Source organism: Mobula hypostoma, chromosome 18 (genome assembly GCF_963921235.1).
Source record: "Mobula hypostoma chromosome 18, sMobHyp1.1, whole genome shotgun sequence".
NCBI classification, from domain to species: Eukaryota; Metazoa; Chordata; class Chondrichthyes; order Myliobatiformes; family Myliobatidae; genus Mobula; species Mobula hypostoma.
In genome coordinates this window covers 26,653,002-26,797,180 of record NC_086114.1, presented here as the reverse complement: position 1 = coordinate 26,797,180, position 144,179 = coordinate 26,653,002, and the positions used below count along the sequence as shown (strand labels likewise).

The 144,179-nt window shown below is 40.2% G+C and overlaps 1 long non-coding RNA gene across 1 annotated transcript; it reads right to left on the bottom strand.

The window, feature by feature from the left end:
* Window positions 1-48,505: 48,505 nt before the first annotated feature.
* LOC134358177 (uncharacterized) lies at window positions 48,506-120,770 on the bottom strand. Its single transcript, XR_010020820.1, has 7 exons — window positions 120,717-120,770; window positions 119,386-119,503; window positions 119,087-119,254; window positions 60,079-60,172; window positions 53,092-53,124; window positions 51,927-52,126; window positions 48,506-48,610 (listed from the first exon to the last, which is right to left on the bottom strand). It is a non-coding gene; the product is annotated as an uncharacterized LOC134358177 (long non-coding RNA).
* Between the last annotated feature and the right edge of the window lie 23,409 nt (window positions 120,771-144,179).

Below are 144,179 nucleotides of genomic sequence, written 5' to 3'. Positions count from 1 at the left end.
AGGCTGAAGCTTCTTGAGTGTTGTTGGTGTTGCACACCAATGAATGGTGAACAACAAACAGACAAGTGTAGAATATTCACTTGATCATGGTAAGACTGAGAGGCTGGCATTGGGGAGTCAGTCACCACAGGAATCACTGGCCTAGTCATATAGCCACTATGTTTATCTGTCTAATTCAATTAGGTTTCTGATTATTGGTATCTCCTAGAATATTGATGGAAAGGCACTAGCTAGATAGCAATATCATTGTAAGCTAAAGAGAGCTGGTTAGACTTCCTGTCCTGCAGATGGTCATTGCCTGGCATGTGGTAGAATTGCCACTTCTTTGTTCATTCCTGAAATGTTATCTAGGTCTTCCATTTGCAGGCACAGGTAGCTTCATTTTCTGAGAAGTTGAGAGCAGAACTGAACCTCGTACAATTATCCACAACAACTATAACCACCATTCTTGTGTGATCGAAGACTCCACCAAATGGATTACTGTCTACACAATTTCTACTGACTTTGGCTTGTCCAGGGCTCTTTAGTGTCAAGCTGACTCATCACCATTTAATGCCATGATGTCAAAGGTGGACACTCTCGTCTCACCTCTTGAATTCAACTTTCTAGTTGTGTTTAGCCTAAGAGTGTAATGAAGTCTGCAGCTGAGCATTAGGGACCAAATTATTGCTGGCAAATGTCATGTCATAATAGCTTTTATGATACCTCCCATCACTCTGCTGATGAGTTAACTTGGACCAAATTAGACCAAAGTGAAATTATTAATTGCTACAGAAGGACAAGATTTCCATTTAATTTCAATCAAACCGTTTTTGCTTCATTTGCTCCAATTTGACATCACCAATTGCATATGTCTGTGATGTTAAAATGCAACAATGTGAAATAATAGTAATACATTGGATATTGATCAAGGTGTCAGGCCTCGAAGGTGTACCTGAGTTAAACAGCTGCAGGATCCTGTAATGTGTTGGCTTGTTTCTGGTATCTCTCGACATTTTCTGAATTTATCATCTTAAATGTGTTGGTCTTTTATTATGTACTTTAAAATTTTTTTTGTGTTAACCAGCTGGTCCTATGTTGCCTCAAGCAACCCTTATGTTCTGGGAAGAAGCCACACAAGTGCATGAGACTGATGGTAGTTAGAAACTGTTTGGCAACAGTCTCCTGTTCCAATGAAGTAGCATAGTGACCCAAATAAATTAAGAGAATTCCAGCTATTTTTTGAATTAGCTTTTGCCCTCTAAGAGTTGGCCCAAATAAGTAGCTATCCCGATTAACTGCTCAATCTCCTGTTTTTATCACTTGGTTTCCACTAAATTAATGTTGAAGGAATGATGGTTTCCTGAACTCATTTTTGGCATCCACACTTAACACTTTTCCCTCATCTTTTATATGCATCTGACCACATTAGCCTGTTCTCCTCTGTCCATATTCTCTACTATCTCTTTCCCTCTTCTAATTGAACCATAGAGTAATACAGCACGGAAGCAGGCCCATCACCCATCAGCCCCTCTCATCCATGCCAACCATGGTGTCCAGCAAGTTAGTCCCATATGTCTGCATTTGCCCCTTATCCCTCTAAACCTCTCCTGTCCACATATTTAGCCTTTTAAATATTCCTCTGCTCACTTTTCATTTTCTTTTTGTCTCCCTCATGTCTTGTAACTTTCTATGCCAATTTTAATTTCAAGCTACTTCCACTCATTTATTGGCAGGAGGAAATAATGTTCCGGCTGCAGTATATCTGGCAGTTAGCACCCAAGGGAGAGGAAGTCTGTGGGGTTGAGAGATGCGGAAGAGAATTGAAGAGAACAGATTCACAGTCATTCTGCCATTTATTTCCTATCAGACCTCCAGCTGACATGTACATTCATACTTGTCTGCTTATCTGACAGCCATAAAGTCCAGGGTCAGACAGTGCATAAGATGACTTTGTTTGTATAGTCATCTGAGAGTGTCACTGTCACAAAGTGCAACTGGATTCGTAAGAGAGGTAGATTCGATACACCAGAGTTTTTTTACATCCACATTAATGGTTCCCTTGTGCAAATGATACAAATGAATATGAAATGTATGGGAACCATCATCTTGAAGTAATTTCTTTATATAAAGAGAAACCAGTATCACCTGTATTCAATACAAGTTTGGACTGAATTGCTTTAAAAACTTCGAACAACGTACATCCATTTCTTTGCCAATGTGTGTTAAAGTACAAAAGCAGAATGGGGGAGGTTCACTGAGGGCATCAGACTAAATCAGAACTACTTAAGCCTCAATTGTTTACTCAAGTATTTTATTTACTAAGTTAATTCACCTATTTTTATTCAGTTGAAATCTTTGTAAAAATATAGAAATAAGGTATGAGATTAAAGAAGTACAGTATATCACATTGCACACATTAATTCCTGTCCTTTAATGTATTTGATGGCTTATTGCAGGTAATTTCAACAGAGCTCTAGCCAACGAGAAGTTGATGGGATAAAACTGAACGACTGTTTTAAACTGTTGCTACATTTTACCTTCTATGGAGTTTAAAACGGACTGAAGGCAATATGGATGTTTAGTTCAATCCTAACAATGAGACGCATAAATTAAAACTACTTCTGAGATTTCCAGTTAACCAAATCATTGACCATTCCTTATTCTATTAGATTACTACATTTTTAAAAACCTAAACAATTGTAAAAAAATATTTCAAATTAGAGTTCTTTTGAAGTATATCTTTGATATATCATATAATTAAAGCACTAATTTCAGCAACTGAACTCCAGTCATCGCCTCCTACCAATGGTGCTGCCACTTATGACAATTTTTCCAAAAAAAATCAGTCCTTGGTTCTGAAAAAAAGTTCTGATTTTATGATATCCAATTAATTAATTTTCAAAAAATACTTTGAAACATTTTTCATATTAGAAACAATCGTAACTTTAAGTTAAAGACACAAGTTACAGTTGTTTCTAGTATGTTAAAGACAGAACTCTCCAGGAGAATAACTAAAAAATTAAGTTGTTCTGGAGTTACTAGATATTTTATTGTCTTTCAAACTTAATTATCTTTTACAAAAAATAGAAGCACAGAGAGTTAAGGATATAGAAAATTCATACAGGATGCTTACTTTCAGTCACCAAAACCTAGAGTTTAATAGGAGAAATGCTGTGTTATAACTTTACCAAAGTCGGTTAGGCCACAGCTGGAGTTCTAGTCACCAAACTACAGAAAGGATAGTTTCTATAAAGGATGCAGAGAAAACTCACAAGGAACTTTCCTGGGATGGAGACTTTCAGTTATGAATCTAGAGAAGTTGGTTTATTTCCTGGGAGCAGAGGCACTGAGGGGTAGGGATCTGACAAGAAGCGTAGAAAATTATGTGGTGCATATACAGCGTAAATAATAAGCTTTTTCTCGTAGCAGAGGGGTGCAAAACCAAATAGGTTTGGAGTAAATGATAAGAGATTTTGTTGGAATCTAAAGAAGATTTTCTTTCAGAATGTGATTAGAATTTGTAAGATGTTGAGTGAGTGGGTAGTGGAGACGAAGCACTCTCCCAACATTTAAAATGTATCTCAGAGAACACTTCAATCGCCAAGGTATAGAAAGCTGCAGACAAGTGGATAAATGGGTTTAGTATAGATAAATGCTCAATGTCCAGAATTAACAAAGTGGGCCAAAGAGCCCAGTTCTATGGTGTAAAGTGCCCATGAACAAAATCTTTCTTACACTGAAAAAATTAGTGGAGCTAATTACTAAAATCACATTCCTACAATCTTTGTGAGAAAATTATTATTGCAAATCTCTCATGATCTGTAAGCAAATGGCCTGATTTTTATTTTAATGGCATCTTTCTTCCTTTGTCTGTATCCAAAGTCTTTAAAAGTCATTAGTGAAGCTGCACTTGGAGTGTTGTATGCAGTCCGGTCACCAAGTTTTAGGAAGGATGGGATTAAGCTGGATAGAATGCATAAGGTATTCACAAGAATGTTGCCTGAACTAGAGAGCTTGAGATGTAAGGAGCTATAAGAATATATTGGGACTGTTTCTCCTGCAGCAAAGACTGAGACTGAAGGCTGACCTTACAGAAGTTTATAACATTATTAACAGTGTGGATTGGATAAATTATCATGATCTTTTCCCCAATGTAAGAGGAGTCTAAAGTAGAGCACATGGGTTATGGCAAGAAGAGAAAGGTGTAAAAGGGTATCCAAGGTGCAAGATTTTCACACAAAGGGAGGTAAGTGTGTGGAATGAGTTGTCAGAGGAGCTGGTCGAAGCGGGTACAACTCAATGTCTAAAAGGTGCATAGATAGAAGTAGTTTGCAGAAATGGGATTAACATGGGATGTCATGTTGAAATTGTACAGGGCATTGGTAAGGCCAAATTTGGAGTATTCTGTACAGTTCTGGTCACCGAATTATAGGAAAGATATCAACAAAATTGAGAGAGTACAGAGAAGATTTACTAGAATGTCACCTGGGTTTCATCTCCTAAGTTACAGAGCAAGGTTGAACAAGTTGGGTCTTTATCCTTTGGCGCGTAGAAGGTTGAGGGGGGACTTGATAGACGTATTTAAAATTATGAGGGGGATAGATAGAGTTGACGTGGATAGGCTTTTTCCATTGAGAGTGGGGGAGATTCAAACAAGAGGACATAAGTTGAGAGTTAAAGGACAAAAGTTTAGGGGTAACTTGAAGGGGAACTTCTTCACTCAGAGAGTGGTAGCTGTGTGGAACGAGCTTCCAGCAGAAGTGGTTGAGGCCGTTTCGATGTTGTCATTTAGAGTTAAATTGGATAGCTATATGGACAGGAAAGGAATGGAGGGTTATGGGCTGAGTGCAGGTCGGTGGGACGAGGTGAGAGTAAGAGTTCGGCACGGACTAGAAGGGCCGAGATGGCCTGTTTCCGTGCTGTAATTGTTATATGGTTATAACATAGTTCAGCATTTTGGATCTCTTGGACTTTAGGACATACACAATGAATAACCTATTTCAATATTCTATAACTCAATGAATCCATGAAATTTGGTAGTAACACAGTGAATGTAATGATACAGTTCAAACATACATCATTGTTAAATTAGGTAGTTTTGAAGTATGCAATTTTGATATTCTGTCAATAGAATTAATTGATTAATTGAGAATTATCTAATTATCATTTGATCAGACAGGCTGAACAAGGCAAGGTTTACTTGTTTATTTATTATTATGTTTTATTTTATTTTTTATTACTTTTTTTTCTGTCTCTGCAGGATTATGTATTGCATTAAACTGCTGCTGCTAAATTAACAAATTTCACATCTCATGCCAGTGATAATAAACCTGATTCTGATTCTGATTCTGAAAATGTTTACGACATAGAAACAGACCAGTCAGCCTAACTGGTCCGTGCTGGTGTTTATCTTCCTTCTATTCCATCTCATTCAACGACATCATTCTATTCCCTTTAGCTTTATTAATGATAATATTTTACAAAAGGTTCCTATTCCCAAATTTGGGCTTAACTACAATGAAAAACCTGTTTCAAAGCTTAATAAAAAAAAAGCTATACTTTCATTCCATCTTCAATCCATGAAGTAATTGCTTTCGAACTTTGAAGCACTGGCAAATTATATTTGTAACCCTTCAATCTTTCATGTCCATTTTTCTATGATTCTATGAAAAAGGACAAAAATGAAGTTTGACATTTCATCATAATGTAAAACAAATGCATTTAATTCAATGAACAGCTATGTATTTCTAACAATTTTCGCTTCAGTTGAAGTGAATGGAAAAATTAGTAAGAGTACAGTTATTATGGGTGGCTGAATCAGTATCGCCTGTTTTACACTAACAGCTGTCAAAATTAAGCAGTGGGTTAAATGTTTGACAACACAGGATGGAAAAGAGGTTTAACATATATTTAAAGACATAATCCATGTACAATCATACACAATCCTCAATGAAGCATGGAACATGGAACGCTACAGCATAGTACAGGCCCTTCAGCCCACTGTTGTGTTGATCATTCTAACCCTTCCCTCTCACATAGCCCTTCATTTTTCTTTCATCCATGTGCCGATCTGAGAATCTCTGAAATGTCCCTAATGTACCTGTCTCTATCACCACCTGTGGCAGGGTGATTCAAGCATCCACCACTCACTGTATAATTTTTAAAAAACTATCCCTAATATCTTCCAGTACTTTCCTCAAGTGACCTTAAAATTATCCTCCCTTGTATTACTCATTTCCACCGTGGGAAAAAGATACTGGCTGTCCACTCTATCCATGCCTTTTATCAACTTCCACAACATATCAAGTCACTTCTCATCCTCCTTCACTCCAAGTTAAAGCCCTGGCTCACTCAACCTATCCTCACAAGACATGATTTCCCGCATGCAGATGAATCTCCTCTGCATCCTCTCTAAAGCTTCCACATCCTTACTATGAGGTGACTAGAAATGAAAATAATACTCCAAGTATGGTATATCTAGAGTTTTATAGAGCTGCAACATTACCTCATGGCTCCAGAACTCAGACCCCAAATAATGAAGGCCAACACACCATACGCCTTCCTCACCACACTATCAACTTGCACAGCAACTTTGAGGGATCTGTAAACCTGGATCCTAGGATTCCTCTGTTCTACCACGCTAAGAATGCTGGCATTAATTTTGTACTCTGCATTGTAATTTAGTGATGCCGAGGTTGAATTTAGTTTTTATACACTGTACTAATTGGTTAATTCCTTATATTCTTTAAAGCTGGTCTTAGATGTAAACTCAGTGGCCACTTTATTAGTTACACCTGTACTCCTGCTCGTCAATGCAGATATCTAATCAGCCAATCTTGTGGCAGCAATTCAATGCATAAAAGCATGCAAACATGGTCAAGAGGAACAGTTGTTGCTCAGACCAAATATCAGAATGTAGATGAAATATGTTCTAAGTGACTTCGACTGTGTAATAATTGTTGGTGCCAGATGGGGTGGTTTGTGAATCTCAGAAACTTCTGATCTCCTGGGATTTTCACACACAACAGTCACTAGAATTTACAGAGAATGGTATGAAATATAATAAACATCCTGTCAGTGGCAGTTTTGTGGACAAAAACACCTCATTAATGAGGGAGGTTAGACGAGAATGGCCAGACTGGCTCAAGCTGACAGGAAGGTGACAGAAACTGAAATAACCATGTGTTGCATGCCATCTTGGTCAATGTCTCCCATCCACTACATAATGTACTGGGTGGGCACAGGAGTACATTCAGCCAGAGACTCATTCCTCCGAGATGCAGCACTGAGCGTCATAGGAAGTCATTCCTGCCTGTGGCCATCAAACTTTACAACTCCTCCCTTGGAGGGTCAGACACCCTGAGCCAATAGGCTGGTCCTAGACTTATTTCATAATTTACATATTACTATTTAACTATTTATGGTTCTATGACTATTTATTATTTATGGTGCAACTGTAACGAAAACCAATTTCCCCCTGGGATCAATGAAGTATGACTATGACTATGACTATGACTATGACTATGACTATGTTACAACAGTAGTGCAAAGAACAGCATCTCTGAATGCACAACACATTGAACCTTGAAGTGGATGGGCTACAACAGTATAAGACCATGAACATACACTCAGTGACCACCTATTATTACTAGCGGAGGTACTTAATAAAGTGGCCACTGAGTGCATAAAGGAATCTTTCTCAAAGTTTTTCTTCTTTATGTCCTCTGCAACATTGTTCACATGAAGAGACACAGGATTGCTTCAATGTGGAAGTCTAGACAGAGATCCAAAACTTTTGTGAAATGTGCACTACAGGAGATAACTTTTGAGAAGAGTGGAGATTCTTTCAGCCAAATTTAAGAAACAATGGCTGCATCTGCAGATTAGCCTTCCTTCGAAAACTCTTTGAACCTTCCAAGCTTGTTATTTCTGTCTGCTCACCTGCCACTTTCAATCTGAACAACAAAAACGTGAAGGAACATCCTGATATGTTCAGAACAAGGCACCTGAATTATTATGACGGAAGATCTATTTGCTGGGGAACAGATGACTTCCAAAGATATTGTTTCAAAGGATCAAAGATGTTGTGTACAATACAAAATAATCCCGTTTAACTGTGCACCCTGCGTGTAACTGATGCCAATCTTAGTGGTGATCCTCTGAACATTAAGGTCAAATAATATGTTATAGGGCAAATAATGTGTTACAGAATGAATGCATTATATTTTGAGAGAAAAATGAATTCTCTTCAGCTCATTCCCTTGTTGGGCATCATATTTTGAGTTTTGTGAGCTATGAAAACCAGTGTTTTGAGGTCACAATAATTAATGATTATTGTAACCCTGGCAATACATTGTATTTATACAGCTCAATAGGAATACAGTATCAAAGGTAAACACTACACATAAATCACTGAGGGTTGTTAACTCAATTTAAGTCAACAAAACACGATGATTAAACAGATGTTCCTTTGCTTTGATGGCAGTTCCTAATGTGGGTGATGATGTCTTTCCATCACTTAAAACTCATCACGAGTAGCTATAGAACCTTTTAAGCTGCAGCTTTGTTGTGACTTGCAGAGAAAACAGGGTCTCTGACCCTGTCTATTTAGCCAATCAATTCATTCAAGAACAACAATATATTAATGAATGGCATTCCTTTCTCCAATCCATAGATTTTACAAAGACAAACAGTGACATGACATATTTCAAAGGTTAATCAATTGATTCCATTTCCGGAATAATTATTCAGAGCTGTTTGTTTAACTTGCCTCCTGTTTCATACTGAGGTAACCTATGCTAAGTATGTACTTCCATAAGGAAGTGCAAAAACTAAATCAAATAAGCTTGCTGAGCGATAGACAGGAATCAGAACCAGAATCACATTCAGGTTTATTATTACTGACTCAGCAAAAGTTCAAAAGAATTATGATCAAGTACTTATATGTCACCAAATGCTACCCTGAGAGTCATTTCCTTGCAGGCATTCTGTGTAGAACAATGAAGTGCAATAGAATTAATGAAAACTGCATACATATGTCATATGATATTTGTTGTTTGTGGCAGCAGTACAGTACAATACATAATAAAATACTATAAATTACAATAGAAAATAAAATTAGTAAATATGAGAAAGAGGAATGTTGAAGCAGTGTGCATGAGGTCATGGATCATTTGGAAATCTAATGGCGGAAGAGAAGAAACTGTTCCTAAAATGTTGAGTGACGGTCTTCAGGCTCCTGTACCTCTTGCTTGATGGTAGTAATGAGAAGAGAGCAGTCTAACAAAGGGACCAAATAGAAACATACTCCCAGTGGCCAACATTTTAATTCCACATCCCATTCCCATTCTGATATGTCTATCCACGGCCCCCTCTACTGTAAAGATGAAGCCACACTCAAGTTGGAGGAACAACACCTTATGTTCCGTCTGGGTAGCCTCCAACCTGATGGCATGAACATTGACTCCTCTAACTTCCGCTAATGCCCCACCTCCCCCTCATACCCCATCCATTATTTATTTATATACACACATTCTTTTTCTCTCTCTCCTTTTTCTCCCTCTGTCCCTCTCACTATACCCCTTGCCCATCCTCTGGGCTTTTTTCTCCCCCTCGTCCTTTTCTTTCTCCCCGGGCCTCCTGACCCATGATCCTCTCGTATCCCTTTTGCCAATCACCTGTCCAGCTCTTGGCTCCATCCCTCCCCCTCCTGTCTTCTCCTATCATTTTGGATCTCCCCCTCCCCCTCCCACTTTCAAATCTCTTACTGGCTCTTCTTTCAGTTAGTCCTGACGAAGGGTCTCGGCCTGAAACGTCGACTGTACCTCTTCCTAGAGATGCTGCCTGGCCTGCTGCGTTCACCAGCAACTTTTACGATCATATATATATCAGGTAGTTTTTAAATGACATCTGTTTCCAATTTATATTGTTTATCACATTTTATTCACAGCCAGATGACCCCATTTGCAAAATATTGAAGTATATATACTTAGCTCTTGCCAGTGGTTACACAGATTACATCCTTTCTTTTCTTTATTAATCCTTTTATTGAGATTACATCCTTATTGTACAAGAATGTCAGCCAAGCTTTCAGGGTAATTAGTTCCACAGGGACGTAGGAAGTAATTAATGTCCTGATGAACAATATCAAGCATGAGCTACCCATTAACTAACCTACAGCTCATCACTGTGCGCTTTTCACTTGTGCCAGAAGTGAACGTTTGCAGTCACTGCTTCATCTCATAGAGATGCATATTAAATTCCAATTGCTAACTAGGCTGCTTTGAAAATTTAAAAGGTAGGTACCCATTTGATAGCCAAATATAGTCTTTCAAGAAAGCACTTCTAATTCCCTTTCAATTTTTGATTACTTGGACTGTGAGTTAAATTCTACTTCCGATACTGATCATAGTTTATTCAGTATCATTTCTGAACTACTGTGTGAGATCCTTATAAAATATTAGTCACATCTCATGGTTCATCATCATGCATCCTGTACGGGTTTAGAGAGCACAGCTGTGCCCTTTCATGCTTTATCCAGAAATGATGTTTTCTTTAAAAAAAATCATTCAACTCTTTTTTGGAATACCTGTCCGTACTCACATTCCCATTCATTGGGAATTGGAGCAGATTTTTGTTAAAACTTTAGAAGGATGAAACAACAACCATTTTAACTTATTGCACACAATCAGTGAATCACATTAATTGTATGAATTTGTAAATTGGTTTATTGTTGTCACATTTGCAGTGAAAAACTTGTTTAGCATACTGCTTGTACAGATCAATTTAACGTAACAAGTGCATTGAGGGAGTACAAGGTAAAACTATAATAGAGTGTTACAATTATAGAGAAAGTGTACTGCAGATTGTCTCATAATGAATTAGGTTGTGAGGTCAAGAGTTCAGCTCATTGTCCTTATTATTCAGTAGATTCCATCTTATCATGTTTACCAGTTTCTCTCCTGATTTAATGGTTTAATGCTAACATTTCACCAAAGACTATTACTTGGAAATATTCTACCTTTTATATAATTGATTAATAATTTATTAAATGTGTAAGTTAGAATTTCAGCTCAATGAGGAATTGTACTTGTCAGGCCTACACAGACCTCCCTGTCTCCACCCAGCTAACAGGAATCACCTGCCACTCATTTCCAACTCATCACCTGCAGCCTATTTAAACCCAACTCTCATCCACAGTCCCTTGTTCACCCATTGAGTTGCCACTCTCAGCCAACTCTCTGCCTTGATACAGCAACCCCACACCAGTCAGCCTCCTCACTCAGTGCCCAAACACTTAGATGGAATGCCAAGCTGATGCTGCAACTTCCTGTTCCAGTGCATCTCACGTTCCAAGTTCCAGCCAGTTCTGTATTCTGCCGACTGAGCCAAGACTGACTTTATTATCTCGGTCCTGACTGGGCGAGAGATGTTTTCGACCACCTGGGAAGTGGAAGGGGGGCAACGGATCGGATACCTTGCCTGCATCAAGCCTCATGCTTGGTGCTGGATTATACCATGGAACTCAGGACCCTCATAGTGGAGAAGGTCTGGAATGCAGAAGTGCTGCTGGTCCATTACCATCATAGCCTTGTAGAGCACTTGAAAGATGAACTGTCTACCCGGGAGATGCCCAACATCCTCGAAATCCTCATCACTCCAGCCTTCCAAATTGACAAGCTTCTTATGGAACAAACCTCCAGATCATTAGGCAGAACCCCAGTTCTGTTCCCTGAACCATCCAAAGATGCAGGACCCTCTTCATCAATTCCTCCAGAACCCATGCACGTAGGGAGAGCTCCCTTAAACCCCACCTCCCCCAGAGCGTGAGCATTGGCGAAGAAACAACTTGTGCACTTACTGTGGAGCCACTGATCACCCACACATCAAATGCCCACTGCATCCAGGAAAGCAGCAGCACCAGGCAGAGGAGGGGTCCCTTCTATCTGGTGGGTGCCACTCCCCCCACCCCAGCACCATAGCTCGTCTCACTCATTCTATCCTCCTCCACACCCCAGTGGCTCCACACACACAGAAATCCCTGGTGGACTTCGGTGCAGAAGGCGACTTTCTGGAGTGGGCTCTGTGTGTAGCTTGGGCTCCCTCCTGAGCCTACCTTTCACCTCTTCTGCATCACAGCCATTGACAGACAAGCCTTGGGGTCTGGGATGGTCAGAGCAGGCACATAGCCTGTGCACTTGAGCATCGGAGAGTGCTGTATGTCCATCTAATTCCTCCTCATCAATTCACTCAACATTCCTCTCATCTTGGGTTACCCCCAGCTCTCCACTTTGCCTGGTCATCCAGTTCACTGCGTTAGAGACCCACCTGCCTGTATCCTCAGCTGACTTCACCTCGTAAATCGATGGGATGGAGGAAACTTTTGACTTCACCAAACTCCCAGAGGAACACCATAACTTAGCCATTGTTTTCAGTAATACAGAGGCCAGCACCCTGCTGTCTCACAGACCATACGACTACAAAATTAATCTCCTCCGGGAGGCAGGAGGAGAAGATGGCGGCGTGACGCAGCTCGCAGCAGCCACTCCGGTGGTGATATCTGTTATCTGTCAAGTAGGGTGACGTGCACAATCCTCATTTGATGGAGGCAAATGTGAGAGCACGGAGGAACTTCTGGTGAAACCTCTGAAATGCCTGCTTCGCTGCTGCTGCTACTGTGTGATCCAGAATCTCCGGAGGGGAAGGCCCCGAGTCCTTGGCTTTGCCTGTTGCTCGGTGGCCGGGGTGGGGTTGAAGCACTTGGCAGAGGTTGGTGCTCGGTGCTCGGTGTCGGAGGGCTGGATGGAGGCTCGAAGTTTTCAGACAGACTCAGAGTCCGCTGCGGTCCGGTGCTTCCAATGGTGCTGCATCGGCAAGTTTGCGGTGCTTGAAGGTTCATGGCAGGGAGAGTTTCTCCCTTCTACCATCTGCATGAGATGATGGGGCTATCAGGACTTGAGACTTTTTTTTACCGTGCCCATGGTCTGCTCTTTATCAAATTACGGTATTGCTTTGCACTGTTCTAACTATACGTTATAATTATGTGGTTTTGTCAGTCTTAGTCTTGGTTTGTCCTGTGTTTCTGTGATATCTTTCTGAGGAACGTTGTCATTTTTAATGCATGCACTTCTAAATGACAATAAACGAGGACTGAGTGTCCTCATAGTCTAATCTAATCTAATCCTGGGCACACACCTCTCTGAGGTCATCTGTTCTCCCTTTCCCTTCCTGAGACCCAAGCCAATGTGTCACAGTCCCAACCGTTAATTCCCCATTTTCTCCTAATTCCCTTTGATTGTGCCACGGTTCCAACTGTTCAATCCCCATTTTCTCCTAATTTCCTTTGATGGCGGCACACCTGGTTTTTATCAAGAACTGCAGCATAAGAACCCCGGCTTTGCACCCACTAGTCGCCAGATCATTGGTTTTGTCAGTATGGTAATTAACGTTTCCCGGCCGCTCAGGATTGTGTGTTCTAAATTTTGCTTCAGTACCGAGAATTACCTGTGAAACTCAGTCTCTCCATGTCAAGACAAGTATCCTAAGTTTTACTTCAGCACCAAGGTTTACCTGTGTAACTCCATCTCTCTGTGCTAAGAAAAATTTTGTCTGCCACTTTCCTTTCCATCCTCCATGTCAAGATAAGTTCTGCCTGCCTCCTGCTTTCCTACACTCCCTCCTGTTTGCCGTTCAATGTTCATGCCCATGTCTGCATTCTAACTCAATCTCCGTGCCTGTGTCCTGCGTTTGGGTTCACCCGTTCTTTGCAACACAGTCATGACTAAATTGCTGAAGCTCTACACCATGGCTTCATTCGACTACTCTAGTGGCCAGTTGGTGCAGAATTTTTCTTTGTCAAGATGAATGGCGGGGTCTTTGTACCTGCATTGACTACCATGGACTCAACAAAATCATCATTAAGAATTGCTACCCACTCGCTTTGATGGATAGCTTATTCAAAACAATCTTCAGGGCCAAGATATTTACCAAGCCAGATCTATGGAGTGCATACAACCTGATCCACATCTGCTCGGGGGATGAATGGAAGGTAGGGTTCATAACACCCATTGGCCACTATGAATACTTGGTAATGCTTTCAGACTTTCCAACAATCCAGCATTTTCCATGTCTTCATCAATGAGATCCTCTGAGACATGCTACACAGGTAAGTATTTGTTTACTTTGACAACACCCTCATCTTCTCTGAAGAACCCCTGGACCACATCTGTCACATCTGTTCAGCCCTTCAGCATCTCCTTGAAAACCAACCCAACTGCTTCCCCCAGGACTTTGTGTTAGAATGGGGCCGACAATTTATCTCCTACCTCTGATGCCCCTTATGCCCCCTGCTCTACACCTGAGTGTGTTTGTCTTCTGGCTATCATCTGCAGACAATGGGTAAACAGATGGGGCCAATCAACAAGTGGAGAAGTTTCTGCAATGCTTCCTTGCCTCTCATCCTTCCATATGGAAGAAGTATCTGCTCTGGGCCAAATGATCCCACACTTTACCCACCTCCTCATCCTCAGGTGTGTTTCCTTTTGAAGTGCTTCATGGCTACCAACCTCTGTTGTTTCTCAAGGTGTGGGTTCGTTAGGACCCCAGTTCACCGAGGTCAGAATGCTTAGAAAAGGGCATAGAGGGCAACCATAGCTTCCAACCTTGCCTACTGGTGCCAGGTTAACTGTCATGGGCACCTAGCCAGATCACTCTGGCTTGGGAATTGTGTCTAGCTGTCTACCTAAGATTTTCCCCTGTGCACTGATTTCTTGCTAGCACTCGTCCCGGCTCATGGTCCCTTTAAGACTACCCAACGCATCAACCCAGTCACTTACCATCTCCAGCTGCCACTGTCCCTCAGGACCACACCTACCTTTGATGAGTCCTGCCTCAAGACTGTCGTCCATGAGCCACCTGAGCCTGTACCTCCAGAACGTCAGATGGTGGAAGGTGGGCCAGCGTACACAGATCACCAGTTGATGGATTCATGTCACCGTGGATGGCGTGTGCTGGTCCTATGATGGGTACATCCTGGTTGACTGGAAAGGGTATGGCCTGGAAGAGAGGTCTGGTGTGCCATCCAGATTCATGTTGAATCCATCGCTCATTCAGGAGTTCCATTGACCCATCCATGGGGGGGAGGAGGTATCCTGTCATGGCCTCACAGGCAAAGTTAATAGAAGACACGTGCCACCTGTTTCCAACTCATCACCTGCAGCCTACTTAAACTCATTTCTCATCCTCAGTCCTCTGTTCACCTACTGAACCAACCAACTGCCCCTAGCCTTCAGTTACCTGTTACCTTGTCATTATTAAGTATCTGTTCTCTCTTGTTTTGTGACCCCTCGTAACTTGTTATTTTGAAGCTTTTTAGTAAGATGTCATTTACTGCTAAATCGTCTCTGCTTCTCTGCTTTTGGGTCAAGCTTCCTTTAGATTTCCTGACAGCACTGATATGAATTTGATATTAATTTATAAGTTACTCCACCTTCTTCCACCCTATGTTCTGAAAGGCCAGAGTTAGTGGGTATGGCTAATGATCTTAATAACTGCACTTGACTGCATACTTCACCATTTTCAAACAATGCTTTCTTCGATCTTCATGCATTGTTTTTCTCTCCATCTGTTTCTTTCAATGTCCCAGCTTCTATAGTTACTGACACCTCAAGTAGCAAGAAATTTAAAACAATAAATCAGGATTCTGGATATATTCTCAAATTGAAAATAGGTTAAGGGCAGCCCCTTGCTCTGTAGTGCACAACTTAACAGCTATTTAACACACTTTCCAAAAGCATGTATAATGTCTGTCCTTGTGCTGCCATATTGGATCAAATGTTAAATAGCATCGCAGCTTAGGAAATACTTAATTAGGCATGCACCATTCATTTTCTCCTCATTGTAGACATTACTGATATTAATACTTTAACTATTTTTGTAAGTGCAGTTTTGTCTAAAACGTGCTCAAATTAATTGTTTGATTCATGTCTTGAGCATTTTTTTCTCTGTAGAAGTGCTTTTCCCAATACCAGAAGAGACAAAGCCCTGAAGTTCCTGGAGGTCCCTGCTAGGGAGACCAGCAGAGACCACCTTGGAAATGGCAGACCAGTTTATATCAATCCACTCAGTACACAGCAAATGGCAGTCCAACCCTGGAGAATTGCTTTAAGTAAAACCTTATGCTTCATTCCCACACATACTTTGAATAGGCAGGAAAATATTATATGCAAGCAGAGACTTGCCAGGCTAAAACAGCTAATCAAATGTATTTACAAGATCAAGGTGAATTATAAAAGTTCAGACATCAGAACAACACTAGAGCACAGGACAACAGTGATTTGTAACACACAATTCATCAGTCTTCACCATCCCTCATTCAAACATTAGAAAAATCTCTATAAAAACAGACCAAACTTTTTGTATTGTACAGTTCTTCAGTACAGTTAAAAATCATTTCCAGATTTATTGCACTCCTCATCTATGTAAACTTCAGGTAGAAAGTTTCACATGGAATAATTGACCTCGCTGGTCATAAATCTCGATTGACCAAACACACTTTAGAATTTATCAAAGCCAAAGTACCCTGTGAGATCCTGTTTGTAATCACTTCATCTCTTTGAAAAAGGAAAGCAGATGAATCTTGAAAGATATGACACAACAAAAATATAGGTGACATATTGTAGTTCTGAAACAGTTCGTGACCATTTCCATCTACCCTACTGGTCAGTTTTAAAGCGAAGAACTAATGAAACAACAATTCAGTTTGAAGGAACAAATAATAATTATAAATAAATTATACAAATTGGAATCCAAAACACAGGATATATTTCAAGCAATTAAAATGAGAACATAATTACAATTTAATAATTTTCTTAAGGCAAGAAACATAAAATCCAACCATCTAATTTAACAATCAGACCCAAATGAAAAATTGACCTATCTTTAACTTTTATTTGAAATAAAACTATGAAAAATTAATTTCTTGCAATGCCATATTAAGCATTGCTGAGTATATATAGATTTACACTATGAAAAATCAATTTCTCTGAGTGAATCATAATAATAACAATTTTTGCATTATTTACTGTCAAATAGCTTCATGGGCACTGTGAACTTGTACAGAAGCCAGGTGCACATTTACTGATGTCAATTCTTGTTTTTTTTTAATTCTTGTTTTTTTTAATATAATTGTGGGGTGAAATTCAGTTTCTAAAACTCTCTTGATCATTCATATATCAACCGACTACTCATAAACACAAAAGATCCTGCAGATGCTGGAAATCCAGATTTACACCCACAAAATGCTGGAGGAACCCAGCAGGTCAGGCAGCATCCATGGAAATGAATAGACAGTTAATATTTCAGGCTGAGACTCTTCATCAGCTACTCATAAAGCTGTCTGCAACTTAAAGGTACATTTACATTTTTACTTGGATCTCCTGAATGGCAACTGCTCCATATGAAACCTATTTACAAACATAACCGAGACCTGCTGATCTCTGCTGTTATTTCAGCAGATGCAATAAGGCAATGCAACTGTTGGGAAGTTTACTAATGCATCAAATGCACTGGAGGGACTTCAGGCAGGCGCAGGGAATCCATGTGAGGAGAAAGAAGGATTGACCACCAAACATCTTACACTGTCAGGTCTGCAAAAATTCCTGCTCCGAGCATGACCTCTCCAAGGAGCACTACTTACACACATTTCTAGTTGTAAAGTGACAAAAACTGTGCAAAAGAATGGGAGGCTAATTGGAAGCTGTTCCACCTTTGGTAGCAGCACTCTTTTATCAACAGTAGCACATTTACATGTGGAACGGTGCTACCATGACTGTAACCAATAGATGTTGTGTCCATTTTGCACTGTCCCTTTTCTTGCTTAAAAATGAGGTAATATTCTTTTTAATCTAGTGTGGTGGTTTATGGACTTTGGAGATTTTGGATTCCCTAACATTTCCTCTCTCGATGTTAATTATTTCCAGTATATCACAACTTATAACTTAATTTTTAATGTCTATTATTAATAACTGTTCTCTTGCTTAGAGACACACACACACTCGTACTGCACTAAACATTTGCCTTACACTTCCATACACAGTCTACCAATTTGAACTTCAGTTCTAATAAATCTTCCTTTTTTATCCTCTTTCCCTTTAAGTATTGGTAAATAAACTGGCTTCACCCAAATGAGAATTTTAACTTTTGTTTTAGCTGCATCACTTTCTAATCCAGTGTTAACTCTTCACAAATCATGACTGACGCCTCCATAAGACCATAGCACTGTGAGACAGTAAGACGAAGGAGCAAAATTAGGCCATTTGGCCCATCGTGTCTGCTCTGCCATTCATTCGTGGCTGATTTATTTTCCCTCTCAACTGTATTCTCCTTCCTTCTCTCCGTAACTCTTGATGCCCTCATGATCAAGAAACTATCAAGTTCCGCTTTAAATATGCTCAATGACTTGGTCTGTGCAGCCATTTGTGGCAATGAGTTCTACAGATTCACCACCTCTGGCTAAAAAAAATGCTCCTTCAAAATACTATGCAAACCAAACAATAGAGGATTGTCTAGTCCAGAACCGAGTTTCAAGGAATTGACCAAGTTCATTCCCCAAAACTAAATTTGGACCAGTTTCTTCTTTATTGTTTGGTTTGCTTTGTACTGATGGTAAAAATATTCTTGAATATGTTTCAAGAGTTCACTTATAAACAAGCATTTTTTTAAAAATAAAACATGCAGAAGGCACGTGAAAGTAAAAGCAAAGGATGCTGGAAAAAAAATTAGAAGATCAGGCAACGTATGTAGAAGAAACATTTTGCGTCTACTGCCTTCATCAGAATTGAGAAAGGGAGACTCCCTTTCCCAGGGGTATAAGATGGTAAGCTAGGGGGTAACTTACCAAGTTCAAGGAGATTGCAGAGATGAACTTCTTAGAGAGTATTGGGTGAAGGAGTTGCTGTCAGAGCTGGTAGTGGAGGCAAATATGATAGAGGCACTTAAGAAGCTCTTAGCTACGGGTATCAATATGCAAAGAAAGAAAAGATATGGACATTGTGAAGCAAGAGGGGTTAATTTAGTCAGGAATATAAGAACTAGTTTAATTAACAATATTGTGGTTTGTTCCTATGCAATACTGTTCTTTGTTCTATGACACTGTCTTCCCCTGTTCTTCCAGATAGTCACAGACCAGAAACATGGACTGTTTATCTATTCATGGTTGCTGCCTGACCTGCTGAATTCTAACATTTTCGGTTTTTGTTCTAGAGTTTATCTCCTCTACCCGTCACTCTGTCACTGTCTAATTTAATGGAAAAGTAATTGAAATTAATTTTTTGCATTTGGAAATACTTCCCCATTATTTGCTTATCTGTCTTCCACTGATGGTTTGAGGATCTACTGCAGTCCTAGCAATGTAAAGGCCTCAGTTTAATCTACATGGCCACTTATACTGATTCTTCAAGCTTATTATCCATCTTCATAGCAGCAATTGTTTTCATAATTAAAAATTGTTTTGCATATGCCTTTTTCACACCCTGCAGATGTTGAATAAGCTTCAAACTAAGTTTATATTCTAGTTTAAACTAAGTCCATGAGGAGGAGATTCTCCAGTCTCATCAGCTCAATAGTCCAAGGGTTCCACTCGACAATCCTGTGATGACTAGCTATCCTATTCCAGCTTGATCTATATTACAAAGAGTTTGGTTACTGTGGAGTCCAGTAGCATGGTAGATTTACCTGAGGAAAACAATTAATCCTGTGCTAGTCACTGAATGTAGGGAAGGTTGGTGCTACTGAGTGTGGCTGTCAGGGAGCGTAAAGAGAGAGCCTTCATTGCTAACTGGTGACAGTATTCAGATGAAATATGGCAAATATCACAAGCAAGTGTTGAGTGTATTGGTCTCCAATTCACTTACTTGTAAGATCACGATATTTCTTTCCATATTGGAGAGTCCGCCCTATATGCAGTGTTGTGCCACTTCCTGCCAAGTACATCTCAATTGCCTCCAGAGATTCACTTGTCAAAAACAGAACCTACTTCATTTTTATATTTCTTCCTCTAAAATTTTTAACTCATGTTCTGTGAGCCTGAGCACAGGCTGTCTCTTCGCTGCTACACCTTTCACCACAGAAGCACTTCATGTTGCTGTGGTGGTGTGCATGTTACACAGACCCCCGCAGTCCACCAATGTTGCATTTGTAGGGCTAAGTGCCAGCAACTGTGTTAAGCTGAACTGAATTTTTTGGACCGCACTCCAGTTGCATAAAAGGCAAGTATAAGCCATATAAAAAGAAACAAGGCAGAAAGTTACTGTCCTTACTAGGCTTTTGAAACCAGCATGATCCAACACACAACATTGTTTCAGTGGTCCACTTTCAGAGCTAATGAGTTTCTCAACTCTGTTTTACAATTGTGTAATTATTTTTAATAACGCCAAGCAATATTCTGACATTGCCTCATCTAATCCTCATACCTCATCTAAGGAGTCATTATACTTGTGTTTCTTTCCAAACGACTGTTACTATGCTAGCCTGTAAATGGCTATAATTTGAACTCGGATTTGCTGCTTGCCTTGTCTTCTAATGAGAATTCCTCCTTTGAAGGGAGCCTGCTGGAATGGAAGCTTTAATGTAGAACCCATTATCAGTTGGCAGTATACTGAGACAACGTTGCATCATATACACAGCAAGGAGGTGCCCATGCTTTTGTTTATACTCCACATTAGCCATTCTCCACCCTTCTCCATCTACACCAATTAGCATATTCTTCTGAGCTTTTCATCTTCAAGTGCAAGTGTCCTGAATTCAATTTTCCCCTTCAGTTTAGTCACTTCAACTATTCCATGGGATACTACATTACACTTTCCTACACAATTAGCATAATCATCTGCTCTTTTCTCTGTCAAATGCAATTGTCCTTAGATTAATCTTCTGCTTCAATGTGCTGCTTTCCATTTTCTAACGACCTTCTGGATAAAGTTCTCTTTGATATCTTGCTCACTTTATTATATCTTTACTGACTGTCTCGTGGTCTGTTCTGCAATTCAAAATGTTTATTCTTTTTATTCTGGCATCTTTTCCACTTCCTTTCTGGTCCTGATGAAGGGTCTCCGCTGAAAAATCCCTTAAATATTCACCTCCATTAATCCCATTTGGTGGCGCAATAATACCAGCGGCAGACTCCAGAATGAAGGTTCCCAAGTTCAAATCCAAGTCGGGTTGAGCGTCGAGCTCGCAACTGGGCCTCGTAAAAACAAGAATAGCTTGCTACGGGAACACCGTCATGACGGTACCCCGATAACTCCACTGCCGAGTTGAGGGCTATGAATCTTCTTGTATTCACCTCTATAGGCGCTGCTTGGCCTGCTGAGTTTCTCCAGCATTTTGTGTGTGTGTTGTTCTAGAAATATTTGATCTTTGTTGGTTGGCCAGTGGTTCCACACAGAAGCACCAGCTTGTGCAGAGCACGTCAGCACATTCCAGGCTTCAACACAGTGCAGAATTATTGAATGCACCAGAAGCCAGATGGAAGTGAAATTTGGCTTCCTCAAACTCACATCTGAACCCAGTAGCTTTTTGTAATTTGCTGAGTTAAATAAGGATGGATGGACTTTGCCACAATTCTGCAACAAGTATAGCTGGATGACCTGAAGAAGCTTTGTTCACTTGAATGCGTATGCATAATTTCAATCACCACTACTCTGAACTGATTATACAACTACAAGACTTACTTTCAAGAACTCTTTACAACTCACGTTCTCAGTTTTTTTTTATTTGCACAGTTTGTCTTCTTTTGCACGTTGGTGTTTGTTAGACCTGTCTACTTATAGAACATAGAACATTGAAAATCTACAACATATTACAGGCCCTTTGGCCCACAATGTTGTGCTGACCATGAAACATACTCTAGAAGCTACCTATAATTTCCCTACTGCATAGTCGGCTGTTATTCTAAGCTCCATGTAAAAGTCTGTTAAAAGACCCTATGTATAGCTTTTCATAAATTTCATAGCATTTTTCCTATAAACGCCTGCGAGGAAATAAATCTCAGGTAGTGTATGGTAACATACACCTACTTTGATAATAAATTTACTTTGAGCTTTGAAATATAACTGAGGTTACTAACCTTCATCAAAGAGTGACAGTAAAGATCTTATTTACAGTCACAGCCCGTAAATCTGTTTCCGCACAGCTCCAGCAATGAGTTCCATCCTACCCATCAGTGGAGCTTCAACATTCTCCTGGTGACCGTGTGGGATTGCCCTGAGTGCTATGGTTTCATCCCAGATCCTAAAGGTCCGCAGGTTGGTAGTTTAATTGGTCACTGTAACCTTCCCCAAATGTGTTGGTGAGTTGTAGCATCAGGGAGAGCTAATGAGAATATTTGGAGAATAAAATAGAAATAATGTCAACGGGCACTTGCTGGTTGGCGCAGACTCAGTGGGCAAAGGTATAGTTTCTGTGCTATATGATTCTATTCTCAGATACTATGATCATTGTAGCTTAAATTAGTTTGCATAAGTCGAATGCAGCTTTAAATGGAATGTTTTAGTTATGTATTAATATTTACGTTAATTTTTAAACCAAGCATATGTATTTAATCATTGAGCCTCAGAGGCTACAGCATGGAAACAGAACAATAAGCTCCTCAAATCTGCTCTGGCCATCAACCACCCATTTAATCCTTTATTAATCCTGCATTCTCATTAACTCTCCCCAGGTTCCACAACTAACAGTGGCTAATTAACCTACCAACCCATAAGACCATAAGACATAGAAGCAGAATTAAGCCATTCAGCCCATCGAGTCTGCTCCACCATTACATCATTGGCTGATCCTGGATCTCGCCAGATCCTTTGATGCCCTGATCAATCAGAAAACTATCAAATTCCACCTTAAATATACCCAGAGGTTTGGCCTCCACCACAGTCTGTGGCAGAGCATTCCACAGATTCACTACTCTCTGGCTAAAAAAATTCCTCCATACCTCTGTTCTAAAAGGTTGCCCCTCAATTTTGAGGCTGTACCCTCTAGTTCTGGATACCTTCACCATAAGAAACAACCTCTCCATATCCACCCTATCTAGTTCTTTCAATATTTGGTAAGTTTCAATGAGATACCGCGCAGTCTTCTCAATTCCAGTGAGTACAGGCCCAAAGCTGCCAAATGCTACTGATATGTTAACTCTTTCATTGCTGGAATAATCCTTGTGAACCTCCCCTGGACACTCTCAATAGGTTACAATAGGTACATTTAATGTCAGTGAAATATATACAATATACATCCTGAAATTCTTTTTCTTCGCAAACATATATAAAAACAGAGGAGTGCTCCAAAGAATGAAGGACAGTTAAATGTTAGAACCCCAAAGCCCCCCCCCAGCACCCCCTCCCACGCACAAGCAGCAGCAGAGCAATGATCCCCCCCTCCATCAGCAAAAAAAGAATCTGCGCCCTCCACCGAGCACTCAAGCATGCAGCAAAGCATCAATAAAGACACAGACTTAGATTATCCCAAGACTATTCCTTCACCTGGTAATTCAACATACCACAGGCTCTCTCTCTCTCTAATAGGGAAAAAGAGGTGTCCCCGTTTCACAGCGAGAAGGGAGACATAATAAAACAACTCGCTGACTTATAGTTTTAGAAGTCTGTTGTGTCACTCTTTCCGAGCTCTGTGCCCAAAGAACTTGGGTCTTCAGGCACACAGCCAGCAGCCAGCTCACTGCTTTCGATCTTCTGTGTATTCCCACGGCACTGTCCTCAACTCCACCCACTTCTAAAGCCAAAAAATCTGGCACCTTGAAGGCACGCTAGTCTTCCAGGCTGCGTCCTTGGCAGATCAAAAAGTGGCCAGTCATGAGGCCCTGAGAGCAGGTCCCATTTCTGCAAAGAACTGAAGTCAGCGTGTAACTCCAGATCAGGGTCTTCAAAAGAACCCTGAAAGGGAAAAAAGAGATATTAAAGATGGAAATAGAGCTGTTTCCAAAGATGCAAACAAAGGAGTCGCCGTTAGGTGCCATCATCCTAAGCTCCGCCCTTAATGACAATGTGCCCCTTCGGGCCCAAGATTGTTGATAATACTCCAAATGCAGCCTGACTAGTGTCTTATAATGCCTCAGCATTATCTCCTTGATTTTATATTCTATTCCCCTTGAAATAAATGCCAACTTTGCCATTGCTTTCTTTACCTCAGACTCAACCTATAAATTAACCTTCTGGGAGTCTTGCACGAGGACTCCTAAATCCCTCTGCACCTCTGATGTTTGAACCTTCCTCCCATTTATATAAAGTCGCACAATTGTTCCTTTTACCTAAATGCACTATCATACATTTCCCAACACTGTATTCCAGCTGACAGTTTTTTGTCCATTCTTCCAATTTGTCTAAGTCCTGCTGCAATCACATTGCTTCCTCAGCCCTACCTACCCCTCCACCTATCTTTGTATCATCCGCAAACTTTGCTGGAAAGCCATCAATTCCATTATCCAAATTATTGACAAACAATGTGAAAATAGCGGTCCCAGTACTGACCCCTGAGGAACACACTGGTCACTGGCAGCCAAACAGAGAAGGTCCCTTTTAATCCCACTTGCTGCCTCTGTCTGTCAGCCATTCCTCTATCCATGCCAGTATTTTTTTCTGTAACACCATAGAATTTTATCTTGTTAAGCAGCCTCATATGTGGCACCTTATCAAATGCCTGGCACCTGGGAGGCAAACTACCATCCATGTTTCTTTTTCACTTCCACAGAAATGCCTATCTATCCCCCTGAAGGAGTCCCCTATTACTGCTGCCATCCTCTTCAGTTCCCTACCCTTCTGAGCCACAGGGCCAGACTCAGTGCCAGAGCCATGGTCACTGTTGCTTCCTCCAGGTAGGTCGTTTCCCCCCCGCCACCCCCTAAACAGTACTCAAAATGGAATACTTATTGTTGAGTGGGACAGTCACAGGGGTGCTCTCCACTATCTGATGATCTCCCTTCCCTCTCCTGACAGTCACCCATTTATCTGTCTCCCGTAGCCTTGGGGTGACTACCTCTCTGTGGCTCTTGTCTATCACCTCTTCATTTTCCCTATCATGCTGAAGGTCATCGAGCTGCAGCTCCAGATGTGGCCATCAGGGAGGCTGGTAGTTTCCCGGAAATCCCATATCTGACACCCAGAAAATAACACTGAAAGAAGAAATAAGAAATAAGAAATAAACTTACCTACTTACCTTGCCTCCATCTGTTCTCGCTGAAGCCCTATTGAGGCAAAGCCTTGCCACTCTGACTCAGACCACTCTGATGATGACCGCGCCGCTAAATAGTACCCCTCTTTTTTGGAGACAGAGTTTTTAAAGCTCTTCGCCAGATTTGCACAGGCACACGTCTACTGTGTCTGCACAGAACTCCAGTCAACCCATGGATAGGATATGAGCAGAAACCAGAGCACCTGGAGGGAATCTATGTAATCAAAGGAATAATTACAAACTCCATACAGTATGTGAGATCAGGGTCTCTAGCACTGTGAGGCAGCAGCTCCACTAACTGCATCGCTGAGCTGCCCATGCTACCTATTTCTAGTTTCTAATTGTGCCAGATCTTCAGGCAGCAGGAAACTCCTTTGAAAGCACAGCTTAATGTTTTTTTTTATTTCTTTTTGCTTTTAGATCCAATGCAAACTGGACAACTTCCCCTGCACTTAAACTCAAGAAGGTGACCACAATTAGAAATAAGACATGCAAGTTGGAGTAAAAGGGTGTGATCAAGCCAAAATTATGGGGATGTGTAGGAGATCTTGCCAATTGAGTTGTAGCCAGACAGAAAGTCTGGGATGATAATGATTTATTTTTGCAGATGAAAAATGGTAGAAACAGACAGGGTTGCCATGAGATCAGGCCACTAGATTAATAAGGACAGTTTCAGAATAATCATAATAATGCAGTTCTGATACAAAAAAAGATATTTAGTTACTAAAAACGGTTTGAATTTGAAACTGCATATCCAACTACAAGATATTGAGCATTATTAGAACAATCAGAAAACCACTGACAAAGATCAGACTAGTGTGTAATGAAGAATTAAAATGATGGGTAATAGGAAGTTTAAGGTTGTCTCTGTAGAAGTATAGAAGTACTCCACAAAGTAGCCATCAATCTGTATTTGGTAGGTCCAGTGTTGAGAAGATCATATTGTAGATATCACATTAGAATGAAAGATTTGCAAGTGTATATTGTTTCATACAAAATGATTATTAAGCTTGTGTATGGTTGGAATGGAGTTGATATTACATATCCTACACTATAGTTTCATGGGAAAGTGAAAAAAAAAATACAACAGGAACAGAGGAAGTGAGATAAGGAGACTTCACAGGAAGCAGGGTGAGTGGCTGTGGGCTTGAAATAGAATTGGTCCCATCCCTGAGAACAAAACAGAACCCAAAAAGGGAAGGGCAGAGTCAGAGAAGGATTACATGAAGATGAGGACAGTGAAAAAATGGCAGTGTAAGTTATGAAACATTTTAGTGCTTATCAATATAGGAAACAACATACAAGAAGAAGAGGAATTGTGGGAAAAGATCTAAGTAGCTTTGGAATAAGGACAGCCATCATTCTCACTTATGATAGAAAGAAGGTCATTGATGAAGCTGTTGTTTGAGACTTGGACACAGCAATGTTCTGAAATGTTTGGCAACCACAAGCATTTCCTTTCTGTGAGGTGTGACTTCAGCCAGTAGATAACCTTTAGACTAATCAGGTGACAACTGACAGACTGAATTTGCCCAGCTTTTTGCACACAAAATGTACTTGGGCAACTTTCCACAAGTTCTGTTGGGCACTTACCAATGTTATAACTATACAGGGATAGCCTGACTAGTTCTGAAGCAGAAGGTTTGAGCACCAGGAAAAATGATTTCTGGTTCCTAGCCTTTGCTGTTCACAATGCATTTGTTCATTTCTTAATATTGGATGGAATGAAACAATTTTGTAAAAGAGTGGCTTTTGTGATGGATGGGACCTTGGAAGGAAGCTAATATGAATTATCCACTTAATGCATTTGGCCGAAGATGGTTATATGTCCTGGGCACCATCATTGTCTAGAATGCGATATGCTCTTGGAGCCCACTCATTTTGTTCTCTGCTTTATTACATATCAGCATTAATGACGATATGGATATCTAAAGAACAACTTAGAAATGCTGAGTAATTTCCATTATACTCTCCATGGGTAATGTTATTGGGTCTTTTTATTTCTTGCTGCAGTCCCATATGTTACACTTGGCACAGCGGTTAGCACAACACTATTACAGCTCAGGGCACAGGAGTTCGGAATTCAATTCCAACATCTTTTGTAACCACGTTTGTATATTTCTTCCCGTGTGCACCTGTGTTTCCGCTGCATGCTCCCGTTTCCTCCCACATTCCAAAGACATACTAGTTAGTAGGTTAATTAGTCATTGTGAAGTGTCCTGTGATTAGGCTGGGGTTAAAATGGGTAGGTTGCTGGGCAGTTTGTCAGTAGGCTGGAAGGGCCTATTCCATGCTGTATCTCTAAATCAATCAATCAAACAATCAGTCAGTCAACAAAACAGCCCATTTTCATTTTTGTTTCATACACAACACAGCCTCTGCCTCAGCTGATAGTAGCAGGGCTACCATCCATGTTATGTTTGCATTCTATGCACTCCCAACCAGTCTCCCTTCGTCTATTGTCTGTGAACTTGAGTTCACGCAAGAATGTCTGCCAATATCCAAAACGACACTGTCAAGTTCACCAATCTCCCCTGTACTTCTTGTTGATCTTCATGGGTTTCCTGTAAAGCAACACCTCAATTTTAAAAGCCTTACCCACTGGTTTTGCCCCTTCCCATATTCACTCTCCTCTAGCACTTCTGTAAGTCTAGCCTCTTGATTGTTCACATATCAAATCTCTTCACTTTGAGTCTTATCAACCACTAGGGTTCGAAACTCTGGAATTCCCTGCTTAAAATGTTTCACCTGTCATTCTTCCTTAAAACCTAGTCTTTAGACCACAATTTTAGATATTTCCATAAGACATACAACAGGAGCAGAATTAGGCCATTAGGTCCATCGAGTCTGCTCTACCATTCAATCACAGCTGATTTATTATCTCCCTCAACCCCATTCTCCTGCCTTCCCCCATAACCTTTGACACCTTTACTAATCAAGAACCTATCAACCTTCGCTTTAACTGACCTCCAAAGCTCTCTGCGGCAATGAATTCCATGAATTCACCACCCTATGGCTAAAGAAATTCCTCCTTATCTCTGTTCTGAAGGGATATATTTCTATTCGAAGATTGTGCCTTCTAGTCCTTGGACTTCTCCCCTGTAGGAAACATGCTCTCCATGTCCATTCTATCTAGGCCTTTTGATATTAGATACGTTTCAATGAGATCCCCCCTCCTTCTTCTAAACTCCAGTGAGTACATCAAGTACTTCTCATGCATTAACACTGTCATTCTCAGGATCATTCTCGTGAGCCGCTTCTGGACCCTCTCCAATGTCTGCATATCCTTTCTTAGATTAGGGCCCAAAATTTCTCGCAATACTCCAAGTGCAGATGGCTAGTGCCTCATAAAACCTCAGCATTGCTTCCTTGTTTTTATATTCTAATCTTCTTGAAATGAATGCTAACATTCTATTTGCCCTCTTCAGGCAAATGTGGCTTCAATTTTAATGTGATAATGTTGAAAAAAAATCTTTGGATATATTAAAAGAGCTATTTAAACAGAAGTTGTTACTGCTGTTTAAGTATATAAATTGTCTCAGCTCTGTCATCCCCTCTCTCTTCTTCTACATCTTTCTTAGACCAATTAAGTTTCTTAAGCCTGTTTCATTAGTTAGGACAAAACTGTAGCTCAACTCCAATTACCCACCTTCAGTCTAAACCCTCTGATATGCACTTACCTTTCAAAAGTTTGTTTTTGCTTGAAATTTTAATTTATTCTACATCTGAGGTGGTGGAGGGTAGGCAATTATAAATGTACAACCCTCTGTGTGAAGAACAGACTCCTAGTTAACTTCAGGATGCCTGAGCTCTAATTTTAAAACTTGCTTTTGTTTCTGGATCATCCACCAGAGAAAATAGTTTATCCAACTCCATATTAGCCCTTTCTACCCAGTTGGTCAGATCCTCCTCCCCATGGCCTCCTGGGAGGTGAGGCTACTGGTTTTCTGCTGGGCCATCCTGCTGGAAGCCTTCCTCATCCTACTGTTTCTTTAGGTCATGCTGTCTGCAGCCTTCTGACCTTGGTCCTCAGGATCTAGGCTTCCTTACTACTCTTCCTCTGGTACCAGCCTCTATTTCAGTTGCAGGATAATACAGTGTGCAGCATAGTGCAATGTAGTCTACATACCTGCTGGGTATGCGCTGCAGGTACCCCCAGACTAGTATAGGCTCCAGACTCATATTTCCAAAAGGCGAATGAGGATTCCAGGAATTATTCTGGTATTAATGTTGTTTTGCTGTGACTGGTGAATCGAAGGAGCCCAAGGATCATTCTTGGTCTCCCAGAATCAGGCTTAGTGCAGAAAATGTCCATTGGTTCAGGTTTTCTGACAATGAATGTATCATATATGCTTCCCAGAAGCATAAAATTCACCATAAGGTGATTCTTCTGCTGATTCACAGCTAGCTGCACATACAGGGATTGAAAACCATTCCGGTCCATAAAATATTTTGGTTATTAATGGAGCTTTCATGATCACGAGTGACTGTCTGTGCATTTATGCAAGGTCAGCAATATCCCAGAGGGCAAAATGGGCACTTCCTCCTCACTGAATCAAAGTATTCATTCTCATCGCTCTGCGGAGAAGTCCATGGGTGACCTCTCAAGTGCTGCTGAGAGCTGAAAATTAGGAAATGTGATGGAGATCTGCTGCAGCTGCTAGGGATTAGCCTGTGGCAGAAGTTGAGGGTCAAAGTCACTTTGACTTCCATGAAGAGAACCGTCCAGATATAAGAGTGTGAACAGAGATCTTCCTAAAGTATGTCACATCATGTCAGCCTTGGAAATATATTGCTTCTCATAACATTTCAGCAAGGTAGTTTCTCTAGTCTCTACAAGTAGTCTTTTTTGCTGATGTGCAAATGTTTGTTTTCTGCCCTGGTGTCTCAACCACCTTCATTGGCTAGTCACTACCATGGTGTTACCTCTAGCAATGGACTAGTGCCGATGATGCTGTCACTGAGGCCTTCACTGAACAAATGTCTTAGCAGCCAAATTATTAAAATAAAAAGCATCCTTGATTAGATTGACTGCATGCTGTGGACTTCGGAAAGTGTTGAGTTCCAAACCTGCTCAATCAGTGCGCAGCTTTAAATAGACACAAGTGCAACAAAATAGCATAATGTTGTACTTGGAGTGTTCAATGATGGCCATAGATTTCCACTAGTCTATATTACTATAGAGAGAAAGTTGTGATACACAATTAGTGTCATCATTAGGTGTGCATCGAATGCCGAGAGAATGTCAGATATAGAAATGTAAATAGCTTGCCAAATTTGCTTTTTTCTTGGAAATGTTTGCTAGCCCTATATAATATGATTTAACTGCATTTATAATGAATGTGTGCATAAAAATCACTTTAATAAATTTCAATTTACTGTTTGGAGTCTCTCACATCCTCCTTTCTGAATACTGTGCATTTATTATGTTCTGTGAGTATAGACCAGCCTTACTTGTTCCTCACTGAAGTGGCTGAAAGCACGTAAAACTATAAAACCTATTCATAACTCTTTTATATTAGATTTCTTGGTAGTTAAAGTCCTTCAGTTGTAGGTAGCTAATCATAACATCTAAATTGATTTAATCCAATATTCTGGAGAATGGGTTTTATTGGTTGCATTTCACACCACTGTAATCTGAAGATTAATTTAATTTTGAGAAAAAAAGTTTAATTTTCAGCAAGTTCTAAAAGTATATTTAGAAAAGGCCATGAAAATGAAGTTAATAGGCCATTATATGCACAATGACGTTGACATAATGGTCTTTAGTTATGATTTTATTTTTCTGTTGTGTTTGTGTCTTTCAATGAGCTATCAAAATAAATGTAACTGTCAGTTGTGCTGCATCATGTTCAACATTCCAAAAGTCTAAGTTCAGAGAGGAAGTCAACATGTGCACAAAATTATACTTTGAAGTTTGGTACTTGATAGTGGTGGAATTTGTAACATCAACCAGCTAAGTACAGCCGAAGAAACCAAGGTCACTCCACGTAACTGCAAGTTTTCAAATATAAATTGCAAGTGCACTTTTAAGGCTTTGTTTCACTTAGCTTAAAAATATAAAAAGCCAAAGACAAAAAAAAAATAGCTCCCAGAATGCTGATGAAGGCAAAACTATCAGCAGTTACCATTAATACTTGGTGAATTTTGGAATCTTTACTGATGTGTCATTTATCAAGGAAATCCTAAGGTTATTGTTAGTGATTCAGCTTTCCCCTACAGTCTGCACTGTTCGCAGTTTTCTCCAGTAGAATCACAGGAGAATCACAAACTGATGTGGATTTATGAACAAGTCCCATTGTAAAATATCTTGGAAGTCTTATGTTTTGCTACACAAAATGTAAGTGAGTATTTAAGTAGCATTTGAGAGCATAATTGCCATTTGGCAAGCTATTTTGCTCGGGAAACAGTAATTCTATGTATATAGATTTGAGTTTCAAGTGAACATTTCAATACAGTAGGGATATCTTGACTTTTACCTTATACATTTTTATAATCTAGTCTGGGGGTTCCCAATCATTTTTATGCCATAGACCTCTACCATGGACTGCAGGTTGGGAACCCCTGATTTTGAGTACCCTGTGTATATCTTAAACAGTAAAATAAAAGTTAAGCTCATTACTCCCTTGCCTTAATATGACTAATTACTTACCTCACATTTACTGGATGCTAGAGACTTCATTTTGGTGACCATTGAGAGCAAATGGTTTTGCTTAGAGATTTATTTAGAGATACAGTGCAGAATAGGCCCTTCCAGCCCTTCGAACCGCACCGCGCAGTAACCATTAACGACCCCAACTTAACCCAAAGCTAATCACGAGACAATTTACAACGACCAATTAACCTACCTGGTGCATTTTGGACTGTGTGAGGAAACCAGAGGAACAGGAGAAAACATATACATTCCACAGGGAGGTCGTACAAACTGCTTAGATATGATACCGGGATTGAACTCCGAACCCCGACATTCCGAGCGGAAATAGCGTTGTGCTAACCATTATGCTACCGCGGCGCCCACATTGACATTTAACATTTTGTTAAAAGCATTGTTTGCACAACAGATTATTAGATCCTTGTAAGGAGCTTTCTTTCAGATCAGCACTAAAGTGAACCATCATTGCCCTCCCTCTACTGCGAACGTAACCTTCCTTTGGCGGCAAGACCAGGTGCAGATGGAGTGTTCTTGGTGTTGCCTCAACCAGACTCTGTTCATGTTGCAAGACATCTGCATTCTAATATTCAAATCTTTTTGAAATAAAAGGCCAACTTTCCATTCGTCCATCTAATTGCTTGCTGTATCTGCATTTAACTTTCAGTGATCAGTGTACAAGGAAAGCTAACACCTTTCAATCTCTCACTATTTAAAAATAGTCATTTATTTGATCAAAGTGGGTGACTGTTTTTTTTCAGGTGCATTCTATCGTCACCCAGTGGCTTGGCCTATCTATATTCCCCTGTAGCCTCTTTGCATCCTCCTCACAACTTCTTTACCTCCCAATAGTAAACTTAGATAAATTATATGTTTTCCCCTCATCCATTAAGATAGGTTGTGAACAACCCAGGCCCCAATACTGGTCCCTGTGGCACTCCAGTGGTTGTTGTCTCCCAACCTGAAAATAACCTGTTTATTCCTAATCTGTTTCCAGTCTCTTAATGCATCCTCAATATAGCCTAGTATATTAACCTCAATCCCAGTACTATAATTTTACTTAATAACCTTACATGGGACCGATTTTGAAGGCCCAAATCTCCCCCCAACCACATACAGAAATGTAGAGGAATTGGAATTCAAAAAAATTCATGACGTACAGTATGTCAGAGATAATAAATCTGATACTGATTCTGAAAATTGAGATATGTGCTCCATTATCAAGTGTCATCCATTGGAGCTGGGAATTGAACAGTTGTTCTTATACTCTCTGTCCACATAAGGAAACATTGGCATGTCTTTAATTTTGCTGAAGGTCCCTAAGTTTTTGTCGTCATATACAAAAGCTGCAGTAAGTTTAAACATGCATTCTGATTTATATCACTACTGAGTGCCTGACATCACTGTACAGACACTTCTACCCAGAAATTGGATTACAGCAAGTCCACTTGTGCCTGCTTTTTATGTGTAAACCACACACAACATGCAATTGTAGGCATAATTTATAGTGTTTCACACATTATTCATTAAAGTCCCACCCTTTGGGAAAATGAAACTAGTAAATAATGGGGCATTTTGCCCTTAGATCAGAGTTATTTCTCTGTTGTATTTTGTACTTATAATGACATCATCATTTGGGAAATATCATAAAGCAGATCAGTGGGTTGCAAATTATGGCCTCCCTTGTTATCCTCAAGAACTACACCATATTAAGAGCAGTGAAAATTTAAGGTATTTCCACTGGGATAGCATTGCTATATTGAATATCAATCCCCTCTTATTCTCATTCACACAAATTTTTATTAACAGTATCCCATGGCACAAATTGAGACTTTATTGAAGTAATTAGTGGAGCTCATGGATCCCTCCATTTGTGGACAGATGGCTGCAGCTGATCATAGGGCTCAGAATCATATTAGACAAGGGGCACGATTGCTCCTATCCTTATTTGGGGGTGAAGAAGGTCTTGGAAGATCCATGCATTGTTAACTCTCCCTCCTCATATTCCCCACTCCCATGTCTCTGTTCTGTGAGTTCACACCTCCAGCTTCCCAACTCTCTCGAACTAAACCCCCATGGCAGACTGAACCATTTCCAATGCAGATGTTGCCTGTCCAGTAACAGTTTGTACAAAATGCACAGATGTGTTTTAATGTATCTTGAAACACATAAATCATCTTAAGAATATCCCACCCATCATATTTTGGTGACTCCTTGGTCCAATATTATTGCTAACATAAGCATTTACTGTAAATACCAAAAAATGGATGCAATCCATTTCCGGTGCTTTTTTTTTCCCCTGGAAGTTTGCAATTCAAAATCCCAGATTGCTGAGAAGTCACAATGTAATTCGAGATTAGTTCAGCTACCTACTCATAAACAAAAAAACTACTGAATTGAAAATCTAAATTGATGCCTTTGCATCTTAATGAGTCATGGCGGCATTTCTAAAAAGGATGCCAACCAATCATTAATCTCTTAATGAGACTTGCAAAATTCTTAATGGCATTGAAAAAAATGATTAAAGCAAACGGAAAAAGTTCTGTAAAATGAACATGTAAGAATGAAGCATTTGGAAACTTTGAACGATGACCACTTGTGCTCAGTGGTAGGAAGCAGAAGATTTGCCAATATTCTCCCACCACAAAACTACTATCTAGACTTAGTGATGCAGGAAATAAATTACCATTTCCCATAACTGCATCTGAATAGAGAGTGGAGCATTATCCTTCCCCTTTATGAAGGATACAGCTTTCCCGTACTAACTTTAATCACTGCTGCACAGATTTCCATATTCGATAACCTTTGTGATTTGTGGCTTTTGCTCATGGTTATTTGGGCTGTGGAACATGCACCCAATTGTTCAGTAAACAATGTTAAAGTTTGTTACGCCTGTGACATGCAACTTTACTTTGTCAAATAAATTACTCATTTAGTATGAGACATAATTTAGTCAGTCTGTCTGGGTTAAATATACTCATTACACAGTGACAGATGCTTTTTAAAATGTTTTTAAGCATTTCAAGTGGATAAACAATAGGAAGGCACAATGTCAAAGCCTGACTATTGAATAAATTAGCCACTAGTTTAACGTTGGTGACATTTTAAGTAAGTGAATGTCACGTTGGCATTGAAAATAATAAAAATCCTAATTTTTATTCTAAGATATCTAAATCAACTTTCATAATGCGCTTACTTTTACTTAAAAAGGTAAAATTCACAATCAAGCTTCAGAATAGTGATTATAATGTTAATTGCAGTTCAAATTTGGTGGGCCAATATTTTATAAGAATCATCAGAGGGTTCTTAAAACTATCACATTTCTTTTTGTTTTCTGCTTTATGATATACAAGCACATTAGGGAGGAATTTCCTGTGGGAGACTTAATGGAAATTTCTCCCATTGGTGTGCACAGTTTGTTCATGAGAATCTATAGCCTAAATTTTCTGAAAAGTCCATTACTTTATACTGGAATACAAAATGTGTCTTAAAACAGCAAAATTTAATGTAAATAATTGAGACCCAAAGCAAGTGTGAATCTCAAACCATGTGGGATCTCCTGAGAAATAATTATTTTCTTTTCAAGGTAGCTAACCATCACCCATACAGATAAGAGCCAAGAGATCTGGACTAACAATGTACAGACCCAAGCTTAAATCCCACCAAGACAGATGTGACATTTAAATTCAGTTACTAATCTGGAACTATTTTTTTAAAAGCTTTCTCATATTGATTATTTTCTTGTCTCAAGAGAGCTCTTATCAAAGATTAAAAATTGCTGGTATAATAGCATAGTAATAAGTGACCATGTTGCTATTTCATTACGTATTCATGTAGAGAAATTTATTCACAGTCCCCCTAACTGGTGATTTCAGGTAAGATGGCTACAAAGCCCAAAGTTAAATTTGTGGGAACTAAAATAGATAGTTACTTTGAGTTAAATACAGATCAAACTAGTGGCAGCACGAAATGGGAGGCATTCAAGGCATATATTAGAGGAGAAATCTTTAGTTATACAAGTTCCAAGGTCAAACAACAAAAAATAGAGATGGAAACTTCGGAAAAACAAATTAAATCTTTAGAGATAGAACTAAATGAAAGGGATGACCCAACAAAACAAAGAGATCTGCTACTTTTGAGAGCCAAATATAACAAATTATCTGCTGATAAAGCTGCAAAAAGTTTAATGTGGCTGAAGCAATCTTATTACGATCAAGGAGAAAAAGCTGGAAAACTTTTGGCACAGAGAATTTGAAAAATACAGTCTAATAGAGCAATTAGCAGTATAATAACCTTTTCAGGAAGCCTAACAGTAGATCCATTAGAAATTAAAAACAGTTTTAGAGAATTTTATGAACATTTATATGAATCAGAATGCCCCCAAGCCTCAGAAGGATGTGACACATTTCTTGATCAGTTTCAATTCCAGACACTGACAGAAGATGCAAAAAAGGAGTTAGATAGATGTATAACAATTGAAGAAGTATCACAAGTTATCCAAAATATTAACAGTAGTAAAGCACCTGGGCCTGATGGACTACCGATTGAATTCTACAAAACATTTCAAGAAAAATTATGAGTCCCACTCTTAAATATGTATGACAAATCTTATCGAAATGGAACTCTTCCACCCTCTTTAAGGCTGGTAATGATAACGCTGATCTTGAAACCAGGCAAACAGCCTACAGAATGTTCCTCATTTAGCCTGTTAAGTCTAATTGGATCGGGCACAAAAATACTTTGTAAAGCCTTAGCAAGAAGATTAGATCTTTATATCCCACATCTAGTTCATAATGATCAGAATGGTTTTGTGGAAAAACGCCAAGGATTCCATAATATTAGAAGAGTTCTTAACATAATTTATGAAAAATTTGATGCTGAAGATACAGCAGTATTATCACTGGATGTTGGGCAGGCCTTCAATAGAACAGAATGGCAATATTTATTTAATGTATTGCCTAGATTTGGATTTGGAAAGAACTTCCTTAAATGGATTCAGATTTCATATACAAATCCAATAGCCAGTGTCTTAACAAATAGTATAGTTTCTAAACCAGTCATTTTGGAGCGACCTACTCACCAGGGATGTCCTTTGCCACCAATGTTGTTTATACTGGCCATAGTACCCCTGGCTATGGCAATAAGAATGCAGACAGGCCTGGGCATCCAGCTAGGAGAACAGGAACATAGAATATGCTTATATGCTGATGATGTGATTCTTTTTTTAACAAACTTATCCGTCAGTATTCCAAACTTAATGCAACAGATTGAATTGTTTGGGCAGTTCTCTGGTTATAACATTAACAACTCAAAATCATCAATACTATTTTTGAACAAAGAAGAAAGATTGAAATCAGTCATAAAAACCCCATTTATAAATGCAAAGGAAGAGTTTACCTACCTTGGTGTCAAAATTGCCCCTGAAATTAAAACGATCGTCCCTACTAACTATGTGTGGGCGAGGTGAAGGAGATGTTACATCGATGGATAACAATGCCCATATCAATGATTGGCTGTATAAACATGATCAAAATGAATATATTACCAAAATTTTTATACCTTTTTCAATCACTTCCTCTCCCACTACCAAAATTATTTTTGATAAGCTTAATAGTATTTTTAGTAAATTCATTTGGAATAATAAAAAATCTAGACTGAGACGTAGGCTGCTATACCTGCCTTATGAAAGGGGAGGGCTACGGCTTCTGAACCTGAAATGGTATTATTGGTCTGCTCAGTTACGTTCTGCAATGTTTTATTTCTCAATGGAGGCCCTTCCAGCCTGGGTGAATATTGAACAGGCATCAGTACCAAACCTCCCATTAACGCACTATCTATACTCTGCAGACCCAAGAAATCTGAAAAGAACAACCAAGAACCCTTTCCTCAAAAATACTATTGACATCTGGTATAAAGCACATCACCATATTAAGGATACTCCTCCCATTTCTCGTTTCTCCCCAGTATGGAGCGATACATACTTCAGGGCAGGAAGAGCAGATGGTGGTTTCAGAATCTGGGCAGACAAAGGTGTGCAGAAAATAGAGGACCTTTATATGAATGGTAATCTTATTACATTTGATCAATTGTGTCAGACATACCATATTCCTAAAAAACACTTCTTTAAATATTTGCAACTGAAACATTTCATACTATCAAAATATAAGCATTGAATTGTTGTTGTTCGTCCATCGTTGAAGTCGATGAGGACCTCGACACCATAATGATGGTGTCGAGACTAACGCGTGATTTGGATTTAAGTGAGGGAGAGTTGTGCAGCGTCAGCCTCACTCTCTCTTCCCAATTCCCATCTGGATCCAGTGGCAAGACAGAGTCTAGACAGCTGGAGATGGGACTAGGCGCAGTGGATGACCAGGACATCTTCTGTGTCTTGTCCTGCTCTACACGTTCCATGACGCTTGCAGAGACCGCCTTCTTGACCATTGGACCTTCCATTGGTCTCGTCCGCTCAATCCGCCGGAGTCAGTCTTCACATGCTGGGATAGACAACTCCCTATCTCACCGAGGGTTTGAGACCCGTCGGCTACCCCCACCTGGTTTAGCCGGCTTGTTGAAGCCGTTGACCGGGGTGTGGCCACTGTCGCATGCAAACAGCTACGGGGAGCCACAGGTGAGAGCTGAGTGCCAGGTGGGGACCAAAGGTGGACTAACCGCCCTGAAAAGAACGTGACATGTTCCCCCCACCAGAGGTGCTACCTCTCCCTGACACCCCATACACCCCATATGAATTGAATATCTGAACCACCACTATCACATCTTGAAAATCTCATACTTCTGAACCTAAAGGGGAGAAGTCAGATTTCTTTATTCTATACAGCTTTGATGTCATATGATAAGGAGTCCACCAATGACAGGCTAGAGGCATGGAGATTGGATGTTCAAGAGGACATACAAGAAACTGAGTGGGAAATGGCATGCTTAAAAGCCCAAAAGCAATCAATTAGCTCGAGAATGAAGCTATTACAATACAAATGGTTAATGAGAACTTACATTACCCTGGTCAAACTGAACCGTTGGTCCCCTGACATCCCGGACACTTGTGTTAAACGTTTAGCAGAAAAGGGTATTCTGTTTCACTGAGTATGGGACTGTCCAAAATTCAAAAATTACTGGAAAACAGTTGTTCAGATTATAACTGAGATTGTTGGAGTAAAGATGCCTCACCAAGCAAAAATGTGTGTACTAGGTACATATCCAAAGAACTTTACTGTTAGTTCAAAACAGTCGATTTTAATTGTCTTTGGACTCCTGCAGGCCAGGAGGATGATAGCCTTATCTTGGAGAAAAACAGATATACCTTCGATATATGTATGGGTGAAGGAGATGGCATCTTGTATTGTATTGGAAAGACTGACTTACATAACCAGAGGAAGGACAGGAGAATTTGAAAATGTGTGGAAACCTTTATTGCAGCTTCTTGGACGTCAAGGTGCACAATCATTTTGAAATATCTGTGTGTTATTGAGTGCTTCTATGGTTTTTTTTCTGATGTGTTTTTATTTTATTTCTTTGTTAAATATGTGAAGTATGTGAAATGTTATATTTCTTTTCCTTTGATGATTGTGAAAAACATGAGGACATGTTTCACTATTTAGTTTAATTATTATTATTGTTTATTTGTACATGTGAAATATATGTAAAATTCAATAAAAATATATTTTAAAAAGCCTTAGTTATGATGACTACAAACTATTGGAATTGCATGAAAACCTCTTCGGTTCACTGATATCCTTCAAAGGAGGAAATCTACCAGTCTTACCTAGTTTGGCCTAACTAGTAATTAAATGCCTAACTGAACTAATCCCTTCTGATTAGACGATGTCCATATCCATCACTGCCCACTCATCTGGGTTCATCTATCATATGTGAACCAAATAGATTAGCCTCAGAGTGTTGCCAGGGAGGAAAGCTTGAGTCAGCGGTGAGGACTGAAGACAATGGCTTCCATATGCCTAATATTTATTTGCAGGATATTTCTGATAAACCACTACTAGACATCATTCAAACAATCCAACACCTTCGAGATTAGGAAAGGTGATATATTATGGAATAAGGGATAGGAGGGAGAAAAGAAATCCTTGGAAGACATTTGAAATATTAATACAGGAGAAGGTAAAAGAACCATTGTCTGTATAGAATTCAGCCAGGTGAATGCAGTGACACCTAACTGAAAAAAAACCTGAAAGGCTATTGATATAGCAAACAGTGTCATAAGCAACCACAGGTTGAGAAGGCTAAGAAATACATTAATCATTATTGACCTCCAACCTGACTCTTAGTAACATAGCAGGTTGGAGATCTGAATGGAGAAAAGCAGAAATCATGGGAAGGTACGATATGAAAATATGAAGATACAATTCATGAGGAAAGAGTGGAAAAAAGGAGTTTATGAGAGAAGCAATAATGGCAAAGTTAAAAACAAAAGCAATGCACAAGCAAAGAAGACTATTCTAAAACTTCAAGTCAGAAAGTGGGTGATACACTAATGCTTCAGTTATTGATGTTGCACAGCTCCAGAATGCATGTCAGATCGTGATGTTGGGTGCTGTATGCCTGGAATTTTGACATGTTCTTTGTAAGTGCATGGATTTCAGATGTGCTGCAGTTTCTTCCAGTGCCCTAAAGCGGTGCTAGGACATTAATAGGCAACAATGACATGTCCCAAGTCTAGTGGATGACAGGAGAATTAGAGAGTGTTGTTGGATATGTGAAAGAGAATAGGCTACAGGGAAATAAGTGGGCTATGAGACTGATGGGTGTTCTCTGAGCTATGACAGAGACTCAACGAGCTGAGTAGCTTTCTACTGCACTATAAAGAAATATAAGAATATAAATGAAAGGTAAAGAAGAGGTACAATTTTTAAACACAAAGGATTCTGCAGATGCTGCAAATCCAGAGCAACACGCACAAAGTGCTGCACAAGCTCAGCAGGTCAGGTAATGAATAAACAGTCGATGTTCCGGGCTGTTCTAAGACACAGCATCCGTTTCTCATGAATTTTTTTTTATTCCTGCATTATAGTCCATCCTGAATTTTCATTTCTGCTTTTCCAGCAAATAGTAAAAATCTACTATTTCCCAAGTCTGTTAATCAAGATGTCTACATGAATGTGATCATTACTTTTCAGGTCCTTACTCTGGCATCTTCCTCCTTCCGTTCCAGTCCTGATGAGGGTCTTGTCCGAAACGTCAACTGTTTATTCTTTTCCATGGATGTTGCCTGGCCAGCCCAGTTCCGCCAGCGTTTTGTGTGCAGTACATTTTTTAATCATTATTGCTGCTAATATAACTGGAAATGCTCAACAGCAGATTGCAGCTTACAAAGTCTCCATAAATGAAACCAAAGTCCCAATATGAGTTCCCAATTAGTGCCATGGAACAAATTCCAGGACTTAATTTTTTAGAACACACATTTGTACTCAGCCGATGTATATTTAGATACAGATCAATAGGTGGGGATAAAAGATTGTGAAAATCGATCACAAAATATTACTGCAACACACATCAAAGTTGCTGGTGAACGCAGCAGGTCAGGCAGCATCTCTAGGAAGACGTACAATCAACGTTTCGGGCCGAGACCCTTCGTCAGGTCTAACTGAAGAAAGAGCTGGTAAGAGATTTGAAAGTGGGAGGGGGAGGGCATGAACATTGACTTCTCTAACTTCCGCTAATGCCCCACCTCCTCCTCGTACCACATCCATTATTTATCTGTATACACACATTCTTTCTCTCTCTCCTTTTTCTCCCTCTGTCCCTCTGACTATACCCCTTGCTCATCCTCTGGGTTTTTCCCCCCCTCCCCCTTTTCCTTCTCCCTAGGCCTCCTGTGCCATGATCCTCTCATATCCCTTTTGCCAATCACCTGTCCAGCTCTTGGCTCTATCCCTCCTCCTCCTGTCTTCTCCTGTCATTTTGGATCTCCCTCTCCCCCTCCCACTTTCAAATCTCTTACTAGCTCTTCTTTCAGTTAGTCCTGATGAAGGGTCTCGGCCCGAAACGTCGACTGTACCTCCTCCTAGAGATGCTGCCTGGCCTGCTGCGTTCACCAGCAACTTTGATGTGTGTTGCTTGAATTTCCAGCATCTGCAGAATTCCTCGTGTTTGCGTTACAAAATATTACTTCCTTGCTACTCGAAATGTCTGAGTTTCCTAAGAACGGTAGTAGTGTTTAATTGCATTACATCCTGATAACCTGTATTCCTGCATAGAGACTGAAAACAAATCAATTTCTATCCTTTCGGTTGCTGTATTTTAGTACAGTGATCATCTTGATACTCTTCCAGACATTTGGGGAGTCAGCTGGAACAGGAGTAGTGGGGAAATCTGGAAATTCAGTACCATAGGCGGCACCTGGAAATCCATCAATTTGCTTAGAAGGAGTAGGGAGTGTACAAATATTTGCTGGGTGTTTTCTTTACAGGCTTGAAAGACTGGTATACTGCTGTGAACCTAGTTTCAAATCTTAACATCCTGGGTTTGGATTAAAAATGCAATTTGAAATAGAAAGATGCAGTGGCTTACCCATGATAATGTTCACGCTGTACAAGCACATTTTGTTCTAGGATGCAGCACCTGTTTCTCATGGATTTTTCTTTATATTTTGATTCTTTTCTATACAGGCTTGAAAGATTGGTATAGTGCTGTGAACCCAGTTTCAAATCTAAACATCCTGGGTTGGGATCAAAATTGCAATTTAAAATAGAAAGCTGCAGTGGCTAATCCATGGTGATGTTCATGTTCAAGCACATTTTGTTCTAGGATACAGCATCTGTTTCTCATGGAATTTTCTTTCTATTTTAATTCCTCTTTATAGATCATCCTGAATTTTCATTTTCACTTCCCTGGGGTTATTTATAAATTTACAAATTCTGTTAATCAAGATATATAAATGAATGTGATCATTACCTTTCAAGTTAGGGCAGAAAATCAAGGGTTATATCAATATGTATTTTGTTTTCTTTTCCATCCCATAGCTAGGAACATTTATTATAGAATTGTTAGGATATCACTGTAGTTCTAACTGCTACTGCAACTGTTTTGTTTAATTTCTGGATCAGGAGAGTTTCACTGTAAATACAGCCAAAAAATCATGTTCATCAACCCCATGTCCAGTGAGAACTGCTGGTGAGATGAATGATATTGTTACTCCCCTGAAGAAAAAGACACCAAAAAAAAGCAGATTCCTACTTTATTCCAAGTCAAGCTCTTTAAAACAAGGCCCGTGTCACAATAGATTATACCAGTCTCGAATGTGATGTTTCCGTGACTTCTCACATGAGAGGGAAAGTCCTGTCAGATCATTAAGAGAGGAACAATATGGTTAGCACTTTCAAAGACAGCATATTTGAAGGGCCAAGTGGTATTTTTCTCTGTTGTACCATATTATTATTATTCTCACATTCTACTTACCATCTAGACATGTCACATGTTAGAATCAGTTATTACTACAAAGTGGATTAAACTTTAATACTCTTCCAAGGGAGAGCTCATTTTTTCCTGTTTCAAGAACACTTTTCACTGCCATAAGGTAATATAACTAAACAGCACAAGAATAGGACCTTAAGTCCTACTCAATCATGTTAACCGTGAGTGATCCCACATGCCCATATTAGGCTTTATCTCTGTACTCCTCTTCTATCCAAGTGTCCATCTACATAATATTTAAACATTGTAATTATATCTACCTCTGCCATATCTTTTGCAGCACTTTCTATATAACTATCACACTATACGTGGATAAACTTGCCTCTCAGATCTCTAATTTTCACACCTTTAACCTATGCCCTTTAGCTTTAGGTTCCTGCAACATGAATAAAAGACTCTCATTACCTTTGCAATGCCCCTTGTAATCATCTAAGCCTCAAAGATCGTCACTCAGTCTTGTATGTTCCAGTGAGATTGAACCCAGCTTATACATTCTCTCCTTGTAAGTAAAGCCCACAATTCCAGACAACATATTAGTGAATATCTTCTGAATTAGACCATAAGACATAGGAGCAGAATTAGGCCATCTGGCCCATCGAGTCCACCATTCAATCATGGCTGATCCTATTTTTTTTCTCCTCTTCAACCCCAGCTCCCAGCCTTCTCTAGTGTAACTTTTGATGCCATGCCCAATCAAGAACCTATCAGTCCCTGATCCTCACAGTGAAGACTGATGCAAATTATGCATTTAGTTCATCAGCTGTCTCCGTCCCTTGTTATTATTTCTCTTGCCTCATTTTCTAGCAGTCCTATATTCTCTCTCATTTCTCTTTTATTTTTAACATATTTGACAAATCTTTTACTATCCACTTTGATATTATTTGCTAGCTTGTTTTCATATTTCATCTTCTAATGATTTTTTAGTTGCTCTCTGTAGGTTTTCAAAAACTTCCCAATCCTCTATCTTCCCACTCATTTTTACTTTGTTGTATGCCCTTTCTTTTGCTTTTACAATAGCTTTGACTTCCCTTGTCAGCCATGGTTGTACTATTTTATCATTTGAGTATTTCTTAATTTTTGGAGTACATGTGTCCAGCACCTTCCTCATTTTTCCCAGAAACACATGCCATTGCTGCTCTGCTGACATCCCTGCCAGCAGCTCCTTCCAATTTACTTTGGCCAACTCCTCTCTCATACCATTGTAATTTCCCTTACTCCACTGAAATACTGCTACATCAGACTTTACTTTCTCCCTATCGAATTTCAAGTTGAACACAATCATATTGTGATTACTGGTTCCTAAGGGTTCCTTTACCGTAAACTCCCTAATCACCTCCGGTTCATTACATAACACCCAATTCAGTATAGCTAATCTCCTAGTAAAGCGGTCCCCAACCACCGGGCCGCAGAGCATGCGCTACCGGGCCGCGAGGAAGCGATATGATTTGGTCAGCTGCATCTTTCCTCATTCCCTGTCATGGCCACTGATCAGCCATTCCGCATGCGAGGTCATGACCCGCGCGTCATCCGTGTCAGGGCGGGAAGGCGATCAACTCCTCGAGCTTGTAAATGACGACGGGCTGAAAAGTATGTTTGACATAACATCTCTGTCGGCATTTTGGATCAAAGTCAAGGCTAAATATCATGAGCTAGCCATGAAAGCACTGAAAACGTTGCTTTTATTTCCAACATTTTTCTGCGAAGCGGAGCTTTCTGCAATGAATGCAACGAAAACTGAATTGCGGAATAGACTGGACATAAGGAACCCCCTCGATAGGACGGTGTTGTTGCAGGGAAACAAGCCCAGGGCTCCCACTGATTCAGCGATATTGGTGTGTTGCAATGATTTTATATATTCATACGGGGAAAATATGTGCTGTGCGTTTAATATCCAAATATTACTTAAAATGTTATAATGCTATTGACTTATAAGTGACCTATATAACCATATAACAATTACAGCACGGAAACAGGCCATCTCGGCCCTTCTAGTCCGTGCCGAACATACTCTCACCTAGTCCCGCCGACTTGCACTCAGCCCATAACCCTCCATTCCTTTCCTGTCCATATACCTATCCAATTTTTCTTTAAATGATCATATCGAACCTGCTTCTGCCACTTCTACTGGAAGTTCGTTCAACACTTCAAGCTCCCCTGATAATTGACATCATTATATCCATGCGAGGAAAATATGTGCTGTGTGTTTAATATTAAATTCGTTAGATAAACCCTTTTAGAAACAAAATTGAGTGTATTACCCACTTATCACCTATATTCCGGTAGTGATTAACACCCACCCCACGAACAGAATCGCCAAACAGAATTTGCTTTTTTTTGGGGGGGGGGGGGGATCGGCAGGTCACGACGCGCATGCGCATTGGTGTCCGCGCAAGGCTTCATGGTCATTGTAGTCTTTAGGGTAAACAACGCCATTGACTGGTACTCTTGTTCGTTGGCAACCTTACCCGCCCCCCGTCGGCCGGTCCGCAAGAATATTGTCAATATTAAACCGGTCCGCAGTGCAAAAAAGGTTGGGGACCCCTGTCCTAGTAGGCTCAACAACAAACTGCTCTAAAAAGCTATCCCTTAGGCATTCAACGAAGTCACTCTCTTGAAATCCAGCTTGATTTTCCCAATCGACCTGTATGTTAAAAATCTCCCATGACTACCATAACAGTGCTCTTTTGACTCGCCTTTTCTATTTCCTGCTGTAACCTGTGGTCCACCTCCCAGCCACTGTTGGGAGGCCTCTTATATAACTGCCATCAGTGTCCTTTTACCCTTGCAGTTTGTTAACTCAACCCACAAGGATTCAACAGCTTCCGATCCTAAGTCACACCTTTCTACTGATTTGATGTCATTCTTTACCAGTAGAGCCACACCACCCCCTCTGCCTACCTTCCTATCCCACTGTTATAATGTGTAACTTTGGACATTCAGCTCCCAACTATAGCCATCCTTCAGCCACGATTCAGTGATGGCCACAATATCATACCTGGCAATCTGTAATAATGCAACAAGATCATCCACCTTAATTATTATACTACGCACATTTAGATACAATACCTTGAGACCGTATTTGCTATCCTTTCTGATCCTGCATTCCTAATGATTTGATACTCAGCCTGTTGGCTGCAACTAAGTCCCATCACTTGCCTGCCCTTCCTGGCAGTCTGACTGCACGCTATCTTTACTTTTTTACCATCTGTCCTATCCTGAGTCCTTTCACTCCGGTTCCCACCCACCCCCTGCCAAATTAGTTTAAACCCTCCCCAACAGCTCGCGAAAATGTTGGTCCTCCTCGGGTTCAGGTGCAACCCGTAATACCTCTCCCTGAAGAGATCCCAATGATTCAAGAATCTGAAGCCCTGTCCCCTGCACCAGCTTCTCAGCCACACGTTTATCTGCTAAAGAATTCTTCTTAACGTTACCACATCCTTCCTGTACTGCGGTGTCCAGAAATGCACACAGTAATCTAAGTGCAGCCAAACCAATGTTTTCTACATCTGTACATCTTGTGCCAATTCTTGTACACAATACTTTGATTTATGTCAAATGTCTTCTTCACTACTCTTCTGCACACCTGTTACCATTTTTATTGAACTGTGACCTGCATCCCAAAAGTCTCCCCGTGCTATAACACTCCTAACGTCCCTGCCATTTACTGTATATGCCCTGCCAATATTTAATGTCCCAAGACACTTTACCTTACATTTGTCTGGATTATATTCCATCTGCCATCATTCCACCCAATTTTCTAGCTGACCTATGTCCCCCTGTACCTTAGACAACCTTTGTTACCAACGTCTTTTCCTATTTTTGTCTGTTTCAAATTTATTATTCATAGCACTTACATTCTCATCCAAATCATTTACTTAAAATGCCTTCATTTTAAGTTTGCCTTGACATATAAGTTGTACACATGGGTGTTTCAGTAAAATATTTGGAATGATGGAAATTATCATTGTTGCTTTTAACTCCAGAAAAATTAATTTTAAAGAAGATTTTTAGTTATGTAATATTGATTAAATTTATGATTATTCAAATGAATCTCCAGCCATATTACTGGCAAAATGCAGTGACACTGCAATTACTGAGCTGACCAGAAGGCAAGACAAAGGGCAATTCTCCTCCCTCCTGTCTGTAATTACAACAAGGGTATCAGCTCTTAGGCCATATTGGCAAAAGGTGTCCCAACAAGTGATGACATTTCTGTCAGTTTGTACCTGGAGATTTGGAACATCTGAGGAGCACAAGTAGTACCAGCTACATTTTTGCCTGAATTAGAACCTTTAAATGTTCAGATAACCGCACTGAATCTCTGGACATTGATAGTTTAAAGAAACGGTTATTATCTTCTTTTCAAATGTCTTACTCGACAACTTCTCAAAGAAAGATGATGGTCAGCTAAGATATTATGGGAGCAACTTAGTCCAAAAGAACTGAGGGCAAAGAAGATTGCCTCCACTGTGGTATAAGTAATATAAATATGTAGCAAGTGTGTTCTATATACCCTGTTCCTGTTGTGTTATCTTTTCCATGCTCAATAAACAGTTCAAAATTTTGTTTTGAAGCGTGAGTGTAATTATCTGGAATAAATCAGTTTCAAAGGATAGTTGTGGGGAGATGATGGATGGTATCACAACGGTAATGGAGAAGATATTCTCTTGTAAGAAACTAGATCATGCAGAAAGAATGCTGAGTGGTTAAGATGCAACTGTTAATGGATATAATAATTGAAGTATTTTCTTCATTGAAAATTGTTGAACAAAAAAACTTCTATATTGAATCTGAGAGCAAAATACTTACAAAATAAATAAACTCTTCAGTAGAAGCTTTAAAATCCTGTGGGCACAGGAGATTATCAGTATTTCTTCACTTGATAATCATGAATGCATGGAACAGATTTCCAGGCAAAGATATCAGTCTTATCTCAGATGAAGAGTTGTATAAGTATATGGTAGAAAATAAATATAAGTACATGCAATAAATACAGTTTGGAGACGGGTAAGGAATTGTTCCTGGTCAAACCAAAACCCAAAACTTTTAAGGCCTCAGAATGATGAAGCAACTTATGTTGTTGAACACATGAATACACAATCCTCCCTGTACTCTAAAGCATTTTAAGCTTATTGTTACTCAGTAGCAAACAAAATTGAATTAAGGCTATTAATAAACACCAACATTAGTATTTTTATATGTGTTTTTAAAAAATCAGTATTTGGTTTTGCATTCTTAAAATACAAAGTCTTGGAGCTTGAGAACATAGTAAGTTCAGTGGATTATTTCCATATCATCCTTAGTGACCTGCAGAAGAGACAAATGGCCATAAAAGTCATGTGCAGCATTGTTTCAAGCATTACAAACCAGCAATAAATAGTGCAGTCAGTCAGGGCTGATTGCTGAGATAATAAGTCATTTCATGCATGGCTAAGTAGTAGTTGGACACTTAAAGCACTATAACAGACGAGAAGCATAAATTTGGTGCTTTCACTGCATGGGTTTCAATAGGCAGCAATATTATAGTGTAGCTTAGATCTGATATACAGAGGTTATTTTACAGGATGAGCAAAAGAGTTCTATACTATTGAGACTTGATCTTGACAATTGGGAAATATAAATTCAATTGAAATTAAGTAAATCTGGAATTTAGACAATACTGCTAGTCTCAGTAATAGTAACCATGAAACTAACAGATTGTCATTAAAAATCCTTTTAGTCCACTATGTCCTTCAGGGAAGGAAATCTGCCATTTCTACCCAGACAGGCTTATATGTGATACCAGACCCGAACTGCTTCCTCATTTAACAAGGCATTAGGGATGGACAATAAAGGCTAGCAATGACAGTGACATCCACATCCTGTGAATGAATAAATATAGATACTGTATTTCAGCAGTTATGCAAACTAGCTTTGCAAGTTCTTCTTTTGAAGGCTCTATAACTTGGAAACACTTCAGAGGAATTAACTGGTCTTCAGCCTATTTTTAACATTTGTTTCAGATTTCCAGCATGTGCAATTTTTGACTGTTAACTTGCAATGCTACAGGGATGCAGCAGCGAGCACCCACATTGTCTCAACGTTTAAAGAACATCCAAAAGGATTACACTAAGAGCATGTCATTAGAAATTCAGGCCACTGTGAAATATTCTTTCAGCCAGATTCTCATGCCAATCATTTGGGAACCAGTTGAACAGAAGAGCTGATTCTGGTTGATTAGAAACAGATAGGGTGAGATGCACTGGCAATGCACAGGGAGAGCTGGCCTGAATGTACTGACCCACAGGAAGGACATAGTTGGCAGTTCTCTTCTAAATCATTGGCCAAAGGATAAGGCCAATCTGGTCCATTGCTTCAGATGTATGGTCTTTATTCAAAAGGTTAAGGCATGCCTGCAAACATAGACCATAAGACCATAAAACATAGGAGCAGAATTAAGGCATTTTGCCCATTGAGACTGCTCTGCCATTCCATTATGGCTGATTTACTATCCCTCTCAAACACATTCTCCTGCCTTCTCCTTGTAGCCTTTGACTCCCTTACTATTTAAGAAACTATCTATCTCCGCTTTAAATATAGAATCATAGAACTATAGAACACTACAGCATAGAAAACAGGCCATTCGGCCTTTCTAGTCTGTGCTGAAACTATATTTCGCTAGTCCCATTGACCTGCTGCCAGTCCATAACCCTCCAGACCTCTCCCATCCATGTATCTATCCAATTTATTCTTAAAACTTAAGAGTGAGCCCACATTTACCACATCAGATGGCAGCTCGTTCCACACTTCCACCACTCTCTGAGTGAAGAAGTTCCCCCTAAACCTTTCCCCTTTCACCCTAAAGCCATATTCCCTCGTATTTATCTCTCCTAATCTATGTGGAAAGAGCCTACTCGCATTTACTCTGTCTATACCCCTCATAATTTTGTAAACCTCTATCAAATCCCCCCTCATTCTTCTACACTCCAAGGAATAAAGTCCTAACCTGTTCAATTTTTCCCTGTAACTCAACTCCTGAAGACCCAGCAACATCCTAGTAAATCTTCTCTGCACTCTTTCAATCTTACTGATATCCTTCCTATAGTTAAGTGACCAGAACTGCACACAATACTCCAAATTTGGCCTCACCAATGTCTTATACAACCTCACCATAACATCCCAACTCCTATACTCAATACTTTGATTTATGAATGCTAGGATGCTAAAAGCCTTCTTTACAACCCTGTCTACCTGTGACGCCACTTTCAGGGAATTATGTATCTGAACTCCCAGGTCCCTTTGTTCCTCCGCACTCCTCAGTACCCTACCATTTATTGTGTATGTCCTACCTTGATTTGTCCTTCCAAAATGTAACACCTTACTCTTGTCTGCATTAAATTCTATCTGCCATTTACTGGCCCATTTTTCCAGATCCCTCTGCAAGCTTTGAAAGCCTTCCTCGCTGTCCACAATGCCTCCAATCTTAGTGTCATCAGCAAACTTGCTGATCCAATTTACCACATTATCATCTAGATCATTGATATAGACAACAAGCAACAATGGTCCCAGCACAGATCCCTGAGGCACACCACTAGTCACAGGCCTCCAGTCTGAGAAGCAACCATCCACTACCACTTTCTGTCTTCACCCATACAGCCAATTTGGAATCCAGTTTACAACCTCTCCATGATGATGATTATACCTGATGATTTGGCCTCCACAGCCATCTGTGGCAATGAATCCTGTCACTAAGGACATTTCAAAATATCTCTGCCAGGGCCCCGTCAATTTCTGAACTTGCCTCCCATAGGGTCCAAGGAAACACCTTGTCAGGGCCTGGGAATTTATCCATCCTGATTTGCCTTAGGATAACAAACACCTCCTCCTCTGTAATCTGTACAGGGTTCATGAAGAGTATGCCACTTTGCCTCACTCTATAGACTCTGTATCCATCTCCTGAGTAAATATAGATGGAAGGAATTCATTTGAGTTCACCCCCATCTGTTTTGGCTCCACACATACGTTACCATTCTGGTCTTCCAGAGGACCAATTATATCCTTTGCAAACTTTTTGCTCTTAACATATCTATAGAATCCTTTAGGATTCTCCTTCAGCTTGTCCACTACAGCAACTTCTTGCCTTCTTTTAGCCTTCCTGATTTCTCTCTTAAGTGTTTTCTTACATTTATTGTTCCTACTTGCCTATACCTGCTATGCGCCTCTTTTTTTCCCCTCCTAACCAGGGCCTGAATGTCTCTTGAAACCCAAGATCCCTACCCTTGTTTTCTTTACCTTTTACTCTGACAGGGACATACAAGATTTTTACTCTCAAAATTTCATTTTTGAAGACCCCCAACTTTCCAAGTACATCTTTGCCAGGAAACAGCCTATCCCAATCCACATTTGCCAGATCATTTCTGAAACCATCAAAATTTGTCTTTCTCCAATTTAGAATCTCAGCCTATGGACCAGATTTATCTTTCTGTGTACCTATTTAGGGATGTTGTATATGCTGAGACTTGATGCTGGGATTGGACATGGACACCTAACTATACTGGTTGAGAATCTGGAAGATTCTATTGATGCAGCAATTGTGGCACCTCTAAATTTTTGGAGTGGTTACCATGTATCACTGGTGACTTACCATACATTGCTTGTACGATGGGGATTATTGCTGGAGCATGCTGCTAGGTTTGAGGTCTTGGTCTTTGAAGAGCTATTTCCTTGGATGATCAATGGGATATAACACACTGAAGGTAGTGGTGGATTTCATCCTTGATGCCCATCCTTATTCCGTCCTTCCTAAGAGACGGGATGTGATCCACATTGGTCAGACCTTGAATGCTAGGAGAGGGAGGTGAAGGGGTTTGAACTTGAAATGCTAGAGACAGATTGGAGGAGGATACTTGTCTTCCAAAAATTTAATGCATTGCCCTCTATATTTTTCAACTTTAGATAGCCCACAATTCCTATACTCCCTTCTCTCTTCTTCTGGCTCCCCTTCCCTCCCTGATCACCATCACTTGACACCCAATTTCACTCTCTTCTGCCACTGGTTTCACCTACTTATCATACAAACATACAATAGTGTCAGTGCCTACTATTTCCTCCCCCAATTGCTTCTATCTGCCTATCATCCCTCCTTTATATGGTTCCACTTATCCCCGTATTCACTTGAAGATTAAAGATTTAAAGATTAATTTTACTTCTCACATTGAAACACTGAAACCTACGGTGAAATGCATCATATGCATGAATGACCAGCACGGTCTGAGGATGTGCTGAGGGTAGCCCGCAAATGTTGCCATTCTTCAGGCACCAGTGTAATATGTCCACAACTTACTAATCCATTTATCAGACTTCAGCTACTTGTTTCCAGTTATCACCTTCCAGCCACAGCCTCTATTTCTATCTCCACCCTCCCTCCCCACACATAGATCCCACTGCCCCTATTTTCTCTTTCCTGATCTGTATTTACCTACACTTTCTCCACCCACCAGTCATAATCCCCTGACTCCATCCCTCCCACTCTTGTTTCCCCCATCTGTCTCCATTTGTCCATTTTCTCCCTCCTCACCTGGCTCTATCCATCATCCCCCAGCTCCTACCCCATTCCTCCTAATACAGGCCACTTCCCGTCCTATTGCATGGTCCTGATCCTAAGCCTCGACTATCCTCTCGCCTCCATAGATCCTGCTTGACTTGTTCAGCTCTGCAAGCAGCTTGTTATTTGCTCCTTCCTTTACTTTATAAAATTCAAAGATGATTCGAAGCTCAGTCTCCGTGTGCAATGTGCAGAAGTCACTCACCCACTGTAACATAATGATGAGAAGTCATTGGTTCTAGAATGGAGAAGCAAAATCAGAATCAGATTCATTATCAATGACAGGTCATGAGATTTGTTGTTTTTGGGCAGCAGTACTGTACAATACTTAAATGTGCTATAAATTATAACAATAAATATATATTTTATTAAAAATTAAGTAGTGTAATAAGAGAGCTAAATAGTGAGGTAGTTTTCATGGGTAGATTATCTGTTCAAAAATCTGATGGTGAGAGGAAGAAGCTGTTCCTAAAACATTGAGTGTGTGTCTAGAATCTCCTGTCTGATGATAGTAAGACAAGAATGGTTGAATGATTTCTTGTTCAAGACCATGAGAAATATATCAAACCAAGCTTGATAGACCCAAGGTTCTACCCCTGCTTCTTCATAGTTGGCCTTTACCTCAGTTGCTATTTTCCTACACTATCCCCATATCCCTTGGTTCTTTTAGTACCCACTAATTATTGATCTCTTCTTTGAACATAAGCAGTGATTGAGCCCCCATTCTGAGGTAGATAATTCTAAAGATTGATCATCCTGAGTAAAGAAGCTGCTTTTGGAGGAGATAGAGGCCAGTGGTGAATTTCACAATGGCTCTCCAGTGGTATACTGCACAGTGGATTCCTCTTGGACATCTCTTAAAAGCGATCATAATAACAACTCTTAGATTCCTGGCATGTACTCTTATGCCCAGATGAAAGAGGAGAGGTTGTGAATTCACACCAGAACTACTCCCCTAATATCTTTTAATACTTCAGCAGAGATGTTTTTTCTGTTTATTGCAGAACATTGGGTTTTAACTGGCTGTAGGCCAGTCTCTGATTTCTGTTTAATTTAACCCCGTCTATATACAACCACGGCAAAGATGAGTCAAGCCCAATGTTAACAAATAAAAGCACCAAGCATAAAGATACCAACGTAATGTAAGCAGAAGGAGACACACACACACACACATACACACACACACGCACACAGATATAGAAATACATAGGTTAATTTACCAGCTTGCTAGTCAAAGTTTAGGGTGATTAATCCAGAAACAAATTCAAATCCAACACGCAACTGGGGAATTAAAATTTGCGTATTTAAATAAATGCAGAAGAAACACTAATCTCAGGAATGATAATCATAAAAATGCTGATTTTTTATTAAAAACATGTTTAGTTCACTAATGTCCTTCGGGGAAGGAAATAAGTTATGATAAAATTATCGGTCCTATTTATGATACCAAATGTCGCCCTTAACTGGCTGCTCGATTCAGTGGTAGTTAGGTATGATTAATAAATTTTGGTCTCACTAGCAATGTCCACATCCCATGGACAGGTTTTTTTAAATAACTAGGCATGTGCTCTGGGTGTATATTTGACCTCAGTTTTAATGTATTTTTATATGCATGTGAAGCCATAGAGGTTTTGAGGGAAAAGGTGAGGTAATGTCAAGAAGTAATCATTAGGTTTAAAATAACCTATAAAATTCTGTGTGCACAGTTCACAGCAGGAGGCAATCTATTTTCTATTCTACTTTAAATAGGCCAAGAAGATCACATCCTCAAATATTTACTTTTTCAGAGAATGCAAACATGAGTCAGTGGCAAGGCAGTGTAAATAACGAATAACTTGCACAGGGGAGGAAATGTTTGTTTTGCCCTATTCAAATAACGATTTGTATATAAATCACACTTTGCATCTTTGGCCTAGAAACACAACAAGGTACTTCACAGCCGTAAATACCTAACAGAGGAACTTAAGAGAGTTAGAACTTAAAATTAGGTTGTTACATTTCCTACAGATTTGCAATTTGAGCAAGGCAGTTTTGGCAGATGAGATGCCTGCAAGATTCAGGTGGACAGAAGCCTTGAGAATTAATACTAATTGGAATAACATGATGTCACTTGTCCCCTGACAGCAAGAGCGGGGAATACCACTGAAGCTGTAAAAGATCATTATAAGAATGTTTCAGATTTAGATCATTTAACAAGGTACTCTGTGTGTCTAGGGAGAAAGAAAATGAATAACCAGGTGCTATTTTATGATTGTGCTGAGATCTTTTAAAGAATAAAGCAACATTTTAAAGTTATATTTTTAATTTTCATTTGATTTTGAGGTCAGCTTCAAATTAATAATAGCCATCCTCCAGGATTGGTCAGTGAGGGCAAGAAAAAAAATAGACTCTACATTTCCATTACTTCATTGTGAAGCATTTTCCCCGGTATTTGTATTAATTCTACATCCCAATGTTAAAGTAATTTCTTTTGTTTGTGATTCAGGAAGTTAACTTTAACAAAGAGGCTGATTGTGATGACAAACCTAAAAGATATTCATAAACTGAGTGATCTCTTTTACAGTAGCAAGACACAACCGGCACCAGGATTCTATACGTCCTGAGTTATTCCATTCTTCAACATTACAGCAGAAAAATGTGCTTCTGTTTCATTGGCCTTTCCGGTTTCAGTTCATAAGATACCAGAGAAAAATCAGAGTTGCTGTGATATGCTCCTACTTATGCAAATGGTAGCACCATTACTTCCTGGTGGCCAAACCTTTTTATTCTGATTCCCATTCCCGTTCTGACATGTCCATGGCCTCCTCTTGTGCCATGATGAGGCCACCCTCAGGGATGATCAGCACCTTATATTCCATCTAGGTAGCCTCCCCTTCCGGTAAAAAAATTCTCCCTCCCCCCTCCCCTCTTCTTCTATTTCCCACTCTGGCCTCTTCCCTCTCTCACCTGCCTACCAGCTTCCCCTAGTGCCCCTCCTCCTTATCTTTCTCCTATGGTCTACTCTGTTCCCCTTTCAGATTCCTTCCTCTCCAGCCTTTTACCTTTACTACCCACCTGGCTTCACCCATCACCTCCTAGCCAGCCCCCTTCCCTCCCCCCTCCCACCTTTTTATTCTAGCATCTTTCCCCTTCCTTTCCAGACCTGAAGAAGGGTCTCAGGCCATGACATCACCTGTTTATTCATTTCCATAGATGCTGCCTGCTCTGTTGAGTTCCCCTAGCACTGTATGTGTCTTGCTTTGGATTTCCAGCATCTGCAGAATTTCTCATGTTTAAAAAAATTATCTCATTATTACTCTTGACATTTATCTTAAACCTGTGACCTCTAGTCTCTGACCTCTCCACCAACATGAAAGTTTTTACTACCCATTCTGTACTCGCCATGTGTATACTCTTGTCAAATCTCCTTCAGCCTTTTCTCAAAGCAACTAAAGCCTTTTAAATCTGTGCTTGCAGCTGTGGTCCTCAGCACAGGAACCAGTCTTATAAATCTCCCCGGATCCTCGTGAATGTATTCACACCATTCTGTAATGTAGTGACTGAATTGGAAACAATACTCTGATTGTGGCCAAACCTACGGATGATATCAAGGAGCCTTGGTAAAAGTGAAGACTGTGGGCATAAATGTGTCCTAAAAGCCTTCAAAAATTCTGCAATCAAGTCATACCTAGAACTTGATTGCAGAATTCATTAGGCTCGTATCCGAGGTCCAATCAGGTTTACATGCTTCAAGAACAAACCTTCCATTCATCAACAGGTCAGGTGTCTGAAGTGGGACGCTTACTGATGACTAAACAATGTTCAATTCTGTTCAGTTTCTTCATTATGTCATTATGTCAACTTCATGGAGTTCATCACTGATAAAATTCCAAATGGACACCTACATCCTGTGGTGTTACTCATATCCAAAAACCAGAAAAACTTTCCCCACCTACAAAACACAAGTGTGATATAAAATCTCTCCATACTTTACTGTAAGTGTAGTTTCAACTAAGTTCCAAAAAACCGACCAGTATTCATTCAAGGTAATTCATTTGACTGTCATCCCATCCACAACATGGAACGTTCATTTCAAACACCACCAAAACAGCTTGAATCCATCAGCAAAGTGTTCTTGTTACTTTCCCACAATTTTTCAACAATTCCTCTGAAAGCCAGAACTTCTAGTGCCAAGAAAGATAATGTTAAAGGACACATCCAAACTCCACTAACTGCAGGTTCTCTCCAAGTCTCATACTTTTCTGACTTGGAAATACATTGCTGTTCTTTCATCATCACTGGATCCAAACAGCAGAATGGATCTTCCTTAATTGATCACTACATTTCCAAGAGTAATTAGGTAGATAAAGCCTAGCAACGCTGATATCCCATAATAAAGGGAAGAAGTTGTACAGTTGAGATATTTAAGCCTGTCTAATGTGCAACAATTGGTAGGATTGTAGATCTGTCCAACTTGAGGCAAATTGAGGAAATATAGTTGAAACTTCAAAGCATTAAGCGTTGTATTAGTTCTGCATCTAGTGAAAAATATAGTAGAATAATTACACTTCAGATGGAAATTGTAATTGAAAGGTATTTTGTTTTGGAGCTGTTGGTTTATAATTTCTTTAAAGGAATTTAAACATGAGAATTTGTTGCTTTCAATGATAATCATAATATTGTCATTTACTTCTTCAATCTTTGATCATGGAATTTACTTGATAGTTTAAATTTACAAAAGGGAGATCTGTTATATTTTGTAACTCCAGAAACTAACCCTTCCCTCCAAAAAAAGCAGGAGCCAGAATACTTATCTACATTTTTTTTCCTATTTTTTAATGAGAAGTTCACCTATGACTTGGTGCTGTGATGACATATGCCATTCACATACTTCTTACAGAACCCATAATGTTTTCTGTAAACAAACAATGTTTAACATTTACAATATTACCCAAATATTACTGAAATATTAAATACACTACAAGATCCTCCACCATAATCCTGCTACTCAAAAGACTTTCTATTTTGTTACACAGAGCAACTCATTGAAACTTATCTAGGCTAAAGCAAAATAAGAACTAGGAGTAGGAATTAATGATTCAACTTCCTTCAATAATCATTAGGCACATTAAGGATGTGTATAATTGTGTACAGTAAGCTCTGTTAAATATGCCACTCCAAAGATAAGCACATTTAAAATTTCAAACCTAACATCCCTTTTCAAAATAAATCTAATATAATCAGAAACATCTAAGGATATTTAATGCTGTTGAATTGGAGTGTGCATGAGCGGGGGAACTTTGAGAAAGTGACATGTTGGGCCATGCCTTTGTAAAGGGTAGCACACAGATTTTGCTGTATCTTTTGTCGAGACTAGAAAGTATTTCAGATTGCACCTACACCACTTCTGCTGGTTGACAGACAAGAGAGTCTGTTAGTAACATGTGCCAAAAGCTACTCAGAAGTGTTCCACATGTTGCAGAATACTGTCTTCAGTCTGGTTAGGTTTTTAAGTCCCGACAGTGGCAAAGGGTGAACTGATACGTGCTTAAACGTAGAAGTGAGGAAATTTTATTTTTTAAATGTGTTTTCAGATTGTTAAATTTGACAGAAAACATAAAATATAGAAAAGACGTGCCTAATAGTAAATGGTAAATGTAGTCTACCTCATTTTTCAAATGATGGATAAATTAATACCTCTCTCCATAATCAGACAACGTCTGGAGCTGATTATTCCATATAACTGATGTTTTCCTTAACACTGCAATAAACAGATGTAACCCATTGACTTGTTTCCCCTCTAGCTATAACTGTAACTTATTATTTTATTGTATTATGGAGTTAAAAATAGCCTACATTGTGCGCCCATAAAGACTCATCTTAAAGAAACTACATTTTCAGTTGGAATTACACTAAAATTTTACTTTTAGGAAAAGGGACCCTACAAGAAACTTCAAACAAGAGTAAGTCATTTACCTATGTGAGTCTGTTTAATTTGATCACAGTTGATCCGAATCCTGATTCCATAATCTCTTAACCATACCTGGCTATGTGTGCTTTAGGCTGACTCAATCTCAGTGAAGATAGCACCACCTCCTCCTCCACAGCCATTTAAATAAAGTCAAATAAATCGTAGTCAGATCAGAGGAGTTTTCAAATACAGAACTTGCAATCACAAGAAAAAGTTGTTAAACAAAAATTGTCTCCTTTCCTACAAAAGGTTTTCCTTCACAATTAATCCAGCTGATTATTAGAAATTTTATGACAAAAGAGAGAAATTATTCTATTAAAGATTATTAACCAAGTTTTATGCAAAATCTGAGATCTTGATCTTCACACTCCCTTCTCCTCAACTGATTAAAATCTGTTCTCGTGCATTGAAGGTTACAGTGATTTTTCTTACTGATCTCTATCTTTACTGAGAGATCACTCCCAATATATGGGATGCAGTCCATGTTTTCCAAGGCTTTGCAATGAAGCATTGTTGTTCTTCAGCAGCGCAGTCTTAGCTTAAGGATATTGAATGTATAGCCCATCTTCTCACATTCTTCAGTGAAGGCATTAGCAATGGCTAAAAGCTCATGCACATACATGCACAAATGCACCTTAACTTTGGAGATTTTAGTAACTTTAATTCTGGAGCAGAGTCTCTGCAGGGTTAAACTGTCTCCCCATTAGTTGTGAAGCTTAGCTCCACTCAGAGGGGAAGTTTGTTGTAAATGAGTTCAACATGATGCTGTGATAAACAGAAAGACTATCCTATATGCTTCTAAGATTTGGATTATCTACAACAGGCCTTTCAAGGCACTGAAGATACACACAGTGCTGCCTGTCCCTGTAAAATCATGGAAATTCACTGGAGGAGTAAGTGTCGGTGCCCTCTTCCACAGCAACATTCTCAGCATTGAAGACTGCTTAGGCTCCCTTGGGCAGTCACGGAGTTTGCATAACTGACAGCAAACTCCTGAAACAGGCACTCAATTCCGAGCTCAGTTATGAAAAATTATTACCAGGAAAAGGCTCAAAGATTTATTGAAAGCCTCATCATGAAACTGCAAGATCTCCCCGATTCTTGGAAATTTCTCATTAATAACTCTTAAAATGGAGAAGGAGCATTTTGAACGTACAAATTTTAGTACCATTATAATTCAAGCACAATAAACCAGCAAGTGAAATAATTAAGCTATTAACCAAGTGCCATTCTCATACTCACCAAATACTTGAATGCAATGTATCTGGGAATTCTCTCCTACTGTATCCTCACAACGGTATCTGGTGCATTTGCTTGTCACTATTCAGTACTGTATCTATGAGCAGGAACAAAGACCCATAAACATTTTTCACCTAGAAATCATTAAAGCTCTGGTGATTTACACAGATCATTGAAGAATGCAATAGAAAGCTCTGAGATATATTCACACATTTACACAAAAAATGTTAGCAATTAATGTTTGCAATTAACCTTCACCTTATCAGTCAACCCCAAATCCCCAGACCCAAACCAACTCTTAGCATCTTTATCTCAAAACACAATATGCCCCATTCCCTGCCTCCACACCAGTTCTACCTTTGCCCAACCTCAGACCTTCTCCCTTACCCCAAAACCAAACCGAAGTTGCAGCATACTCTAAAATATTGCACTCTCGAGATCCCTATTGTGAATCCACCACCACTATTTCTTCAGTGTATGCTTTCATGTGCTGTATTTCCAGACATTGAGTCCTAACAGGAACAACGTTGCAGTGGTGTGTGTTCATTGAAAAGACTTTATTGTCTTTTTCACAAGGTCACTCTACTTTTTCACTAACTGGGGGGAGGGAAAGAAAACACAGACAGAGCAGTCAGCAGCTTTGAATTCTATCGTAGATCGCTTGCCTTTTTCAGGTTTCCGGGTGTGGGTGGGTTTAGAGTTTTTTCCCATTGGGTGGTTCCGGAGCATGCGTGTTTTTTATTTGGTTGTATTCTTCATCACCGCCATCTTTGATCATCCTGTATTGGTATGTGCTTTGTGCATGTATAAAGTAGAATGAAATTATAGTATGCTGTTCAGGATAAGCGTCCTTTATCTAAGATTAAACAGGATTGGGAAAAGGAACTTAATTTGACTTTTATGATGGAGGATTGGATGCGGATATTGAAGTGGGTTAACTCTTCTTCAATTTGTGCTAGCCATTCATGGATTCAACTTAAAATTGTACATTGTTATCATTTGACAAAGGAGAGACTTTCTAAAATCTTTCCTAATGTTGATAGTCATTGTGATAGATGTAAAACTGAGATAGCTACACTGACTCATATGTTTTGGTCTTGTTCTATATTGGAACAGTTCTGGAAGTCGGTTTTCTCAACAATTTCTAAAGCACTTAAAATTAATTTAGAACCTAATAAATTAACTGTGCTTTTTGGAATAGTTCCTCAAAATATTCATGATATTTCTGTGTCTGACCAACATTTGTTACATTGATAGCTAGGAGGGCCATTTTATTGAAGTGGAAGGATACATCAGCTCCCACTTTGTCATAATGGTTCTCTCAAGTGATGCTATGTCTTAGTTTGGAGAAAATTAGAAGTCGAACCTTTGAACCTTTATTTGATTTTGAGAAAAGATGGGGCTCATTTGCTCGTTATTATCATTTGAGTTAATTGATATAATTTTTCCACAATCTAATTGTAAATTTTTTTAGTATATTTTCTTTTCTTGCTGGCGGTTTGATGTTTATTTTTAGAAGCTTTTTGTATGACGCATGGCTCCGGGGTTGTACACCTAATGGGTTCTCTTTTTTTTCTCACTTTTCTGCTCAGTAGGTTTTTTTTTTGTTATCACAAAATTTTATTTTCAATTTTTAAGATAATGTTTTTTTTGAGGCATTGTAAGTGTTGTTACTTTGATGTACTCATGTTATTTTTCCTATATATACAATAAAAAGATTTGAAAAGAAAGAAAGAAAAGACTTTCCAAGTAATATTTTTTAAAATACCTTATTTAAATTCCTACCACACAGATTTATAACTGTTTGAAGTAGTGAATGACTGTTAGAGTAGGGGAAGTGAATAGGCTCTGTGTTCATTCCCTTCAATAATAAATATGCTGCTTTGGCCACAGCAAGCAGATCTCTGGCACTGAGAATGGATCTGTGGCTCAGAAGAGAAAAGGGGGGTGGGTTGAAGAGATAAGTTATAGTGAAAGGCAATTCATTGAAATTCCTGGGTGGTTTGTTGTCACCTGGATGCCAGGGTCAGTGGCACTTTGGAATGAGACCAGCGCATTCTTAAGTAGGAGGGTTGAGTAGTCAGCCAGAGCCTCGTGGTCCATGTTCGCACCAATGATATAGGTGGGATGGGTGATGAGGTCCTGCAAGGTGAGTTCAGGGAGTTGGGTACTAAGTTAAAAGACAGAATCTCCAGGGCTGAGATCTCAGGATTGCTACCTGTGCGACATGGTCATGAGGCCAGAAACAGGAAGTCATACATTTTAACACGTGACTAAGGAGCTGATGCAGAATGGAGGGCTTCAGGTTTTTGGGTCATTGGGCTCCCTTCCAGGGAATGTGCGACCCATACAGAAGAGACAGTTTGCACTTGAACTAGAGGGGGACTAATATCCTAGCGGGATGTTTTGTTCATGCTGCGTTGTGGGGGGGTTGCGGGGGGGGGGGGGGCTCAAGGGTTAATCTAGATATGTAGAGGAATGGGAATCAGAGTGCCCAAACAGATAGTGGAATGGTTGTGGAGAAAGATGTTGTTGAACCCAAATAAAAGGCCAATAGTCAAAAGATTGAGCATGGTGGGACTACTGTTCTGAGTTGCGTACATTTCAATGCAAGGAGTATTGTAGAAAAGGCGGATGAGCTTAGGGCATGGATCAGCATGTGCAATTATGACATTGTAATCCTTAGTGAGACTTAGTTGCAGAGGGGCAGGACTGGCAACTCAATGTTCTGTGGTTCTGTTGTTTTAGACATGATAGAGCAGAAGGGATTAAAGTGGGAGAGGTGGCATTACTAGTCGGGAAAATGCCACGGCAATGCTCAGTTAGAACAGATTGGAGAGCTCGTCCAGTATGGCTTTATGGGTAGTACTAAGGAATAAGAAAAGTATGACCACATTAATAGCATTATATTATAGGCCAACCAACAGTCCACAGGATTTAGAGGAGCAAATTTGTAGAGCGATCACACTGTTGTGATAACAGATTATTATGACTTCCCACATATTGACTGGGACTCCCAAACTGTAAAAGGGCTGGATAGGAAAGAGTTTGTCACGTGTTCAGGTAAGTTTCCATAATGAGTACAGAGGTCCCAACTGGAGAGAGTGCAATACCAGATCTCCTTCAGGGAATAAGACAGGACAGGTGATAGGATTTCGCGTAGGGGAACATTCCACATCTAGTGATCATAGAACCATTAGCTTCAAAGTAATTATGGAAAAGGATAAGTCTGGTCCTTGAGATGAGATTCTAAATAAGGCCAACTTTGATGGTATCACAAAGGATCTGCCACTAAAGGATTGGGATATGCTGTTTTCAAGCAAAGTTGTGCTTGGTAAATGGGAGGTCTTCAAAAGTGAAATTTTGAGAGTGCAAGGCTTGTATCTTCCTGACAGAATAAAATGGAAGGATAATAGGTTTATGGAATCTTGGTTTTTGAGAGATATTGAGGCCCTGGTTAAGAAAAAGGAGGAGATGCATAACAGGCAGGAACAAATGAGGTACTTGAGGAACACACATCAAAGTCGCTGGTGAACGCAGCAGGCCAGGCAGCATCTCTAGGAAAAGGTACAGTCGATGTTTCAGGCCGAGTCCCTTTGTCAGGACTAACGCTGGGTCTAGGCCTGAAACGTCGACTGTACCTCTTCCTAGAGATGCTGCCTGGCCTGCTGCATTCACCAGCAACTTTGATGTGTGTTGCTTGAATTTCCAGCATCTGCAGAATTCCTCGTGTTTGAGGTACTTGAGGAGACAAGGTGACTAGGAGACTAGTAGACAAGGTGAAGGAGAATCCTAAGAACAAAAGGATAGCAAAGAATAAAATTGGTCCTCTGGAAGATCAGAGTGATAATCTACGCATGGAGCCGAAAGAGATGAGGAAGACCTCAAATGAAATTTTTGCACTTGTATTTACTCGGGAGACAGACACAAAGTCTATAGATGTGAGGAAATGCAGCAGTGAAGTCATGAACCATATACAGATTACAGAGAAGGGGTGTTTTCTGTCTTGAGGCAAATTAGGGCGGAGAGATCCCCAGGGCCTGACAAGGCTTCCTTCAAAACCTGTGGATGGCAAGTGCAGAAATTGCATGGGCCATAGCAGAGATAGCTAAAATATCTTAGCTACGTGTGAGGTGCTGGAAGACTGGAAGATAGCTAATGTTGCTCCACTGTTTAAGAAAGACTCTAAGAATAAGACAGGAAATTTTAGGTCACTGAGCCTAACATCAGTAGTGGGAAAGTTATTGGAGGGTATTCTAAGGCACTGGATATATAAATGTTTGGGTAGACAGGGAATGATTAGGGATAGTCAACATGGCTTTGTGCATGGTAATTCATGCTCAACCAATCTTATAGATCTTTCAAGGAAGTTACCAGGAAAGTTGATGAAGGCAAGGCAATGAATGGTGACTACATGGACTTTAGCAAGCCCTTTGACAAGGTCCTGCATGGAAGGTTATTCAAGGACATTCAGTCGCTTGGCATTCAAAATGCGAAAGAAGCCAGAGAGCGGTTGTAGATTGTTGCATCTCTGATTGAAGGTCTGAGATTAGTGGTGTGCCACAGGGATCAATGCTGGGTCCATTGTTGTTGGTCATCTATATCAACAATCTGGATGATAATTTGGTAAATTGGATCAACAAATTTGTGGATTTCACCAAGATTGGGGGTGTAGTGGACAACGAGGAAGACTATCAAAGATTGCAGTGGGATCTGAACCAGCTGGAAAATGGGCGGAGAAATGGCAGATGGAATTTAATGCAGACAAGTGAGAGGTTTTGCACTTTGGGAGGATTAACCAGGGTAGGCCTTACACAGTGAGTGAGCAGTAGGGCACAAAAGATTGCAGTAGATCAGAGGGAATACAGATCCATAATTCCTTGAAAATGGCGTCACAGGTAGACAGGTTCATAAAGAAAGCTTTTGGCACATTGGCCTTCATAAGTCAATGCATCAAATGCAGGAGTTGGGATGTGATGATGAAATTGTATATGGTCAGGCCTAGTTAGAGTATTGTAAGTGCAAGCAGGCTTCTTCCACTGAGGTTGGGTGAAACTACAACTAGAGGTCATGGGTTTAGGGTGAAAGGTGAAATGTTTAAGAGGAACATGAGGGGAAACTTCTTCTCTCAGAGGGCGGTGAGAGTATGAAATGAGCTGCCAGTGCAAGTAGTGGATGCAGGGTTAATTTTAATATTTAAGAGAAATTTGGATAGGTACATGAATGAGCTGGGTATGGAAGGCCATGGTCTGGGTGCAGGTCAATGGGACTAGACAGATCAATGGTTCAGCCCAGGCAAGATGGGCTGATGGGAATGTGTCTGTGCAGTAGTGTTCTAAGACTCTGTAACTCTATTCTTGTGTATACATGACGTAAACGGAAGTAACATTTATTCTTTGCCATTTTATTTCCATGGAAGTGTTATGTTATTATACTGGTAAAATGAGATCACCCTCCTTATTTTAAAAATAACATTTATAAACAAAATAACTCAAATAACAACAGCTGGTTATTTTTTTCTTCTTAAGTGTGTGACTGCTTTGGTCAAGATAGTTGAACAAAACAAACATTGAACTTTTTAAGAAGTAGAAAAACACATTGGAAAATAATAATTAAACATTTAGGACAACTGAAAGTAAACTAAAAAATGGAAAGTTATCCCATCCAAATGTAACTGATAAAATATTGTGAGTTCAGATCCAATATTTGTCAAAATCTTTTTTAAAAAAAGTCTACAGAGTGACAATCTCCCTTCGGCTGGGAACTGCATTCTTAGTTGTGTTTGCTGGACTTTCCTCCAGTAAAGAACAGCCAAGATCTATGTTTAAAAATAAAGGCTGAACAACCTTGAGCTAACTTATATTGTACAGAGCACAAAAGTTGTTCATAACTCACAACTGGTACTGAATTTTTTCTGCAATTCTGATTGACATGAAGAAAAAGTAAAGAGAAACAGGATAAAGAGACATTCTTGGGAATAGTTTAGAAGTAAACTCATTTATCTAAAGTGTTGCAGTCTGATCTGACCGGAGAGTGCAATCAAAATGGGCATGAAAATCACCAATGCACCATGGTGTCTGCCTGAGGAAGAATTTGGCGCTTTGCACCATAATTTGTCTCAGTTGGGCCTTTCAACACCCAGAGTATGCACTAACCATTTCCTTTCAAGTCCTGCAATTAGAATGAAAGAGTATTCTACAACAGGAAATAAGAATCCAATTTGCTTAACTAAATGTGACTGATGTGATGCCAGTGTGCACGCCTTTAAGAACAATAGAAAGTAACCAACTCTCTGTATGTTCCCACAAAAGTTTGAGAAAAGAACTGGCTCTTATAGAGTAACCCACAACAAGAATGCATAGAGGACTTTTCTATAATTTAGTAAACTATCCTTAATTTAAATCAGTGAATACCTCTCAGAATCTTAGACATACTGGAATATCAGGCAGCCTCCTCCCTGAGGTCAAATGCTGGAGACCTAAACTGAATTTAACTTTCAAGTTGTCCTGTTTGGTTATGCAAATCAGGCTCTGGTTCCCTATTTTAGGACTACTGTTCCAATTTGAAAAAATATATTCAAAACATAACAGGACTTTCAACTCCTGCCATGCAATCTTCATAATGGAAGTGTGTGACAAACATTTTAAGCTCTTCCTCTAACATAGACTTTTGATTTGCAATTGCAGTGGGTTTTTATTACATTGGAGAACTTGGATATTAAATGGAAAGAGAACCTGATCATGTTTGGGGAGCAGATGACTCCTACACTGAAAATATGGTGATTCTAGAGTAAATTAAACAATGTGTATGTTTCTACTTGCCTTTTTCCCAATTATTTAAAAACAGGAGGGATATTTCCACACAGATGCTTATTCCCTTGATAAACTTCACAGACTGACAAACTGAGGAAGAAAAATCACAAAACCCACACTGTAATAGTTCAAAGCTCAAAGCTGGGGTCTAAACTTAAAATTTTGTATTCATTAAGACACATAACACTACCCCCCCACCCAAATGTTTTTTTTTGAAATGTGGTTGCTATTATAACGTGGGAAACTGGACAAAGTCACACAATCAGGATAACAAACAAGAATAACAACTGCTTTAATAATGTTAGTTGAGTAGTCAATTCTGGCTGGAAAGCTGTAGAAAAACCCTTTAAAAATGCCTTGTCCAACTGACATAGCAAACCCATCACATATTGTGCACCCAATTCCCTTTGTTCTACTACATTTCACATTTAATTAGTAACCTAGGTTTGGAATGCTGACATGAAAGAAAATGTAGGTTATAATGCAAGTAACATGAATATTTTAATCATCTTAACAACGTTATCTTTTTACATACCACAGTTGTGTGATGACACAACAGTGGCTAACAAAAGAAGACAAAGCTACCATAACAGCCAAAGAGAGGGCATATAATTGAGCAAATTTTAGTGGGAAGTTAGAGGATTGGGAAGCTTTTAAAAACCAACAGAAAGAAATTTAAAAAGTTATTAAGAAAGTAAAAATGGAATACGAAAGTAAGCTAGCAAATAATACTAAAGAGGATACCAAAAGTTTCTTCAGATACATAAAGTGTACAAGAGAGGCAAGAGTAGATATTGGACCACTGGAAAATGATGCTGGAGAGGTAGTAATGGGGGACAACAAAATAGTGGACAAACTAAATAAGTATTTTGCATCAGTCTTCACTGCGGAAGACACTAGCAGTATGGTGCAAGTTCCATGTGTCAGGGGCTGAAGTGTGCAAATTTAACATTACTGGAGAGAAGATTCTTGGGAAACTAAAAAGTCTGAAGGTCGATATGTCATCTGGAACAAATGGTGTACACCCCAGAGTTCTGAAAGAAATGGCTGAAGAGATCGTGGAGGCATTAGTAATGACCTTTCAAGAATCACTAGATTCTGGAAAGACTCCAGTAGACTGTAAAATTGCAAATGTCACTTCAAGATGTGAGAGAGGCAGAAGAAGGGAAACTATAGGCCAGTTAGTCTGACCTCAGTGGTTGGGAAGATGCTGGAGTCGATTACTAAGAATGAGGTCTCAGGATACTTGGAGGCACCATGCTAAAACAGGCTGTAGTCAGCATGGTTTCCTCAGGGAAAATCTTGCCTGACAAATTTGTTGGAATTCTTTGAAGAAGCAACAAGCAGGGTAGACACAGGAGAATCTGTTGATGTTGCGTACTTGGACTTTCAGAAGGCCTTGACAAAGTGCCACACATGAAGCTGCTTAACAAGCTATGAGGCCATGGAATAACAGTAAAGATTCCAGCATGGAGAAAGCTGCGGCTGATTGGCAGGAGGCAAAGAGTAGGAATAAAGGGAGCCTTTGCAACGTTAGCATTCATTTCAAGAGGACTGGAATATAAAAGCAAAGATGTAATGTTGAAACTTTATAAAGCACTGGTGAGCCTTCACTTAGAGTACTGTGAGCAATTTTGGGTCCTGTATCTTAGAAAGGTTGTGCTGAAACTGGAGAGGGTTCAAAGGAGTTTCACGAAAATAAGTCCAGGATTGAATAGCATGTCATATGAAGAGTGTCTGATGGCTCTGAGCCTGTAAATTAAAGGCATCCGTTAGTCTTGCGAGACCATGGATCTGCGCCTGGAAAGTCTTCACTCTCCAGGGCGTAGGCCTGGGCAAGGTTGTATGGAAGACTGGCAGTTGCCCATGCTGCAAGTCTCCCCTCTCCATGACACCGATGTTGTCCAAGGGAAGGGCAAGGGCCGATACAGCTTGGCACCAGTGTCGTCACAGAGCATTGTGTGGTTAAGTGCCTTGCTCAAGGACACAACACGCTGCCTCAGCTGAGGCTCAAACTCACAACCTTCAGGTCGCTAGTCGAATGCCTTAACCACTTGGGCCTGTATTCACTAGAATTCAGAAGACTCAAGGGTGACCTCATTGAAACATACCAAATGGTGGAAGGCCTTGATAGAGCGGATGTGGAGAGGATGTTTCCGATGGTGGGTCTAAGACCAGAGGGTGCAGCTTCAGAATAGAGGGGCGTCCTTTTAGAAGGGCGATGAGGAGGAATTTCTTGAGCCAGCAACTGTGGAGTCCAGGTCTTTAGGTATACTTAAGGCAAAGGTTGATAGATTCTTGATTGGTCAGGACATGAAGGGGTATGGGGTGAAGGCAGGAGATTGAGTCCGAGAGGAAAATTGGATCAGCCATGATGAAATGGTGGAACAGACTCGATGGGCCAAATGGCCTAATTCTGCTCCTATATCTTATGGTCTTATGGTCTAAAATGTATTACCTCATACTCGTCTGGATTAAATTCAATCCACTCTCCCATTCTGCAGTCTCTTCAAGCAAACCACTAAAAATAAATGAAAGAAATAATTTCCCGCAGCTGCTTCAGCCACTATTTGCATCTTTTTTTTTAAGAGATCCAGGCTGACTTCGACATGTATAACTTAGCCTGCCTGTGTTCTTCATGTGAAATTAGGCCCAACAATCTGTGCTGGCTAATTTTTGAAATCAAGACAATACAATGCCAACACAAATTTTGAACATTGCTGGGCACAAATTAATTTTACATAGTGATCTTTGCACACATTTTCAGTGCCGTGAATTTAATTCCCCATATGATATGCATTATGAATGTATACATTTCGTGAAAATTGACTGGAAATTGGATCGAATGCACTTGGGTACCCTAAAAAGTCATTGAAATAAACACTAGTGCCAGATTGAGTTCCTTAAAAAAATAGAAAAATTGCAAGAGACAATTAACAACAAGCTGCTATTCCTCTTAGTAAGAAATAAGCTGTAAGTCTTAAGATATATGTTTATTAGCTGGAGCTGTATATGTGAATGCTCGCTCCATAGAGGAAAAGGAAATGATGGGAGAAAGAAAAAATAATAAGATCTCCAGAGAATGTGTGGCTATGACTTGCATAATCCATTTCGCTTAAGGAATCCTCTTCGAGTCTTCTGCCAAGAGTACTGCAGAATACCAGTGAGGCAGGAATTGTAACTTGACATGTGGTGGTGCATAAGATAGAAAGAAACCTAAAGTTTGCAAACAATGGTGAAGTTAGGAGAAATGACTGTACAAGAATTTTACCTGTGGTGTTCAAGTCAGATGTCAAAGTATTTAAGTCAGAATAGAGAGCTTTTAATTCACATCACTTCAGGGCTTTCTGTGTGTTTTAATTTTTGGTTTTATGTGATTTTTACAACAGACATTCTCTGAATCAGTAGGAGTTTAAAGGTACAATGGTAAACCTGTGACAGTGTATAGTGGTTAGATACACTTAGATACACACCTATGAATCCCAACTGGAAGTGCCCAGGCACAGTTATAGTTTCACCCAGGGTTGATCACGGGTGACATCTACTCCAAGTAGAATTGAAATCAGTGCTGATATGTTTTGGTGAAACATATTATTTAAAACGCTGTGAGAATTCAGAGAATACTGTGATCTGTATATGTTCTAGTCTTTACTTAATGTCAGTTATAATTATTTGCTTTTATGGCTCTAATTCACTATGCTGAAATTTCTGCTATTCACTAATCTTCCTCCTTTAGGAGAGGGAATAGTCTAAATAAATACAAACATATTTGCAATTTTAAGCAGACTTAATGCCTACAAGTGAATATTCTCCATCCAAAGCAAATTAACAGTCAAGATTAAAGACTGTATAGAATATATCCTTTAGCTGGATTGTGTGCAAAGTGACCACAACAGTCCCTAAAAGAAACTTAATCATTATAAAGCTTGACACATTTGGAAGCTGAGAAATACATCAACAAATTGTTAAGTGTATGAGGAATGGAGGGTACTCCCCCAGACACTTGTCATATCTCAATGCAAGTGACAAGAATCTCCCTTTGAAAGGCAAAATATCATTACTTCAGGAATTAAACAGAAACAGAAGTAGGAGTTGAAAGGAGATCATGAGGAAGAAGTTGATGAAGTCTTTTAATGTTTCTGAAGATATGCAGAGTAAGTCCAAAGAGTCTAGGAGGTCTTGTTGACAATAGTGCTAATGCTGAGAAGCAAACCCTTCAAGAACAGGAAGCAGGTGCAATGATATCAACTGATAAACAGCTGGGTCACAGACATTTGGCACACCTTTATGGATGAATAGATGACTGCAATATTTCAGTTTCAATGCAAAAGTCTGCTGTCATTCCCTGAATTCTATGGGCCAAGTAAAACCCTTGTGAAAACAACATGGTTCATTATGCAAGACGACCAAATAAACATTGCTCTGCAAATCCACTGGCTTAGTAGGATGATTTTAAAAACCAATATCAATTGTGGGTTTGCTTTAATTTCTGCCACTTGCCCATAGTAATTTTAGCAGAAGAATTGTTGATAAGTTGGGAAACGATGTAAACTTCATATCCAACCTATCTTGGCACTGCTACTTAGAGATTTTTGACAAGTTTAGCCTTGTCCAATTTTCGCAAACTGATGTTGTGCTGTAATGCAAGGTATACTGCCTTACTGGAATTTCCAGAGCTGTCCGCCACACACAATACCAATAACACCAGTTGCACTTTAATAGTTTTATTTACTGGAAGAGTCATTTACTAGTTTAGATATCCTACTACTGTCAAGCTCCTTATTTAAAAAAGTAAAAGCTTATGAATGAAAGCATTATTTTATACCTGTCAAACAAAAGTCATACATTTGTACTGGAAAACTTTGAAGGATGTGGTGACACGTGCTAAATTAGATGTCGAAATCTGTAATTTTCCCTCTGTGCACTACATAAGTTCAAAACTGCATACAAGTTTAATTTGGAACACTATAGGGTATATCAACCATTTTTTGGGTCTGCACATGGGATAAATCAATCGCTCACTGTGTACAAATGGTAAACATCCATTCCTTTCAGTCTGTTGTCAAAGATCTTTAAAACCAAATTATATTCCACATAGGGACCCCATTGTGAGAAACAAGTTTCCTGATGACAGTATATGTACACAATTATTGGTGGTGGGAAAATGCACTCCATTCAAACAACACATGCATTCTGCAATACATATGTACAAATATTTGTATTAAATGAGCCATATGGCAGGATATTCTTGGGTTATTGGCATTACTAACTTTGTAATGATGTACAATAGCTCCAAAAGGTGGCCCTTTTTTTCAGTATTATGTACTCCGTGCCTTACACTGATTTGAGATTTATTATACCCATCTGTTTCAATTAATTTAGTCATATATTCTATTTCACCTTGTCAAATATGAAAATTAATATTCATATTATGAATTGCCCTCTAGTCATGTTGTTCCAGTGCAGCCACAACACTGACATCCACCAGACAAATTATGAAAATTTCCCAGGTGTGTCCTGTCCACAAAAATCCAGACAAATCCATTCCAGAAAAACCAGCCCTCTACCCATCTATTATCAATTCTCCTACAGGTAAAATGTACTACATCTGCCTTGATGAAGGGTGTAATAAATATTACTCTGACTCCAATAACTGAATTAAATATATGGCAACACATTGCATGGAAAATTCTAAAATGCCCAGTTGTCATACAAGGTTCACAGATCCCAACAAGCTTATCGAGTACGTCAAAGCATATAGGCATTCTATGATCCAGGACAGCAAGAAACACTGAATTCTCATTGATGGAAGATATTATCACCATGCCGCCAAAATGTGTTCAACAATAACTTCCTCAATGACACTCATCTTGAGTTTCATAATGCTCCAAGATGGAATCAGTAATCCTAGTTTGTACCTTTCCTTTACAAGGTAAAGTTAAGGATAAAAATAAAGATTCACTTTATTTATCACACTTACATCAAAAGATACAGTGAAATATGTCGTTTGTGTCAAATCAAATCAGCAAGGTTGAGCTGGGCAGCCCGTAAATATTGCCACACTTCTGTTGCCATCATAAGACACTCTCAACTCATTAACCCTAACCTTTCACTATTGGAATACTGGAGGAAATTGGAGTACCCGGAGGTAACTCACATGCTCATGAGGTGAATATACAAACTCCTTACAGGCAACAGGAGAGATCGAAACCCAGACCTTACAGCTGGCTGTAAAGTGATGTGCTAACCGTTACTATACCATGCCACTGCAATGCCAAGAAAAAAAAAATTCAACCCAACGTTTCTGTGATGGTGTTTGTGATGCAGATAGATCTTTTCCCAGCTCTACTCACCAAAATCTCTCAGCATATCTATTCCTTTTTTTTTCCTTAAATGTATTTGGTCTGCTGTAGTGTTCTGATGCAATGTGATTATTGTGGCATTGAAAACAGCTGAATGGCTAGCAAATTACTCTAGCTGTTATTTTTCTTTTGGGACAGTATACCAGGTTTAGATTGAAGTTCAGTCCTGATGCACCGAACATCAGAGGCATCTTGATGTGATTGCTTTCTGCAGGATGGTCCCATCTTCCAAGAATCACACGTCTCTGCAGGCTTTTCCCATGGAATTACTTCCAACTGGTGAATTTCTCCTTTGGTGCCAATTAACCGGTCTTCTGCCTCAGTTGCTGATACTGGATAACACATCCCAAGCTTCAGCGTAGCTTCCCACGCAGAATGTGACATAGGTCAGGAGCACTATCTTTTTTAATGAGTAACAGGAGAGCAGGAAGCAGCACTACAAGGACCATAGTGCTCAAGGAGAAATGATCTCACACATTGCTGGGACTACCTCATGGATCTGCAGATGTTTTCAAGTATTACTGTGGCGGACCCCTGCAGAGATCAATAAAACACCCGGGGCAGCTCAGAACTGCAGTGCAGAGGTGGGTAAAGAAATATCATACAGTAATGGTAATGTAGGCCAATGTATATATAGGAAAATTAGAGGCGCATGTAGCAAGAGCATTACAAGAATCATGAAGGACTATTACCCACATATCATCTGGAAAACCATGTTAGCAACAATAGTGTGGAGGTTTTCTAAATTGATATATGTTTAGGAACCAACGAAGAAACAGTATTAAGAAATAAGGAAGTTCACTTTAGGAAAGAATGATCAAAATGATCTAAAGAGAGTTAGTCAGAGCCATAAATTGACGTGAAGTAAATCACAAAGATATGAGGCATGAATTGACAATTTTTGATTAGAAAAATGCATTAGAAGGAATGTCTGCAAACAAGTGACTTAAAAATAATAGTTTACAACAGATAAATATCAGATATATTGTGACTATATGAACCGTCATCCTCTAAAATTCCATAATTTGTAGAAAATTTTCCGGCAGATTTCAACCCTGGTATTTTGGAAGGTTGAGTCGGTAGTAAAGAAGGAAAACGCAATGTTCGCATTCATTTTGATAGAAAAGCAAGGATGCAACACTGAGGCTTTATAATGTGTTGGCCAGACTGTATTTGGAATGTTGTGAGTAGTTTTGGTCTCTATATCGAAGAAAAGATGGGCTGGTATTGGAGAGGGCTCAGAGGTTTGTGAGAATGATTCCGTGAATGAGTGGGTTACCACATGAGTGTTTGACGGCTCTGGGTTTGTACTCACTGGAATTTAGAAGAATGGTGGGGGGGTGGTATCAGATATTGAAAGGCCTAGATAGAGCAGATGTAGAGATGATGTTTCCAATAATAGGAGAGTCTAGGACCAGGGAGCACAGCCTCAGAATAGAAGGATGTCTCCTTACAGTTGAGATGAGGAGGAATGTCTTTAGCCAGAGGGTATTGAATCTGTGGAATTCATTGTCACAAATGGCTGTGGAAGCCAAGTCATTGGGTATGCTTAAAACAGAGACTGACAGGTTTTTGATTAGTAAAGGTGTCAAAGGTTATGGGGAGAAGCATAAAGATGGTGTTCAGAGGAAAATATAATCAGCTATAATCGAGTGGCCTAATTCTGCTCCTATATCTATGTTCTTAATTGGGAGTAATATAATGGCACTGATTGACGATTGGTTAAAATGTAGGACTCAGAGAATAAGAATAAACGGATCATTTATAGGTTGGGAAGCAATGACTCTGGAGTGTTATGGGAATCATACCTGGAGTCCCAGCTCTTCACAATCCATATCAATAATTTGGTTGAGGACATTAAGTGTAACGTATGCAAAATTGGTAATGGTGTAAGGCTGCAATCGGCTTGGATTCGGTCAAGGATGAACAAATGTTTCGTAGAGACGAAGACAGCCTATATGACTGGCAAGGACATGGCAAATGGAATATAATGTGGAAAGATTTTAAGAAGTCATCCACTTCAGTAGAAAAATTAGATGGAGTATATTTTAAATACTGAAGGAATGAAATATGTTGGTGACCAGAGGGACTTGCAAGTCCTTTGCACGTAAATCACTTAAAGTTGATTTACAGGCATAGCCAGCAAAACTCAACAGGCCAGAGTGTTCTGTGGGAAGAGAAGCAGAATTAATGTTTCAGGTTGAAGAAAAAATAAAGGATAATAGGGGATTTAGTGTACTGGATTCAGTGTTCACAATGTGATCTCCTCTCTGATGCAGAAATCAAACACAAAATAAGTGAATGTTTTGCAGAACACTTCCGTTTGGTCCACAGAAGCAACCCTAGATTCCTGTTGCCTGCCACTGTACATTGACTTCATTGTAGGAGATTTTGAATAAAAAACCAAAGCCCACTTACTGCACTGATATTGGCCCCTGACCCATGAGACCGTAGATGAAATGGTACGTAGAATTCCAAGCAAGGAGATGCATGTGACTGAGACACTTGCTCTTATTCTCCAGTTTGTAGCAGTGACAGATTGCAGTTTAAGGGTTTGCAAGGGTGAATTTTAGTAGGCCCATGAGAGATTAATTTTAATATTGAAGTATTCAATCAACTTCTGACTTCAAATTTCACATTTTCATGAAGAAACACTCTGCACCGAAACCAAAACCTTACAAAATTCGTCATTGCTTTGCCTCACTACTTTACATTGTTCATTTTTCTGGCCAATCACTATATTGAATGATAATGAACTCAAGTCATGTTCTCTTCTCACTGCTGTCGTCAGGAAGGAGGTCCAGGAGCCTCATGACTCCCACCAACAGGTTCAAGGACGGTTATTACCCCCCAGCCATCAGGCTCTTGAATCAGAGGGAATAACTTCACTTGCCCTGTCACTGAAGTGTTCCCAGAACCTATGGAATCACTTTCAAGGACTCTTCATCTCACAAACTCAGTTTATTGCTTATTTATTTATTATTGTTATTTTGTTTGTTTTTCTTCTTTTGTGTTTGCACAGTTTGATGTCTTTTGCACATTGGTTGTTTGTCTGTCTTGTTGCGTACTGTTTCTCATTGACTCTATTGTGCTTCTTTGTATTTACTATGAATGCCCGTAAGAAAATGAATCTCAGTGTTTTATATGGTGACATATATGTATTTTGTTTATAAATTTACTTTGAACTTTAAATACCTACAGAAAATATCAGGATCTCAATCCTAAACAATTTACCATGCCATTTGAGAGAGACATTTTTATTTCTCACCCTTTGTCCTTGTGATAATGGACATCTACAGTAATTCTGATTATTTTTGTACAGATCACCTTGTACCACAAAGTAATTATGACACCTGGACTTTGAAGTCTCAAGAGCTATTAATCCAAATAAACTTTAATTTCTGTGCTTCAGTTTTCTACCAATCAAGGGTGTGCAGGGGAAATCACACACTGAAATTCTTTGAGACCCCAAGGAATCTTCACACCTACTCCCTCTCCCAGCATGATGATGCAATGTTAATAATTCAATTAAAAATGTGACCAACAAATTTAACAGATTTAGAAAGGAGCTGGTTCTAAAGAGGCATTGAAAAGCTAACCTATGTTTAACAAAGTCTTTAGTTTTGTGTCCAACTGGGCACAGCTGAAGTGAGCTGTCAACATAACTAAGGTGTTAATGACTTTGGAGTTTGTCCAGCTTCCTTTCTTTAATTTAATCATGCATATTTAAAAGAAGCTTGTTGGGTCAATTTAGGAGAGAAATTACTCTGAACATATTTTTTCTTAGTGATTTAGGAATAGTTCTTCACATTTGAAGGGCGAGCATATAACAAATTGATTTGCTTATAAATTTCCATACATTAAACTGACTCTGAAAGATAACAGGTCTAGGTCACACTATTCTCAAACTGAAGAGCAGAATATAATTTTAGCCTCCAAGCTCAAATTCTTGAGAAAATTTCTACAAGTTCTAATTACAACATTAATCAAAACCTAATTTTATCATTGATATCATTGAACTGTAGGTAGCAATTTTACCACATTATCTCAGCCAATTTGCTTAAGGCTGTTCCTTTTACACAGTCTATCATCTTGCATTATAGATATCCTTTTCCTATCCGAGATATCTACAGTTTGTCAGCCTCTCATACATGAACAATTATCCTTATGGTGGGATAAACAAATTCAATGGCATTTTCTGTAGGCACTATAACATCATCGTACCTGTTGCATCATTCTCAAATAATTTAATGAAACGGACAACATTGCTGGAGCAGAAATAAATTCCTGTCTGAAATGAAGCCAAAGAAATTGAAATATAGAACAGAGAATTCAACATTATAGAAGGACTGATAATGCACAATATTCTAGATATAGTGACAGCTTAAAAGGTCTACAAAAATGTTGGGTTTGTGTAGCGAATGTTTCAATTGTGAACCTTCATTTGCAAACTTCCTGTATCCCATGGCTCTATTTTCTTCTTGGATTGCAGAGCACCCATGCGAATATATAGGGTCAGGGTCTGGGTTGTTGCCTGAGAGAGCTCAATTCCTATAAGATGCAGATCAGAAAGGAGATTTACCCAACAGAAGACCCAGACTAGAACCTGAGTGATCTGGGAATTTGCAACAATAGCACTCACAGGAAACTGTGGAGCATAACGCTACAAAAGGAGAATTGCATGGAGTAAGCTGACTTGGGCTTTATGTCTGACATGGAAATTGCATTGCACACATGAGGATGAAATTCATTGCAAAGGGTCTTGCTAAATTTCCAGAATCGCCCAGTTCACAACTGAAACAATTGTTGGTCTGTAACTCAGTAACTCTGGAGACACTCTAGACTAGTAACAGTCCAGAAAATAAAACAAAAATCAAATTTCAAATATTGATTGTGATCATAGGGATATCGGTTGTGATCTTTCAAAACCTTTACATTTTGGAAGAGCTCCAATGGATTGAAAAACCACAAACCTAATTTATCAATTAAAGGCAGGAGGGAGACAAAAAGCAGGAAGGTATAATCCAGATAATCTAACATCTGCCATCGAGAAAATGCTGGAATCCATTATTTAAAAGTAGGATATTCAGAAAATCATAATACAATTAAGTAGAATTAATATAGTCAGTGAAAAGGAAATTATGTTAGACAAATTTCTGGGAACTGTTTGATGGTTTGTTATAACAGAGAGAGGAAAGAGAAAATAGTTGATGTAGGCCTAGAAAATCATCTGGGCACTTTTCCAGTATTAAAATGGCATTGGCAATCTCTCTAAAGCTGTTTTGGAAAGGTCTAAAAGAACACAAGATTCAGACATTATTTGAAAACAGGGCCACGAGTTCTTTCCGAAACAGTGGGAATTACAACTTCAATTTCTAACAATATTAGCACATATTATCAAAGCTCTTATATCAGGAAGCAGCTTTTAAAGTGTCACACTAAATTAAAAATCATACTTTTCCTGCACTGGGAGTATTGTGAAAGGATGAATATATGGGAAGGGGTGGTAGGAAACTTCCGGGAAAAGAAGAGGAACTTGTACAAGCCAGTGAAGAACTGTGCATACAGTGAATGTTAAAAAAACAATTAATGTCAGGATACTACAATTTTCATCTGCAAAATGCTATTTTTTCTCGTATTGCATGCTTATTTACATATTCAAAATGCATTTGAAAGTTGTCACATGTAAAGCTAGCGTCCAAGAACCCATGGCGCTGAGGGTCCTATACTAGCAGAGAGAAAGAAACCGTCAGGTAAATGAATCAGTTCAGGTTAGCAAGCAGTAGCTAATATGGTGCCGCAGCTATAGGTTCAAGGATCTCGACTATTTGCAATTTATATGAACAGCTTCGATGAAGGAACCAAATATATTTTATCCATATTGTTGACGATACAAAGATAGGTTGGAAAGCAAGTTGTGAAAAAGATGGACAAAAAATTGGCAGGTGAATGTAGGCAAATATGAAATTATCCACTATTAGAAAAAAAATTTAAACCGTTATTATACAGAGAGACTGTAGAACACAGAATGATTTGTGTGTTCTGATATACAATTTACAGAAAATCAGCATGCGGATTTCTCAGCAATTAACTTAGTTGACAAGTTACCTTCCTAAATGCATTCAATGCATAGATAATAAAATGAAAAATAGTAGGCAAGCCTTACTACATATAAATTCACTGGTACACTTTAATAACACCACTGCAGAAGAATGGGGAGGGCAACAATATATGGCTGGATTGAAGTCATTGTCCTCTATGTAATTTGGACATAAATGACAACTGTCAATATTATTACACATACCATATATCATCACTAAACTGCAAACTTAGGCAAGGGTGCAGTGCCAGGATGTTGTCAGAGAGCATAGCCTTGCCAGTGTGAGGAACATTCAGTTGCATTTTACTGTCATTTGGAGAGAGCTGAAGTGGATGGATGGGTCACTGCATCCTTAAACATTTTTGGCTGGATATATCTGAAAACACTTCGATCTTGCTGCTTGTGCACACTATAAATGGTGATTGCCACACTTACCGAGCTTTTCCTCTTGTTAATTTCACCACAATTATGAACTGGTTGTGGCAGCCCCTTCAGAGCTTTACTCTGACTCTGGGGACGCAGCTCATCCTATTTCCTTGTCTTTAAGTGTGAAGCATGCAGATCGCCCAATTAACCTCTGCGCCGAATGTTTAAACCTAGTATTTTGACTGGGATTACCAATCTGTTACACATATGTACCTTTCACCAAATGAAAACTAAGCTCTTTTGTTTTTTGGGGGTAAGCATTAACTTAATTAGTTGCATCTCGTGTTGTGATGTTACACATTGATTAACGATTTGGTACACCAACGCTGTGGAAACTATTAAGCACCATTTTCCACTCATCCCATTTTATTGCCTCCACATTCTGATCAATTCCCTCCCACCACCACTCTATTACCCCCCCCCCCCAGATGCTACCAGTCACCCACACATTAGCAGAAATGTAGAGTGGCCATTAACCTACCAATCTGTATTTCTCTGGGATATGAGAGGAAACTGGAGCACCTCGATTAAACCCAGTCACTGAGAGAATGTGTAAACTCCACAAAGAAAGTTTCAAAATTGTTTAATGTCATTTCCAGTGCACAAATATAAAGGAGAACAAAATAATCATTACTCCAGATCCGATGCAGACAAAAAACACAACAAGATAAAGAACAATATTAAATAAAAGCATAATAAATACAACTACATAAGATACCTTATATACATAGATTAATTGTATATACATAAAGTGACGCTGGATACAGGAGTATCTGAACATAAAGTGACTGACAGGAAGTGATAAAGTAGTGGTGGTGGGGTTTATGATGTGTTGGGTTAGTGGGTAGAGGTGTTGGTCAGCCTTCCTGCTTACAGAAAGTAACTGGTTTTGAATCTGATCATCCTGGCACGGATGCTACTTGATGGGAGTGAGGCAATCTGTCCATGAGTAGGTTGGGTGGGATCCTTCATGATATTGCTGGCCTCTGTCCGGCACCTTTCTGTATATATGTCCTTGATGGCAAGTAGGCTGATGGAAGGTTGGCTGGAGTTGGAAATGCACTGGGCAGTTTTAACTACCTGCTGAAGAGCCTTCCTGTCCACTACAGTGAAGTTTCCCCAACATGCAAAGATGCAGCATGTTGGGATGCTCTCTACTGTGCATCCGTACAAGGTCTTGAGTATTGATGGGCATAGTCCAGCTCTCTTCAGCCCCCTCAGAAAGCTGACGCATTGGTAAGCTTTCTTGATGGCATAGTATGTGTCCTGGAACCATGAGAAGTTGTGCAAGATGTGCTCTCTCAGGAGTTTGAAACTGCTGTGCCGACAAAGTACAGAGGGGCACGAGCGGTGCAGTTTTCCTGAAGTCCATAACTATCTCCTTTGTCTTGTTGACATTGACCACCTGTGGTCAGTATTGAGCCATCATTGCATCTGAGAAATAACAGCTCAAATAGTTGTCTAAGTATGCTTTCTAAATTTGTAGTTATTATACAAAATGATTCAGAATGGTATTAGTGAATTCATATAATTAATATGAATTCATACGATGGTACTGTATATACTATTACAGTGCTAGCAACCTGCGTTCAATTCCATTGCTGTCTGAAAGGAGTTTGTACATTCTCCTCATGACCACATGGATTTCCTCTGGGCGCTCCAGTTTTCTCACACATTCCAATGATGTACAGGTTAGTAGATTGATTTGTCACATGGGTATAATTGGCCAGTACGGGCTCATTGGTCCTGTTACTGTGCAGTATCTCTAAATAAAATAAAATTTAAAAGTACACATTCAATATCATTGGTATGTAGAAAATAATACAATACTAGATTGAAAACTTGAATTAGATCACAATTACTTTGTATGTCAAGCACAACTATGGAAATTTCAAAAGTCATAGCTCCCAAAAGTATTTTGTGCACTTTTTATGATGTGATTGCAGTTGCTAAAGTTTAATTATAGTTAAGCTTTCCCAATATCTATACACACTCAGTTTTAACTTCTGCTGAGGGAAATATAAAGATTTACTTTAAAGGATGTTTCCTCGCTTTCAGGATGATTATATTAGCAATTATAAAATGTCATGCTAACATTTATTCGACTGCTATCTTAGACACAGCTTTACTCAAAAAGAAGCAGAGCTGGATGGAGCAGACACATGATTTTTCTTTAAACGCTACAGCTTATTTTTAAAAGAAAGGGCAAGATTGATAATCTTAAGAACTTGCAAATGCCATTCATGTAAAATATTTTAAAGTGACTATATACAAAATTTGTACTTTTTTTAGTCACTCATACAAGGGAAAATTCCAAAACTCTCACTTCCAGATGTCTACAAACAATAATCGTATGAGGTGTCTTTGTGTGCTTATCAGAATAATTTGATTGAAATTACTTTTTGTAATTGGTAGTTTTGTGGCTCCAACATTCTGAATTATTTTGGTCCCACCAGCATTTTGCACAGATTTTAAAATACCTATTGTTTTTACAGAATAAATACTAACTTACAGAATATATTTAAATTAAAAATGTTTTTCAGAGCTTTTCCAATTGTCTTTGCATAGCTTCTCTCCAGAATTGTTTTAGTCACTGTAGTCTATGTTCATGCTTTACCATATAATTTAGCTATACATCAGATAAAAAGATCAACTTCTTTTCATAGAAGCCTGCTATGTATACAGCCGGTTCTGTATATATCAGCAATTAGGAGAAAAGACTCTGATATTCATGAAATTTCCAATGAGAGTTTGGCTCACATTCTTTCTTACTTATTGTCTAAATCTTCTTGATTCTTTTATGCACAATGGCAGTCTATAGTTTCTATGAAATAAAATATATATACATGAATTGTGTGGGCATGTGGCCAAATGGTTAAGGCATTGGACTAGTGACCTGAAGGTCGTGAGTTCGAGCCCCAGCCGAGGCGATGTGTTGTGTCCTTGAGCAAGGCACTTAATCACACATTGCTCTGCGACAACACTGGTGCCAAGCTGTATGGGTCCTAATGCCCTTCCCTTGGACAACATTGGTGTCGTGGAGAGGGGAGACTTGCAGCATGGACAACTGCTGGTCTTCCATACAACCTTGCCCAGGCCTGCGCCCTGGAGAGTGAAGACTTTCCAGGCACAGATCTATGGTCTCGCAAGACTAACGGATGCCTTTTACATGAATGTGAATTATATTTCAGATTTATGGCAGTATCTCCACTACTTATTGCAAGGATCTCATCTAGAAGTGTTTGGTCTAACTTTCTACAGCATAATACAATCTAGAGATTGTGTTGTAATCATGAGGTACCACCACACAGCTCCAAGAATTAGTAATATTCAATCCAATTTCTAGGTTAAAAATCTTAAGGACCTTGATAAAGTAAATGCTGGAAAGAGATACTCCTGGAACCTTGAACCAAGGATCAGTCTCAGAGCCTGAGATTTCCTTTCTTGGGTAGAAACAAAGACGATATCTTCACTAAAAATGCTGCAGGTCAGTCAGATTGCTGTGGATGCTTAGTCATTGATTTACACAGAGGTTGATGGGATTTTGGATTGTCATGGAATTAAAAATATAAATAATGAAAGAAAGTGAAAATGGAAGATCATCTGAGCATCAAACAAATCACTGCCTCAGTTCCTGCTGAAGGATCCCCTAAATTCTCTGCTTTCTATGTCTCAACAATCATATCAGTATCAAGGCTGTATATTACACCATATAAGCATCTTGTAAGACCAAGATTGCAAACAGTGTTTTTTAATTGATGTGTTACAGGTTTAAATCACCTGCTGAGGGTCATTACTGAGGCTTTGAAAAGAAAAGCAGACTCTTAAAGTCAGGCTCCTTCCAAAAGGATCACTTGTGAAAAGAATTATCATGTTGGACATATTGCAATGACCCAGTCCTTGCCTGTCGTTCTGTCATAAGGCCTTTTCTGATTACTAGAGACCTTTACTTTTCTCTTACTTTATCTCTTTTTCCCAGTTCTGTCAGAATCTCTGATCTGAACCATTTCTCACAGAATCTGCTTGACCCGCTGAATGCTTTTTTTTAAATTTTACTCAGGAGAGAAGTTTGAACGTTTCATACAAAAAGAGGTATAACACTGATAATGTGTGTAATAAGCAATGATTTCAAATTAAGGTGATTGAGTTTTGCTCGTTGAGAGTTTAGAGACATGGAACTAATTCAGGCAGCTGATATCGGGTTACAGATCTGACAACATCTCTGAAAGGAATAACAAACTCAAGAGACTGAATACCCAACTCCTGCCGCTATAACTAAACTTAAAATTAAAGAAGGAGACATCAATGCCACCAAACATTTCCTTCAAACACATACAAATCTCAGTGTTCTACATGCCATTCAATGTATTCAAAAGCCTTGAAGGAAGTGAATAAAAACCATAAGACCATAAGACAAAGGAGCAGAAGTAGGCCATTCGGCCCATCAAGTCTGCTCTGCCATTTTATCATGAGCTGATCCATTTTCTCTTATTTAGTCCCACTCCCCTGCCTTCTCACTATAACCTTTGATGCCCTGGCTACTCAGATACCTATCAATCTCTGCCTTAAATACACCCAATGACTTGGCCTTCATCGCTGCCCGTGGCAACAAATTCCATAGATTCACCACCCTCTGACTAAAAAAATTTCTTCGCATTTCTGTTCTGAAAGGGCGCCCTTCAATCCTTAAGTCATGCCCTCTCGTACTAGACTCCCCCATCATGGGAAACAACTTTGCCACATTCACTCTGTCCATGCCTTTCAACATTCAAAATGTTTCTATGAGGTCTCCCCTCATTCTTCTAAACTCCAAGGAATACAGTCCAAGAGCGGACAAACATTCCTCATATGTTAACCCTCTCATTCCCGGAATCATTCTAGTGAATCTTCTCTGTACCCTCTCCAACGTCAGCACATCCTTTCTTAAATAAGGAGACCAAAACTGCCCACAGTACTCCAAGTGAGGTCTCACCAGCGCCTTATAGAGCCTCAACATCACATCCCTGCTCCTATACTCTATTCCTCTAGAAATGAATGCCAACATTGCATTCGCCTTCTTCACTACTGACTCAACCTGGAGGTTAACTTTAAGGGTATCCTGTACAAGGACTCCCAAGTCCCGTTGCATCTCAGAACTTTGAATTCTTTCCCCATTTAAATAACAGTCTGCCCGTTTATTTTTTCTGCCAAAGTGCATAACCATACACTTTCCAACATTGTACTTCATTTGTCAATTGCCCATTCTTCATCTGTCCATTCTTCCAGTCTATCCAAGTCTCTCTGCAGACTCTCCGTTTCCTCAGCACTACCGGCCCCTCCACCTATCTTCGTATCGTCAGCAAACTTAGCCACAAAGCCATCTATTCCATAATCTAAATCGTTGATGTACAATGTAAGAAGAAGCGGCCCCAACACTGATCCCTGCAGAACACCACTGGTAACCGGCAGCCAACCAGAATAGGATCCCTTTATTCCCACTCTCTGTTTCCTGCCAATCAGCCAATGCTCTATCCACGTATGTAACTTTCCCGTAATTCCATGGGCTCTTATCTTGTTAAGTAGCCTTATGTGTGGCACCTTGTCAAAGGCCTTCTGAAAATCCAAATATATAACATCCACTGCATCTCCCTTGTCTAGCCTACTGGTAATTTCCTCAAAAAATTGTAATAGGTTTGTCAGGCAGGATTTTCCTTTAAGGAATCCATGCTGAATTCTGCCTATCTTGTCATATGCCTCCAGGTACTCTGTAAACTCATCCTTGACAATCGACTCCAACAAGTTCCCAACCACGGATGTCAAGCTAACAGGTCTATAATTTTCTTTTTGCTTCCTTGCCCCCTTCTTAAATAGCAGAGTGACATTTGCAATCTTCCAGTCCTCCGGAACCATGCCAGAATCTATCGACTTTTGAAAGATCATCGCTAATGCTTCTGCAATCTCCACAGCTACTTCCTTCAGAACACGAGGGTGCATTCCATCTGGTCCAGGAGATTTATCTACCTTTAGCCTATTTAGCTTCCTGAGAACTTCAAGAAGTTCTGTTAAAATGATCCAAATATCATTCTATTCAAACAATGACTCTCAATTTACACATTGCATTTTACTAATAACATTTCTATAGCTGTAGTTTTACATGTTTCTTATATTGTTGCATCATCTTTGTCTCTTCTTGGTCTATTGAACCTGTAGGCTCATTCTCAACATATCCATCTGAACAAGTTACGTTTTGCTGAGAATTTATGAGAAACAATATCCTTATTTCATTCTCTCTTGAAGCTTTGACATTATGTATTTTACGTTCCCAGTCTCTAAGCATAACTTGTTCCCCTGTTCTCAAAATCATTATTCACATACCTTATTTTATTCCTGAGATTTTGGATTCCAAGACCCTCTTTTTATTTTGATGACTTGAGTCAATGTCACTTTCATCTATGTCCTCTGAATGTTTTCACACATTTGTGTTCTGAAGATTATCTCCCAGTGTTATGCAGTATTATTTCAACAAATCACAATTCACACTTTGCACTGTCCAAAAAGTTTAGAGTATTGATGTTTCCTGGAACATGATCTGTTGTTTGCTGAATTTGAGTAAATTTGATACAAATTCTTGAATGAAAATGAAAATAAGACTGCAGATACTGGAAAACTGAAATAAAAAACAGAAGGTAATACAACACTCGGCAGGTTAGGTAGCATCTGCAGAAAGAGAAACCAAGTTAACATTTCAGATTGAAATTGCTTCATCAGAACCGGGAAAATGAAAATAAAAAGCTAGTTTTAAGTTGGAAGGGAGAGGGACGGATAGAACAAAGGGAAAATCTCTGATAGGACAAGGTCTGGATTTCAGTGGAGATAAACTGTTGATCATCCGTTGATTAGGTTATTGAGGGAAGTTAGAAAGAGAGAATGAACAAGGTTCAGAGTTCTTAATATGGAAGTATGTACAAAATCAAAATTAAAACAGATGTTAATTTCTAATTATAATTATGAATACTGCATGTTCATTTAGCATAGACATTTGAAAGTATTAATCATCACGTTTGTCTCATTTTGAAATTATATAGATATGTGCACCTAGATAGATTGAATTCCTTCAGAATGTTTAATATTTCTCATCACAAATGTTTGCTTGCATTGCTTGTTTTTTTGGAAATGGAAGTTATTATAAGAACATACTATTTAAACCACATTACAGTGGAAATGAATGACCACTTTATGATTAACATCACGAATAACTCTGCCAATTTCTACTTCTCCCAGAAATTCTGATACTTGCCATCAAAATAAAATAGTGGGACAAGATTCAGTGGGAAACAGTTTGCTGGGTAAGCAATAAATATTCAATTCAATGGCAGAATATGATTTACAAGCATTTCGAAATGTTGACTGGGAAAGAATCGAAATTCATTTGCCATTTCTATATTTTCTAAGTTGCATACATTCTCACCTTTTGCCATCATCATCTACTCTCTGTGTGAGCTGACTTTGATCATTGCTACTCAGAGAAGACAACCCTGAATATTGTAGCTTCTGAACATGTCAAACAGCACATATCCATCATGCTTTCAAAGAGATACGTCATTCTATACTAATGTCAAGACCCTCCACATGTTCCATCTGTACGGATATAGGAAAACAGTGTCTGAGTACTGTACTTTATAGTACAGGAAGATGATTAATAGCATTAAAAATTTCTCCATCTGTTTGTGCTTTTCCCAGGTGAGCTGGGCTCCTGGAATTCCTTTCCTTTTCCTTTAATTCATTAATCACTGAATTTCTCAATACAACTGCTTAATCTAGTAAAACCACCAGAACCATTTGTTTTGTATCAAGCTCTGTGGCATTGCTTCATATTACTTCCATAGCCTGTTAAAACCTTTTGTTCCGTCAGTCACGGTTCTTAGCTTATAACAATAAAGCTTGCATGCAACTTTTGGACAGTACTCAACTCTTCTCCTATTTCAGTTTCTGAATGTATCTGCATGACCACATAGCTTTAACTGCAGCTGTTCGGTCTTATTTTATACACAGCAAGCTCTCAGTGTAACTCGCAACACATTATTCTATTTGGGATCTGTTACTTTTTGCATTGGTTAAGTTTCTGTATTAAGGCAATAAGTTTGTACTATTGTTTGAGTTTTTTTGTGAATCTTCTCTCAAACTAATGATGGGTAAGTGGAAAATATTTTCATGCAAATGCATTATTAATTTTGCTTTACGTAGGAATTTCTGCAAATAAAATCCTTGCTTTGTTCTAGTTGAATAATATAGGTATAACAATAGTTATCATATGATAAAAGCTTGTAAACACTGAACAGATTTTCTTCATGGAAGCCCTCAATGTTAAAATCATTTACATTTTAAGGCTCCATACCCTCTCTTCACTCAACAGTGCTAAGAGGAATGTATACTAAAGAGCAACCACAGTTAAACACACCTCTGTGTTTAAGGCATAAGTATTGACCCCAAATGGCTCTATCATAAGAATAACTTAGCTTGATTTTATGCTACAAGACAGGTCTGACAGCAGTTCTCTGCTGGATACCCAAGAGGCCAGCACATCCACCATGTCCATATTTTCTTCTGGGTTCTTTACTTGCCAAACTGTATAGCTGAATGGGATCCAATTCCAGCAATACATTTCATTGGCCCAGACGCAGGTAATAGGTAGAAGGACACATAGACATCCTGATTTTACCCTATGGTGTTAGAAGTGAAGAAAAAGGCTGAGAAAGCCAATAAAAAGTCCCTAACTCCGTTGTGGAAGGTCTTATCAGTTTCCTTCCCAAAACAAATAGAAATGATGCTTATGTTGGGATGGGTTCAAGAAGGATTGATCCTTAGCAATTAAGTCACCGCTGGGAAGTGTTAATTCTCTTGAGGGGCAAAGGGTAGAGGAGGGAGACAAAAACATGTGTTTTAAGTATTCTGGTTCTACAAGAAAGCCAAGGAAAAATAAAACATGCCTCTGATGTTGGTAGCTTCTACAATCAGTTCCCCAAATCTCTAGGTTATTTTACGATTCTATTAAAATCTGAAAAATAGTCCCTCACCTTTCCTCCTTTCATACCCCCTGCGTTTTATTTCCTCCTATATACATTGTGCCTTTGAGTATATTTACATTAAAGCCATTGTATAGATCATTTACTTCTAACATACACCTGTTAGGGTGCATTCTCCAGATACCTCTTCAGGTAACAGTAGCCTTCAGCCAGGAGCAGATGTCATCAGGTGGTTCCCAACCTTGACAGAGTGTTTCGACCCTTAACTACAACACTCTCCAGTTGGTGGGCTGGCAGTGCCCATCTGCTCCTGGCTTCCAGCTTCCCTCCTCTCGCCTACTCCAAATCCAACAAGGGGCTCATTCTGCCTCTTCTCCCATCCTACGAGCTGCTTGTTCTTTGCTCCTTTCGTCCAGGCCCAGAGCTGACAACAACCGCCATGCTGATTTGGCTGGGAAACCTCTGCAGCCGATCTCCACAGGGAACAACCATGCCTGCCATCCCTTGTCTTTACACTCCTGCACTAAGGGCTGGTATTTCAAGGCCTTTCTCTCATGAGCCTCTTCTCATCCCTTCTCCCACGGCACAGTCAGCTCAACCAGAATTATTTTCTTGTCTTCGGTTGACCACAGTACAATGTCCGGGCATAGGGTTGTGTACACCACATCCAGGAACTGCAATCTCCTTTCCACGTCGACCCTCATCTCCCAGAACCTGGCCATTCGCAGCAGATTGGGCTTTGGTTGTTTGGTTATGAAAGGCCTGGCTCCCTCTTTGATGAAGGTGATGGCCTTCCTTAAATCTGTGCCAGCCGTCCTCTTCTTGCATCTCTCCCGCTCTACTGTGTCAGCAAGAGCCAGAAGCACCTTATCGTGGTGCCACCTATACCGTCCTTGAGTTAGAGCTATTTTACACCCGGGCAGTATATGAGCCAGTGTCCCTTTTTGACCACAGAGCTTACGGTTTGGGTCCTCTCTCATCCCCCATGTGTACAGATGTAATGGTGAAGGAAGGATGTCATACACGGATTGCAAGAGGAAGAAAGTACGGAAGGGCTGCAGTCTCCATAACTCTGCCCATGAGATCTTGCACTTAGGCAGATCCCATTTTGTCCAGGCACCCTGAGACCCTTGTTCTACTGCCTTTGACATCCGCTTCTCTTCCTCACGGATCCGTACTTCTGCCTGTACCATGTCTCGCCTGTCCCTTATGCTTGCGCTTCCCCACTTCTGAAGTGAACTGAGCCGAGGCCTTGCTGCCCGACGCAGGGGTTGCCGAAGATATCTTGCAGCTTCAGAGAACACACTGCCTTCTCCACAGCTGTGTTGGCTGCCCACTTGCGCCCAGATCTGACTGTAATGCCTGCTTGCTTTACCAAGACGTCATTAGATTCTCTCAAGCTTAATAAGGCTCTGCATTTTGCCACCTTGAATTCCTCCACAACAGATGACAGGGGAAGCTGCAGTTGCCCAGATCAAATACAGAGGCCCACTGAAGAGAAGCTTGGGGGAACTCCCAACTATCTCCGCAGGTGCTTGTTGGTTTTCCTCTCGGTGCCCTCTACGGCAGTCATGGGGAACTCATAAAGTGTGAAGAGCCAGAGAAGCCTGGGCAGAGGCCGTATTGGTACAGCCAGGTCTTGAATTTACCGGGAAGTCCGGATTTGTCGATCTTCTTCAGCCATTTGTCTGTCTGCTCCACAGCATTGGTGACATCTGTCAGTGACACATTAAACTATTTCCCCAAGCATTTTATCGGGTTATCTTCCATGGAAGGGATGACCTCACCCTGAACTTTGAGGCTAAACTTGCTAGTAACTTTGCCCTTTCTGATCACCTGGACTTCTTGGCCTTGAAGGACATCCTCACCCAAGTGGCTACATTGTCCAGGGTTTCTACTACCCATTTTGCTTGAACATGTGACACAGTCATTATAGTGATGTCGTCCATGAACCCTCATATAGCTGGCTGAACAATACCTGACTCCAGCGTCGGGCCGCAGGTTACATCTTCTGCTGCTGATAATAGGAGGTTCATTCCCGTAATAAATAGGGTGGGGGAGATGGTGCACCCTGTTGGAATCCCCTTCCGGAGGTCTTGCCAACTAGTTGTGAAATGGGCTGATGTAAATCTGAGTTTGAATCCTCCTAGGTAGCTGGTGATCATGTCTCGAATAGCCACTGGGATGTAGTAGTGGTCAAGTCCTTCTAGGATGAGGTCATGTGGAATAGACCCATAGGTGTTCACGAGATCTAACCAGACAACTGTTTGGTCACTTTTTTTCTGCTTGGCCTCACGGATCAAATGGCTAATCAGTGAGGTGTGTTCCAGACGCCCCAAAAAGCCTGGAATACCGCCTTTCTGAATGGATGTGTTGATATAGCAGTTCTGCGTCATGTACGAAGTCGGCCTTCTTGCGAGCACAGAAAAGAAAATCTTACATTCCACATCTAGGAGAAAAATTGTCCTAAACTGGGCAATTGTGGAAGAATCCTCTTCCTTTGGAATAAAGCATCCCTCTGCCAATTTCCAACTTGATGGAATAGTACCTTTGGCCCAGATCTTTCTCATGACCTTCCACAGTCTCTGAAGAAGCTTTGGGCATTTCTTATACACCTTATAAGGTATGCCCCTTGGGCCTGGGGCAGCTGATGCTTTAGCTTTCCCGATGATGTCCTGGATTTCCTGCGATGTAGGCTCCTTCACATTCAGCTCAATTGATGGATTTTCCGGTCTACGCACAGCCCGATTGGTTCCTAGTCCCTGACCCCTCCATGGGTCGCTGTGTGCCTCCCGCAGGAGCTCCTCTACCTCTGGCTTCGAGCTGGATAGTATACCAGATTCTTGTTGGCCGAGAAGAGTCCTGGTGAAGCTGAATGGATCTCTCACAAACAGCGCTTGCCTTTTCTCTTTCTTCCTTCTTTGCTGTTGTAGATGTTCCACCCTCTGGAGTTTGCACAGCTTTTCCCATAGCATACTGGTTGAGTCCTTAATACCTTCTTTTTCGGCCGGTGAGCTGGTTTTAAACCTCTTGTTGAGCGCCTTTAATTTGCCTCTCAAGCGACAAACCTCCCATTCCCTCCTATTTGGTTGCCACAGTAACTCGGGCTGGCTTCTCCGCTCCATTGGGCCAAATCGTTCATTAGCTAGATTGTACGCTATGGCCGTGAGTGAGTCGATCTTTCTGTGTATTGGACCTGCTAAGGCAACTTCCAGGATGCCGTCTAGATCATCATCGAACTGCATCCAGGCGATATTGTCTGCCGATCTAGGCCATTTGATCCTGTCTTTCCTTGACGAATGGATTGGGGTAGCTAAAGAGGAACTCACTTGGTCTGTTCTTTGGTGCTGAGGCGACTCAAGTACGGAGAGATCTTCAGCTCTGTGGGGGGCTTCCTGGCTGGAATTCTCCTCCGTCTCACCGGACACCAAGTCCGTGCACTGCACTTGGGTCACCATTGATCCACATCTAGACCTGCTCTGATGTATCTTGAGCCCTCTGATGTTTTTGCAGACTTTCCCGCAATGACACCTTACTGTGAATTCCTCTCCGGTCAGTGTTGTTTGCTTCAGCTTCCTCGTAGTCGTGTTTCCTGTCCTGGCCGTCCCGTTGAGTCTCTCATCCTCCCCCACTCTCGGGAAACTCTAAGGGTATTGCTCTTCGTGTTCAATCGTAGCTTGAGTGAAATCATGATATCAGCAGATATTTAAAACAAAAACAGAAATTATAGACAATGAGCCTTGCGTTAGTGGTAGGAAAACTACTGGGGAGGATTCTTAAAGATAGGAATTATGAGCCTTTGGAAAAGCATGGCATAATTAAGGACAGTCAGCATGAGGGTAGGTCTTGTGAGGGGCAGGTCACGCCATACTAACTTGATTTCTCAAGAAGGTTACAAAGGCAATTGATAAAGGTAGAACAGTTAATTGTGGCTACAAGGATTTTAGTAAGGCGTTCAGCAAGGTCTCTCATGATAGGATCCAGAAGACTGAGATTCATGCAATCCACTGTGACATTTTCTGTTTGGATTCTAAATTGCCTTGTCCATAAAAGACAATAGGTGGTCGTGTTTTTGAACAGACAGCAATATTATAGTGCTGAGGAAATAAATGCACATCAAATTGATATTTCTGTGTATGTCCTTGCATTCTTTTGAATTTGATGTGCTGATTCATTAGGAAGTTCTTTCTGAAGAGCCTCCAGTTTCTTATGCCAATCACTTTATAGTTCCATAGGGTTAGTTATACATCTTTAATGCCTATTTGACAATGAATAGGTCATTCAGTTCTTTAAGCCCTCATAACCATTAAGCTGGGTCATAAAGGGACCTCTACTTTGCAGATCCATCTTTTGTCACATTCCTTGCCTAACAATACTCGAAATTGATCATAATTTTACAAGCTTCAAATGATTAAACATTCTGTATCTGAAAAGGGTTCCCACAAGTCAACTCCCTTGTGTGAAAAAATATTTTTAATACTTTAACACCACAACAAATGACTTTAATTTTAAATTTTGGATGTGGAAACTAGATCTATTAGCCTTTCTTTCTCATGTGGAAGTCATGTATAAAAGCAATTAAACCTTGCTTTAGACTGAGGCAGCTTGGATTAAGTTGCAACTTTTGAAAAACAGGCCTGGACATTTCTGTGTGGAATTCATTTTAGCAGCTTTGATTCTTTACCAGCATTAGCCATCCATCTAATAGCATGGACTGAGAGAGCGACAAGCAACACACACACACAAAGTCCTGGAGGAACTCAGCAGGCCAGGCAGCATCTATGGAAAGGAGTACAGTCGACGTTTCAGACCAACGCCCATCAGCAGGACTCTTGGATTTCCAGCATCTGCAGATTTTCTCTTGTTTCTGAGAGAGCGACATCTTGCAGGGCAGGAGCCAATTGAAAACTGCAAGTCTCGTTGGGAGGGAGTCACTGTTTGAAGTAGCAAGTGAGAGAGTGACATCTTGCAGGATGGAAACCACTTAAAAACTGCAAGTTTCACTGGGAGTGAGTTTGAAGCAGCGAGTGAGAGAGCCACATCTTGCAGGGCAGGAGCCATTTGAAGACCGCGTCTCATCGGGAGTGAGTCACTGCTTGAAGCAGCAAGTCAGAGAATGACATCCTGCAGGGAGAGAGCCATTTAAGACTGTGACAGTTCCCCCTCAATAATAAGTATACTGTTTTGGATACTGTTGATGGGGCAGGAGGGAAATGACCTGCCAGGAAGAAGCTGCAGCGAACAGGTTTCTGGCACTGAATCTGGTTCTGTGGATCAGATTGGGAGGGGGGGGGTGGTGGAGAGGCGAACTGTAGTGAAAGGGGATTCATTGCTTAGGGGAACAGAAAGGAGGTTCTGTGGAAGAGAACAAGATTCCCAGATGGTATGTTGCCTCCTGGGTGCCAGGGTCAAAGGCATCTCAGATTGAGTACACAGCATTCTTAAGCAGGAGGGTGAGCAGCCAGAGATCATGATCCACTTTGGTACCATTGATATGAGTAGGATGGGTGACAAGGTGCTACAAAGTGAGTTCAGGGAGTTAGATGATAAGCTAAAGGAGAGGACCGCCAAGGTTGTGATCTCAGGATTGCTACCCATTCCATGTGCTCGTGTGGCCAGAAATAGGAAGATTATAGAGTTTAACATGTGGCTAAAAAGTTGGTGCAGGATGGAGAGGGCTTCAGATTTTTGGATCATTAGGCTCGCTTCCAGGAGAGGTGGGACTTCCAGGAGGTTTGCACCTGAACTGAACGGGGACTAATATCCTACTAGGAAGGTTTGCTACTGCTGCACGGTGGGTGGAGTGCATTTAGATAAGCTTAAGGCATGGATCAGCACTTGGAATTCTGACATTGTGGCTATCAGTGAGTCCCGGTTGCCAGAGGGAAGGGATTAAGAACTCAATGTTCCTGGGTTCCATTTTTTGAGACGTAATAGATCGGGAGGGATTAAAGGGAGAGGGGTGGCATTACTAGTCAGGGAAAATGTCATGGCAGTGTTTAGTCAAGACAGACTGGAGCTCATCTAGTGAGGCTTTATGGGTAGAACTGAGGAATAAGAAAGGTATGACCACATTAGTGGGACTATGTTGTAGACCACCCAAATCCAAATTTGGAGAGAAACATAAGGTTGTGATAGTAGGTGATTTTAACTTTCCACATATTGACTGGGACTCACATACTATAAAAAGACTAGATTGGATAGAGTTTGTGCAATGCATTCAAGAGTTTCCTTATAATACACAGAAGTCCCAATCATAGAGAATATGATACAAGATCTCCTACTAGGGAATGAGATAGGGCAGATGACAGAAGTTTGTGTAGGGGAACACCTTGCATCTAGTGATCATAATGACATTAATTTTGAGGTAATTAAGGAAAATGTTTGGTCTGAGGTTGAGATTCTAAATTGGAAAGAAGGCCAATTTTGATATCAGAAAGGATCTGCAAGTGTCGATTGAGATAAGCTGTTCTGGCAAAGGTGTACTTGGCCTTCAAAAGTGACATTTTGAGAGTACTGTACTTGCCTGTTCCTGTCAGAAAAAAAGGGAATAACAGGTTTATGACTCCTTGGTTTTTGAGAGAAAGGAGGAGGAGGAGAAGATGGCAGCGCAACGCAGCGTGCACAGCCACTTCGGTGGTGATGTCTGTTATTTGTCAGGTAGGGGACCATGCACAATTCTGATTTGATGGAGACAGACATGAGAGTACGGAGGAACATCTGAAGAAACTTCTGAAATGCCCGCTTCACTGCCACTGTTACTGTGTGCTCCGGAATCTCCGGAGGAGAAGGCCCCGAACCTCGGCTTTGCTTGTTTCGGCGGCCGGTGAGGTCGAAGGCGCTCGGCAAAGGATGGCGCTTGGGAGGCTGTATCGGAGGGGCTGGTCGGAGGCTCGAAGTTTTCAGACAGACAGACTCAGCGTCAGCTGTGGTCGGGTGCTTCCAATGCATCGGCAGTTGTCAGTGCCTGGAGGTTTATGGCAGGGAGTTTCTCCCTTTGCCGCCTGCTATCAGGGACTCGGGAGTCGATCGACTCGGGACCTTGAGACTTTTTTTTACCATGCCCATGGTCTGTTCTTTATCAAATTATGTTATTGTTTTGCACTGCTGTAACCATATGTTATAATTATGTGGTTTTGTCAGTGTTAGTCTTTGGTTTGTCCTGTTTTTCTGTGAAATCACTCTGGAGGAACATTGTATCATTTCTTAATGCTTGCATGCATTTCTATATGACAATAAACAAGGACTAAGTGTTCTCATAATCTAATCTAATCTAAAATTGAAGCCGTGGTTAAGAAAAAGAAGTAGGTCTGTAGCAAGTGTAGGAAGGCAGGAACAAATGAGGTACTTAAGAAATATAAGAAATGCAAGAGAGCACTTAAGGAGGAAATCACGAGAGCTAAATGAAGACATGAGGTTGCTTTAGCAGACAAGGTGAAGGAGAATCTCCAGGGCTTCTACAGATATATTAAGAGCAAAAAGATAGGAAGGGACAAAATTGGGCCCCTGGAAGATCAGAGTGGTAATCTATGCATGGAGCCAAAAGAGATGGGAAAAGATCATAAATGGAATTTTTGCATCTGTGTTTAGTCAGAAGATGAACACAGGGTCTATAGATTTGAGGTCATGTAGCAGTGAGGTCGTGGACCATATACAGATTACAGAGGAGGAGGTGTTTGCTGTCTTGAGGCAATTCAGGATGAATAAATCCCCAGGCCCTGACAAGGTGTTCCAGTGGACCCTGTGGGAGGCTTTTGTACGGACCCTAACAGAGATATTTAAAATGTTGTTCTTTCATTTAAGAAACGCTCCAAGCATAAACCAGGAAATTATAGGCTAGTGGGCCTGACATCAGTAGTAGGAAGGTAAGCAGAAGATATGCTGAGGGACCTGATATATAAGTATTTGGATAGAGAGGGACTGATTAGGGATAGTCAACATAGCTTTATGCTTGCTAAGTCATGTCGAACCAATCTTATAGACATTTTCAAGAATTGCCAGGAAAGTTGATGAAAGCAAAGCAGTGAATGTTACCTACATAGACTTTAATAAAGCCTTTGACAAGGTCCCGCATAGAACGTTGGTCAAGAAGGTTCAGTTGTTTGGCACTCAAGATGAGGTAGTACATTGGATTAGACACTGGCTTCATGGAAGAAGCCGGAGTGGTTGTAGATGCTTGTCTCTGATTGGAGGCATGTGCCTGGTGGTGTGCCTCAGGGATCAGCGTGAGCCCACTGTTGTTTCTCATCTATATCAATGATCCGGATGATAATGTGGTAAATGGGATCAGTAAGTTTGTGGATGACACCAAGATTGGGGGTGTAGTGGACAGCAAGGACGGCTATCAAAGCTTGCTGCAGGTTCTGAACCAGCTGGAAAAATCAGTTGCAAAATGGCTGATGGAATTCAGTGTGAGGTGTTGCTCTTTAGGTAGATCAGCCGGGATAGGTCATACATGCTGAGTGGTAGGCACTGAGGAACATAGGGATTTGGGAATACAGATCCATAATCCCTTGAAAGTAGTGTCACAAGTAGATAGGATAATAAGGGAAACTTTTGGCACATTGGCCTTCATAAATCAATGTATTGAGTACAGGAGTTTGAAATTGTATAAGACGTTAGTGAGGCCTAATTTGGAGTATTGTGTGCAGTTGTGGTTACCTACCTGCAGGAAAAATGTAAATAAGTTTGAAAGAATGCAGAAAAAAATTACTATGATATTGCTGGGATGTCAGGACCTGAGTTATAGAGAAAGGTTGAATAGATTAAGACTTTATTCCAGTACTTCCTAACACCTACACATCTACATTTTCATTATTTACAGTATAGCTGTCACCTACAACTGAGTCTCAGCATTGACCCCCATGGAATACCACCAGGATAGCCAGAATAATGCTCTTTGATGAGTACCCCCTGTCTTCTATGGGCAACTCATTTCTGAATCCAAACTTCCAAGTCACTATGGATCCCATGTAACTTAATCTTCTGAATCAGCCTATCCTGAGGGACCTTACTAAAATTCACATAGGCAATAGCCACTACTCTACCCTCATCAATCATCTTTGTCACTTCATCCAAAACCTCAAGTTTGTAAGACATGACTTGTCCTGCACAATGCATTGCTGATTTTCCCTAATTTGGTTATGCTTTTCTAAATGCTTGTAACTACTGCCCCAAGAATCCTCTCCAGTAGCTTTCCTACCGTGGATCTGAGGCTCACTGGCCTGTAATTTCTATATTATCATTACTTCCTTCCTTAATTAAAGGGACAGCATTACCTAATCTCCAGAACGCCAGAGGTTGCTGGTGAGGATGCCAAGACCTTCAAGGGCCTAGTGATGTCTTCTTTTGTCTTTTTCATACCTTACCAGGACTGGAACTAATCCACTTCTGTGCTCTTTAAGAGACACAGCACTACTTCCTTATTGATCTCAGAGGCCTTTGCACATTACTGACATAGACTTGATGGGTTGAATGGCCTCCTTCTATGCCATAAGGCAATATGAAAAAAAAATTACCTGCCCCAAACTTATCCTAGTTATTCTTTGGTTTGTAATGTGAGTATAAACTGCTTTGGATTTTCTTTAATCCTACCTGCCAAGAGCATCTCATGGTCCCTTTTGGCCCTCCTAATCTCTGAGAGGCCATGTCTACTTTTAACTTCCTGAACATTATATGTGCTTCCTCAATTTTAAGATTTTACTACTAAATTTTTATATGGAACCTAACCTGAAATTTCATGAAAATAGCATCCATGGATACTTGTTACTGATATTTTTAGCTAATCCCCTTTAATGTGCATCCTTTGCTTCCTGCACAGCGAGAGCAAGTTCCCTTGATATTGTCTGTGTATACTTTTGAATATATTTTGAATACGTCAATTAGATTACTACTGACCTTTCTCTGCTTCAAAGAAAACAATCTCTGGCCTTTCGGCATGGGTATTCTAGTAAATGTTTCCTGTAACTTTTCTAAGGCCTTCATGTCACTCTTGAAATAGACTAACCAGAACTGGGTGCAATCATGACTGAAATAGTATTTTAAGATAAAGTTCACCATAAAGGAGGCAAAGGGTACAAATGGAATATTGAATATTAGGATCATTTGTGCTGTTAGACTAGTTCCTCTACATATCTAACAAGATCCAGAAATTATTGTACATAACATTCAGTTTCCTGCTTCTGCACATCCTTCAGAAATAGTGCCTAGAAAATATATTGCAGTTAACTAATCAAGTTAAGCCAAATCAAGTTTATTGTCATTTAACTATATACATGTACACCACCAAACCAGCCATTTCTCCAGACCTGGGTGTAAAGCACAATAGTACACATAACTCACATGTAAAACACAATAACTTACGAAAGTAAGAATTAAATCTACAAATGAATTATACATAGATAAACAAATTAAATATTGCAGGGTACAGTATAAATTATCCAGTAACCCTTCAAATGTGATGTGGCAGGGAGTTCAAAATCCCAATGGCCTTAGGAAAGAAGTTGTTTCCCATCTTGACCATTCTTTTCTTTGTACATCGGAGTCTCCAACCTGATGGTAGAATGTCACCAGTGCTCAGTGTGATGGGTTAAAGATGTTACTGCCCACACAGACTGAGTGTAGCCTTTCTGTTAAGAAGTGCAGGATCCAGTTACAGAGGGAGAGGCTAAGACCCAGCAAGGACAGCTTCTCCACCCGCTTCGGGGGTATGATGGTGTTAAACGCCGAACAGAAGTCTGTAAACAGCAGCCTGGCATTTGAGACCCCATTTTCCAGGTGGAACAAGACAGAGTGGGGGTGGCAGAGGCTATGACATCATCAGTCGATCAATTCAAGGGATAAACAAACTGGAAAAGATCCAATGTTGCCAGGAGAAAGGTTTCAATATGCTTCTTGACTGATAACATGGAGAGTAACAGCAACGACCAACAATTTTACTATGTCATTTGAGAGTACTTTATGAGGAAGAAAACCGGAAGCAAAAAAGAAAATTCTACCCAAAAAAAGGAGAAAGTCCTGATGGGTGCAATGACTCAATAAAATATGTACAAAATTGATCTATTCCAGATTAAAGCAATTCTCTACAATATTTCAAGAGCTCCAATTTTTAGAACCACTAACTCTATTTTCCTTACCTATAATACTTCCATGGAAAGTAGAATTCCAATTATTATTCTGACTGACTACATCGTTGTCTATTATGGAGTGGGGGAGGGGAACTACTGCACAGGATCATAGTAAGCTGGAGAGTTGTAAAATTAGTCAGCTCCATCATGGGTACCAGCCTCTGTAGCATCCAAGACATCTTCAAGGAGTGGTGCCTCAGAAAAACAGTTTTCATCCACAAGGACCCCACCACCCATGACATGTCCTCTTCTCACTGTTACCGTCAGGTAGGAGATACAGAAGCCTGAAGGCTCACACTCAGCGATTCATGAACAGCTTCTTCCCTCTGCCATCCAATTTCTAAATGGACATTGAACCCATGAACACTACCTCACTACTTGTTTTAAAATTTCTGTTTTCACACTAATAATCTTAATTTAACTATATTTCAGTTTTTATATATATATACTTACTATAAATATAGTTTTTTCTATATTTATCATGTATTGCATTGTACTGCTGCTGCAAAGTTAACAAATTTCTCGAAATATGCCAGTGATATAAAGCCAGATTCTGATTCTGATATAGAAGAGTGCAAGAAATAAATTAGCATCTGTTCAGTCCACAAAGATGACTACAAACTTTCTCTTGCCTGTTACCTTAATTCTTTCATTCTAACATATTTGTCTGTGGCCTCATGCACTGTTGCAATGTCACCCAAGTTAAACTTGTATTTTGTGTTTGTATCAGAACAGGACAGTTTTGTTGTAAGGTTAACCATTTTTAACAATGACGGTTTCTCTATCTCCAAAAATACCAGATATGCTGGGTATTTGCAACATTCATTTTTATTCCAAATTTCCAGCTATGTTTCCTTGCTTTTCACAGTTTTAACATACCCTTTTGTTTCTTTTCTCTATCTGTCCTCACTTATCCACTAACCAAATGTTACCAAAAACAGTTACGTGAATTTTCCCAAATTTAGTGGGCAAGGTTCAATTGAATTGGAAAAGAGTGAATGAGGCTGTCCTGTAGTTTCTGCGGTTTCTGTCTTCTTTTTGCTGAAAAGGGAGGAGGGACAAATCATCGAAAGACAGGCTAGTTAATTTAGCATCTGCCATTGGAAATTTGTTAGAAATTATTATTAAATATAATGGATAGACAGAAAATTAAAAGTAATCAGATGAAGTAAGCAGTTCTTTGAATAGTAAATCACGTTTGAGTAATCTACTTAAGTTTGTTGAGGATAAAAGGAAACACGTAGATATGCTGTACTGTAATTACTTGTCAAAAACATTTGATGAGGTGTTGCTGCGGTATTTGCAAAAAAAAATAGAAGCTCATCGTGTATCATGTAAGAGATAATAATTTGGTATGAATAGAAGATTAATTAAAAGAAAAATTTGGTAGACATAAATTAAGTCTTCTATTCATTATGTAATAAGGGTTTTGCCACAGGAATTAGGGGTCACAGCTTTTAATGATTTATGTAAATGACTAGGAAGATACTGTATAGCTGCTAAATTTGCTGTGGCAGAAACATGAATAGAAAATCATAAGCATAAAAAATTCCACAGATGCTGAAAATCTTGAGCAGCACACACAAAATGCTGGAGGAACTCAGCAAGTCAGGCAGCATCTATGGTGGGGAATAATTCGTCCACGTTAACATTCACTGCTTATTCCCCTCCATAGCAGATAAGCAGAGAGAAGTCGAAAAGTAAGCTGGGGAGGGGAAATTCCGAGATGACAAAAGTATATGAATATGATAAGTGATAGGGCAAAGATCTTGCAATAAGAGTATTAACTGGAAAAATGTACAATAGTTCATTTTGGTAGGAAAAATGTAAATATTTTCTTTACAGTGAGAAATGAAACATGGAAATGCATTCTGAAATGTGGAATGATCTGGGTTTTGACTTGCATAATTTACAAATGTCTAGGATGCAGATGCAGCATTTAGTTGGGAAAGTTAACTGAATGTTACGGTTTAATAGTAGATGAATTGAATACAAAAGTGGAAAAGTTCTATTTTATTTATACAGGGTATCTATAAGACCATCTGGAACACTGTGTACAGCATTGTGATCCCTACCTAAGGAAGAATGGTAATATTTTGGAAGCAGTTCAGTGCAGACGTATAGATTAATATTTAAAAAGGCTGGTTGTGCCATAGGAAAGATTGTACAGGTTAGTATTGTATCAGCTGGAGTTTAGAAGATTGAGAGCATACATGAGCAGACATGACAGAAACACCCCGGGGTGTTTTGACAAGGTGAATGTGGAGAAAGTATTTTGTTTTGTGAGAAAAAATAGAAAGAGAAGTTGCTTTTAAAACATAAAAGGGTCACCCATTTATAACAAAGATGCAACAAACTCTTTTCTCTCTGAGTGTCATAAATCTTTGAATCCTCTTCCCCAACAAGCGGTGGAAGCAGAGTTTGAGTATTTTTTAATACAGAGGTAGATAGATTCTTGACAAGTAGTAGGGGGAGGCTAAATATTACTGCAGATCAGTGGAATGCAGAATTGAGATTCCAATCAGAGCCATATTCTTACTGACGGGAAAAAAGGCTTGAAGGACAGAGTGGCCTACTCCTGTTCCCAATTTATAAGTTTGTTTTGGTAAATTCCCCCATCAGTCAAACCTGGAGTTTGCTCTAAGTGTCTGAGAAATATGTTGCACACACTGTCAATAACATAGTCTTGCTAAATAGGTGAGCAGTTTGAGGTGCTGAGTGGTTCACTCCTGTTCCTAGTTCGTATGTTTGCATGCCTGCATGCACCAACTCCAGAGGTATCTTGGGGATTAATGTAGTAACTAATCTCTAACTAATCCTTGGTTATGTCAAATAGCAATTAATGACTAACAGATAATGTGCAGGATAATACTATAAAAGCAGTGTAGCTTTATAAACAAGAGGCTAACACAGATACATTTCCAAGTCATGCACTGCACATTACACGATATTAAATCTTTATACTCTGATTTACACATGCTACTGATGATCGGTTGATTTATCTGCAGGTGCAGACAGCTTTGGAAACTGTTCAGAATCAGCACATTGCAGAAGCTGTGGAAATTCCAATGATCACCAGCATTCAGTCATCATACCAAATAGGTCATTGGCATGAGTCCACAAGGAATATTTCCATTTATGTTGCAAAAGGGTTGAAGTGTTCATTTAAAATATTTCGCAAAGAACCATGTGCCTATAAAGATTTAATTTAACTATTCATTGTTTCAGAGTACTCTGACTTTTAGTCAATAAAACAGTCAGAAAAAAGGGCGCATATGTCAGGTACAGGCAACTTGGATCAAGAGAACCCACTGCGGAGCATAAGGCAGTGTAGCAGTTCCTAAAAGATTGTGTAAATACCGTATACTAAGAGCAAAATGGTAACTAGAGACCCCTAGTTAAAGATTCATGTGGCTTTAAGTCACACAGTGTGTGGAGCACACAGGAAATGGATGAGGTACTAAATTAATATTTCTCATCTGCATTTACAGTGGAGAATGCCATGGAAACTAGGGAATTCAGGAAAGTGAACAGTGATGTCTCGGAACATTATTGCACTAAAAAAAAGAGGAGGTGATTGTGGTTGTAGCTGGTGGATGTAGCTGGTAGGGCTGTTCCCAGTCTCTCCTTATGTTGAAGCCGCTCAATCTCAGCAGCATGGTGGAGGTATTCTTCAAGCTGTGCAGTCCCCTCATAGACAGTCCTTCTCCAGCTTTCCCTATCCTGCGCTGGTTTCTCCATCCATTCAGGTTGATGTGGCACTTCCTCAGGTGGGTCTTGATATGTTCTTGAACCGCTTTTCTCTGCCCTCCAGGAGTGCGCTTTACATCCTTGAGTTGGCCGAACAGAAGGTGACTGGATTACCATGTCCAGTGGGGTCACCAAACTACAGTCTGAAACAAAAGCATATGAATTTTGGATCCTGGAATGTGCGGATACTTATGGACAGCGAAACCATCGATCGTCCTGAAAGACGTACTGCCTTCATTTCAAGAGAGCTGAGAAGATTCCAAGCTGACCTTGCTGCCCTCTCTGAAGCGCATTTGACCAAGGAAGGACAATTGAAGAGGAGAAGGGTGGATACTCCTTTTTCTAGAAGGGGAAATCAGCAGATGTATCCAGTATCCACGTAGTTAGATTCACCATAAAGAGCAGCATCATCAGTCACCTCTCCGAGTTGCCATTTGGCATTAATGAACGCCTCATGACCATGCATCTTAAGCTTGCTAGTGACCAAATAGCTACAGCTGTAAGTGCCTACGCTCCAACCCTAGACTCACCAGACGATGTTAAGGAGACTTTCTACGCCGACCTAGACCACACACTATCAGATATTCCCGAGGAAAATAAGGTCATTCTTCTTGGAGACTTCAATGTTAGAGTTGACAGGGACAGTGACTCCTGGAAAGGCACAATTGGGAAGGAAGGTGTTGGCAACATCAACTCTAATGGAGTGCTCTTACTCTCCAAGTGAGCTGAACATGACCTGACCATCACCAACATCCTGTTCTGTCAGAGAAATAAGGTGAAAAGTTCATGGATTCATCCCCATTCAAAGACTTGGCATCTTATAGATGATGTCATTGTTTGTAGGAGAGATCGCAGAGAGGTAAAAAAATACGAGAACCAGGATCGGTGCTTATTCACTCACAAATGACCTTCAAAATCATGTGGAAGAGTAGGGTGCAAAAGAAGCTGAGCTGTCCCAGGTTCAACATCGAGAGCCTAAAAGATACAGTGAAGGTACAATGTCTCCAGGCTGCCCTTTCTGAAAGACTCCCAAAGCAATATCCAGAGGACATTGAAGCGCACTGAAGGCCACCATCCTTGATACTTGTAAAAACATTACTGGATACAAAACCAGGAAAAACAAAGACTGGTTTGATGAAAAGGACAATGAAATAGAGGACTTAATCCCTTGAGGAAACAATGCTGACTATGGCCTATTTTATTATGTGCCTCCAAGTACCCTGTGACCTCATCCTTACTAATCAACTCCAACGTCTTCCCAACCACAGGGGTCAGGCTAACTGGCCTATAGTTTCCTTTCTTCTGCCTCTCTCCCTTCCTGAAAAGTGGTATGACATTTGCAATTTTACAGTGTTCCAGGCCCATTCCAGAACCTAGTGATTCTTGAAAGATCATTACTAATGCTTCCACGATCTCTTCACCCACCTTTTTCAGAACTCTGGGGGATACAACACCTGGTCCAGGTGGCTTACCTACCTTCAGACCTTTCAGTTTCCCAAGAACCTTCTCTCTAATTAGGTTAACTCCATACACTTCATGACCCCTGACATCTGGAACTTCCACCATGCTGCTAGTGGCTTCCACAGGAAAGCTTATTGCAAAATACTTGTTCAGTTCATCCGCAATTTCATTATCCCCCATTACTACCTCTCCAGTATTGTTTACCAGTGGTCTGATATCTATTCTCGTCTCTCTTTTACACTTTATGGACTGTATCTGAAGAAACTTTTGGTATCCTCTTTAATGTTATTGGCTAGCTTACTTTCATATTCCATCTTTAGCTTCTCAGTGATTTTCTTAGTTGCCTTCTGCTGGTTTTTAAAAGCTTCACAATCCTCTAACTTCCCACTAATTTTTGCTTTTATGTTGGCTTTGACTTCTTGGCCACAGTTATGTCATCTTGCCTTTAGAATACTACTTCTTCTTTGGGATGTATATATCCTGGGCCTTCAGAATTGCTTCCAGAAATTCCAGCCATTGCTGCTCTGCCAGTGTTCTTTTCCAATCAGTTCTGGCCAATCACCCTCTCATGCCTTTGTAATTCCCTTTACTCCAGCACAATACTGATACAGCTGACTTTAGCTTCTCCTTCTCAAATGTCAGGATGAATTCAATCATCTTATGATCACTTTCTCCTAAGGTTTCTTATACTTTAAGCTCTCTAATCAATTTTGGTTCATTGCATAACACCCACTCCAGAATAGCTCATCCTCTAGTGGGATCAACCACGAGCTGCTCTAAAAAGCCATCTTGTAGGCATTCTAGAAATTCCCCCCCCCTTGGATCCAGCACCAACCTGATTTTCCCAATCTACCTGCATATTGAAGTCCCCCATGACTCTTGTAACATTGCCCTTTTGACGTGCATTTTCTACCTCCTCTTGTAATTTGTAGGCCGCATCCTTACTCTGGGGTTCTGTATAAAACTCCCATAAGGATCTTTTTACCCTTTCCCTTAGTCTATCCCCAATGATTCAACACCTTTTGACCCTATGTCATCTCTTTCTAATGATTTGATTTCATTTCTTACCAACAGAGCAATGCTGCCCCCACTGCCTTCCTGCCTGCCCTTTCAATACAATGTATATCCTTGGACATTAAGTGCCCAGCTATAATCTTCTCTCAGCTATGATTCAGTGATGTTGACAACATCATACCTGCCAACCTACAACTGTGTTGTAAGTTCATCCACCTTATTCCATATAATGCGTCATTCAAAGGTAACACCTTCAGTCCTGCGTTCATCCTTTTTGATTTTGTCCACCTTTTAACTCATCCTGTTGACTGCAATTTTGCCCTATCAACAGCCTCTCCTCATTACACATTGCCTCTGTTTGTAAACCAGCACTGTAATCCATCTTTCCTGCAATACTTCTTGCATTGAAATGCAGAGGTATGCAGCTCAGAACACTAGTCACACCATGCTCAACTTTTAGATTCCTAACTTTTTCTGAGGTGTTATCAATATCTGCCTCCACAACCTCTCCACTAACTGTTCTGGCATTCTGACTTCCATCCCCCTGCAACTCTAGCTTAAAGCCCACCATGCTGCATTAACAAACCTTCCCGCTAGGATATTAGTCCCCTCTAGTTCAGGTGCAAACTGTCCCTTCTGTACAGGTCCCACCTTCCCTGGAAGAGAACCCAATGGTCCAAAAATCTTATGCCCTCCCTCCTACACCAACTCCTTTGCCACATATTAAACAATATAATCTTTCTAGTTCTGGCCTCACCAGCACATGGCATGGGTAGAGATTCTGAGGTCACAAACCTGGAGGTCCTGCCCTTTAACTTAGCACCTAACTCCCTGAACTCCCTATGCAGAACCCCATCGCTCATGCTATCCATATCCAGTGACTCCCAGCTGCTCGCCTTCTCACTTAAGAATGCAGAGGACTCTTCCCCCTTCCCTTCTGGGTCACAGAGGCGGACTCAGTGCCAGAGACCAGAACACTGTGACTTTCCTCTGTTAGGTCATCCCCCACCCAACAGTATCCAAAGTGATATACCTGTTGTTGAGGGAGTTGGCCACAGGGGTACTCTACACTGACTCATTAACTCCTTTCCCTGTCCTGACTGTCACCCAGTCTCCTGTGTCCTGCGCCTTTGGTGTAATTACCTCTCTATATGTCCTATCCTCTTGAATGATCTGGAGTTCATCAAGTTCCAGCTCCAACTCCTTAGTGTGGGTTGTTCGAAGCTGCAGCTGGATGCTCTTCTTGCAGTTGTGGTCACAGGGACACCAGAGGTCTCCCTGCCTTCCCACATCCTGCAAAAGGAGCATTCCAATACCCTGCCTGGCATCTCTACAGTCCTAGCTGAGCAGATATAAAGAAGGGAAGGGAAAAAAAACTTAACCTTGAGCTTTCCTTTCCTTTGTTTCCTCTGACTGAAGCCTCTCTTCATGGAAGCCGCAAAGAGCTAAAGCCTGAAGATCGCCAATCAGATGACGGTCACTGCAATGCTGCAATGACATGTAGGTAGTCAAATCCCTGCGGCCTGAAGTAATGTATCCTTGGAAATTGTAGGAAGGTTGGGAAGAAATTGCTGGGCCTTGGCAGAGACATTTGTATTATTATTAGCCATGAATATTTTACCAGAAGAATGGAGGGTGGCTAATGTGCTTTTAGTTAAGAAGAGTTTCAAGAACAAGCCAGGGTATTTTCTTTGTCAGCTCCCACTCTGGATAGGAATTACACAGGTTTGATGAAAAAAGCATTAGTGACCTTTGTGATGCAATAATGAGCAGCCATCTAAGTCATCCAAAAAAGTACACCTACTGTCCGGAATTTAAAGAACAAATGCAGTTCAGAGTTCAGAGATGATGATCTTGCAAGGACAGATGTTGCAGTGATCTTACCAAAAATAGTTCGCAGACCTTCAGTTTGCTTATTTTCCAGTCATTTCCATAGGGAAACATAGGATCTGAAACACTGTCCATGATCATCGATCCACTTAAAAATGGACCATTTTAGAGTTGTTGAGAGTCAGAGAGTCATCCCGCATGGAAATGGATCTTTTGGTTTGACTTTTCCACGCTGACTGGGATCCCATTTTTCTGCATTCCTTTCCTACCACCTCTGTCTCACAACCTCATACCTCCCACTTCTACCTATCACTTCCACCTAACTCCTTCTATCTGTCATTCCTCATTCATCTTCGTACCACCTATCACCTTCTCTTCTCTGTCTTACCCCTTCCCCTCTCCCATTTATATCATCTACAATATCCTTCCCAGTCATAGTCCTGATACAAGATCTCAGCCTAAAATGTCAACAATTCTTATCACCGCAAGGATGATGCTTGACCCATTGAGTTCCTCCATCAGCTTGATGTTTGCTCAGTATTTCAGTATCTGCAGTCTCCTCGGCGCATGCACAATAGATCCTTGCCTATGAAGGAAAGCCATATAAACACAGTCTTTGTCACTTTATCGACCATTTTCATTTGTATCTCAAAGTCCCTGTCATTTACTGTACAAGCCTGCCTTGGATTAGGAATTCATGACTAATGGACACCTTTACCTATAACAGAGCTCCCATAAATATTATAAAATTCAGAAAGTCTAAGGTACCTCTGCTCCTATGAACAGCAGAACAGTTTCATCTCTTTCTCTCAACTTGTAGTAATTGTTCCTTCTTAAAGGGTTTAAATGTCAAGAAATGGAGTTGAATTGTGATTTTGATGACATTTACAAAGGATTACTAGTTATGGAAGATCTCGAGAATTTATTGGAATAGAAGGAAGCAGCTAGTTAATTCAAGTGTGAACCAGTCCTCAAAAAAAAACTGTTTGCATGTAACTTCCCCGCAGTAATCAGACACCCTTGAGTTTTCAAACACAAGATGCCAATTTTACGATAAGAGGCCACTTATGAGATTTCCTTTGGAAACTGATAGGGTAATCCATATTTGATATTTGTGCAATGATACTCTATTAAACAGATTAACATCTACTCATACTTTCAGGCCATAAAGACCAGCCATTGAACATGGGGCATCCGGATTCAGCACCACTGTAAGTAGCAAGGCGTATACAATAAACAAATGTTTATGTTACTTGGCACTCATTGAAACCCCTGTGTTGAGATCAGGTAAAGCATCAAATGTCATCATTTGTATCAAAATATTATTGAAGATACATTCCTGCCACCTAATACAGAGCTCGGGATATGTCTGTTCGACAGTTAATATTTTGGCTATTTTTTATACCCAGGGAGACATCTCCCAACACTGTAACAAAAAGACTACTAATGTTAAATTTAAGTACATTATTATAACCATTCAAACTATACTTTGCTTATTTGAGTCAGAGCACAGCAGCAGAAAAACAGGCTCTTAAACTCATTTAGTCCATGCTGAACTATTTTTCTGCCTAAGCCCATTGACCTACACCTGGACCATAACCCTCCATTCCCTTCCCATTCATGTACTTATCCAAACTTTTCTTAGATGTTGAAATTCAACCCATATTTACCCTTTCCAATGAGAACTCGCTCTACACTCTCACCACCCTCCTAGTGAAGAAGATTCCCCTTAAGTATTTCACCTTTCACCCTTAATCTATGACCTCTGGTTCTAGTCTCAGCAAACCTTAATGGAAAAGCCTGCTTGCATTTACCCTAGCTATACCCTCATAATTTTGTAAACCTCTATCAAACTTCCCCTCATTCTGCCAGGGAATAAAGTACTAATCTATTCAACCTTTCCCTATAACTCAGGTCCTCAAGTTTTGGCAACATCTTAATAAATTTTCTCAGTATTCTTTCAATCTTATTTATATCTTTTCCATAGATACAGAACTACACATAGTATTCCGAAAAAGGCCTCAGCAACAGCTTATACAACTTCAACATAACATCTCAACTGCTGTATTCAGTACTGTGATATATGAAGCCCAGTGTGCTAAAAGCTCTCTTTACAACCCTATCTACCTATGAAGCCACTTTTAAAGAATTATGGATATGTATTCCTAGATCCCTTTATTCTACCAAACTCCTCAGTGCTCTACTGTTCACTGGGTAAGTCCTGCCCTGGTTTGTCCTTTGAAACTCCAACAACCCTCAGTTGTTTGCATTAAATTCCATCAGCCATTTTTCGGCCTATTTTTCCAGCTGGTCCTAATCCCATTGCAAACCTTGACAGTCTTGCTTGCTGTTCACTATGCCTGCAATCTTGGTGCCATCTGCAAATTTACTGATCCAGTTTACCACATTATCATGCAGATCATTGATATAGATGACAAACAGCAACAAACTGAGCACTAATCCCTGTGGCATGCCACTAATCACAGGATTGTTCTATTGTTGAGTTTCATTTAAAACACAAACTGCAGATGCATAATAAGAGGAAATGAGAAGAGAAAGAGATTTTCCAGAAGACCTGCTTGTGCTGAATGAAAAAAAATTGCATCTACCAGCTTCATTCTCCAGTGATTTCAGTCACAGCACTAGGTATTACAATACTGTGGCGATCTGGTTACCCTATCAAGTGATTTTGTACATTTTTCAACATGGACAAAATCAGCTTAAAGGTGTGTGGAAAAGTCTATAAAATGGAACCCCTTTCTAACCCATGGAGGGCCTATATACGTCCTGCCAGAATTAGACAATCCAAAATGTCACATCACATTTATCTGTATTAAATCCCATCTGCCACTGCTCTGCCCAATTTTCCAGGTGATCTATCTCCCTCTGTATCCTGGGGCAGACATACTCACTGCATGCAACTCTACCAATCTATGTGTCATCAACCAACCTACTTATCAGACCTCGGTCATTCTCATGCAAATCACTTAAATAAAGATTGCAGTTCCAATCCCTGCAGTACACCATTTATTAAATACTTCCAGTCAGTAAAGCAGCCCTTTCACCCTACCCTTTGCCTCCCATCAAAGTGAGCACTTCTTTTCTTTCCTTTTAACTTCTACCCACATATAACTTTATTCGCCAATCCCTCCAGGATATCTCCCCGAGTGTTCCTGTAATGCTCTCTCTGATCAGCAGTTTAACATCTGGAACACCCCACCTCTTGTTATTAAACAAATGCAGCATTTTAATTATGTTTGAAATAAAATTATAAAATGATAATCAGCACCAAAACTTTTACAAGCTTGTAATAAATTCTTGATGTGCCACTTAGCAGAAATTAAAATTTGTGAAAAGGATGCATATAGAATATCAATACCAGCTGTAATCAGTATCATGTTTAAAAATATTAAAGTCTTCTAGATGAGTTATAATGGCCTGTTTTGCTAGCACTGCATATATACAGATGTTCCAAAGTGTGCTGTTTTGTTTCATATTGCATATGTCACCAGATCATAATTTTGGCTTTTCTGTATAATTGAAGTGCCTGCTAGCCAGGCAGAATGCCATGTCTTCTATTTTTCTAAAAGTAAACCACAGTGGAATGAGTATCTCAATAAATTATGTATTTATGTATAACCAGGGAGTCATTTGAAACCAGTTGGATCATTTAGTCAGGCAAATGTAAATAAAAACATTTTGCATTTAGTATAAGTACAATCTGTGACCAATGTGAATTTTATTACATCTGTACAATCATTTTTTCTTGCAATAGTGTAACGTTATTCTTACTGTTGTTCTCTTTGTTATTTTCAAATTTTGGTAATGTCTTATTTACATTAAAGATAAACAACAGGAAACAAAACAGATCTTTCAATATATTAGGTTCACAAATACACTCAATGGCGACTTTATTAGGTACACCTGTACACCTGGGTGTTAATGCAAATATCTAATCAGCCTATCATGTGAACATAGAACATAGAATAGTACAGGCCCTTGGGCCCACAATGTTGTGCCGACCCTTAAACCCTGCCTCCCATATAACTCCCCACCTTAAATTCCTCCATATACCTGTCTAGTAGTCTCTTAAATTTCACTGGTGTATCTGCCTCCACCACTGACTCAGGCAGGGCATTCCACACACCAACCACTCTCTGAGTAAAAAACCTTGCTCTAATATCCCCCTTGAACTTCCCACCCCTTACCTTAAAGCCATATCCTCTTGTATTGAGCAGTGGTGCCCTGGGGAAGAGGCGCTGGCTATCCACTCTATCTATTCCTCTTAATATCTTGTATACTTCTATCATGTCTCCTCTCATCCTCCTTCTCTCCAAAGAGTAAAGTCCTAGCTCCCTTAATCTCTGATCATAATGCATACTCTCTAAACCAGGCAGCATCCTGGTAAATCTCCTCTGTACCCTTTCCAATGCTTCCACATCCTTCCTATAGTGAGATGACCAGAACTGGACACAGTACTCCAAGTGTGGCCTAACCAGAGTTTTATATAGCTGCATCATCACCTCGTGACTCTTAAACTCTATCCCTCGACTTATGAAGGCTAACACACCATAAGCTTTCTTAACTATCCTATCTACCTGTGAGGCAACTTTCAGGGATCTGTGGACATGTACCCCAAGATCCCTCTGCTCCTCCACACTACCAAGTATCCTACCATTTACTTTGTGCTCTGCCTTGGAGTTTGTCCTTCCAAAGTGTACCACCTCACACTTCTCCAGGTTGAACTCCATCTGCCACTTCTCAGCCCACTTCTGCATCCTATCAATGTCTCTCTGCAATCTTCAACAATCCTCAACATTATCCACAACACTACCGACCTTTGTGTCGTCTGCAAACTTGTCAACCCACCCTTCTACCCCCACATCCAGGTCGTTAATAAAAATCGTGAAAAGTAGAGGTCCCAGAACCGATCCTTGTGGGACACCACTAGTCACAACCCTCCAATCCGAATGTACTCCCTCCACCATGACCTTTTGCTTTCTGCAGGCAAGCCAATTCTGAATCCACCTGGCCAAACTTCCCTGGATCCCATGCCTTCTGACTTTCTGAATAAGCCTACCGTGTGGAACCTTGTCAAATGCCTTACTAAAATCCATGTAGATCACATCCACTGCACTACCCTCATCTATATGCTTGGTCACCTCCTCAAAGAACTCTATCAGGCTTGTTAGAGATGTGGCAGCATCTCTTCAGTTGTTGTTCAGATCAAACATCAAAATGAAGAAGAAATGTGCTCTAAGTAACTTTGACCATAGCATGGTTGCTGATTGGTGCCTGAGAGGGTGGTTCTTACAAGCTGCTAATCTCCTGGTCTTTTCATGTACAGAAGTCCCTAGAGTTTACATAGAACCATGTGAAAAACAAAAAAAAAGTGAATAGTATTTCTGCGGGCAAAATTGCTTTGTTAATGAGAAGTCAGAGGAGAATGGCCAGACTGGTTCAAGCTGTCACAAAGGTGTAAGTAATTCAAATAACCACATGTGACCATTGTAGAGTGTAGAAGAGCATTTCTGATATTTCAAATCATGAAGTCAATAGGCCACAACACCAGAAGACCACACACTCCTATACCTAATAAATTGGCCACTGAGCATAATGTAAAATAATTACTGTATTTCCAATATTTAATTTTTATTCTAAATTTACATTTGTAGCTTCCTCTCATTTTAATTATGTTCCCTCATATGTCCTTCTCAGAAAATATATCTTAATCTAAGGATTTACTACCTTTCTGATGCCCCTGAAATGAATTAAAGCAACCCTGCTCTCTTCGCTTATTTTGTACCTAACTTGTGTTCTCTCTGAAGGTTAAACTCATTCCAACTTTGAGACTCAATATTTTAAAGTCACTGTTAAGCACAACTGTTTCTACAGAGTCACATTTCGGGCTAATGTGGTAACGTAAATGTACAAAGGTTCAAAGGTTCATTTTATTATCAAAGTATACAACTCTGAAATTCTTCGATTCTCCAGGTAGCCATGAAACCAAGAAAGAGAAGAAAGGCAGCGCGATCATCAACTCCCAAATCCCAGCTCCGCATAAAAAAAGAACAAAACTGGAACAGGAACATCAACACCCAAATCCCTCTTCCCACTCAAAAACCAAGCAAAACAGATCAGGCACATTGACCCCAATCCCTCCTTCCACACAAAAAAAATGAACAAAATGGATCAGGCACACTGACAACCACCCCCCCACCCAAAGAAATACCTCCTCCCACATAAAAAATGTATGTACACAATTTATTTTGAAAAGTCCAAATTAATGAAAAACAGTACAAGTGAACAACAAAGTTCTCATTTGCTTTACCATAGGTCTTTATTGTCTCCTTTCCCCCTCTCTCCAAAAACGACTTAATTAGACTTTGATATCACACAGATAATTGAAGAACAGAAAAGACAGGCCACTAAACTTATCCTTTACTTCCTTGACAAAGAAAAAAATAAGAAGGCACCACATTAGAATCCCAGTGATGTTGGTGTGAATTGTATTTTACCATGTGACTGTAGATATCTTAATTTACTCTAGGAAAATGCAGGTAAGCAGTTCTGTTGTCATTCCACTCAACTTTTTCCTCTTTGCCTCATTTTATCCAAACTTTGCTGGGATCTCAAGATTTCCAAACCAATGAATGAACCACTTTAAATTCTGTCACAAGGGTGTTACACAGAGATGAACTGTTGTATATGCTTATTTCATTTGGAAGGAAGGATTTTCTGCAACAATCCTTGTGACAGTGGAGGTAAATGCATCTGTTTGAAAGGGTGCTCTGCTGCTTATTCAGAAGGCCATGGAAAGGATATGTCGGATTGTCCATAACAGATAACAGTTTGGTTAGTGACCTCCTCTCCACCACTAACTCAAAAGAGCCAAGGATGGATCCAGCCTTTTTGATGAGTTTATTTAGTCTTTCTGCATCACCAGTACCGATGCTGCTCCCCCAATGTGAAGCCACAAAGAAGACTGCACTCGCTACAACAGACCGGTAAAAGATCTCCAACATCCTACTGCACACATTGAAGGATCTCAGCTTCCTTAGAAAGTGGAGTCTGCTCATCCCTTTCTTGTAAACACCCTTGGTGTTGGTTTTCCAGTCAAGTCTGTTGTCGAGGTGAACACCAAAGTATTTGCATTCCACCACCGCAGCCTATTCCATAACCACAAAGACAACGCAACTGACATCCTTTTGCATCAACTGACGGTGGGGGAGTTAATGACCATCATTTGATACATGGATATGATATGATAAGGTGGAGTACCTCCTCATCTCAGGGAACAGAAGTTATTTCATTTACACTGAATTGTCATGAAACAGACTATTGCGTCTCCGCTGGACTCAACATGACTTATTTATCTTTGTCATGAGAAAGACAGTCCACTGGATTCTGTGTCTTCAGTATTCAATTTCTCCAAAATTGTGATGATTTCCAGAAAGCAGACATCCCACCCTGCAAAAACTCATTTGGAGGTAGCACCCCTGCCACCCGCAACCCCATATCTACCCCCACCCCGCTCGACCTCCAAGGGTGTATGTAATACTTTGTTTAGCGATTTTGTCTGATCTGTAAACCAAGTTGGGTACATGCAGAAAATGTGACATTAAAATATCTACTTATATTATCATGTTTATTCTATTACAACTTTAAGCAAGTCTACAGGGAGTTTGGCCTCATCACGTAGGACATCAATAAGGAGCTCCTTAGCAGCTAGCCAGCTAGTTTAAATAATGTTAGCTATGCTAATGAACGAATGACACCTGTTAAACTCACCTCAACATGTCTTTTACATTTTAACCCTCCATGGGCAATAGAAAAGTCTCTGTTGCAAACAGTGCAGCGAGCAACACTGTCATTATTTTTGAGGTCGACTGTAAAGCCCACCCACAGAGAAAACTGATAGGTCTACTTAGCAGGGGTGCCCAACCCTTTTTGCTCCATGGACCAGTTTAATATTGACAATATACTGGCGGACCAGCCGACGGGGGGGTGGGGGTGTTAATCCCAGCCAGAATATAGGTGATAAGTCAACTATAAATCACTTATAAGTGGCTAATACACTCAATTTCATTTCTAAAAGGGATTATGTAACAAATTTAATATTAATCACACAGCGCATACTTTCCTCGTATGAACATATAAAATCATTGCAACACACCAATATCGCTGAATCAGTGGGAGCCCTGGACTTGTTTTCCTGCAACAAGACGGTGCCATCGAGGGGTGATGGGAGACAGCGATACTCAAAGGGGGTTCCTTATGTCCAGTCTATTCCACAATTTTGTTTTCGTTGCACTCATTGCAGAAAAACCCCGCTTCGCAGAGATATGTTGGAACTGGAAGCAACATTTTCAGTGCTTCTGTGGCTATCTCAGGATATTCAGCCTTAACTTTGATCCAGAATGCCGGCAAAGATGTTATGTCAAACATACTTTTCAGCCCACCGTCATTTGCAAGCTCGAGGAGTTGATCTTCCCGCGCTGACATGGATAACGCGTGCATAATGACCTCGCGTGCATTCAAGTTCAACAGTGGGCATGTCAGGGAATGAGGAAAGGTGCAGCTGACTCACATTGCCAAATCATATCGTTTCCTCGTGGCCCGGTGGTTGGGGACCACTCTTAGCACGAAGAGAGACCAATCAGGATGCTTGCTCTCCCTCTCCCTCTCTTTCTCAAAAAATTTGATTTCCGGGATATTGTATATAATTTCCAGGCATCAGGGAGCCACTATCGATATGCGTGGGACTCCTGGAACTTCCGGGAGAGGAGGGATGTCTGAGAAAGAAAGTATGTAGCTGAACGACTGGATTTAATGACTCCTTGGGTCTGTCTTGCGATATCCTAGCAACCTTGCCATTATTCTGAACAATTATGTCATGCCTTCACAAAAATTGAATTAAACCAGCAGATAACTAAGGTAATATAAGTATATTATTATCTCAAACACCTTAGAGCCTATCCTTCAAATGCCTTTCAGTTAGGTATGAAAAGCCTTTACTACAATTCAATGCACCACTATTCCTCCCCCTGTACAAACTGGTCCAAAACCCCAAACAACCTCAGCTCACTGGTGAATGTAGCCAAGCAGCTGGCAGGCTGTTTTACTTCACAGAGGTTCAGGCATCACAATGATTCTGTCCCTTCACAAGTCAGTTCAGGCTGCTAAGTTCCTGCCATGAGAGGCTATGTTCAGGGAGAGCTGAGCATAAGACCATAAGACAAAAGAGAATAAGTCGGCCATTCGGCCCATTGAGTCTGCTCCGCCATTTTATAATGAGCTGATTCATTCTCCCATTTAGTCCCACTCCCCCGCCTTCTCACCATAATCTTTGATGCCCTGGCTAGTCAGATACCTATCAATCTCTGCCTTAAATACACCCAATGACTTGGCCTCCACTGCCACCCGTGGCAACAAATTCCATAGATTCACCACCATCTGGCTAAAAAAATTTCTTTGCATCTCTGTGCTGAATGGGCACACTTCAATCCTTAAGTCATGCCCTCTCGTACTAGACTGAGCCAATAGGCTGGTCCTGGACTTATTTCATAATTTACTGGCATAATTTACATATTACCATTTAACTATTTATGGTTCTATTACTATTTATTATTTATGGAGCAACTGTAACAAAAACCAATTTCCCCCGGGATTAATAAAGTATGACTATGACTATGACTAGACTTCTGCATCATGGGAAAAAACTTTGCCACATCCACTCTGTCCTGCCTTTCAACATTCAAAATGTTTCTATGAGGTCCCCCCTCATTCTTCTCAGCTCCAAGGAATACAGTCCAAGAGCAGACAAACATTGCTCATATGTTAACCCTCTCATTCCCAGAATCATTCTAGTGAATCTTCTCTGTACCCTTTCCAACGTCAGCACATCCTTTCTTAAATAAGGAGACCAAAACTGCCCACAGTACTCCAAGTGAGGTCTCACCAGCGCCTTATAGAGCCTCAACATCACATCCCTGCTCCTATACTCTATTCCTCTAGAAATGAATGCCAACATTGCATTCGCCTTCTTCACCACCGACTCAACCTAGAGGTTAACCTCAAGGGTATCCTGCACGAGGACTCCCAAGTCCTGTTGCATCTCAGAACTTTGAATTCTTTCCCCATTTAAATAATAGTCTGCCCGTTTATTTCTTCTCCCAAAGTGCATAACCATACACTTCCCAACACTGTATTTCATTTGCCACTTCTTTGCCCGTTCTTCCAATCTATCCAAGTCTCTCTGCAGACTCTCTGTTTCCTCAGCACTACCGGCCCCTCCACCTATCTTCGTATCATCAGCAAACTTATGAGGCAAAGGTCTGTGTGTTCCATGAGGATTAGTGATGAGAGGTAAAAGTTTTATGTACTGAGGGGCAGTAGTACTGTCAAGATCCATGTGTGAATTAAACTCTGACGACCAATAGAAAATTGTGTATCAACCTGAAGTTATCTAGACCACACCTCCACTGTAATAATCTCCAGACCCATTTCATATCCAACCACCACATTCTGCATTCCATCAGTCTGATGCTTGAAATTTTCAGGGTTGTCCATGAGTCAGTTATCTAATCTGCTCATAATATTGAACACTCGGTCCCTGAGGGGCATCTGTCATTTTCTGAATAAGGGATGAGTTCAAGAGTGTTCGGTAAAAAGCTAATTGATCACCCTGGTCCTGAAGAGAACTAACCTACTCCTATATAAACCCCAAGTTCATACAGTGGCACTAAAACCAAGTAGCTTCTGCCAATACCTCCATGTCACTCACCAACAACTAAGTAGCTGTTGAAGACGACATTTTTATGCAGAACACATGTCCAGGGAAGAAGTGAGGCTCATGTGACTCCACACAATCATCTACAAAAGACGGGAAGTGTACTTATATACATTCATGTAGACAACCTGACTGCGCAAAGTGCTTCTGTCTACATGTACATCAACCTTCTTATGAAGGCCTCATTATCATGGTCCTTACAAGTCCTCCAAATAATAGTTGCTTCTGTGCATTTGCCTTCAGGCAAATCCCTACATTTTTGTCTCTTGCTTAACTGCAGCCCACATGTCATGTATCTCTTCCCAAGCTACAGATATCTTTACCTTTCGTTCTTACCTCACAGAGCCAGTTTCTGAGTGCAGCTTGGGAATTTTGGAATTTCAGGCACAATAATGTAGAGTTCTCTTTTTCTCTCCTCTTTTTTTTTTGCTGTTCCTGCTCCTCTTCCTCTTATTCCTTGGCTCAAGTGTTGGGAGGGGTGAGGCAGGGGAATTGTAAGTCTCTCTGGATAACGTGCCATTACAAATAGAAGAACACAGATAAGTAATGTGCATAGTGCACAAGAAGGGTCAAATAAGTTTATCAGAGATTTTATTCTGGAATAGATGTAGAGGAAGTGTAAAAGATGTGCTTACTGCTGAAATTCACAAGCTTCTCCACTCTGGCATCAGCTTGAACTTGGGTCATCTCAATTCCCAATGAGGAAGAGTAACCTCACCTTCCCCTTGTGAGGCATTGAGCATAAGCAGTTTCCTGGAAGACAGCAACCAAGGAAATTATTTATCACAGTCATCTAATGACTTTCTTAAGTTAGTGGATTTCTGTATGGATTTATGACTGTGAACTACTGTAGGTAATAGGGTGCTGGTGTGGGGTCATGTGTATTGTAGGGATTGGGTTGCATGAGGGTACATGTGTGTGTTTTGTGGGGGAGTTGGAGGTATGGAAGGGAATGTGTGAACTGGAATCTATGTATCAGAGTAGAAATGCAAACACAAGGAAATCTGCAGATGCTGGAATTTCAACAACACACATAAAAGTTGCTGGTGAACACAGCAGGCCAGGCACAAGGGTCCTGACGAAGGGTCTCAGCCCGAAACATCGACTGTACCTCTTCCTAGAGATGCTGCCTGGCCTGCTGCATTCACCAGCAACTTATGCATTCACCAGCAACTTATATGTGTGTTATCAGAGTAGAAATGTGTTTTCCTGTGTATTGACAGCCATAGGTGGAGAGGCTGGATGTGAGCTGGGAGTAAGGGTGGCAGTGTGCCAGAGTATTTCTGGGTGTAGCAGCTGGAGCCAATGTCCTTGAAAGGAAGTACTGGAATTCTCACCATGAGATATCTTGTGAGTTAATAGTAACTTTTTGGCATTGCTCCAAGCTCTTCAAGCCATCAGTTCTGGAGGTCAGCACTTCCACTATCTCCTCCCTTTCTGTAGCCTTTAAGAGGCTCATGCCCCCGTGGTGCATTGTAACCCCTCCAGCCAGGCATTTCCTCTACCAGTAATTCATCTTCAAACTGTGTCAACTAGAGAGCTTAATCCATTCACTTTGCCGCCTTGTTCTCCACCCAAAAACAACAGTATCTGATGTTGCTGTTGGGTTGCCATGGAGAGCTTCCTCAAGAACTAAAGCCCTGTCCTTATTGCTGCATTGTTAGTAGCTTTTAGTAGCTGCTTGAAATACACTGTGAACAACTCTATATTGTCAGAAAAGAAATACCAGATTCTTATTATGAAAGCATTTACTTACTGTCGATAATTAGAAAGACCATCCCTGAAAGAAAGTTTTATGTGATTGAATTTCTAAGCAAACAACTTAGCAATTTATTTTTAGGTCATTAGTGAATAGTCACAGAAGGAAAGACAAGTACAACCGAATGAAAAAAGCTTATATATTTGTGGTATTCTGTAAACAATATGTAACAGTATATTTGCCTATAGCTTCACTTCTTGAACTCACTTTTGAGATTCCTCCGGCTACAGCAGGTCAGCGAAAAAAGCTTTTGATACCTTTAGATGTAGTGAAAGAAAATAGTGTCAGCACATCACGTGAGGCACGTGGTTATGGGTTCAAATACCATTTCAGAGGAGACTGCATAATTTAAGCTAACATATAGTACTGTATTGAGTGAATATTGCATTGTCCTTGAAAAGAGACACTAAACAGAAGCTCCATCTGCACTCCCAAATAGATTCCCTAATTTATCTTATTATTCATCTAGCATCACTGAAAAGGTAGATATGTTTGGTCATTATCTCATTCTTGAAAAATGCTATGTATAAACTATCTGTCATATTCCTACAATATATAGCAATTATATTTCCAAATTACTTCATCAAATTAAAACATCTTGAGACCCTAAAGTTGTTAAAGCCACTACATAAATGCAGGTTATTTTACATGCATTTGCCCACTAGTCCTTCCTCTCCATTCTGATACACCCTTCCAACAAAAGAACACTTAGACTGTGGTATATAGAAATACTGATCTTTGCGCATTTATTAGTGATCTTAAAAGAGCTTTGTAAATTTGACCTGACTATAATTTTAAGGTGAAAGAATTAATAGATTCACTAACATATATAGATTGCAGGACTTCTATCTAAGTAATTAGAGACTGGTTGTATTCACTTACTTTTGAAGAATTATCTGCATTACCAACACTACACCTATTTGTCGCAGTAACCATCCTCAAGGTTTAATTACTGATTAAAAATGAGATAATGAAAGATTGTTCACTGTTCTGGTAACACTTTTATTTTGCATGTAACCCTCCACAGCAGATACCAGAGATCACAACTGATCCAGCCCGAGTTTTATGAGAGTGACTGTAAACTCTTACCTTTGTTCCTGCTCTTTAAAGAGTGACTAATGATGTACCAAGAGGTCGGAAATGCATGTCAAAATTCTAGTTAAAAGGGGAGTCTTACTGTCAGTACCCTTATTTTTTTTAATCAAACATTTACAATGACACATGATCAACATCACCATCCTTTTAACACCTGCTTTTCATTGGCTTTTGTTTGGATTAACATCACCTGGGTCACTTCAGCAAACATACCCTTGAAGTTTTTAAATATGTTAATTCATGCTCTTGCCTTTTCCAAATGAATTCACCAGATGTCCTTTGTGGTTTGATGAGGAAAATATAATGTTAGGGAAACATGAAACTGTATATTAAATAAATATAAGTTTTTGCAGATAATAACTCAGTAAATTTGTATGGCCGTGCCACAGTCTAAAATTTCCGCTAAGAACATTGTTACACATTAGCCACACAGTGCGATGGATTCCTTTGGTGTACAAAGGTCTGAAATGCATGAAAGAATTAGTGAAGGTTCTTCAAATTGTAGCAGATCATATCATTGCTTCAAATAAGAAATTACAGTAGTATCATTATTACACTGAAACTGATGATGTGTTCTATGATTTCCTGTTTCTATTTCTGAATCATAGCATTTAAAATTTTTCTATATATTTAATGTCCTAATTATTCATGTGTCACAAAGGTCATCCTGTATAAAGGGGAAAAGGGAATTACTGTTGACTATCATTAGAGCATACTGTAGAACAGTATAGCATAGACACAGGACCTTCTGCCCACAATGATTGTGCCAACCATGTTGCCATTTTAAAATAATCCCATTTGCCTACACATGATCTGTATCTCTCCATTCCCTGCCTGTTTGTGCACATTTCTAAATGCCTCAGAACGTATATATCATAGCTGCACTCACCGCCTGCCTAGTAACATGTTCCAGGCACCTACCATACTCGGTGTAAAAAAATTTGCTTTGTAAATCCTCTTTAAGCTTTTCTTTCTCACCTCAAAGCTATGTCCTCTAGCTATTTGATGCTTCCTTCCTTGGAAAAAGACTCTGAGTGTCTATCCTGTCTATGCCTCTCAAAATTTTATCTACTTCAATGTGAACACCCCTCAGGCTCTGACATTCCAGAGAAACAATCTCTCCTTTTCGCTCACACTATCTAATCCAGGCAAAATCCAGGTGAACCTTTCCTGCACGCCATACAAATCCTCCACATGTTTCCTCTAATGCAGCAACCAGAACAACTCACAGTACTCCAAATGTGGCCTAACCAAAGTCCCATCCAACTTTTATAGTCAATGCACAGACTGCTGAAGGCCAGTATGCCAAACACCCTTGTTGCCAATCTATCCAGCTGTTTTAGCACTTTCAGAGCGCTATGGACTTTCACCCAAAGATTGGTCTGTATATCAGCACTCCTATTGGCTCTGCCACTGACTCAGTTGTTCCTTTTACATTTGTCCTCCCCAAGTGCAACAACATATACTTGCCTGGACTAAATTCCATCTGTTATTTTTCTGCCTACATTTACAATAGGTCTGCTACATCCTCAAAATCCTTTTATAACCTTCCTCTCTATTCACAACTCTACAAATGTTTCACTTGAATGTGCAGTGAAAAACCTTAAGACCATAAAACCTTAAGATATATGAGCAGAATTAGGGCATTTGGCCCATCAAGTCTGCTCTGCTATTTCATTATGGCTCATCCATTTTTCTTTCAGCCCCAATCTCCTTCCTTCTCCCAGTAACCCTTCATACCCTGACTATTCAAGAACCTCTTAACCTCTGCCTTAAATATACTCAATAACTTGACCTCTACCAGCCGCCTGTGGCAACAAATTCCACATATTCACTTCTCTCTGGCTAAAGAAATTCCCCCTCATCTCCATTATAAATGGACATTCCTCTATTCTAAGGTTGTGCCCTCTGGTCCTAGACTCCCCCACCATAGAAAATATCCTCTCCACATCCACTCAATCAAGGCCTTTCAATATTTGGTAGGTTTCAATGATATCCCCCCCTCATTCTTCTGAATTCCATTGAGTACAGGCCAGTGCCATTAATCAGTCCTCACCTGGTAACTCTTTTATTCCCAGAATCATTAGCTTGAACCTCCTCTGAACCCTCTCCAGTGTCTGCACATCCTTTCTTACAAAAGGGGCCTAAAACTGATCACAATACTCCAAGTGAGGCCTTACCAGTAGGGTTGCCAACTGTCCCGTATTAGCCGGGACATCCCATATATTGGACTAAATTGGTTTGCCCATACGGGACCGCCCTTGTCCCATATTTCCCCCGCTAAGGTAGAGCGTTCCTATGAAACCTTTCATGCCAAAATGGCGTAAAGTGAAGAAGCAATTACCATTAATTTATATGGGAAAAAATTTTGAGCGTTCCCAGACCCAAAAAATAACCTACCAAATCATACCAAATAACACATAAAACCTAAAATAACACTAACATATAGTAAAAGCAGAATCGGGAAGATTAAGTCAAAACCAATTTGTAGAAAAAAATCGGCACGTACATGCATGTGCAGGTCACGCATGCGCACACAGGTGCCCGCGCAAGGCCCCATGGTCATGGTAGCCTTTCTCAGGGTAAACACAAGTGTCCCGTATTTGACTGCTACTTTTGTCCCTTATTTGGGAGTGAGGAAGTTGGCAACCCTACTTACCAGTGCCTTATAAGACCTCAACATTACGTCCTTGCTTTTATATTCTAGTCCTCTCAAAATGAAAGCTAACATTGCATTTGTCTTTCTCACCACTGACTCACCCTGCAAATTAACCTTTAGGGAATCCAGCATGAGGACTCCCAAGCACCTCGGCTTTCTATCCTGCTTGTTATTTCTTCAAAGAATTCCAACAGATTTGTCAGGGAAGATTTCTCCTTAAAGAAACCATGCTGGTGCTGGCCTGTTTTATCATGTGCCTCCAAGTACCCCAAAACTACATCCTTAACAAACAAGTCCAACATCTTCCCAACCACTGAGGTCAGGCTAACTGGCCTATAATTTCCTTTCTTCTGCCTTTTTCCCTCCTTGAAGAGTGAAGGGACATGTGCAATTTTACAGTCCTCTGGAACCATGCCAGAATCTATTACTTCTTGAAAGATCATTACTAATGCCTCCACAATCTCTACAGCCACCACTTTTAGAACCCTCAGGTTTAGACCATCTGGTCCAGGTGACTTATCTACCTTCACACCTTTTGGTTTCCCAAGCCCTATCTGCCTAGTAATGGCAACTTCTCTCACTTCTGCCCCTGACACAGTTGAACTTCCAGCAAACTGCTTGTGTCTTTCACAGTAAAGGCTGAAGCAAAATACTCATTCAGTTCGTCCACCATTCCCTTGTCCCTCATTACTACCTCTCCAGCATCATTTTCCAATGTTCCAATACAGTATCTACTCTTGCCTCTCTTTTACTCTTTATATATCTGAAGAAAACTTTTGGTATCCTCTTTAATATTATTGGCTAGCTTACCTTCGTATTCTTCCATCCTTGGACTCTTTTACACCACACGCTGTCGGAGCAGTGCTGCCAGGATAATCAAGGACACAACCCACCCAGCCAACACACTTTCTGTCCCTCTTCCCTCCGGGAGAAGGCTCAGGAGCTTGAAGACTCATACGGCCAGATTTGGGAACAGCTTCTTTCCAACTGTGATAAGACTGCTGAATGGATCCTGACCCGGATCTGGGCCGTAACCTCCAAATATCCAGAACTGCCTCTCGGTTTTTTGCTCTACCTTACTTTCCCTTTTCTATTTTCTAGTTATGATTCATAATTTAAATTTTTAATACGTACTATCGATTTGTACTCCAGGGAGCGCGAAGCGCAGAATCAAATATCGCTGTGATGATTGTACGCTCTAGTATCAATTGTTTGGCGACAATAAAGTTAGGTATTCCATCTCTTCCCTCTAAATGGCTTTTTTAATTGCCTTCTGTCCCAATCCTCTAACTATTTTTTGCTCTACTATGTGCCCTCTCTTTGAATTTTATGTTGGCTTTGACTTCCCTTGTCAGCTACAGTTGCATCATCCTGCATTTAGAAATACCAGTGGTTCTATATATTTTTCTGCACAAGCATCAGCAGTGTAAGGATTCTACCAAAAATCTAGAAGATCAGACTGATTTGTTTTTCTTCATTGGGGTTTTATTTATTTATTTATTTTATTTAGATCTTCAGCACAGTAACAAGCCCAGTTATTCCAACATGACCAATTAACCTACTAACCCATGTCTTTGGAATGTGGAAGGAAACAGCAGCACTTGGAGGAAACCCACGTGGTCACGGGAAGAACAGACAAACCCCTTATAGTTAGTGGCGGGAATTGAACCTGGGTCACTAGTGCTAACCGCTATGCTACTGTACTGACCAAACCGTTTTGCCAACAAAGTTCTGATACTGCACTACTCATAGAATCCAAAGGTGCAACTGTGCATCTCCTCAGGGCTTGTGCTGAGGAATCAACCTACTGAACCTGTACCAGGTTAGATCTAGCATAAGAAAAAATGATTCTGTTCCTTTTTAATGGAAAGGAACAAATGCAAGAGACTTGGATAAGTATTAGATAACACACAAAATGCTGGAGGAACTCAGCAGGCCAGGCAGCATCTTTGGAAAAGAGTACAGTCAATGTTTCGGGCCAAGATGCTTCAGCAGGACCTGATGAAGGGTCTCAGACCAAGATGTCGACTGTTTATTCTTCTCCATAGATGCTGTCTGGCCTGCTGAGTTCCTCCAGCATTTTGTGTGTGTTGCTTGGATTTCCAGCATCTGTAGATTTTCTCTAGTTTTTGTTAAATATTAGATAACTGATTTTTTAAAATTGATTAGATTTACTTAACTGTTTTTCAGGCTCAAGTGGTTTCATATTTAAATTTTCATTTATATTTAAAATTTCCTACTCATCTTTGAGCTCTTATTGTTTAATTGATAATAACTTTTCAGTTTTCAGTTACATTCAGAGAGATTGACAAGTTTGATTGTCAGCATTTCTGCTAATCATTGGTAGGGTCACATTTGGAGTAGTGTGTACAGTCCAGTTTTTGCCAAACTATTAGAAGAATAGCTCGAGAGAGTAGGAAAGGTTCACAGCAGTATTGCCTGGACTGAAGGGCTTGAGGTAAAAGGAGAGAGTAGAGAGACTGGAACTGTTTTCCTAGAGTGAAAGAGCCTCGGGTGACCTCAAGGGTATAAAATTATGAGGCATAAGTAATGTGGATACACAAGGTAGCCACTTTATTAGGTAAATTTGCTCATTAATGGAAATATCTAATCAGCCAGTCATTGGTAGCAACTCAATGCATAAAAGCATGCAGAAATGTTCAAGAGATTTAGTTGTTGTTCAGACCAAACATAAGAATGAGGACAAAATGTGATCTAAATGATTTTGACTGTTGATATCAGGCAGGTTGTTTGAATATCTCAGAAAATGATCTCCTGAGATTCTCATGCACAGCAGTCTCTGGAGTTTACAGAGAATGGTACAAGAAACAAAAACATCCAGTGAGCGACAGCTCTGCGGTTAAAATCACCTGGTTAATGAGAGAGGTCAGAGGAAAATGGACAGATTGGTTCATGCTGGCATGAAGGCATCAGTGACTCACATAACCACACATTACAACAGTGGTGTGCCAAAGAACATCGCCGAACTCAAATCAATCCTTAAGGTGGACAGCAGCTGAAGACCATGAACAAACACTCAGTGGCCACTTTATTAGGTACAGGAGGTATCTAATAAAATGGCTACTGAGTGTAGCAACAGTTGTTTCCCAAGGTAAGAGAGTCTAAACCAAGAGGGCATATTTTTAAAGTGAGAGTGGAACAATTAAATGGGGGAGGGGGTCTGAGGAATAAGTTTTTCACATGGAGGATAATGGGTACAAGAAAGGAGCTACCAGAGGAAGTGGTAGAAGTAGGTAAAATCACAATGTTTGAAAGACATTTTGACATACTGTGTACAAGGATAGGAAAGGTTTAGAGAGATTGGAACAAATCCAGGAAAATGGGATGAGCACTGTTAGGCATTTTAACCAGCATGGACGAGTCCATTTCTGAGCTGTATAACTTTATGAATCTCTGAATTTATGAGTCTTTGAATCAAAGCCTGGAGGTGGGGTTTAGTTTGCTGTAAAAGCATTAATTATTGGAATCATAGTTGGGGCATAGGTGACCAAGGATACGGACCTCCTGCAATTTGCCTCCTGCCACAAGACGTCTACAGTAGATGCAATCTCACTGGCTCTCCACGCAGCCTTGGACCACCAGGACAAAAGCGATACCTACATTTGGAGGCTGTTCATTGATTACAGCTCAGCATTCAACACCATCATCCCATGTGGACTAATCAACCAGCTTCAAAATCTAGGTCTCTGGCCCTCCTTCTGCAACTGGAACCTTGTCTTCCTTACTATAAGATGGTTGTTACTTTATCGGGAAATGGCAATCAGTGTGGATCAGAAATAACATCACTGACAATCAACACAGGCACACCTCAAGGATGGGTGTTTAGGCCACTGTTCTACTCTCTCTATACTCATTACTGTGTGGCAAGGCACAGGTCAAACTCCATCAATAAATCTACCAATGACGCAACTGTTGTTGACCAAATCTCATAAAGAGACGAGAATTATATTTTATTAATTTACTTATGGTAATATTTTAGTTTATGTGCTGTGTGTGATGTATGTTTCTAGGTGCACCATGGTCCAGAGGATGTATATACGCACAGCCAGATGACAATAAACTTGAACTTGAGTTTAAGGAGGCACATAGGAGTGAGATAGATCAGCTGGTTGAGTGGTGTTGCAACAGCAACATTGTGAATTTCAGGAAGAGGAAGTAGAGAGAACACACACTAGTCCTCATCGAGGGGTCAGCAGTGGAAAGAGTGAGTAGTTTCAATTCCCTGGGTGTCAACACCTCAGAGAATCTGTCCTGAGCCCAACATATTGTTGCAATCACAAATAAAATGCACATCAGCAGCTGTACTTATTAGAAGTTTGAGGAGATTTGGTTGTTAACAAAGACTCTAGTAATTATTTGCAGACATACCACTGGTTGCATTGTGACCTAGTCGGAGTTTTCAATGCAGAGGATCAAAAAAAAAAGTTGCTGAGGGTTGTAAACTCCGCCAGCTCCATCACGGGCAACAGCCTCCCCACCATCAAGGATATCTTCAAAAGGCAGTGTCTCAAGAAGGCAGAATCCATCATTAAGGATCGTCACCAACCAGGACATGCCCTCTTCTCATAACTACCGTCTGACACAATGTTTTAGAAACACCTTCTTTGTCCCTGCCATCAGATTTCTGAACCCACGAACACCACCTCACTATTCTGCACTCCTTTTGCACTACTTATTTCATTTTTTTAAAAATATTTCTTATTGGAACAAAGTCATTTTTTAATGTTTTGCACTGTACTGCTGCCACAATGCAACAAATTTCATGACATATATTAGTGACAATAAACCTGACTTTGATCCTAATTCTGATTACTCCGACCTCTCTATGATAAAATTAAGTTGTGCAAGGCTTACAGTGTGGGGCTTCACTATTTGCAAAGAACTAAACATTTACGTACTGTGGATCAAAATCAAAATGTTTGAAAGAATTCTGCAATGTTCATCAGTCAGCATTCCACTAATGAAAGAATAAAGATGAAGAATGTAAAAGAGCTTCTATGTCCTGAAGGGTCTCGGCCTGAAACGTCGACTGTACCTCTTCCTAGAGATGCTGCCTGGCCTGCTGCATTCACCAGCAACTTTGATGTGTGTTACTCAAATATTACTGATGTTTTGAATACACAACGCTCCTCCCTGCTTAGCTATAAACTCCAATTCAATATAGAATGCATCTCAATTTATGTATAATAGTGCATGGCAAGCTTCACTGGAGATGTGGATCGTAACGTGTGAGTACATTCTCTGATGTCACCATTTCCTTTAGCAACTTTACACTGCTTCGTCTGATGGCATTTCTTCCTGATCTATAGTAATGATTCAAGAGGTTGAGCACTGTAGCCAGATTAGGCAGGAACCTATTATAGTAATGCAAACATCCAAAAAAGAACCACAACTGTGACACATTCTTTGGCCTTGGGGCACCCATCACTGCTTGAATTTTCTCAGCATATTTGTGTAATCCTTGTGCCTCAATGATGTGACCACTGCTAAGTGATATTTGATTTAAAGAGTCTTACTTCAATGGTTACTTGAGCCTTATTTCAGTGGTGGGCAAGTTGTTGGAGAAGATCCTGAGAGGCAAGGTTTATGAGAATTGGAGAGACATAATCTGATTAGGAATAGTCAGCATGGTTTTGTCAAGGACAGGTCATGCCTTACGAGTCTTTTTGAATTCATGGAGGATGTAACAAGATACGTTGATGAAGGTAGAGCAGTGGATGTAGTGTATGTGGATTTCAGTAAGACATTTGATAAGGTTCCCCATGCAAGGCTCATTCAGAAGGAAGGAGACATGGGATCCAAGGAGACCTTGCTTTGTGGATCCAGAACTGGCTTGTCCACAGAAGGCAAAGGGTGATTGTAGATGGTTCGTATTCAGCATGGAGGATGGTGATCAGTGGTGTTCTTCAGGGATCTGTTCTGGGACCCCTCCCCTTTGTGATTTTTATAAATGAACAGGATGAGGAAGTAGAAAGGTAGGTTAGTAAGTCTGCTGATGACACAAAAGTTGGGGATGTTGTGGATAGTCTGGAGGGTTGTCAGAGGTTACAGCAGGATATCAATAGGATGCAGAACTGGGTTGAGAAGTGGAAGAACAAGTTCAACCCAGGTAAGTGTGAAGTGTTTAACTTCGGTAGGTTAAATTTGAAGACAGAATATAATATTAATGGTAAGACTGTTGGCAGCGTGGAGGATCAGCGAGATCTTGGGGTCCATTCCATAGGACACTTAAAACTGCCACGCAGGTTGACACTGCTGTTAAGAAGGTGTATAATGTGATGGGATTGAGTTCAAGAGTCATGAGGTAACATTAAATCTATATAAGACCTTAGTCAGACCCCACTTGGAGTATGGTGTTCAATTCTGATCACCTCGCTACAAGAAGGATGTGGATACTATAGAGTGAGTGCAGTGGAGATTTACAAGGATGTTGCCTGGATTGGAGAGCTTGTCTTATGAGAACAGGTTGAGTGAACTTAGCTTTTTCTCCTTGGAGCGACGGAGGATAAGAGGTGACCTGATAGAGGTATATAAGATGATGAGAGGCATTGGTCGTGTGGATAGCCAAAGGCTTTTTCGCAGGGCTGAAATGGCTAATATGAAGGGGCATGGTTTTAAGGTGCTTGGAAGTGTGTGTGTTCATCCATCATCGTTGATAAGGACCTTGACACCATTATGATGGTGTCAAGACTAGCGTGTGATTTGGATTTAAGTGAGGGAGAGTTGCACAGCATCAGCCTCACTCTCTCTTCCCAATTCCCATCTGGATCCAGTGGCAAGACAGAGTCTAGACGGCTGGAGATGGGACTAGGTGCAGTGGATGATCAGGACGTCTTCTGTGTCTTGTCCTGCTCTACACATTCCACGACGCTTGCAGAGACTGCCTTCTTGACCGTTGGACCTTCCATTGGTCTCGTCCGCTCAATCCGCCGGAGTCTGTCTTCACATGCAGGGATAGACAACTCCCTATCTCACCAAGGGTTTGAGACCCGTCGGTTACCCTCACCTGGTTTAGCCGGCTTGTCGAAGCCGTTGCCCGGGGTGTGGCCACTGTCGCATGCAGACAGCTACGGGGAGCCACAGGTGAGAGCTGAGTGCCAGGTGGGGACCAAAGGTGGACTAATCGCCTTGAAAAGGACGTGACATGTTCCTCCACCAGAGGTGCTACCCCTCCCTGACACCCCATACACCCCTGCTTAGAAGTAGGTACAAGGCAGATGTCAGAGGTTGGATTTTCAGACAGAGAGTGGTGGTATGTGGAATGCACTGCTAGCAACGGTGGTAAATGCAAACATAATGGGGTCTTTTAAGGGACTCTTAGATAGGTACATGGAGTTTAGAAAAATAGAGGGCAATGCAGTAAGGAAATTCTAAGCAGTTTCTAGAGTAGGTTACATGGTCGGCACAATATTGTGGGCCGAAGGGTCTGTAATATGTTTCTATGTTTTTTGTTCTAGCTCACACTTACCACATTGTGCTCTGAGCCAATAATCTTCTGATCTTTTTAACAGTGTCTGGAGATTTTGGAGATGTTGTTTGTCATTCTTATTGATGACAATGTCATCCAGGTAATACTGAGTGCCCAGGCAGCCATTCAACAACTGGTACATAGATTTCTGCCAGGGAACAGATGCAGATGCTACTCCAAAAACAAGTCAATTATAGCGATTAAGCCATTTGTGAATGTTTATGGTAAGAAACACTTTAGACTCTTCTTCAATCTCCATCTGTAGGTAGCCATCAGCAAAATCCACTTTGCTGAAGTGTTTCCCTCCAGAAAGGTTTGCAAAGATATCCCCTATCCTGGCAGAGGGTATTGATCTACTTTAGGTACTGGGCCATCACAGATCCTGACAGACTCGTTCTTCTTGGCTACTGGGACCACTGGCGTAGCCCATGGCTTCCACTCAAACTTAGGAAGATTGATTTCAGTCTCCATGCAATCTAGCCCACAAGCTACTTTGTCATGGATGGTACAAGGAACTAGACAAGCTTTGTAAAACTTGGGTGTGGCACTTTCATTTAGCACTACTTTACCCTTAATATGTTTGAGTTTTTCAATGTCTTCCTTGAATGCTGATGTGGCATCGTCCAGTGCCTTTCTTAATTCGCTTACAGTTAACTGTATTGAGGGGATGAGGCATGCAAATGGTGGATGAATCTCCAATCAAGTTGTAATTGTGTTAGCCATTCACGTCCCCACAATCCTGGTTATCCTGTTGTTACCAAATAGAAGCTCAAAGTGGCTTGTTGGTTGTTGTATTTCAGTGTCGCGATTGTTATTCCCACGGGAGTTATCTTTTCTCCAGTATAAGTTCCTAGTTAGACATCTGCAGGCTTCAGTGCAATAACTTTGAAATGTTGTTCAAGCACTTTTTGTGGAATGACTGGAACATAGAAACATAGAAAATCTACAGCACAATACAGGTCCTTCGGCCCACAAATTTGTGCTGAACATGTCCCTACCTTAGAAATTACTAGGGTTACCCATAGCCCTCTATTTTTCTAAGCTCCATGTACCTATCCAAAAGTCTCTTAAAAGACCCTATCGTATCCGCCTCCACCGCCGTTGCTGGTAGCCCATTCCACGCATTCATCACTCTCAGTGTAAAAAACTTACTGTACCCCTGACATCTCCTCTGTACCTTCTCCCAAGCACCTTAAACCTGTCCCCTCTTGTGGCAGCCATTTCAGCCCTGGGAAAAAGCCTCTGACTATTCACACGTCAAGTCAGCGTTCAATTACATTTTAATTAATCTTCCATTCACCTCTGGTGTAAACCAAATTGCTTGTCTAGTGTTTGTTTTCACATCGTGAATTTCAAGGCTACCCAGTCCTGTGTGATGCTCATCATTATCAGATTTTTCATGAACAACATGCAGGTCAGTGCTCTTTGTGAAACTGCAACTTGACTTTTTAAAAGGTCAAAGGTTCAAATGTTCAGCGGTTCGTTTTATTATTAAAGTATACAACTTTGAAAGTCTTCAATTTTTATCTCTTTCTTTATCCTTTGCAGTCCATTTACTTTCATCTGCCCAACATGCTCTTTAAATGTGTCCTGCTTTGTGGAATTTTCTGCTAGTTTCACCTTTAAGCCAGCATTGGTCTGGAGTACGTGAGTCCCTGCCACAATGGTAACACTATTAGTTTGGCCAGGCCAGTTTCTGTTTAGATGTTGAAATTTTGTTCATGCTCCCTTTCAATCCTGATTGCAAATCTATTGTGTCTCTCTCTGCTCTTTCCATTGACACAGCTATTTCAACTATCTTTTAAATGTAAGTTCTGCTTCTGATAGGAGCCATTTTTGAAAGCTTTCTTGTAAGGTTCCTAAGTGATCTCTCAGTGCATCATTAAGCCTGTTATCAAACTGAAAATGCTTAGGCAACTTCTTCAATTCAGCCACGTACGCTGAAATGGACTCACCTTCCTTTTCATTCCACTTATGAAGCCTAATGCAGTCTGCAATCAACAATGGTTTTGGTTCTAAATGCTCCTGCATTACTTTCACAAAGCTCATTTCTGCTGGTTTGGTTAGAGCTGTTAAAGTTCTCAGCAAACTGCATGCCTTTAAATCCAATGCACTCAGCAAATTTGGCACTCACTTTTCAATGGCTATTTCATTTGCTTCAAAATCTAGCTCAATTCACTCAGGATACAATATCCAGTTATCTCTTCTACAATTGAACATATCTACCTTTCTGATGTAGCCAGCCATTTCTGTTCTTTTTAGTTTATGATTATTATCACCCAATACCCACTAATTACGAACTCACAAATTTGCCTGTTTTCTGCCTTTTTTAACAACACATCCTCTGCTGTTCTTTTTCCTCAAACATCTTGTTCCACTGTTTTTTAACTCAAACATCTCGCTGCACTTCAACAGGTAGGCAGTCATCTCAGGTTCATTTAAAACTCCTTCATTGCCACTCTTACGCTTTATAACTCAAATACATAAAACTAATTGGAAGAAAAACAAGAGAGTCCGGAATGTGAGTCTAACTTTGTTTTTAAGCAAGGCATACACGAATGACATGGTGGCATGATGACATATGTCATTCAAGTATTTTTACATATACTGTAACCCATAATAAATTATTTAAACAAACAAAACGCTTAATCAAAGCATTCCATTAAATATATATTTTCTCCTTCCATTTTAACTATCTAATACAACATCTCATACTTGCCAGATTAAACTCCATTTGCTGCTTCTCTTTGCATATTTATAACTGATCTATATCACGCTGTATTGTTTGGAAGTCCTTCAGCCTGTCCACAACTCCACCAGTCATGCTGCCTTCTGAAAATTTGCTAATCCATTCACCTACATTTTCATCCAAATCATAGCGCATTAACTAAAAAATTTGTGAAAAGTAGATTGTATTCAATCAGGACCTTTACTATAAAAATGAGTATTAAATCCTATACTAATACTTTGCAAATAATAACGGCATCTGTTTCGTATTATTGTCTGAGCTGACTAATAATCTAGCAGACGTGTAATGGAAATGGAAAACACTCAATCTGAATTAGATAGCATCTCCATTTGGCCAAAGAACAGTACTGCATTTGTAAACAGTTGGTTTGCTGATATAGCTGTGGGAACAAAAATAAGATCATGCATACTTAACATGCAAAACTCATACATTCATATATGGTATTGCATTATATTGCAGCTCAAAAGACATCGGAAAAATCTTTCCCACATTAAGACAGCAGCAATATTACATTGGCACCACTGGTTAATTCTCATACCTCATCTTCAAACTGAAGTACATAATAGTTTCTTTAACTGTGATAACATCATAACCATGCTTTTTTAAGGGCAAGTTGACTTTTTTTTGTTCTTGATGATTTATTCTTATATTCTTCATCTTAGACAGTGCTTAATTTTTCTAACCTTCTCTATAATCAATATATTTGAAATGCTACCTAAGTTGCATCATTATTTTACATTAGGATTGCTTTCTAAAGATGATTTCCTTTCTAAATCCCTTTGCACAGTGGGGACAACATGTGGAGCTGTCAGTGTGCATAGGAATCACATTTACCACCTACTGAGAATCTATTAGGCAGCAGGAAACTGGAAGCAGGCTATAAATAGGTAAGTGAACTGTCCCAGAGTGATCAACTGATCAACACATGACTATCTCCACTCGAATCCCACATCATAAATTTATGATCATATCAATGAGTATATATGTACTGTAATAAAAATAGTAACATGACCAGTAATATAATGTATTACATTTTAGTGATTAAATTTATAATTGGAATTTTTATATACCTGTATTTAAATCAAAATCTTTGAAGGAAAGTTTTTTTGTGGAGAAATTGAAACTTCAGATTTCAATTGAATTGTCACTTCATAGTAATCTGACGATAAGTATTTAGCATTTAATCTCTTCTAAACATTACTATATATTATACTTGTAACAATAAAATAAAATTGACAATTTCACAATTGGTAATTGCAGAACATAATTCTACAACCAAAGTCATAGATTGCCACATACATAACTGAAAACAGTGAATTTCGTCCAGTGTCCGCTGCATATGTTGTAAGTAATCTAACCTAAGGGAAAGATCAGATGGACCCCAATATTATATTCTTGCCCTGAAATATAGACCCAAATTCTTCTATTTGAGGAGCTCTTTTTACTATTATATTGTTGGTGAATTGTGCTCACTTATGCTTCCATCTCATCAAATCATGAAGAATTAACAATTATGGAAGCTGCAGGGGAAATCATTTGTTTAACATGAATTTCATAAGGAAAGCTATGTTATAAAATCAAATTAATAAGGTTAACTCCTGACTTAAATTCACAGAAAAAGGAGGAGCAGATTAAGTATGTGCAATAAACAATTGAACATTACTTTTTAGGAGGCGTAACTTCAGTGATATTATCTGATAAACGTGAGAATGAAGTTCAAACTCTTGCTGTTTTGTTCAGAACTTGTAAAGGGGCTATTTCACTTCAGGGCCTTTTATTGCCAGCAACAGGTGTCATGACCACCAGCTACTGCCAGTGCATTCCCTACTGAGTGATGGCATCCTTAAGAAAGGATTAAAGATTGTGACTTAATGGCCGCAATTTACTATTATTAATGGATCTAATCAGGAAACATCACAGTGAATATTACATGTTTTAAAACTTAATATTGATTAATTACAAAACTAGTATTACCTTTAATTTATCTTAAATTTATTATTAGAAATGATCAGTGAGATTCTGAGGAATTCCTTTAGTAAACAACAGTGCGTGAAGGAGCTTTGAGCGCAGACTTTATTTTACGGAAGTGAAAGCAGGTGACCTAAAAAGTACAGGTAAATGTCATGAAGATATTCATCATTTATATATTTTTAATGAATATGTTAATGCAAACAGTTGAAGATTTTTTATATCAAAGTTCATACAAAATCTAAACCGATCTTTGATTTACAACCAAATTAACATGCTATTTCATTAATTTCTTAATTAGTGATTTCAGTTTAGGACAAAATGCATGGATTTTTTTCAGGACTGGGTAAAGAAATAGCTTTATACCTTTTGAAATTGTTCAAAGGGAATTTTTTTTTGACAGCTTAAGGCAAGTTATTTCAAAATTTCAAACAAGTTAAAAAATTTAAACTGCCTAAAATTTGCAAAACTGTTTAACTTCAGGATTTCTGGTTCCAAAAGCTCTTGATCTTGAATTTGCTCTTATAGCTCTACATAATAGCCTGGAACTTCTGATTGCCAACTTTTAACCACAGAAATGAGCGGATACATGGGGCTGCCAAGCTAAGTCAGAAGGCCTCTCGATTGTTAATGTGTTGCACTATTGGAGTCCTTATACTGTTCTGCGGTGAAGGATGAATTTCAAAGAAATCATGAAACACACTGAGAAATTTGTTTGCTGAAGTTTTAGACTAAAATTAAGATATAAGATAGGAGCCTTCCTTTATGATATTGGTTTAATTTAAGTTCATTTGATTGTTTTTATTCCTTCCCATTGTCAGTTTGCTTTGTTTTTCATATTTTAATTTTGTTTGTTAACAATTTTTGTTTTTTTTAAGTTTCATTCACAAACATTCAATCCCAATGACAACTTTGATAGCCTGTTAGCCTACCAGTATGCCATAACTCATTCTCAAAACATCTTTGGGGGTGGAGCCTGTCAAGTTCACTTATAAAAGATTGTGTGCCTTGCTGAGCAGCTGGGAGACAGCTTCTCTATCGAAGGTTAGACCTGGAGACCGGCTGCAGCGAACAGGCTTGGAGGGCAGATATTGGGTAAATAATGAGATTTGCAGGTCAGCAGATCTGGGCCAATCTTAAAGATTTGTTCTGCACTGAAACTTCAGTGTTGTCCTGGGAGTATTGTTCCAAGTTTGCAATTTCCAATGCTAATGTCTAAATTTTAGGTATTTTCTCATCAAAAGGCCATTTAATGTCAAGCTTGTCTTTACACATAAGTTCATGCTTAAATAATGATAGATCAAAACACATACAATACATAGAATGGGTTGAACAACTGGTTTGTATTCACAACAACGTAACAGTTAGAATCTATTAACAACCAGACGTACAGCAATAGATTAGAAGTGATATATGAATGAATACTTAAGAGTTATTCTTTTACAAGTGCTTGCTTAATAATCTTTAGTGGCTTGCTTTAATGCTCTCCTGCACATTAAGTTAATAACAACAGAATAGACAAAAAAAGTGCTGTTGAACTGATTTTCATTGTAGTCTAACAATTCCAGTCGGCTGAGCAAATGAATTGTATAGCAAGAATTTATGAGTCCAATTTGCCATATAGAAACATAGAAACACGCTTATGTTTCACTGTGGGTTCACTATATTGTGGAGGTACCATCAAATGAGTCCCACTAGAGAGGAAGAAAATATTCAGAGGGAATATCATTAGGCCTTCTGTATTGCATATTGCCTCCAGGGATTCAAATTTGGTTACCTCTCAAATATCAGTCCTATGTTGACCCTCAATGACTGACTAAACACAGAGTCAAAAGGAATTCTGCAGATGCTGGAAATTCAAGCAACACACATCAAAGTTGCTGGTGAACGCAGCAGGCCAGGCAGCATCCCTAGGAAGAGGTACAGTCGATGTTTCAGGCCGAGACCCTTCGTCAGGACTAAATGAAGGAAGAGTGAGTAAGAGATTTGAAAGTTGGAGGGGGAGGGGGAGATCCAAAATGATAAGAGAAGACAGGAGGGGGAGGGATGGAGCCAAGAGCTGGACAGGTGATTGGCAAAAGGGATACGAGAGGATCATGGGACAGGAGGTCCGGGAAGAAAGACGGCGGGGGGGGGGGGACCCAGAGGATGGGCAAGGGGTATATTCAGAGGGACAGAGGGAGAAAAAGGAGAGTGAGAGAAAGAATGTGTGTGTAAAAATAAATAACAGATGGGGTACAAGGGGGAGGTGGGGTATTAGCGGAAGTTAGAGAAGTCGATGTTCATGCCATCAGGTTGGGGACTACCCAGACGGAATATAAGGTGTTGTTCCTCCAACCTGAGTGTGGCTCCATCTTTACAGTAGAGGAGGCCGTAGATAGACATGTCAGAATGGGAATGAGATGTGGAATTAAAATGTGTGGCCACTGGGAGATCCTGCTTTCTCTGGCGGACAGAGCGTAGGTGTTCAGCAAAGCGGTCTCCCAGTCTGTGTCAGGTCTCGCCAATATATAGAAGGCCACATCGGGAGCACCGGACGCAGTATATCACCCCAGCCGACTCACAGGTGAAGTGTCGCCTCATCTGGAAGGACTGTGTGGGGCCCCAAATGGTGGTAAGGGAGGAAGTGTAAGGGCATGTGTAGCACTTGTTCTGCTTACACGGATAAGTGCCAGGAGGGAGATCAGTGGGGAGGGATGGGGGGGATGAATGGACAAGGGAGTCGCGTAGGAAGCGATCCTTGCGGAAAGCAGAGAGAAGGGGGGAGGGAAAGATGTGCTTAGTGGTGGGATCCCGTTGGAGGTGGCGGAAGTTACGGAGAATAATATGTTGGACCGGAGGCTGGTGGGGTGGTAGGTGAGGACCAGGGGAACCCTATTCCTAGTGGGGTGGCGGGAGGATGGAGTGAGAGCAGATGTACGTGAAATGGGGGAGATGCGTTTAAGAGCAGAGTTGATAGTGGAGGAAGGGAAGCCCCTTTCTTTAAAAAAGGAGGACATCTCCCTCATCCTAGAATGAAAAGCCTCATCCTGAGAGCAGATGAGGCGGAGACGGGGGAATTGCAAGAAGGGGATGGCATTTTTGCAAGAGACAGGGTGAGAAGAGGAATAGTCCAGATAGCTGTGAGAGTCAGTAGGCTTATAGTAGACATCAGTGGATAAGCTGTCTCCAGAGACAGAGAGAGAAAGATCTAGAAAGGGGAGGGAGGTGTCGGAAATGGACCAGGTAAACTTGAGGGCAGGGTGAAAGTTGGAGGCAAAGTTAATAAAGTCAACGAGCTCTGCATGCGTGCAGGAAGCAGCGCCAATGCAGTCGTCGATGTAGCGAAGGAAAAGTGGGGGACAGATACCAGAATAGGTTCGGAACATAGATTGTTCCACAAAGCCAACAAAAAGGCAGGCATAGCTGGGACCCATACGGGTGCCCATAGCTACACCTTTAGTTTGGAGGAAGTGGGAGGAGCCAAAGGAGAAATTATTAAGAGTAAGGACTAATTCCGCTAGACGGAGCAGAGTGGTGGTAGAGGGGAACTGATTAGGTCTGGAATCCAAAAAGAAGCGGAGAGCTTTGAGATCTTCCTGATGGGGGATGGAAGTATATAGGGACTGGACATCCATGGTGAAAATAAAGCGGTGGGGGCCCGGGAACTTAAAATCATTGAAAAGTTTAAGAGCGTGAGAAGTGTCACGAACATAGGTAGGAAGGGATTGAACAAGGGGGGATAAAACCGTGTCGAGGTATGCAGAAACGAGTTCGGTGGGGCAGGAGCAAGCTGAGACAATAGGTCGGCCAGGACAGGCAGGTTTGTGGATCTTGGGTAGGAGGTAGAAATGGGAAGTGCAAGGTGTGGGAACTACACAGTAGCAGCTTCCACATGGACCCTTTTGCCACTTCCCATTATCCTTAAATTTCTCTAAACTTGGTGAGCAAGAATTCTGTCCATTCAGGTATTGGGAAGATTAAAGCTATCAACTTCATTCACTGTCAAACTCCATTTCTGAACCACAGTGTACCTATTTTCCTGGCAACAATTAGAACCTTATATGGATATTTGGCAGCTTTAATGCAATATCTGAGTCTAAGTTAAGATTTTATGTGCCACCTAAGACCATCAATCTTACCTTACCTCAGCTAATCTGTTGTAAAAAGATTCATCCATGAGGTAACTGGTTCAATGCCCTCTTGGCTGACCTCCCTCATTCTATTTTCTGTAACCCTGAGACCATCCAAAGTCTGCTGTCGCCATCCTGACTCACGTAAGTCTCATTCAAGTATCACCATGTCATTGTCAGTGTACACTGGATTCTGATTAAACAATGTCTTGATTTTAAAATTGTCGCCTTTACTTTCATACCTCTTCAATTGCTCATATATAGACAGTCATGTCTTCAGTTGACAAAGCTGTGAGCTTCAGAATTCCCTCCCAAATTCTCTTCACCTCTTCACTCTCTTACTTCCTTCAAGTTTCTTAGAAACTTTGACCAAGCCACAGGTCATCCCTTCTTGTTCTTTCTTGCTAACTTGGGGAAAAAATTATAAGTTCAGTTTGTTAATCAGTCTGAATTGTCTCGAGGACAGCAAGTTTGTCTGTAACAGCAAGTATATAACAGATGTTATACAGTCCATAACTTGACAGTATTACCACTGTCACATTCTGCGGAACTCATGATACCCGATTTGCACAATGAGCACAGAGGCCATGCCCTGCTCAGATCCATCTTAAACCTTTTAATATTTTACTCAGTGTCCAAACCAGGAGGCTTTTTTTTTTTGGGTCATAAATTATCACACACAAAATGCCGGAGGAACTCAGCAGGCCAGGCAGCATCTGTGGAAAAGAGCAAACAGTCGAAGTTTCAGGCTGAGACCCTTCATCAGGTCTGGAAAGGAGGGGGGAACAAGTATTCACCACCCCCCCATTCTTTTCCAGTCTTGATCAATGGTCTCAGCCAGATATAACGACTATTTTACACTCTTCCCTAAATGCTGGCTGGCCTGCTGAGTTCCTTCAGCATTTGTGTGTGTCGCTTTGGATTTCCAGCAACAGCAGATTTTCTCATGTTTGGATCATAAGTTACGTCTTTTTCTCTGTGGAACTTGCTTTCCTGCAAGCTGATATAGTATAGAGCCCTGCAAGATTTTATGCAGATGTGAACAAAGATGTTTGAGATACAAAATAATAACTTAGGAGATATTATTAGAACAGAATCAGAATCAGGTTTATTATCACCGGCATGTGACGTGAAATTTGTTAACTTAGCAGCAGCGGTTCAATGCAATACATAAAAAAATCAATAATATGTGGCAAGAAAGATGGGACAGGGAGGGGAAAGGGAGCCATTTATATCAAATACAAAAGAGTGTTGCAAGTACCAGGGTAGGTAGTACAGAAGAGAGGAGACTGTATGGACTAGGTTAAGGTTGGAACACTGTGCATTAAACAAAACATTGAAAATGATAGGGAAACACCAGACAGGATTGTGTGAGGAATGTCAGGAAGAGGAGTCAGTAGAACACATAGTTATGAGTTGCAGGAAGTATGGGATACATAGATGATGAGAATTAACCTAAGGGAATTGGGGGTGCAGGAATTCACATTAAAAGGGTTGTTGGGCATGGGGGAAGAGAGCACAGGTCAGGGTATTTTTAGCTTTCTTAAGGGATACAGGGGTTTTTTATAGGATATGATGGATAAGCAGGAATAGGGTACTAGGATGGCCGAAGATGGGAGGATAAAGTGTAGGTTAGGGTATGTGTGTGTGTGACTGGGTGAAGGGATTTAGAATGTAAGTCTATGGCACACTCCGGAGCAGAAGGTGGCGGTAATGCACCATAAAGCTGGGTGCCAACCGCTGTAAAACAAGACGGAGAAGAAGGAGAATGCAACACATAATCTAGCAAGCAAAAAAAAGTAAAGTAAACCATAATAAAAAGTAAACAAGTAAATCAGTTACATATATTGAATAGATTATTAAAAATGGGTAAAAACAGAAATACTGTATATTAAAAAAGTGAGGTAATGTCCAAATAGGAATCAGATGGCAGAGGGGAAGAAGCTGTTCCTGAATCATTGAGTGTGTGCCTTCAGGCTTCTGTATCTCCTACCTGATGGTAACAGTGAGAAAAGGGAATGCCCTGGGTGCTGGAGGTCCTTAATAATGGACGCTGCCTTTCTGAGACACCGCTCCCCAAAGATGTCCTGGGTACTTTGTAGGCTGATGCCTAAGATGGATTTCCAACCTTCTGCAGCTTTTTTTCGGTCCTGTGCAGTAGTCCCTCCATACTAGACAGTGATGCAGCCTGTCAGAATGCTCTCTATGTTACAACTATAGAAGTTTTTGAGTGTATTTGTTGACATACCAAATTGCTTCAAACTTCTAATAAAGTATAGCCGCTGTCTTGCCTTTATGATTACATCAATGTGTTGGGACCAGGTTAGATCCTCAGAGATCTTGACACCCAGGAACTTGAAGCTGCTCACTCTCTCCACTTCTGATCCTTCTATGAGGATTGATATGTGTTCCTTCGTCTTACCCTTCCTGAAGTCCACAATCAACTCTTTCGTCTAACTGATGTTGAGTGCCAGGTTGCGGCACCATTCCACTAGTTGGCATATCTCACTCCTGTACGCCCTCTTGTCACCACCTGAGATTCTACCAACAATGGTTGTATCATCAGCAAATTTGTAGATGGTGTTTGAGCTATGCCTAGCCACACAGTCTTGTGTATACAGAGAGTAGAGCAGTGGGCTAAGCACACTGAGGTGCACCAGCGTTGGTCGTCAGTGAAGAGGGTATGTTATCACCAATCCGCACAAATTGTGGTCTTTCGGTTAGGAAGTCGAGGATCCAATTACAGAGGGAGGTACAGAGGCCCAGATTCTGCAACTTCTCAATCAGGATTGTGGGAATGATGGTATTAAATGCTGAGCTATAGTAGATGACCAGCATCCTGACATAGATGTTTGTGTTGTCTAGGTGGTCTAAAGCCATTTGAAGAGCCATGGAGATTGTGTTTGCTGATGACCTATTGTGATGATAGGCAAATTGCAATGGGTCCAGGTCCTTACTGAGGCAGGGGTTCAGTCTAGTCATAACCAACCTCTCAAAGCATTTCATCTCTCTCAATGTGAGTGCTACCGGGCAATAGTCGTTAGGGCAGCTCACATTATTCTTCTTAGGCACTGGTATAATTGTTGCCTTTTTGAAACAAGTGGGAACTTCTGCCTGTAGCAGTGAGAGGTTGAAAATGTCCTTGAATACTCCTGCTAGTTGGTTGGCACAGGTTTTCGGAGCCTTACCAGGTACTCCATTGGGACCTTCTACTTCGCAAGGGTGCACTCTCTTTAAAGACAGTCTAACATCGGCCTCTGAGATAGAGATCACAGGGTCATCAAGTGCAGCAGGGATCTTCACAGCTGTAGTTGTGTTCTCCCTTTCAAAGCGTGCATAGAAGGCGTTGAGTTCATCTGGTAGTGAAGCATCGCTGCCATTCATACAATTGGGTTTCGCTTTGTAGGAAGTAATGTCTTGCAGTCCCTGCCAGGGTTGCCATTCATCTGGTATCGCACCAACCTCGTTTGAAATTGTCCCTTCACCCTTGAAATAGCCCTCCGCAAATCATACCTGGTTTTCTGGTACAGGCCTGGGTTGCCAGACCTGAATGCCACAGATCTAGCCTTCAGCAGATGACGTACTTCCTGGTTCGTCC